The 129,484-nt window shown below is 40.9% G+C and overlaps 4 protein-coding genes across 8 annotated transcripts; 3 read left to right on the top strand and 1 right to left on the bottom strand.

Annotated features, from left to right (window-relative positions):
- Nucleotides 1–1,068: 1,068 nt before the first annotated feature.
- bcl11bb (BCL11 transcription factor B b) lies at nucleotides 1,069–37,056 on the bottom strand. The gene is made up of 3 exons (XM_055186391.2): nucleotides 36,314–37,056; nucleotides 26,855–27,214; nucleotides 1,069–5,073 (listed from the first exon to the last, which is right to left on the bottom strand). The coding sequence occupies exons 1-3, from the start codon at nucleotides 36,375–36,377 to the stop codon at nucleotides 3,128–3,130; spliced, it is 2,370 nt and encodes a 789-aa protein (XP_055042366.1). The 5' UTR covers nucleotides 36,378–37,056; the 3' UTR covers nucleotides 1,069–3,127.
- Nucleotides 37,057–40,615: 3,559 nt separating this feature from the next.
- LOC129429589 (uncharacterized) lies at nucleotides 40,616–43,234 on the top strand. Of its 2 annotated transcripts, none has more exons than XM_055186392.2 (4): nucleotides 40,616–40,825; nucleotides 41,040–41,210; nucleotides 41,293–41,680; nucleotides 41,893–43,234. In XM_055186392.2, the coding sequence occupies exons 1-4, from the start codon at nucleotides 40,814–40,816 to the stop codon at nucleotides 42,888–42,890; spliced, it is 1,569 nt and encodes a 522-aa protein (XP_055042367.2). In that variant the 5' UTR covers nucleotides 40,616–40,813; the 3' UTR covers nucleotides 42,891–43,234. The 2 variants fall into 2 exon arrangements, with proteins under 2 accessions (XP_055042367.2, XP_073711783.1); XM_073855682.1 differs by having other exon boundaries at nucleotides 41,040–41,209; nucleotides 41,298–41,680.
- A 434-nt stretch (nucleotides 43,235–43,668) lies between these two features.
- Nucleotides 43,669–53,934, top strand: cebpz (CCAAT enhancer binding protein zeta). Its single transcript, XM_073855686.1, has 15 exons — nucleotides 43,669–44,077; nucleotides 45,100–46,585; nucleotides 48,259–48,639; nucleotides 48,722–48,810; nucleotides 48,891–48,944; nucleotides 49,775–49,877; nucleotides 49,968–50,036; nucleotides 50,625–50,691; nucleotides 50,785–50,888; nucleotides 50,973–51,026; nucleotides 51,902–52,090; nucleotides 52,169–52,267; nucleotides 53,229–53,296; nucleotides 53,407–53,488; nucleotides 53,641–53,934. Exons 1-15 carry the CDS (start codon nucleotides 43,901–43,903, stop codon nucleotides 53,784–53,786), a joined length of 3,168 nt encoding a protein of 1,055 aa, XP_073711787.1. The 5' UTR covers nucleotides 43,669–43,900; the 3' UTR covers nucleotides 53,787–53,934.
- Nucleotides 53,935–55,693: 1,759 nt separating this feature from the next.
- LOC129429907 (protein NLRC3) lies at nucleotides 55,694–102,863 on the top strand. 4 transcript variants are annotated; one of them, XM_055186891.2, is made up of 7 exons: nucleotides 55,694–55,832; nucleotides 56,862–57,030; nucleotides 59,820–61,691; nucleotides 65,260–65,433; nucleotides 65,836–66,009; nucleotides 67,148–67,194; nucleotides 67,291–68,048. In XM_055186891.2, the coding sequence occupies exons 2-7, from the start codon at nucleotides 56,900–56,902 to the stop codon at nucleotides 67,824–67,826; spliced, it is 2,934 nt and encodes a 977-aa protein (XP_055042866.2). In that variant the 5' UTR covers nucleotides 55,694–55,832; nucleotides 56,862–56,899; the 3' UTR covers nucleotides 67,827–68,048. The 4 variants fall into 4 exon arrangements, with proteins under 4 accessions (XP_055042866.2, XP_073711781.1, XP_073711780.1 ...); XM_073855680.1 differs by having other exon boundaries at nucleotides 55,703–55,832; nucleotides 56,884–57,030; XM_073855679.1 differs by lacking the exons at nucleotides 55,694–55,832; nucleotides 67,291–68,048 and adding exons at nucleotides 56,430–56,630; nucleotides 101,010–102,863.
- The last annotated feature ends 26,621 nt before the right edge of the window (nucleotides 102,864–129,484 follow it).

The following is a 129,484-nucleotide window of genomic DNA, read 5'->3' on the forward strand; positions in this document are numbered from 1 at the left end:
GGAAATGTTAAATAAAAAATGTACAAAGGATATAATAGTTTTGTAAAGACATTATACTTTTATATACAAGTTTATATGAAGAGTTTTGTTGCAAAATGAGAAAACTCTGTTTTTAAAATTTTTGTCAAAACATGTTATTATGTTATCATGTTATTATTTTGTTTTATGGTGCTACTTAGCTGTATTTTCTAAGTTATGAAAGTTTAAATCAAAACAAACCAACTGCAGTTGAATTGATATTAATTGGAATGAACAACCCAAAAAAACAAGATTTCTGAAAATATATCTCGTTTTGCAACGAAACTCTTCATATAGAAATAATAATAATAATAATAATAATAATAATAATAATAATAATAATAATAATAATAATAATAATAATAATAATAATAATAATAATAATAATAATAATTACGTTTTAGTATAATATTTAAATAAAGTGTGTCCAAACTGTTTACTTCAAGTAAAGTACCTGAAAAATTTAATTTTACTTTTTAAAACTAAGATCTTGAGCTATGAATGTTATTTTTTTTCCAATGATAGCCTTTGTGTTTTTCCCAGCATTTCATGCAGCATTTATAAAGAAAGAAACAAAATGTTAACCTTGGACAACAACATAATAAAAAACATTTGCAAAAGATGATTTCTTTGTTTCTTTTCATCGTTTTTATTTCATTTTTTTACATCCTCCTGTGGATGGAATTACCAAAATTATGAACAGATAGAGTGACAAAACATTTGAATAGACTCACAATTTCATAATGGACTGCAAAATATAAAGATTTTTTTGCATCATTTCATAAAATGCCACTAAAATTACAAATACATTGAGTATTTAACAATGAACAAAACGTACACGCGCATATATCCATAGAAATTTACGGAAATACCGGCACCGGAAAGTAAAAGAAACCAAAAGAGAGAAAACCCTGCTATGATATTCAAAATCGTAGAAAAACAGAGGACAAAAAACATTTCGGTCTCATTTAAAACACATATACAGAAGAGCTCAGTATTATTATACTTCAACACTGTAAACATCATTTAAAGACAGTGTCATAGTTTATATTCCAATTCAATTGTATCACCTGCACTGTCAATCGTTCTCGAAATAGGTCAGTAAAGTAATGGCTTAGTCTTGTTTCAAACCCATCTGTGCGTTAAGACTTTCCCTTTTACAAACCAAACACTTTTGCATTTCCTAAGCGCATATTCCTCCTTTCCAGCTTACTTGATTCCTCCTAATGAAAATAAATGATACTGTTGGGTTGTGAATTTCAACTCTTTCGGAAGATAAAGGCTGAACATCAGTTTGAGGCACGTCTATGCTGTCTCACTTAAATACATGGATTCATTTTTCTCTCAAGTTATGCCCACTTTTTTTGCCAGTGTGCGAAGTAGGTGATAATAAATGACACAAAAAAAATATTCTTGTGCTGTACATTTCGGTTTAACTCTGCTAATTGATACTAAGTGGGCATCATGTGCAGCCTTAGCTTCAATTAAACGCTCTATTCAGAGAGAAATGCTTTCACAAAAAATATAAATTATTATGAACCGCAGGCGTGTATGCAGAAAATGAACTGCGGTGTGTGTGGGGCGTATGCGAAGGCTGCCTTGTAAATTTGAGCTGATGGTGTATGAATGGAGGCAGGTGGAGGCGACTCTGTGTGTAGGAACAGAGGCCGTAATGAGGAAATCATTTAATCTTTTAGAGAAGAGGAGCTCCCAGAGAGTCACAACACAAATCGATGATTGCAGTTTTAACAACGCACATGGTGCATAGAATTGAGCTACAAGTCACAAATTAATGATCTCTTTACTCTCTCTCAAGGTAATTTAGGAATAATAATCTAATAGCAATACAGCATTTAGCCTGCTCAAAACTGAGTGAAAATGTACTGAAAAACACATTTAATATGTCAAAAAACAAAATCGAGTCTGGAAATTCACAATAAACACACTAATACCATTACCAAATCAAGGAATGTAACCTCATACCAGGTTTGGGAAGCATTGGAATTGAAATAAGAGATGGGTGAAGGTTAAAGGGATAGTTCACTGAAAAATATAAATTCTGTCATCCTTTACTAGCTCTCAAGTTGTTCAAAACCTTTAAAAAAATTTTGTTCTGCTGAACACAAATGAAGATATTTTGAAGAATGTCTATAACAGATCTGGGGCACTATTGACTTCCATAGATGGAAAAAACAATACAATGGAAGTGAATGGTGCCCCATATCTGTTTGGTTATTAGGATTCTTTACAATATCTCTACTACAACTAATACATTTATAAAGTTTTGGAACAACTTGAGTTTTCATGTTTTGGTGAACTATCCATTTAATAGGAGGAAATGTAAAAATCTGGGATATAAAAAGTCAGCAATTTGAGAAAATATATGCCAGGAATTCGACACTGGTGCCTCAACACAGTTTATACACAGGAACTCTGGGAATATAGAGGGAATTTTGTTGTTAGATTCTCATGAATGTCTTGGTTTTAGACTGATAACTTTCAAATGCAGTCAAACTGCCTGTCAGCTGCCTTGAAACATCCCTAGGTGTTTGGCCCCTATGTTTTTCATATTTTATTGTCAAAGTGACATTCAGTGCTTTACATCTATCTTTTGTATATCCCCCAAGATCAGTGGGGCCGTCGAGAGCAACATGAAAACGTTCTCAGAATTTTAGAGGTTGACCTCTTTAGAAATTACCCATTGTTTCCTTTGAGGAAACTATAGTTAAAACACAAAATTGGCTGAATGCCAAAATCTCAGTATTCGTCATGTCATAAGATGGGGCGTAGAAATATAATTTCAGGAACTGAATGCATTAGAAACCCATCGATAATGTACCTGCACATGCCATGTATTATTACAAATAATCCAATAAATACAGAAATTATTGCACAGTAGAAAGGCTCCATGAATTCTTAATGGACTACTCCTCTGTTAGCTGCTAGGAAACGCAAGAAGACTAACATTTCCCTGGCTTCTTGTTTCTCAGGTGGCATTTTGTTTTTATTTCAAAACAAAACATCAAACACTCCAAAAACGAACGAAAAAAATCTAGTCAAGAAAAAAACTATCCAGCTATACCCATAATGCAGTGCATCGGTAGTGGTCTCAAGCTCTGTCCGCCTGCTCCAGTTTGACCTCACTGGTCAGCAAATGCTCTCCATGCCACTTCTTCATGTGTTTCTCCAGGGTGCTGTACACGCTGAAGGGCATGTGGCAAATATCACAGCGGTACACCTCTTTGCCGAACTGTCCGTGGGTCTTCATGTGTCTGGTGAGCTTGCTGCTCTGGGCACAAGCATAGCTGCACAGGTCACACTTGTAAGGCCTCTCGCCCGTGTGGCTGCGCCGGTGCACCGTTAGATTGCTGCAGTTCTTGAACACCTTACCACAGTATTCGCAGGTGTCACTCCGTCGGCTCTCTTTGGAGCTGGGCGGTCTCCCGGGGCCTGGACCCCGCATATGGAGGTGGGGCGTACTGCTGCCGCTTCTTCCAGACATCCCGCCCCCCTCCAGAATTTCCCCCGGTGGGGTGGAGAAGCGCAGGCTGCCCGTCTCAGACGAGGAATGCTCGGATGAAGTTCCGAACGGTGACTGCCTGGAGTCGTTAAATAGGATGGGCTCCCTGATGAAGTGGCGAGACGCGGCGTAACCGGCAAGCAAGTGAGAGTACACGTTTTCAGGGGAGATGACGGGCACCTGATGCACCTCCATGTCCTTCTCCACCTTGATCCTCTTGGCGGAGGATCCAGAAAGGCTTGGGCTTGAAATAGGCATGGGTTTTCGATGGAATAATGCTGAAAAAGGATCCTCCGGGCCACAGCCTCTGCCATTCACCATCTGCCGCCTGTCTCTATCCATCTCCCTGCCTGATGGATCTCTGTCTGTCTCCTTGTGAGCACCTGGTGGAAGTCTCAAGTGATTGTCGAGGTTGTTGTATTGGCTTTCTGTCACTCTGTCAGTGGCCAGAGGCTTTTCCTCTGGAGAGGGTCTTTGGCCATTCTCTCTGTTTCTGCTTGACTCTGAATCCATACTCACATTGGAATCAGGCCTGCTTCCATTTTGATGTTCTTCCTCTTCTTCCTCCTCCCCCTCTTCCTCCTCCTCTTCTTCTTCTTCCTCATCATTATCCAATCCATCCCTCGTTCCATTTTCCTCATTGGTTTTACGCCCTTCTCCGGCCGAGTCTTGTGTTCCCTGCTCAGGTGAACTCCCCATGGAGCCTGACTTGTGCATGTGGGTTTTCATGTGGCGCTTTAGCTTGCTGGCCTGCGAACACGCATGGTCACAAAGATGACATTTGTAGGGCCTTTCACCAGTGTGGCTTCGTCTGTGCACAATCAAGTTGCTTTGGAACTTGAAGGTCTTGCCGCAAAACTCACAGGACTTGGCTTTGCCAGCTTGATTTAATGGTGGTGAAGAGTTGCCTCTGGACGGTACCGATGGTGGCTGTGAGGGTGCGCTCAGGAAAGGAGGCTTGGAGCCAGTCTGGAAGAGGGTGGGGCTGAGAAGCCGATGCATGGGCGGTACACGGTTAGGTGAAAGAGGGGGAGTTGGACCACCATTGTTGTTGTTGCCCGCCAATTCTCGAAGACGTTGAGAGAATCCCATGGACGGTTCCATGCCCATGGGTGTCAACCGCATCACCCGCTCGAAAGCACTTGGATGTTGGGACAGGATGCCCATCTCGTCTGGGCCAAGCCGTTCCAGAGGATGGCGGGGCGGTGGAGGGCCTACAAACGGTGGGGTAGATGGCAAGCGGGTTTCCATGTATCCGTGGTGAGGGGGCTCCCGTAGCAGCGGTGCAGCCATACGTAACAGGTGGAAAGGGTTGCTGCCGTCACCCAGAAAGCTGGCAAGAGGGGAACGGGGCAGGGCATCTGCCCCCAGCGGTGGAGGAAGGGCCATGCGTGGAGTAAGAGAGCAGCTAGTAGGGTGGGTGTCCAAGTAGATACGTATCCCGTGGGTGTTCTGTGCATGCTGCAGCAGGAACCATGCGCTGGTAAAGGGCTGCTTGCACGTGGTGCAGATGTAACTGGAGGGCTCATCTTTTCCTGGAAGACAAAAAACGTGGACTGAATTAATATATACATATTAGCTATTAACTCAGATTCGCTGCAAGGGGTGGCTGAGATAGCATGCTTGAATAGCTTTCTGTGTCATTCGCGCATCTGTTTGTTCTCTGTGATGGCTTTGAATGTAATCAAAGCCAAGAGTCCTCTATGGCGAGATTCATGGATCATTTCTGTTTAAAAATTAAACAGGCAACATGTGAGAGACATCTCATTGCGCTGCGGCGACAGCCCTTTCACAAGACTGAATGAAAATTACATCATCTTAAGAAAGAAGACAAGAGCTCCCTGATAGCCTAGCAGGTTATCTACAGTACCCTGCTCCTCTAAAACTGCCTGTACCCTGGATCTAAGTAACATGAGAGGGTTAGCGAACACATTGTGCTAATGCTAATGTCAGCCAGATGATAATATATAACTCCCTGATCAGCACCCCCACTCCTAATTACTTCCATATGGTGAAAATTCTGTGGCCACAGAAGAAAGACAGGATTATGAAAGATCGAAAATGAAGTAGAGACATGTTGACAGTTTCATACTCTGACATAGTCAGGTTAGCACAGTTATCTACAGACACAGTTGACCAGTGTTGGGGGTAACGCATTACAAGTAACCTGCATTATGTAATAATATTACTTTTCTGAAGTAACGAGTAAAGTAACGCATTACTTTATGAATGTACACATTAATATTAAACTGAACGTATTAACGTAGAATTACACACTATGCGTTAACAGTTTTAGTCAGAATTGGAAATGGCAGGCCAGAGCTTGACATTTGTGCGATGGAAATATGCAATTTCTGAATGCAGAACTTCTCAGTCATACAAAACACCAGCAAAGTAAGAAAAAGTAACTCAAAAGTAACTTAAAAGTAACGTAAGCATTACTTTCCACGAAAAGTAACTAAGTAACGCAACATTCTAATACATTACTTTTAAAAGTAACGTTCCCCAACACTGCAGTTCACCATATACTATTGTTATCAGGATTTGACATTTTTTGTTTACAAATGCATCTCAGTGCATTCATGCTTTTAAACCATTACCTTCAAATCAAAGAAGTGATAATGACGAGGCCGTTTACATCTGGTATTACCACCCATCTCAGGCTAATCACAAGTGGTCAACAAGAGACGCTATTTGTGTAAAGAAACATTTTGGGGGGGCTCAGGAAAAATCTGGGAGGGCAATGCCCCCCCAGCCCTCCCCATAGACCCAGCCTTGGTCTGTGTGCTTTTACAGTATTTTTAGCTACAAGTATAATGTCTGACCACTTCTAATTGTGATATTTGTGATTCGATCACCAGGGTTTACCACTGACCACTTATATTCAGACGAACTGAAATGGATGTTAATACCAGATGTAAACAAAACCTCTGATATAGAATTAAGGTTGAAAGGAGACAGATATGTGGATGATGCAATGTAGGTTGTTCTGCATGACGGGTCAACAGCTTGTGTTTAGCTTGGCTAGCCTTTAAACAGACACCTGGCAAGAGGGATGTGTCAAAGATCAGCTACTAAAATACACACAGGCTGTTCATTTCTTCTCTCAGGTCTGGTGTTCTGTTTCTTTGGGGGCAGTACAGGATGCAACATAACATGGGATGGCCAAATCGAAGATTCATGAACAAATACGTGCATATGTGCGTACGTGTGCCATCATTTTGTATCTGAGCCATTGCAATTTGCATCCTATCACATCATACAGAAAACACCATATGTTACTAAGGGACCGTGTCAACTAACAGACAGGCGGGCTTAATGACGACCAAAGACAAATTTCATCAACTTTCCAAACAAGCCAGAACGAGAGAGAGAAGCCCACAGTGAATAAGTTAGGATATGCTAATGACCCATCAGAGTTCCATGTCTTGTGACAGCAGCTTGCGTGGCATGATGGTGTGAAATTACCCATCAGGCACCTCAGGAACACAAATCTCCATATGATCATGGTCCATTGGGTCTTATTCTGTATGTGTGTGTGTGTGTGTGCCAAGCTACAGAGGCCTGGGAGGGCCATGTCTCAGCAAAGCCAATATAAGCTCTCATTACAGAATCGGCGTGATTCAATTTGCAGTAATTACGGCGGCCGTGTCCATGAAGCCGCTCGCTGCGGGCCACAGAGGTCAACTGCCAGTTAGCAGAGCGCCTTTTCTCCTCTCAGTGTATTCAATTGCAAGAGCTTAATAGCCTAATTTTCTTGCCTCGTGCACTTCAATAAATATTGCCGGGATTACAGGTTAAACAGCTAAATTGAGTCGTGGCCTGTTGGAGTGCACCTCGCTAACAACTCTACAGTAGCACACTCGCTGTGACGAATGCGCGCCTGCGAATGCGTAGGGTAGCCTATATGTGATTAATGACGCGCACGTCTGTGCGTTACACTAAAGTTATACATTCTCTCGGGTTTAGTAGTACAAAACCTCACGGCCAATTAGTTCATCCTCGGGGACCTCCAACCTGAGTTTAGATATGTTGATTTCAACATTTTGTGGCAATTAATTTCCCTTTAAGAGCATGAATGCGATGACAGAGGAGGGGCCGGAGGGGGTTTTTAATTATCAGCGAATAAATCTGTCAGACTTGAAAGCCCTGCTGCTGCGTGAGCGAAGCAACGATAGTCTTAACTGCTGCCATATTTACCATTACCTGAATTCGAGCCGTCGTTTGAAAAATCATGATATTGCAAAATCGCCTAATAATATGTGCACCTCAATTGCGTTAACCGCTCAAAAGGTCATGGGTTCGAACCCAGGTCACTTTGGTCTGTCAAATGCTTAATTGTAAATATAAATGTAAAAATGACATAACGCAAACATGCCCGCAAACATCTGTGCATTTGCAAATCCGTGCATCACGTTTCAAAGACTTTGCAAATAGCAACCCAACATCATATTTGCATGTTTGTGCAATTCAGCCCCGGCACCCTTACAGCTCAAATCCGTTACATTACTAGCTGTCGAAAGCTACAGCGGTGAATTTGCATAGAGAACAAAGCGCAGGATGATGCCGTGGGGACCACGACACGCCTTCGCTCCCCACCGGACCCTCCCCCCCGACGTCCCCTCCGTGCACCTGTCACAAGCCTGGCTGACACCTCACACCGCAGTATCGTGGGCCCTCATTAGCATGCCTGTGATCTGGGGCTCCCAGGGGCCCATGGGGCCTCACCTCGCATCACTGATGTCTTGTTTGTGATGATCGCGGCTAATCAGGGGGCCAGGCCACTATGCTAATGAGAAACACGACTCTGCTGCCGACACACACTGGGGGATAGGTGATGTGATTTGAATGTGTCTGTGTGTGTGAGAACGAGAGAGAGAGAGAGAGAGCTAAACAATGTCATGATTATACATGTGAGACACAGTGGAAAACTTTTAAAGCATTGCAAAACTGCACATCACAAGTTGAATGTTTGCTAATAGAAGGCTGTCTATCTCTCACTTATCTGCCTCTCTCTCTTTGTTTTTTTTTTCTTACTTCTCGTGAGAGATATAATGCTATGTGGACTGAGCTACAAGCTTGAAAAGACCATCAAATTGTGAAACAATAAAATAAATGATTTGGGCGGACGATGACAAAAGGAGAACCAGACCTCAAGCTAAAGGCCAAACCATCATACTCGTGTTTATTTCATGCAAGAATGTCAGACCTCACTGTGATGTGCGTGTATTTGTGCATATGTGCGTGTCTGTGTGCTCTTTGATGTGCACTGTTTGTGCCTCTATTATACTATTAATAGAACTACAGATTTACAGTGAAGATTACAAGATATCACTGAAAAACCGTGGACGTTTATTTCTACATTTCATCTATATAATTCGTTTTATCAATATCATTACAATCTTTAAAAGACTTTATAAAAATAAAAAGTCACTTAGCAAATTTGCGAACTTGACCATGTTATTTTATTTTTATCTCAAGTTTGGAAAATGCCTGTTCTTGCCTCCAACAGCAAGATCATGATGTTATTAAAGCAAAGGAAGGTGGTACCCAAATGCTAATTTTTTCTTAAATAGTTTCTTCTCAGATTGTTATGATAACCTGGGCTGCGTTTCCCGATAACATCGTCTCTTAGCGCGCTACAAAGACTCTTAAGTTAAATCTTAACTACAGGTTTACCTTTTCTAGGCGTGTTTCCCGAACTGTACCTTAGCGGGTTTCTTAAGTTATACTTTCCTACGTACGACGTTACCAGGTGCTGTCCATGGCGATGAATAGGTTGATATCGATTGCTCGACAATCAATTATTCACGTTATGTAATAGGTTTCGCTGCGTTATGAGAAAGCGGTGTTCTTTATTAAAGAAACATTTCAGAAATAGTTCAAGTTAAATTTATTAGGAATATCTTGTAAAAATATTTCAAATTGCAAACAACTAAATTCAACCTTGTATATTTTATTTTATATCAAACCCGTGCAAAACCCGCAACTTCATTTCCAAACGTATCATGCCTTCACTTGAAAGGATAATTTATATTAGGGTTTCCAATAAGTGCGTTGCACAGGGGAATAAAGTGGGTCGTGCAAGCCACCTTGCTTGGCTGTGCATTACACTTAAAAATATAAAAACAAACTGTTTTGTTCATTAGTTCACGTGTTTATTGTGCTTGGACGCTGGATGCGCAAGCAGCGCGGTTACAATGCAGATAAAGCTTAATGGACGCATTTCTGGAGCATGTCTGTCTACCTCAAATATAAAATATTATATATTATATAATAAATAAATATATATTATGATTGCTTTAGATTTTAGCTTTGATTTGTTTTAATGTGGAAAATGTGTTGACCATAAGAGATACAAGCAGTAATTAAGTGAAGCAGTTTATTTCGAATGTTTATTAAGAATGTGGCATGCAGTTGCCTCAAAGTTATATAACATAAAAAAACTTCAATGCAAAGTCGAATTAACATTAATAATCACAATTAGGAAAATCAACAATTATGACTTTGTGATGAATGTGCTCCCGTGCGTGCGATTTTACCTGATTTATGTATGCAGCTTTTTTAAGATTTAACGGATATGAAATGCACAAATGAAATAGTGAGATTCGCTGTATAACTGCCACAGTTTCACCAACTCCTCCAACCATAATATATTTTTTAAATAGTTTCTTAAGCCTGTAGCATTTAATAGTTCGAAGCTGATGTTCATTTCGGAAACATGATTAAAATTCTAACAACCATCAGTGTAATAATGTCTAATTATGTGAATGTTTTATTCTTTAAATATAAAAATATTTGCCTAATTGAACACGGAGTGTATTGCAACTTTTTATATTTTTTACAAATATTTAGTTATATAGACTGCAATGTAAGCTTTTTATCACAGTGATGGCCCCTAGTGGAGTCGAGTGGGATAAGGTACAGCTAAGAGTGCTTCAGACCAACCTTCCGAAAGTATGACTTACAAAAGGTATACGTAACTAAGAACGTTTCAGGAAACACGTATTAACGATAAGGTACAGCTTAAGGTACAACTCAAGAACGACGTTGAGCTAAGAAGGTTTCGGGGAACACAGCCTTTCAATAATTTCTATTTATCTATAAAATCAGCCCATTCTCATGAAGTGCATATAAATAGCACTCAGTGTGAAAAGTCGTGCAATACATGTGGCAAATTCCCATCTTGCCTGCATATGACACGCCAGCTCCTCCCGCTCACCAAATATGGCGCATCCCCTCGTGACACTTTTATTAGGGGTGTCAAAAGATCAATCGCGACCAATGACATACAAAACAAAAGTTTGTTTTTGCATAATATATGTGTGTGCACTGTGTGTAATTATTTTGCAAATATAAATACAAAACACATGCATGTATGTACTTAAGAAAAATTTACATAGAGTATATATATATATTTTTATATATTTTATTTTATATTATATATACATTTAAAAAATTATATATAAACAACATTTTTCTTAAATGTATACATGTATGTGTGTATTTATATATGAATGATAATTACACACAATAAACACACAAATATATTATGCAAACACAAACTCTTATTTTGTATGCGATTAATTGCGATTAATCTTTTGACAGCCCTAATTTTTATGTATTGGTTTCTCTTTTTTTCTTTTTTTTAAACCATTGTCAATTTTTTAAATATGTCAAATGGCATCCTAACCCAAACCCCAACTTCACACGACCATGGATTAAAAATAGACAAAAACACGGAGACACATATATATTAAATGACATCCTAAAGCAAATCTCAAATCTAACCCCAACCCAAGCGACATTTGTTTAAAAAAATTGAAAAACCAATACATAAAACGACACGAAAAGATCTGCCGCATTAAGTGAACGGGAAGGACTGACGTATCACATGCATGCAAAAAAATGAAATTTGCCACATGTATCGCACGAGTTTCATGCTGTGTGCTATTTATATGCACTGCAGTATGTAACCCTGCCTGTAAAAATCCAGTTAAAATCAATTTTTGCTGTTTTTTACATAAAATCTTCTTATATAATGTAAAGCACGTTCTGTAATAATATAACCTTGATATGTTTTAAATATTGACATCGATGTGAAATCAACGAGTGAAATCAAACTTTGATCCTCATCTCATTATTAGATTACGAGACTTTAGAATGGATTTTACAGACGGGCTCACATACAAAATATTTATAAATAAATAAATAAAGTAAAATACAGCATCTAGTCTCAGACATGTGTCCATCAAAGGCAATTTCTTTAAAAGACTTAAAGGAATAGTTCACTTTAAAAACTACAATTTCATGATAACTGGCTCTGCAATGCACATCCACGACGTCACACATTACAGTACGAAGGGACGTTGGAAGGTCAAGTACAGATCAAATCGAACATGCAAAGACGAAGTCAAACGCACTTTTAAAATAAATAAATAAAAGGTAAAACACATATTGGTGAAGTCGACGCACGTCAAAGAGCCAAAGTTTGTAGTAAAACATTTTGTGGTTATATTTGCCCTTTTCAACGCAGCCCTTTGAAGCTGCATTGTAAACGCAATTTGGACCTTCAACCATTATATCCCATTTAAGTGCACTATATGGGGAAAAATCCTGCAGTGTTTTCCTAAAAAAACATCATTTTAGTGAACTGTTTCTTTAAGGCTTTAAGGCAGACTGGTTTAGTAAAGACATCTTTGTGATGTAAGTAAATATACGTCGACCAACAAACCAGTCTTGATAACCAAAGCTCATGTGCTTAATATGAAAACCTGCCTTTTCCTCTAGTGCTTTTTACCCATATAGTAGATCAGTTCTGCAGTGGATATCAGTTATCAGTGATTCATGGCTGTAATGACGACGGACAACTGGATTTGAAAAGGCCATAGCTTGCATTCAACAGTGGAAAAACTGTGTGTGTGGAGAGAAGCCGCAGTGGATAGTGGCAGTAATAGTGGTTATGGCAGGCGCACACACACGGCTGTCTCCTGTCTAAGTAAAAACAGGCCTGTTGCAGTAACCGTTCCAATCTGTCTCCATCTACAGGAACAGAGAGGTGGGGCATCACAAACTGCCTCTGGAAGAGAAGCAGGCGCTGTTTCGCAGCACGCACGAACCCACCGATACACATGACCACACAAAGGGACCTCCACATACCCACACCTACACTTACACAACCGAATAAACTCAGGCACTCTTACAGAAGACCCTGCAATAAATTCATCCACACAAAACCATTCAGCAGTTTGGCAGCAGGCCATTCTGATCAGGTGGGGCCTGTACCTGATCTACAGTACCCTGATCTTCTCTACCTGTCCCTCAGATCCGTGCACACCCACATCAACCCTCTGCTTCCTCCTGCACCGCCTGTCTCGGCCCGTAGCAGTGCAGCCGTCTAAACGAAAACACATGCCATCTTGGAGTGCCCTGTCATCATCTGATACACCCGGAGAGAGCGGCGTCCTACGGCGCAGACGGGAAAAGACAACTGGAAAGACTTTTCTGTCGGTAAGAGCTACTGGCTCAGAGAGAAATAAAGCACATAAGCACAGCTTTCTGTGGCATCTCAACAAGTGTGAATCACGGCTGGGAGCGTGCGTCACCGCTCCGTGATCTGTCTGGCGTGAAAAGGCGTTCAAGAAGAGCAGCAGGAATTTGATGGATGACGATAGTGTTTGCGGCTGAAGTGAAGTGCCAGCGAACGAACAGGACGGAGAGAACGACCTCAGGGAGGAGAGAGACCGGTTCAGAGCAAACATGGGGAAAGTAGGATGTTAAACATTGAAAGACATTATTGTGTGATATTTGAATTAGTACGCTTCAAAGAAGGAGGACTAATGGAGTTAAAAACAATGGACACTTGATCTCCTGGATGTGCGCTATGGATGGAGAAAGATGCATCTAGTTACCAGACAAACCTTGACCACTTGGTTTCGAGAAAAGCTAAATAAATTCCCTCTTGCATGTGTGTGAGCAAGGAAAACAGAAAAGAAAAGAACAGAGAGCTATCCCGTATGTGAAATAATAATTGCCCTGGCATTTTTTGGATAACGCGTACCGTAATGGTCCCCAGCTGGGCCCAGGCATCTATCCCCATTTAAAGCTCACTGTAAAAATCCCGAGGCCCTCAGGACGCCTTCCAAAACAATCAGGGTCCCGTAAAACAGCTCCTTGAGATGCCGCAAAGCCCTTGTGGGCGCGGGATCTGCGACACATGCCAGTCATGTGAATGGATTTCACTGCTGTTGCACACGATGCAGCGCTGTGACTGATGCAGGAATCACACAGCACCCTTAATAATCCAAAATGTACAGAGCCCCTAAGGGGACATGGAGAAAAGATTAAATAAGTTTAGGTTTGCATGCGCACGTAAACTTTCATGTGCAGAATTTTTTTAAGTAAAGTTTCGCGTGCGCACGTGAAACTATCGCATGCTCACGTGAAACTTTTGAGTGCGCACATGAAACTTTCGCTTTCACATGCGCACGCGATAGTTTCATGTGCGCACGCATTATCCAAAACATGGCACGCACGTGAAAGTATCGTGTTTAGTTTCACGTACGCACGTAAACTTTCATGCGCAGAATTTTTAAAAAAAAGTATAGTTTCATGTGCGCACGTGAAACTATCGCGTGCGCACGTGAAACTTTTGCGTGCGCACATGAAACTTTCGCTTTCATATGCGCACGCGACAGTTTCATGTGCGCACGCGTTATCCAAAACATGGCACGCACGTGAAAGTATCGTGTTTAGTTTCACGTACGCACGTAAACTTTCATGCGCAGAATTTTTAAAAAAAAGTATAGTTTCATGTGCGCACGTGAAACTATCGCGTGCGCACGTGAAACTTTTGCGTGCGCACATGAAACTTTTGCTTTCACATGCGGACGCGATAGTTTCATGTGCGCACGCGTTATCCAAAACATGGCACGCACGTGAAAGTATCGTGTTTAGTTTCACGTACGCACGTAAACTTTCATGTGCAGAATTTTTTTTTAAAAGTATAGTTTCGCCTGCGCACGTGAAACTATCGCATGCGCACGTGAAACTTTTGCGTGCGCACATGAAACTTTTGCTTTCACATGCGGACGCGATAGTTTCATGTGCGCACGCGTTATCCAAAACATGCCACGCACGTGAAAGTATCGTGTTTAGTTTCACGTACGCACGTTAACTTTCATGTGCAGAATTTTCTTTTTAAAAGTATAGTTTCGCGTGCACACGTGAAACTATCCTGTGCGCACCTAAAAGCGAAAGTTTCATGTGCGCAGGAGAAAGTTTCACGTGCGCACGCGAAAGCACATTAAACTAAACTTTAGATTTTTTACTTAGGGGCTCTGTAAAAATGTGACCCTGTCTGTAAAAAAAAATTATTTGTGATTTATCGTTTTCTACATGAAATCATCCTACATAATGTAAAGCACATATATAACCTTGATATCTTGTGTCAAAGATTGAAATCAAACTTTGATGCTTTTAATCTCATTAGATTGTGAGACTTTAGCTTGGCTTTCACAGACAGGGTCACAAATAACAGGACAAATAAAATAATAATAATAATAATAATAATTGTTACAAATTGCTTTCAATCTTTTTCTCAGGGCAAACGCTGACATTTTTAGTGTGTGAATTTAATTGTTATTTATAGTGCATGTTTACCCAACTCAGACCACACACACTCACAAACACTAATCATTCAAATCCATCTGCATTTTTATCTTTCAACAAAGATTAATGGAGCAACTAACTGTAAATATTGTGAATTTGCTATATGTTAGATCCAAAACACCTTCCACAGATTCTCCTGAAAGAGAAAAGAAGGACATTTTGAAGAAAGTGTTTCAACTGATTGACAACATTCACAGTTAACTTCTCCTTGGCACTCGGTATCGGCGTAAAAGGAAATAATGAGAGTTTTTTTTCCCATCGTGTGCTGTCTCGCCCTCAGCCCTCCGCAGAAGCCCTCTTCATCCTCTGCGGGAACAAACAGAGGGAGATCAACTTCTCCCAGGGCTGTTTTCACAACGATGCGTTTTCAGCTTTTGGCACGACTCCCTGCATAGCTTATGGTTTAGAAGAGTCTTTCATCTAGCCAATGCCTTTAGCAAACATACCGGCAGGACCACATCTGCCGTGCGCTGCGTGTGAGAACAGGCCCTTACTGACACCAACCGATAAGATCGAGGGCTCGTTCGTTCGCTGGGCTGCAGGAGAGAGTTTAATGCTAAACTATCATGCCGGCCTTTAGACTATAATGTCCCAGTCGATATGACAGAGTCACTCCTTACACTCTGATTCAATGCATTGAGATGATAACAGACCCAGTGAATGGATTCAAATAACAGTGTGATGATCAAATTCTTCATTCACTTTAAAAAAAGCATATACTACAGGAACCCATCAGAAAAGATCAAAGATACTAAGAGGCGAATAAAGTGTGAAGCAGTTAGGTGTCCAATTTATCCAAAATGAATTTGAGGTCCTAAAATCCAGTGTAACCAGGTCCTATACACACTGCAGTCAATCAAATTTAAAGGATTAGATCATTTTCTTAAAAAAAATCTAGATAATTTACTCACCACCATGTCATCCAAAATGTTGATGTCTTTCTTTGTTCAGTCGAGAAGAAATTATGTTTTTTGAGGAAAATATTCCAGGATTTTTCTCATTTTAATGGACTTTAATGGACCCCAACACTTAAAAGTTTTAATGCAGTTTAAAAATGCAGTTTCAAAGGACTCTAAACAATATCAAACGAGGCATAAGAGTCTTAACAAGCGAAACAATTGTCATTTTTGAGAAGAAAAATAGAAACTATGCCCTTTTAAACCACAACTTCTCGTCTATCTCCGGTCATGTGATGCACCAGCACAACCTCACGTAATACGTCATCACGTCAAGAGGTCACATAGGACAAACACGAAACTACGCCCCAGTGTTTACAAGTGTGTTAAAAGAGGACCGTTCTAACGTTGTTGTATGTGGAATGATACTAATTAATGTCTTTGTGTCAGTTTATTGTTTAAAATGATCCGCAAATGTGTGTTTCACATATGTAATGCGTGACCTTACGATGCATATACGTAACACGTAAGGTTGCGCTGGTGCATCACATGGCTAGCGCAAGACGACAAGTTGTGGTTCAAAAGTGCATATTTTAAATTTTTTGGTGAAAATTATGATCGTTTTGCTAGATAAGACCCTTATGCCTCGTTTGGGATTATTTAGAGCCCTTTAAAGCTGCATTGAAACTGTAAACTGTTGAGGTCCACTAAAGTCCACTATATGGAGAAAAATCCTGAAATGTTTTGCCCAAAAAAACTAATCTCTTCTCGACTGAAGAAGGAAAGACACAAACATCCCGGATGACATGGGGGTGAGCAAACCATCAGGATTTTTTGATGAAAGTGGAGTCATCCTTTAAATTTTATATTAAAAATATCTATCTATTTTTTCAAAGCAGATAATCAGATATTCACCATAGTAAATTATTCCAGATCAGAACTGGCCTTCAAGTGCAAAATTATAATGCAAATTATGATTGTTACAATTTTTTGGTTATGTTTGTGCCACTACCTATTTTCCACGAATGCTCTTGTATCATGTGCAAGAACACCACAGAGAGTGTGGATACATAAACAATGCACATTTCGTTTTTAATGCAATCGCTCTTCTCAATGCCTTAAAAAGCCTCCTTGAAATTTACAGGGCCACCCAGCAGGACACACAATGACAAACCCGATGCTAAAACTACAAAAAGAGCCGAAAGAAACTGCTGCCTACCGCAGTGTAATTCAGCACAGTCACAAGATCTCATCTCGACTACCACACAGTTTTTATTGACATCATTTTGGACGTTCACAGACAATGCGCTCAAAGCCATGCTAAACGAAACGCATAAAATGTAAAAGTTTATGGTTTTAATATGGAGGGAAAACATACTGTATACTGATGAAATGAATATCTTGACTGAACTGTAAGTTGCTTTGAATAAAAATGTCTGCCAGATACCTAAATGGTAGAGCATGTTTGATAGACTCGTACCCATGAATCTTCCCAGCTGTCTCTGCTTGGCTCTCTGATTGTGACACTATAATCCGAGTTTGGCAAATGACTGAAAATGAAAACACTTTCTGGCCCTGCAGTGCCAAGATTTTCGTAATGTCTTATTAGGCGAATGCAGTCATCCTGATGTCAAGTCGATAAAAACGTTACTTTTCTGTCACATCATTATCATCTGAATTCACACAATCGTCACACAATCAGAATTTTTACACTGATTATTGTTTTAAACAGACTTTGAATATGCCACATTTAAAGATACAATGTAATTGAAATTTAAAATTTTTTATTTTATTTTGGTATTTTTTTACAAATTACTTATTTGTGAGCTTTATCATTTAAAAAATTCATAATATTTTATCAAAAACATAAATCTCCTCCCCTCCTCAAAACGATCTCTCTTTATTTCCGGTCATGAAGAATGACATGAGGGCGGGGCCTGGGAAAAGATCGCAGCAATTAGCAAATAGCAACATGACCCAACTTCAAACAATCCAATTAATTCTCGATTCAGAAGTTGTTTTACTCGGATATATGTCACAACGGGAAAAATACTCCCATTTTATTTTTTTAACAAATTTTGAAAACTTCCATAAGTATTTCTATTCATTTGACTGGAATCTAGCAAACAACAAGTATACTGACTGTTTTGGTCTCTAGTTGTCTTTGCATAGCCTTCAAATAGTGCTAATGTGCTAATTGAAATTGAAAATGTGCCCAAAGGAAACAAATCAATTTAGCAAAAACTCCCATATATCGCAAAAACATTTTTACACGCGAGGTGGCTTCTCAGACACTTCAAAACAAGCAACGGACACAGTTATTTTCCACAATTACAGGTCACCTGACGTGCATTAAAGTCACATGAACATGTTTTAAAGGATTAGTCCATTTTCTTAAAAAAAATCCAGATAATTTACTCACCACCATGTCATCCAAAATGTTGATGTCTTTCTTTATTCAGTCGAGAAGAAATTATGTTGTTGTTTTTTTTAAGGAAAACATTCCAGGATTTTTCTCATTTTAATGGACTTTAATGGACCCCAACACGTAACAGTTTTAATGCAGTTTAAAATTGCATTTTTAACGCAGTTTCAAAGGACTCCAAACGATCCCATATGAGGCATAAGGGTCTTATCCAGCAAAACGATGGTCATTTTTGGAAAGAAAAATAAAAAATATACACTTTTAAACCACAACTTCTCGTCTTCCTCCGGTCCTGTGACGCGCCAGGGCGACCTCACGTAATACATAATCACGTCAAGAGGTCACGGATAACGAATCGAAACTCCGCCCCAGTGTTTACAAGTGTGGAGAAAGAGGACCACTCCAGCGTTGTTGTGGAATGATACTAATTTATGTCTTTGTGTCAGTTTATTGTTTAAAATGGTCCGCAAATGTGCATTTCATATATCTAACACGTGACCTTTTCATGGCATTACGCAATTACGTGAGGTCGTGCTGGCGCGTCACACGACCGGAGATAGACGAGAAGTTGTGGTTTAAAAGTGCATATTTTTTATTTTTCTTACCAAAAATGACAATCGTTTCGCTAGATAAGACCCTTATACCTCATTTGGGATCGTTTAGAGTCCTTTGAAACTGCGATTTTAAACTGCAATAAAACTGTTAAGTGTTGGGTTCCATTAAAGTCCATTAATGAGAAAAATCCTGGATTGTTTTCCACAAAAAACATAATTTCTTCTCGACTGAACAAAGAAAGACATCAACATTTTGGATGACATGGTGGTGAGTAAATTATCTGGATTTTTTTAAGAAAATGGACTAATCCTATAAAGATGTAAAATCATGTACTAGACCCTCCCAGAAACACCCCATGCGTCCCATACGGAAGAGCACTTAGTTTGCAGCACTTTGGCCTCGAGCGCAGTAATATTGACGGAAGTTTGAGTGAGAGGGGGAGGAGTCAGGAGTGATGATGTTACTGTGCGCCGAGGTCCAAGTGTTGCAAAATTAAGTACTCTTCCGCCATACAATATAGTTTTTGTCTGCTTATAAAAAAGCCATGTTTTATTTTGTGCCACCATACTTACTCGTGTCTTTAAATAGAGAAAACATGGAAGTGTTTGGTGGCTTCTAAATTAATTCCTGTTTGGAACCTAAGGAATGAATAGGGCTAGGCTAAATGCTAACACTTTCACGACGCGCTGTACAAAGATTAAGTGCATGCATTGAAAAAAGATAGGTAGGTATTAATTCAGCTAAGTTTAGGTAAGAACATAGTCAAATATTTAAAAAATGTGGTGTCTTCCTTTAATGCTTGGATAACACGCCTGCGTCTCCTTCGGTTAAAAATAATAGGTGTGTTTGACCTTATGCAACGCATCACCTAAGGGCTAGTGCGGTGGCAATTGTGTTTTGATCGCATAACATCAGTTAATGGAAACAAAATGGTTTTTTTTAAATATCGCAAACATTTTGCGCAAATCTGTATGGAAACACAGCTACTGTAACTTTATATAAACAACACAACTTTTTAAATCAGTCATGGATAATTTGACAAAAGACCGATAATGGAAGCAGGGAAGAGAACAAAAAATCAAAAACAAAATGTTACACATCTGGTCAACACAATCCGCACATGTTGAAATTTAGTGGCGACGCTCGCAGTCCAAATTAGTGGCGAGTTTTATTCCCTGCTGTGGAAGGAAAAATATCAAATCTGCTGCCATATGACTACAATAAAGTGGTATGTGGAGCGTTTGATGCCTTCATGTGGGAGACTTTAACTCCTTCCAGCGCTCGGCGTGGAGCGCACATGCAGCGCTGCTGACCCGCTCTATAACGCGTCCAACATGGACCAGGTTGACCCCTGCCGGCAGACAGCACCAATCAGTCTGCGATGGGGTGGTCTCGTTTGGACGGATCCCAAAAATGAGCTGAAATCCCGGAGGCTCAAACCACATGCACCCTCCAACAGAGACGCTGGCATGGCTCGGGATCACGGGTATGGTTCCTGTTATGTTTTTTGTATTTAATAGCTGGGGATCAAAGGTCAGAGAGATCGGTATAGATGCGTGACGTGTGGTGAATGTGATGTGAATTCTTTGTCAATATCCCAGTTTAACAGACACAAGTAAGCCGACAGTGGGTTGACAGCCAAATAGGTGTAAATACCGTGACTGTGCCACCATCAAAAGGTGTTGAAAAACTGCTAAAGGATACAATTTTAATAATTTTTTGTTAAACTTGTTAGGTTATTCAGTTCAATCTGAATTCAAAATAAAATAATAGCAAAAAGGAGCAAATGCTTTCTATATCTTCTGTAGTTCACGGGATGTTTCGGTGCAAATGCACCTGCTTTCATCCTCATAAATAATACACAAGACAACATTAAATATGGATATGAACAAAGATAGATAGTCTATAAATTTCAACGTGTAACAATAAATGTTAACATCACGGTTTACTCATGTACAGTAAACATTTTAGGTCTTTTGTTGTCCAATTTAAAATGAGAGTCCTATAGCAGAACGACTTGAGATCCATCTACTGATCCAAAATAACTGTTGATATTAATCCTTAAAAAACACAATTTTGACATTCTGCTTCATGCGCTGTGACATTATCAAGAAAAAGTGTGAAACTGACTCATCAAATTCACTTACTATTCTACCTCAGTCCTCACAAACACACACACAGTAAAACAGTCACTGTAACCTCTAATCACAACCCTGAAGGCTGGACATCAAATACCGCAGCGCTGAAAACAGATGATCAGAGGTAATTAACGCAGTTTCATATGCAAATTTAATTAATGCAAAACTACAAAGTCATTATGCAAATGAGGTCTTCTTGAGCCTTCGCGCAAATATTCATCACTTGGAACGGGGATCAGTCTCTCCATCTTTTGAAACTCTCTCACAACACGCGCGCGCACACGCACACACACGCTGTTCTCCCAGGATCATGCATGAATAGTGTATTTATTTTTAAGTTCTTCCCGTTTATACCAGACAGAGGCCGTCGGAGCAGACAGCTGAGAGGCAGGAAGACACGATTTGGCACAGGAATGAGACAATGAGACTGTTAGACCGGCACATTATGAATATTCATGACTGTGATTACTTTCCCTGATTAAAGCCTACTCTAATATTTAAATGAGCGCACGCTAGGTGATTAGAGGAGCGCAGGAAAGGACAAGCACACGATGCTGTACACTTTCTCCTGAGTTCATGAAGTATGATTAGGTAGATAGCTCAGGGATTGATGAGAAACTAAGCGCAGTCCTACATTTGAGAGATAGCAGGATGTGCATAAACGTCAGAGAGATCGTAGGTGACGGGGGCTAGTTGTTACACAATTTATTTGAAATTACTATTAAATTTGATTAGTTAAACAATTCTGAACACAACGAAGCTTTACTGAGAAACAGCTCTTTCTCAATTTGCACAAAGGAAGATATTTTTATCAATGTTTGTAACCAAACCGATCAGAAGCACCATTCACTTAACACTGTAAAAAAATACTTTGCTGCCAAATCTGAGTAAATCAACTCAGATTGACAAGTCATGTTAACAGAAATAAGTTGTCACAACTTATAAAATATAGTTGAGAAAAGTCAACTTAATTTTATAAGTTATAACAGCTCACCTGTAGTTATAACAACTCATCATTAGTCAAGATAAATAATTGTAAGTTGAAATGACTTGTAAATCCGAGTTGATTCAACAAAAAATTTTAAGGCAGCAAAGTATTTTTTTACAGTGCAGCATTTTTGTCAAATCAACACATATTTTTTAGTTACTTTAATTTAAAGGTATTGCGGAGGATTTTCTTTTTCCTGGTGGATCATCAAGACTATTAGTCCTATTAGTTGTCAATCAGGAGTGTTGCGCAATTGCATTTTTTTAAAAAGTGGAGAAGGTGGTTCTTTTTAAAATTCGAGAAAATCCTCCACTATACCTTTAAACAATTTCAACTTGTTTTTATAAAATGTGTAGTTAAAATAGTTAATTGAATTGACTTGCAACTTCATTCTGCATTTTTTTACAGTGTATTATAGAGGTCAATGGTGCTTGTGATCGGTTTGGTTACGAACATTCCTCAAAATATCTTCATTTGTGTTCATCAGAACAAGGTTTGTAAAAGCATGAGAGTGAGCAAATGATGACTAAATTTTTATTTTTGTGTGAACTATCCTTTTAAGATCCAAAATGCATGTGAAAAAGTGCAAAGATCTTCTGTGTGTGCTTGTATTGTTGCCTGTTTTGCATAATTTTTATTTAACTAATCAGGAGCTATAAAACGCAGACACCGCATCCATATGAAAAAATCAGCTGGTTTTATTTATTGGTGTTTTAAATATATACAGTACTGTGCAAAAGTCTTAGGCCACCATGCCAGAATTAGATTTGTTGTTTTTGCAACGTTATAGTGATCATATCTAAATACATCCAGAAAATACAGGAAATGTGTATATAGTATTAAAAACTGTTTAAAAATGTAAACTGCATGTGTTAAGTTTTTAGGCTTTCCCCTTCCACTTGAGCAACTGCAGTATCTCTTAAACCTAAATAAAATTAAATCCTAATTTCAAATTTTTACTTAATTCTGCTCAATATGTGTTTAGTGCCAAGAGAGGTCACACTAAACACAGATGATGCCTAAAGAAGACATTTAGTCCTGAAAACTTCTTATTAAATTGTGTATTCTGCAGTTTTTTTATTATCTTATAATTACTTTCAAACAGAAGAGTCATTCTAGCAACCCTGGATGTGAATGGGTTAACTCCCGCCCATCAGGCTGGGTGTTTTGGCCTACAGCATGTGTGTCTTCTGCCCTTAGGCAATTATAGCTCCATATTGTATTTAATTAGTCCCATTAAATATAATCTCATTTGGCTGAAATTTAAGACAGTTAAGTGCCAATCTAAGTGTTGAGTGTTGAGCAAAGCTTTCATGCTCTGGAAATATTTAATTCAAGCCTGAAGCGCCTTTCTGTCCTGCATTTTTTTTTGGGGGGGGGGGTTTGCATAACCTTGACGACTTTTCCACTTACTGTATGTCTACAAAGCTAAACTAAAGCAAAAGTTGTTCAGTGGCCAGTTCGAATAATAATAATAAAAGATTTTATTTTTGTTATTTTTGTAAGAGTTATATTCAACATGTTGGGTTGTAATTTTATCTATTTTAACCTATTGTTGGGTCAAATAATTTTTTTTAAACATCTGCCCCTTTTCAACCCAACACTGGGTTGAAATAACTCAAAATTAGTGTTAGCAAATGAAGCATTTCATCGTCCAGACCGTCTGTGCGTTTAAAAGAGGGTGGGCTGCGCTGCTATGGAAGATAACATGAGACCCCTGAAGGCCCTCACGATAAACTGAGTCTTTAACCCTGTGAATGAGGAATCTTCTTTATTAATCCGCACACTGTGTCTCTTTGCACTTGAATTTTAATGGGCTTTTAAACCCCTTTTCTTTCCTAATACGATGATATTTCCCCCAAACACGTCGAGCGAGGATTTCTGGAGGTTTTTTCTCTTTCAGGGCATTTATGCTACACTTAGAGATGAGAGAGAGAGAGAGAGAGAGAGAGAGAGAGAGAGAGAGATGTTGTGTCTTGCTCTAATAAAATCATGCAAGGAGGAGCTTTAATCCCTCTTGAAGGGCCGAGTCAAAAGAAGAAGACCCAATACTTTTTAAGAGAAGCCATCCAGTCAAAAACTTGTGTGTACTAACCATAGACTGTAAAAAATATGGACGTTGTGTCCACAACGTCACCCATAGGTTTAAGAAGAGCATTATTGAAGCCCAAAGCCCTTCCATCACCATCTTGGCAGCGCGTTTACCTCTAGATAACCGAAAATTGGCAAAGAGGTGGGATGTAGGTGGACCTAAGGTGACTGGTTGCTAAAACCATGCCCACCTAGCTCGACAAGAGTGACAACAGCGGCAATTCACCTGTCACTCAAGTGGCCACGCCCTTAATTATGCAGAACTTCAATGCTTAATATCATTTAAACGGATGAGTTACAAAAAAATCCAACATGATCTCACAAAGTTCCGTGGGATAGTCACAGAATTTTTTGCTCATTTTTCCGTGGCATTTTCACGGATCTCCGCATATTTCCGTGGTCCTGCCACGGACTTTCTTTTCCGTGGCATTCTCACGGATTGGTTACTCAACTGCTTTTTCCTATTTTCAAACCATTGTCGCTTTGGTTTAGGGTTAGATTTGGTGTTTGCGTTAGTATGTCACTTTAAGTATTGGTTTATACTATTTTTTCTGATGTATTCTCTTATATTTTCTAAACTTTAATCAATTGTCGCCTGACATTGGGGTTAGAGTTGGGTTTGGGTAGGGATGTCATTTTATGTAAATCTAACCATAAACCGAAGCGACAATGGTAAGAAAATAGGACAAAACAGTTGAGTAACCAATCCGTGAGAATGCCACGGAAAAGAAAGTCCGTGGCAGGACCACGGAAATATGCGGAGATCCGTGAGAATGCCACGGAAAAATGAGCAAAAAACTCTGTGACTATGCCACGGAAATTCGGGAGATCAGGTTGAAAAAAATTCACCTCCTCACAGTTTCATGAAGGGTAAAATTAGCAAATTAGACAAAAAAAATTTGTACCAGACTGTAAACATATAATTTTCTGTTGTAAAGTATGGCATTTTAACATGGGGGTCTATGGGAATTGACTCCCTTTTGCCAGTCAGTCTCTAGTGGCCACTGGATGAATTGCAGTTTAAATAAATCCCATATTGGCTTCATCAGAGAGATTGGAAGCAGTGGCGGCTCGTGACTTCTCATCCGAGGAGGCGCTAATTCAAAATAAGTGTTCGGATTGTCACGTGTGTGGTTCCCTTTTCCAAAATATGTGTTCTGTGTGTCAAGAGATCCTGTGTGCATCACGTGTTTTGTCAAAATAAGTGCCTGCTGCACATGCGTCAAAACTGCTTATCATATAAGAGACACTCACGTTCACAAAAAACACACAAGACACTCCATTAACAGTAAACTCTGATTTTTGCGAGTATCTGGCAAACGCGATCGTCTTTTCTATCATAAACCCTTTAGACGCGTCTGCAGCAGGCACTTATTTTGGCATGACATGTGATGCACATAGGTTAACTCGACGCGCAGAACACATATTTTGAGATTACGAACCACACACATGACAGGCTTCATACATGTTGTGACGAACTTCGCATCGTGCGCCCTCAAAAAAAGAAGTCACCACATTCTACTAATAGCCTTAATTTTAATATTTATTTATTACATATTCTTTGCTTTATTTATGTATGTTGTTTTCATTTCAAACAATGATAAAACATCAACAAGTAAAATAAAATAAAATCACAACTAAAACCAAAAGGTTTTGAGTAGACTATATATCAAAAAATTAGCCCTCCAGATTGTATTAGCCCTTGCTCACTAAAAGTTTGGAGACCCCTGCTTTAGACGCTCATTCATCCCATATGCCTTGTGTGCTATAATCCAACTTTTTGAAGTCACCCAGTAACTTAGTGTTACAATGTAACCTGTAATCTAGTGGACAAAATGTATTTGTTGATGTCAAACACACCGGTTATCACCTCACATACAGTAATGTACTCTGACAATGTGACCTCAACTAACATATGAGAGCTGTGGCAGAGAGGAAGATTATCAGTAAACAATGACTTACATTTACAAACACTATCATGTGTCTTCAGAACACCGATACAGCATGGACTCCATTATAGTGCTCTCATTATTTTTGTCCTTTTAGGATCTTGGCAGTATAATACGCCCAATGTCTTTGTATGGAAAACAATAGCTTGGATATTTTGTCAAAGATTCTGCCTCTGTATATTTGTGTTTTACCAGCCTGATACATATTTTACGAGTTGGCTAAATTTGTACAAAGTTAATCGTACAAAAACGTACAATTATCATAAAAAACAATAATGAAACCCTACCTCTAACCCCAACGTCACAGAGGCAAAGGCAAATCAGGCAAATCGTACAAAAATGTGCAAATGTGGTCGTATGAATAAATACGAATTAGCCGCCTCGTAAAATACGTACGAAAATAAATAAAGAAAATAATACAGGGTTGAAACAATGTAACGTTTTTAGGAGATTCCTTTCAAAATATTATTAGATATTATTATTAAAAATTTTGATTTACAACACCTAGTGTGTATCCCTGCACAGTATCCAACTAACTTTAGTTCACGTCAAAGAGGAGGAATGACACTTTATAAATTTGCTTCAAACTGTGTAAAACACCAACCTGTAGGGATGCCCTCCTGTTTAGGGCAGATTCCTCTGGCAGGAGTCAGTCGTTTCTCCTCTTCTTCTCGTGGCGTGACCTGAATCCCGACCTCCACCGGTCCGGGTCTCCGGCAGACATCCGTTCGTGATGGTCTGGGGGACGGGGAACCGTCGCAGTCGGACGGTTTGTCGAAACACGTGCTGGGTCCCGGGCATAGTCTCCTCTTGTGTTCGATAAACACTAGGATTTCTCCCAGAGGAAAGTTGGTCTGACACTGGCCACAGGTCAGCAGGTCACTCTCTCCGGCTCCGCCCGCAGGGCTGGCTAAAGAGACATCGGATGGGCACTGTCCCGCCCCTGCATCATGATTGGCCGTAGCTGACGATATGGAAATAGAAGAAAATTATTATTGCATAGCTACACATTATGATTATTAACAGATTATTCAATGTGTTTTAATGTATATACTCTTTGATTCATATTAGAAATTATATATGAAGAGTTTGGTTCCAAAATCTCTTTTTTTTCAATTTATATCAATCAAACTGCAGTTGGTTGGTTTGTTTTGATTTAAGCCTTTATAACTAAAAAATACAACTAAGTAGCACAATAAAAACATAAAAATAAAAAAATATTTTAAAAAGTTAGCTCGTTTTGGAACCAAACTCTTCATATAGTTTCCGACTTTTTGTATTTGCATTGATAAACACAGATGCACACCCATTGGGTCAGAAAGGGACAAGCCTAATGTTGGGTTGTTTCAATGCAAAAGCTGGGTGGTTTTAACCCATGCTTGGGTCAAATATAAACATTTTCTAGGTTAATTTTACCCAAAAGCTGGGTTTGTCCCTTTTTGACCCAACGCTGGGTTGGAAATAACCCAGCATTTCTGAAAGTGTATTTAGGGACTTTTCTTGCTGAACTATTCCTTATTCTGTTAAACACTTTGGTGTGGTTTCCCGGACAGGGATTATCTTAAGCCAGGACTAGACCTGAGTTTAATTGGGAAATATAACTAGTTTTAACAAACATGCCTCACTAAAAACATTACTTGTGTGCATTCTGAGGCAAAACAAAGGGCACTGATGTATATTAAGATATGTCAGTGCAAGTTGTTTTGAGTTTGGACAGCTCTTACATTTATTTTAGTCTAGGACTATATAATCCCTGTCTGGGAAACCGCCCCTTTAAAGGTGCAGTGTGTAGTTTTTAGAAATATCTCTTGAAAGAAATGCAAAATAATATACAAAACTATGTTATCCGGGGTGTATAAAGACCTTTTAAAATAAACCAGTATGTTTTATAACCTTAAAATGAGACATTTTATCTACATACACCAAGGGTCCCCTTACATGGAAGTTGCCATTTTGTGCCGCCATGTTTCTACAGAAGCCCTTAATGGACAAACTTTTTTACTAAGTTGTCTCCGACGATGAAATTTTTGTCCAGTGGTGGCTATCGTAGCTTCTTTTTGCATTTCAGAAGCGAGGGTTGGGACGTGGACTGAGCCGGTGGTTGCAATTTGAAACCTTACCACTAGATGTCGCTAAAATTTACACACTGCACCTTTAAGTCAAGTCATATTAATCGGTATGGTACTTTTTACAAACTTTCAATGTTCAAAGCAGCTTTACAAAAAAGACCAAGAACAATAAACCACAGAAAAAAATGGGAAATATATAGTATATATAATAGTATTATTGCAAATTTTACTGTCCTTTTATATAGACTATAATCTAATGAAATTGTAAATGCTTTATTTTATTGACTATTAAACATGTATGGCATATTAAACTATACCTTTATACGTGAAAATGGTCCTTAAAAGACGACAAAAAATATTTAAGAGCAGGAGATTTTATAGTAGATAAGGAACTTAAAACTTTTATAAGTCTTTATTATTTGTATAAATAACATTTACAGTTTCAATTCTGTGTGATATATAAATAAACGTGCCTTGCCCTGCTGTGTTTGAAGCTAAGGTAGTCAGATAAGTTAATTGGTGCACCTGTCAAGTTTCTAAATGACAAACTGTTGTTGGTGTGTCTGTGATTTTTGTTCTGCAAATCTGTTTTTCAGTGTGGCTATCAAACTGGTCCAGACATGATTAACTTGCTTGCTGGGATATTGCAAACACACGGTAGACAATAAATCTGTTTTTTTTTTCAATTACTTCATGGGCTGGAAATTTCCACACACTTTTGCAACTACTCCGAGCACATCCGAAATTGGCTTGAATTCATCGTTTGATGAAAACTACCTTAAAGGGATAGTTCACCCAAAAATGAAGTCTATCATCATTTTCTAATCCTCATGTTGTTCTAAACCTGTATGAATTTTGGGTTTTTTATGAAAACAAAAGAAGATATTTTGATAAATGATGGTAAGCATACAGCAGATAGAGTCCATTGACTTAGTGCCATAGTAGTAGGAAAAACAAATACAATTGAATTCAATGGGTACCATCAACTGTGTGCTTAATAGGGGTGTAACAATGCATTGATATGGATTGATGCAATGAGTAAATTTCTAATGATACGATGCATTGAAGCCACACACAAAATATCAATATGAGGTACTTTTATTTTGACACAATTTATCTATGCATTTCTGCCAAAGCATGCATTTTCGTTTATTTTTGTGTCCTGTCAGCAAGCAAGTGAATGCAATGCAGCAAAGCGATTGTAGCAGCGAAAACACAAAGAAAAAGATAGAATACTTCGTGACTGCTATCAAACGCAAACCATGGGATTGGAAATATTTTGTATTTGGAAAATGGATTGGACAAACAGATTGGAAAACCTTTGCCAGCAACAGCTGAAATGCTAAAAACTCAAGTTAAACCGAAACTGCATCGAAGAAAAGTTTGATGTACCGGTAAATATCGCAAGTATCGTATCGCAATTAACTATTTTTTTCCATCATTTATCACAATACTTCCATAATATTTGTTTTCCTACTATGGAAGTCAATAATTACAATAATTTATCAAAAAATCTTCTTTTAAAAAAATTCATTCATACAGGTTTACAACAACATGAGGATGAAAAAATGATGACAGAATTTTCATTTTTGGGTGAACTACCCCTTTAACTGCTATAGCCAAATCTCAGATATTTTCCACAAAGTCTTACACGTTTTCAAAATGATTCCTAAGGCCTTGTATCTGGAGCACACTGGAGCGTAAAAGTGATGGCAACAACATCTCAACCACAAAACTCACATTGTGATTGACACCCATACACGAATGCAAACTTTATATTTTTCTGTGCCTGTTCCTTGCAAAGTAGAATTCACAGCTCACAATGTAAAGACAAACACCTGTGTGTGTGTGTGTGTGTGTGTGTGTGTGTGTGTGTGTGTGTGTGTGTGTGTGTGTGTGTGTGTGTGTGTGTGTGTGTGTGTGTGTGTGTGTGTGTGTGCGGTAGACAGTACTCCGTCTCAATCTTGCAGTGGTATCTGTGTTTCCGGTCTACTTCTCTGCATGCTGGACGGATGTTGGAGAGGTGCACATGCATCATACAGGTATATCGCAGCAGACAAACGAGCACTCGCTAAAGCCGCAAAACAGCCTCAAAATAGGTTCTCAGGCACGGGTCGCCTCGTGTTTCACAGCATCACAGGTGCACGTTGGGAAAGGTGGTTACGGAGTCTCAAAAACAGTCGTTTCGTTTGTGAAAATCACAAAGGTGTCTAGAACTTTGCGGCCTTGTGAAATTCCTTGTTTTCTTGCATCGTTATCGTCTCGGCTGCAACAAACCAGCACACGCTCTTCGATGTGAAATAGATTTGACCCAACATGCAAAACCACATTGAGATGCAAAACAGATTTGCTGAGAGCATAAATGCGGGGGGAAAAACAGAGGCAGATATAAGATCCGATAGCAAATCAATTCCAGTCCCTGCCCGAGGGACAAACGCGCTCTGGAGTCGACACTGGCTGGCTATAGGAACGCTGGGAAAAATGAACTACAAAAAATTTTGCTTAGTAGTGTCGCTTCCCATAATCCTGATATTTTGACTTCTTACAAAACAATCTTCTTGATCAGAATAAAAAATGTATCATCCACATTTTAGGAGGTCTGTAATAAATCAATATACTACTGTCTTTCGAAAAAAATTGTGAGAGAGACACCATACCAAAGCAAAACTGCTGCTGTCCTGACAGGAGAGCCATCAGAACGGTGGACTAATGCCAAGGATGACAACACAAACACTGTGGACCCCAATGCCACAGGAATGTGCATTAAGGGCATGCTCGGTGGTCCCAAAAACAATGGACGACACAATGGAGGTGCTGTGAAAGTGGCGTTGTCAGCCACGGGTCAAAATATGTACCCCAGCTACCCTATGAGGTCCTAATATGTACCAATAAGTATAGATATTTAGTACCAATATGGACCTTTGAGGTGCTTATATGAACACTTTAGGGTGTCAGCCCCAGTGACAGCTATAGGGTACGTATTTTGACCAAAAAATATAGCAGAAGAAGTGTGAAACTGATACCTGTGCTACAACAAAAAAAGTATGTGATAAAACCTGAAGCTGTGACATTATCATCAAAATTATGTTTTCTATTAATAACATTTGTTTTGGATTTACAAATCAACTGGTCCCAATACAGTATGGTTCAAATGTACGAAATCTCTGATGCAAACTGATTTAAAATTAGAAAGTAAAAAAAAAGTATGCTTCTATTTTTATTTTATTACTAATGCATTATACGTTAGTAATCTAATTTTTAACATTTATTATTTATCTCAACTCCTTTCTACAAACTTGATAACAAGCTAAGATAACACAAATCGTGAGGTTTTGCATAAATATGTGACATCTACTGTATGTGGATTCAAGCTTACAATAAAAAAGAGACATATTGAAGACATTACGATTTTGGAAGCAAGAGAAAGTGTTTTTGTTCCTTTTCTTTAAATCACACTCAAGTTTTTTATTTTTAAATCATATTTGAATGAAATTAACAATCAGGTGGTCTTACATTTTGTGAAATAACATATTTAAAGAATGTAAAAATATATATTTTTTAATAAAGCTAAATTGAAACGTTTAATGATCAATGCTGTAATCCTCAAATGTGTAAAGTGATAACGGTCTTGCATTAAAGCAATAATTTAAAAACACACACACACACAGCAGACCACATACTGCACCAAGCACGTTCAGCACATAGATTGCGAGTGATATATATATTTGCAGCACCGTTAACATCTGTAGCATATGCACGAAGGCCTTGTGATCTCATATGCGATTTCTGAGCTCGCCAGGTGCATTTACAGAAAATAATCGTCTGCATATGTGCAGGCCGTGCCTGATGTACTAAATGCTTTTCCTTATCTTCACGTAAGAGGCCTACACGCTTACATCTGCTCCGGAGCGTGTGCCAAACACAAGCGCAAAGTGTTTCATTCATCCGAACCCCCTTATTGTGCATTAAGAAGCTGAACCGCGATGACTTTGCTTTCGAAAGTTTGTTGGAACCGAGGACGTAAAACGTTAAGGAGCAATGACCGTACTGGGCATGGCATCTAGATTACCGCTCCCAGGGGTGAAATCTATACCCCAATAAATTGGATTAATTACCTTTAGCGTAAGATAAGAGATTTATGGTGAGCCGGGTGTTGGAATGATACACTCGGGAGGCAAGATAGCAATTGAGGGTATTAACTATTATAAATACAGTTATCACGTTTCCTGAAGGCAGATACTGAAAGAAAACACACACACACACACACATGATGACTCTCTCTGGTGAGGACTTACAGCTCCCCCTATCAGCTTCAACCGCACACACTCGTGGTACTTTAAAGCTCTACAAACGGCCAAATATGACACCCGTAAAATAAACTGAAATATTGTGCAGTAGAACAGAGACTGGTTTAAGATATTTGCCAAGTCAGGTCAGACGAGTCCGATCAGCAAGAGAAAACCACACATCAATCAAACGGCTCTCTCGCTTCACGCGCCCTCATGTCCTGTTCTCATTCAGAGGTCGTGCTAACCCGTAAACTTACAATTTTGCCAATGTCAATTTCGTTTCCAGATTAAATCATACTTATCTTGCGCTCATCATATTTGTTTATGTCTATATTGCTTTATTTTAATACAAACTTTGGCCTACTTTTTTGGGTAGTAGTTACACATAAAAACGAGAAATGCACTTATTGTGCACTCACATGTTGTTGTGGGTCGGGGTCAGGGTCAGGTTTAGGGTCAGGGACGGGTAAGGGTCAAGATTGTCATTATATGCAGAAACTTCAAATGTCATGACATTGTACACTTTTTTCTTATGCAAGTAGTATATATGAAGACACGTAATATAAAGTATGACCCATACGTGTTGAAGCACTTTTTACATTTCAAATATAATTCAATAATAACAATATTTGATATATCTTTACTGCATTAATATTAACTATTGTCTGGAAATTATTATTCATAAGACACCTTTATTCAAAACGTAAATAAAAACAGAAAAAAAATTTAAAAGATTTGAAAATGATAGTGTTCTAGTTAGTGAGATATTTATTTATTTATAATTATTTTGACACATTCAGACCGCCCCACGTACTTCAATCAACCAATCGCAGTGACGGGGCGCCCTACCTTCTGTCACGTGACTTCTCGCCTGTTTTTCGCAATTACACCCTCAACACTTTATCCACGAGAGCGTAAATGCTACATAAAATGCTGCCTTTTTCTAAATCCTTTAGTCAGTGTTACTTAAAACAAGCAATTTGGAGATATTTAATTTCTATTTTGTATTTTTAAATTTTAGGAAAACACTACCTGCACCTCCTGCTTAGAGAAAATGCTTAGAGAAAAAGTAGATCACTGTAAAATCACTTTTAATAAAGTGAGTCAGTCATAAAGGCCCTTTCCGCTCTCCGAAATAAAAGGCTTGGTCGGACCATCGTGCCCTGCGTTTTATAAGCATGATGCAAGTGTCCACCAGCTAGTAAAAGATCATGGAAACATCATGTAAACATTCACTGAAAAACGAATGACATTTGATGAGCCAGAGCCGGTAAAGGCCTTAATGGACGGCCCCCACCCACAGTTTGAACCAATCTATTACAAACCATTCATGTGATGAATCATACATGAACACGATTTACATGCCACAAGAGCTATGGAGTAATACGGTGTGTGAGTGGTTTTCTTCTGAAGCCTGACTTGAGAGTATAAAGGAGCCGGTGCCATTTTACATGGCAGTCGTTTTCTTTAATGCACACACCTGCGCACGAACATACGGGCGTAGAGAGCGCCCCGCGTTTATTTCAAGACGTGAAGTATGTCGATATTCCTGTTCCTTGGTTTTCTCTTTGAGTGTGATGTATGGTTCCTGTCGCTCTGGGCAGAATCTCTCTATTGTGCAACCTGCTAGCTAACTGACATGTTTTGTGCCAAGAGCGTTGACATAGCCAAATGAGGGCACGTCGGTTTTTCCCCTCCAGACGGACCCTTCTGCCATATAAAAGGCTGGCGTGCAAGTCCACTTAAAAAAGTGTCCGCTTACACTCGGCACACACACGCGAGAGCGCACACAGAGAGGATACGGACGTCTCAATGTAAACTACACGTTTGCCAACTAACACACACACACTGCCAAACTAATTATGTTTGAACTAAACACGTATTTGAGTCACAGTATAATTATTCTGCTCAAACACAATTGCGAGCACACAAGCGCACACATAATTGGAAGTTTTTCGTTGCTCAAACATACACGGTAAAGTAAGCACTAGCATGCACGATAGTTTAGTGTGCAATTAAAGACTGTAAAGACCGTGAATCGATGCAAAATATACCACATTGGCAACAATTTGAATGTAAAGGCCGTTGGCTCTCCATAAGCCCACCCACTGTTTTCACACCTCTTCTTCTTCATCTCCTGTTTTCACGCTCCGTAAAACGACGACATCAGCATCATTAGCGAAATTTGACGTGTAAAGGCCGGCTAGAATTGATTCACATGCGTTCGTGAAGACATGTTGTTGTAACCACTGTCTCAGCGAAACCAGAGATAGCTAAATGAATAACAGACCAAGAAAACATCTAGTGTAAAAGGTCACGGAAGGTCTAAAATCGCAAGGGAAATGTTGGCGATAATGAGTCAAATATTTTATGATTATGAGTTAATGCAAATAAATCTTCACAGAAATCGAAGATGTTACAGAAGGATTAATCTGAGATGACCTAAATAAAACAGGAGAGATCATATCGCTGATATGCGCATACACACATGCACGAGTATTCATAGATCTAAGTGAACAGTCTTTAATGTTTGTTTTATTATTAGACAAACATTCCTCGTCCTTTACTGTCCATAAACGATGTTATAAACGCTTGTGAATATGTTATGCATCAAGTGGAGATTATATCAATTATATGTATTATATAGCTGCTATAAATTAGACCGATTAGGGCCCTGTGACACTTACTGTAAACATTTTCAAACATGCCGTTCTCAAAAGTTTACATTTAAACATCTCCTTTTATTGTGCCAAATAAAAAAGCTTTTAGAAGAATAAAAGGCTTTGAAAGTAGAAAACTTCAATTATTGCTTATAGCAGTTGCGCCAGTGTCAAAAACATCTCAGATAAATAGACACATTAAAATTAATATGCGAGCTCTGATCATGGAATTAGATTCAAACAAATTGGCAAATAAAAATGTCAATTACAAAACACTGATAATAGGTTTAAAACAAAAATAAACACACAACTCTCTAGTTTGACCCCTTCTTACAAATTTTAACTATTGCTGATAGGCCCCAGTGTGTGTGTGTTGTGTGTGTGTGTGTGTGTGTGTGTGTGTGTGTGTGTGTGTGTGTGTGTGTGTGTGTGTGTGTGTGTGTGTGTGTGTGTGTGTGTGTGTGTGTGTGTGTGTGTGTGTGTGTGTGTGTGTGTGTTTGGGGGGCACAGAGCAGATGAGAGCGTGTGGGTCTCATACAGTCATACTGAATGCAAAAGGTTCAGTATGACATGCACACTTTTCAGTTTATAATCCCTAGATTGTTTGTTTATTCACAGTTAGTGAGGATACACCGACAGACCTAATAACAGATTATCAATAACTAGATTTTTATCATTAATTGACTGTTAATGATGAATTTGTCAAATTATTATTGATGATATCACAGATAATTATACATTTTGCTAAATGTAATTCTTTTGCAGGACTTTAAAATGCCAAGAGGAAAACTTGCAGTGCCATATTTATAAACAATGCATAATTTAGTAATAGTAATCTATTATTATTATTATTACTATATATTTTGTGTAAATTAATCACAACCTTGTTTGTTACACTTTCATTAAAAGAAAGAAAGAAAGAAAGTAAGAAAGAAAGAAAGAAAGAAAGAAAGAAAGAAAGAAAGAAAGAAAGTTTCCTTCGGCTTTGTATAGATGAAAGTGTGTCATATCTGTGGTCAGTATTGATGAAGGTTTTTATACTCACTCGATGTGATCTCCCTCTGGCTGAGGGACAGATGCTGTGGGTTGCCTTGCTTCCGTCGGGACATTGCCCAGCATTTACAGCAGCATCTCACGGCCACTCGGACTGATGTGCGCGCAAGTCCCGCTGCTCTCCAAACTTTCCTCCACAGTCCGGTACCGCTCCACTGCGCTCGCGGCCGATTTGATCGCGATCACGGTCAAAACTAGCACGTGTCTTCTTTAAACAGACTAAATCGTGCGTAAATGATGTAAAGCGACAAGGAGATGACCTGAGAAAGCGATGCGTAAAACCCTCTTTCTGCTGTTCCAAAGCACTCTTTGGATTCAAATGTCTTTGAAAAATCCCTAAAACAATTCAATCAAAAGTCCTGTAGTAATGGGAATCCAAGATCCGTGAACGGCGGGCTCACCGGGTGAGAGGAGTGTTTGGCACAGTCCTCCATGTGCGCTTGGCATCAGACTGACTCCTGCGGTCCGTGTGAAGACAGACAGCACCTCCTCTCCAGATCAATAATGAAGACCCGTGCTGTTGCGTCTCGCATTCACGTCCGACAAGCCCCTCTCAGGGAGGACCCGGCACCCGTGCGTGTATGTGTGTGTGTGTGTGTGTGGCAGGGGTTGCCTCTGAAGAATGGAATGGCATTCAAGTTCAAGTACGGACGTGACGTGAAGTCCGCGATGTGTGGAGCGCAACCAGCGCGCGGGAGGGGGCGACTAGTGGTGGCACTCTGGGAACAGAGGGTTCGCCGTGCGCACCGGTGATGTTACTTGAATCGGAGAAGGGCATGTTTGAACAGAATCATCAGGAAACTTTGGCCGATTCTTTCTTCATTAACATTTGCTTTTTTATTTGTTTGTTTAATGCCACAGTCATTAATAATAATGATACAAACTTTGCTACATTTTTTGTGTGTTGTACAAAAACATACAGTAGCCTACATTGTCCCACGGGGGTCCCATATTTATTTATTTTTATTATTTGTTTTACTAATAATAATAATTATAGTATCTATGATATTTTGGCGGGAAATTTGGCCTTCAGACTACTAAAAAAATGTGTAGGCTACACCCACGCAGTATAAAATGTGAAATGACTGTGAAATGAATATATTTTAATAAAAACTAAGCATGATTAAACATTTAGAAACTATAAAAACACGATGTTTTGGTTGTGCGTGTTGGCTTTTATCCAACTTTAGAAAATAATAATTTATACAGTGCAAAGTCTCAGCGCTTAAACAAGACCCACTTCACAGTGTTTTCACTCCATCTAAGATAATATCGCCACCTATTGGCTGAAGAGTTTTTAATGAGCTAAGAATTGGTCCAGATCCAAACCAGCTCCAGTTCTGTGCAACTAGTTGTCATAAGAAATGATAACACTATTAAAAAATGAAGGTTTTCGCGCTGGCATTTTAATCAACTCGGATTTACAAGTCATTTTAACTGTATTGACTAGTGATATGTTACTGTAACTTATAAAATAAAGTTGATATAACTACAGCAAATTCAGCTTGATTTACAAAGTTACAGCATCTCATCGCTTATATAAAGATAGTTGAATTACTTTAGTTGATTAAACTTAAAAAATGTACATGTAAAAATATATTTTTTACAGTGTGTTTTATACTGTTTTATAATGTACTTTTGACATTATTTGATTATTTTATTTCAAATAATTAATTTTTTTGTGTTAGCCTACACTGTAAAAAGATTCGGTGGAAACTAAAGTATTACTGGCAGCTGGCCGCCAGCAACCTACTGCAGATCCAAATTCATGTTAATTACCTGCAACAGTTTGTTCAAACTTAAATGATAATTAAACATTAGCAAGTCTTTATCTTTACAGAATAAAACCAAAACAACAGCCTCAAGCAAAGCATTCTGGGAAACAAAATCTGAAGGAAAAAACTGAAAAAAGGTTTATGAGGATTTTTGGTTCCCAGAATGCTTTGCATAAGGCTGTTATTTTATATTTTTATTCTGTAAGACAAAGACTTGTTAATGTTTAATGTTCATTAACTGTTGTCAGTAAATAACATACATTTAAATTTACAGTAAGCCAGTAATAATGTAATTTCTATGGAATCTTTTTACTGTGTATCTTTTACGTTGTATGATTATTATTTTACTAGTCAAAAGTAAAATAAAATATTAAAATAAAATATAAAAAATAAAATAAAATAAAAAGTAAAATAAAATATTAGCCAAAAGTCTATATTCAATGCATATATGTCAGCTGTTTACATTTTAAGATATTCAATATTTCAGATTTATTTGTCTAAATAACCTCGCCCTTCACGTGACAGGGGAAAAATCAAATAGTGCAAAAATATACAGTTGTGGTCGTACAAATAAACACAAATTAACCATGCACCTCGTAAATGCTTTGAGATTGCGTTGTCATATAAGAAAAATTTCCTTGAGCAACCAACTTGAGTCTAGCCTGTTTTGTCTTAATATTACAATCAGTCACAATTTTATTTCGCCATATATTGTTTATGTGACCTATTACAAATTATTTCCACAAAATAAACACAAACACAAATTTATGTTGAGTCCTGCATGGAGAACTGTAAATTCATCAACAAATCATGATCTTTTCTGTTAAGGGTTACTGTCGACTCGTAGCCTTTCTGAGAAGAGCAGATCATTAGCAAAATGTAAACATTTACAGACTACAGACATTTTTTTATCGCAAACTCCCTAAGAAAGTGTGTTGTTCAATTAATCAATTAAACTTGTTTGTAAATCTAAAGACAAATTTTCAACCAATAGATGATAATAATATATGATTTAAAGGAGATACGAAAGACATACACATCTGTTATGGAATTTTTCCACAATTTTGTATTCCACAATACCTTTTTTTTTACATTACTCCCTTAAATATAATCACAAATCATATAACAACAAAGTTATGTAATTCTATTACTTGCACAGCACTTATAGCACTATAGGGGCTTTCCCATTTCATAAGTAGAAAACTAACATCTGTGGTTCATCAATAAAAATAGGTAACATTTTCTTAATATTATTTTTATTTACTGATGTTTACAATTATATAATTATTGATTGTTTACTGGTGATTTCCTTTATAATGCCATCTACAGTGTTGTCAGCAAAGATCTGATTAAGTTCACAGTCTATTGCGCCATCTAGTGGATTCACCCACACAGCTCCACCTGCAACATTTGCTGGCACGAGGCATGCGAGAATCAAAATAAACACCCGGTTAATGGAGCAGCAAAGCCACAAACATGTGTTTGAAAAGAAAAGCTAAAACGATTGTTGTTTTACCCCAAATACTTTTTGAATATCTCTCTGAAAGCCATGAATTCATTTTCATTCATGTTCACAAATGATGTAGGCCTCTATTATTTTATGATCATCATTGATTGATTTTTTTGTTTGTTTCTACAAAACCTACACTTCCACCATGAGACCTGTTTAGTTTTTGAACATTGGTTTAAGTAGGCTACAATAAGTGAAATTTAGAAATTACTGCACATACAAATTGCCCCAAAACGTTTTTAGACACCTATGTCATAATACACGAAATGCAGAAGATTTAATAAAGTTATACTTTGTTCATGTTAAGGTAGTGACCTGTGTTTTGTTGAAAAATCTTCAAAAGTGTCTTATCACCCTGCGCTTAACCCTGGGTTATCTCTAAACCCTGCTTTTAACCCTAGATTAAGGAACAAAATTAAAAATTCCACTAAATTACCTCGACTGGACTGAGAGAATAGTTTAAATAAAAGAAATAAAGGCCAGTAAAAGAAAACAGGTGAAAATGGAAAGACAGTTGAAAGACACGTCTTTTTGCATTTACGTGACAACACGCGACTCTCTAGAGCCCCTCCCCCAGACGAGAATCGTCAGTATTTATCGATTGATGATTGGTTCTTTTAACTGGAAGGTGGAACTTAGTGCAAACGTTGCAAACATACAAATTAAACAATAAAAATAAAAAGAATATATCACAGTAATAATATAAAGGGAAAAAACGAATTTAAATAAAGCAGTATGGTATGGTACAATAAAATAATATAAAAAATGTTTTTATAGTTGTATGTAAATGCTGCATCTATAAATGTACAAATATGGTTACATGATATAGCTACAGTCAAAGAAAGAACATATCTATTGCAATGAAACGGAAAAATGCTAACCTTAGTGTCCTAAATATCTTGTGTAAACATACTTACAATAAAGCTCTTATTTTGATTCTGATTCTTGTTTCTCCAGCACAGTAGGGGGCGCGCTGCAGTTCTTTAATCCGCCGATAAACCCAGCAAAGAAAAAATAACTCAAACTACCGCTGCTTCTTGTTTATATCAGTTGTGTTTGAATGTGATTTTCTCTTTAGTGTTTTATTAATTATAACAGAAGACTTTTCCGGTGTTTTCATCTGGACGATTTAAATCATTTACAATTTCAGTAGAAACGATAAGAATTCGGGAAATATTGTTTAATTTCTGACCTGTGATCTTCATTAATGTTATTGAAGGTGATCATATATTATATACAGGCAGCCTGTTACAATATCTGTTAATATTTCTGCTCATAAGAAAATGTAATTTAAAATTTAATAAGTTATTTTATTTTATAAGTTATTTAACGGACTAGCTTTTTGTTGTCATTTATAATAAGCATAATAAAAGCATGTTTTTGAGCTTGTTCAGTGTGTCTGTATTATAAATGTGTCTTATTTTTGTGTTCAGATGTTGATGTTAGGAGATGAGATGGATGTGATGTGCTGTAAATCAGTAGGAACTGATCTGTCCATGCTGGATATTGATGATTTCATCACAGAAATCTCTCAGCTGAAGAAAGAGGTGGCGTTACTGGAGACAAAACTGAGATTAAGAGGAGATGAAGGACTGATGAGAGAGGTTTGTACAGCTTAAACATCCTTTACATGAATCACATGTTGGACAACATCAAATCATTTATAATCTTACTGTGTGTTGTGAGGATGTGGATGTGGTTTGTCGTGAATCTTCAGTGTATGTGACTGATACCACACCACAGCCGCTGCTGGACTCTAAACTCTCTGAAGAGAAATCCAGACACACACAGGACTCAGATCTCAGTCTGACTTTACTCTGTTATACTGAGTCAAAGCCCACAGACGCTCAGGACACTACAGTGTGTGACAGTAATCAGGGCTTACAGGAGGATCAAACCTCCACAGAGTCTCTGGATTCTGTCTGTAACGCTGGAGAACAGCAGGAGATCCTGCAGACCAAACTGAAGATGTGTTCAGTTAAACTCATCGACTGCAGGAACCTGATAGAGATGAGAAGAGAAACCACAGAAGAGGAACATCACACTGATGAAGATGATGATTTTAATCCTTTAGGTATGTTTCCTCAATGTTGTTTTTTTATACACAATATCCTGCAGGTGCGTTGACTCTGGATTAGATTTCTGTGTATATATCAGATGATGAAATCCTGCGTTTACTTCTGTGTGAATGAATAATACAGGAATTCAGTTCTGCACATCATTGTGTTTAAAGTTTGTTGGATCAGAAGTCAAAAGAGATTTTTAATGCTGTCGTGTTTCTTTCAGATGATAACAGTGATTCATGTTCTGATGAAGAAACAAAACAGCGACCGACAGCACAAACTTTTTCCTGCGTCACTTGTGGAAAGACATTCAGCTCACGGGGACATTTAGCGAGACATGAGAGAAAACACACAGAAGAGAAATTCTTCACCTGTAGGAGATGTAAGATCAAATTTCCTTCCTTACAAGAGAGGAATCTTCATTCAAAAGAGCACAAGAAGCAGTTTCACTGTGAACAGTGTGGGAAAAGTTTTTTCATCTTATCTCTGCTGAAAATTCACATGGAGACACACAGTGATGAAAAACCTTTTCACTGCAGTGAATGTGACAAATATTATAAAACCAAAGCAAATCTTGTTCTTCATAAGAGAATTCACACAGGAGAAAAACTGCTCGAGTGTCCTCACTGTGAGAAAAAATTCACCAACAAATCTCATCTGAGGTATCATATGTTATTACACAGTGATGAGAGACCGTATCAGTGCAGTCAATGTGTAAAAACTTTTAAGGATCCATGCTCTTTAAAGAAACACCAAAAAACACACATTGATGAGAAACCCTTTCAATGTTCACACTGTGATATGCGTTTTTATACGAAAGCTACTCTAGAATGTCATGAAAGAATTCACACTGGAGATAAACCTTACCTCTGCTGTCAATGTGGAAAGAGATTTACTCATATAAGAACTCTTACACATCATCTGAGAATTCACACTGGAGAAAAACCTTATAGCTGTAATGTGTGTGGGAGGAGTTTTAATAAAAAAAATAATTTAGTACAGCACCAGACGATTCATACTGGAGAACGAGCTTACAAATGCTCTCAGTGTGAGAAGACGTTTAATCGATCAGATATCCTGAAGACCCATCAGAGAGTTCACACTGGAGAGAAACCTTACAAGTGCTCAATCTGTGGAGAGAGATTCGCTTATTTAGGAAGTTTACAGAGTCATCAGAAGAAACATGCTGAAGAAGAAACATATTATGAGAATAAAATGTAAAAAAAAAAAGTACAACATGCACGTTGGCTGGAAAGCTTACATTTGACCTCAGTGTTAATTTTTGTCAGAGCATCTATTGCATTAAAGGAGGTTTATATCAGACTATGCCATGGTAATATATGGGGTATTGTGTCATCCCATGCTGGGAAAAAATACACATATGCATTATTACCAAAACTCGATATAAATGATATGCCCAGCTCTAAACTCATCGTTCTTTTATTCCTGTGGTCTTGTGAAATTCATTTTCTATAAAGGTTAATATTAGTTTAATTCGGACGGTGAGGATCTTCGACTGCAAGAGTCATTTATTCTCATGTATGAATAAAAATGAATGTTTTGAATGTTATGTTTTACTGAGTTTTTTTTAAACTATTAGCAGATTAATGACAACCTGTAGTTATAGATTTACATTTGTAACAGATTCTGTTGGCATTTTTATTAATAAGTAGTTTTACATTAGTTTGCTCTAACTGCGTTAGAGAGAAAATTATAGCTAAGGCCCTTTTATTTTATTTTATTTTTTTACTTATCTCTGACAGCTATTTTGGTTTTATTTTTCTGCATATTTGGTGTACCTTATACATTAAAGGCTAATAAAAACGAATGTTTAAAATTAACTTAATGTTGTTCACTGCTCTTAAATAACGGGTTTCCATTGAAAGACAGGTTAGTTAGATTGAAATCATATTGAAACGAATGGTTCAATCAAACTTTGATGCGCAGTCATGGTCACAAACCAGCAGATGGCAGTAGTGCAACAGTAAGTATGCACGCCACCAGCTGTCGTAAAACACCAAAGAAGAAGAAAGAGAAACTGGACGACATAGGTTTACGAAGTGTCGTCCAAATTATCATGTTATCATGAACGTTGCGTTTGTTAAATAGTCATTTTAACACCCGATACTTCTGCGTTGTGTTCCGTTGTCTAGCTGCTATCAGGTCCTGCGTGTTAGAGTTTATTTAAAGGTCCTGTGCGTTCACGTGGCGCCGTGAGCACGAGAGGAAACATGCCGCGCGGCATCATGGAGAAGCAAAAGAGCAGCTACACAGAAACTGACGGAGCTGAAGATGATGAAGATTGCATAGGCGATGATGATGAGCGAGATCACACGAAGAATGACAAAAGTGATGATGACGAAGAGTTTAAACTTGATGATGTGTTACGCTTGGGCGGCACTAAGGGAGCTCGCTTCTGTGATACGCACGTGTCATTCAGTTGTCATACTGTAAAAGTGCGTAAACACACAAAGCAGGGAGGATTTCTGACTTATTTGATCATTTTTACTACATTAAGTCAGTTGTTGTAAAACCAGCATAGCTACAGATCAAAAAGAATATGTTGTGCATATTTTTGTTAATTAAATGTTTTAAAATAATTAGTTAAAGGGGTATTTCACCCATAAATGAAAACTCTCTCATCATTTTCTCACTCTAATATTGTTACAAACCCGTATGCATTTCTTTGTTCTGATGAACACAATGGACAATATTTTGGGGAATGTTTGTAACCAAACCGATCAGGAGCCCCATTCACTTCCATAGTATAGGTGCGTGACGAAACTTCGGATTACCTCAAGCGAGTAAAAACAAAAAATTGTAACTTAGATTTAGTTTAATGGCTAAACTACAAGTGAACGAAATGTAAATTAATTTGAACGACGGGCAAGGGTTGTTTTACCACCCGCAAAATGGAAAACAATCGGACAAAATAAGGTGATGATTTTCGAGTTTCAAATGACCCATATTTTGTTATTCTTGAACCCATAGACATGGTTTTCAAGCTCTTTCTATCTGAAGAACTAGTTTTAGCATTTATCCATGTTTAAAATTTTTGTCACATACCTGCATAGTAGGAAAAATAATGCTATGGAAGTGAATGGGGCTTATGATCAATTCGGTTGCAAACATTCCTCAAAATATCGTCCTTTTTGTTCATTAGAACAAAGAAATTTATAGAGGTTTGTAACAAAATGAAATCATAATAGGATTTTTATTTTTAGGTGAACTATCCCTTTAACATTATGCAATTGTTCTTTATTGTCCATATGCTTGGTTGTTTATTAAACTTGAGTAATCTTTAAGTGATTTAGTAAAAGCTTTTTTGCATGTCATACTTTTGCTATTCAACCCAAATAAAAAGTGATCACTTTATTTGGTCTGAGTAAATTGTTTTTGTTTGTTGAATCATGTTTTTATGTTGTCACAGGGAGATTATATCATGTTGGCTGGCATCGCCGATACCGCCGAGCTTATTAATGGTGGAAAGAAGAGCGCAATCGATGACCTAGAGGAGGGGGAGCTGGAAGATTTCATCAAAAAGCTGGGCATTCGCAATTATGCAGAGCAACAAATCATTCAAGGTGAGGATGGACAAAATGAAACCACTTCAGAGCTGACCAAAAAGGAAAAGAAAAAGGCAAAAACTGCCAAAACGAAAGAGGATGCAAAGCCTGCTGCAAAGCAGTTAACACAAGGCACAAAAACACCTGTCACGTCCGCAGACCTTGGCGCTGGAAAAAAGGCCAAGCAGAAAAACGTCAATTTATTTGAGTTTCATCCACGACAAACTTTACTCATCAAACCCGGGGGGAAGTGGTTTGACATCGAGTACACCTCCGAGGGCACGTCTGAAGTTCAAAACGAATCTCTGGTCGCTCAGTATAAAGCGTTAGCTCAGAAACTATATGAGGCCGAAACGGGCTTGTACAAAAGCAAGAAGAATTTCCAGAAAGGTGCCAACTCCACCTGGATGAAGAGTGTGGTGTCCACAGGAACGCTTGCTGATAGGATGGCGGCTTTGACCGTGCTAATCCAGGATGCTCCGGTTCACTCTCTTGAGCACATCGAGAATGTTGTGTCCCTGGTGAAAAAGACCGGAAGTCGCAGGCAGGGCCTGATGGCTCTGGACACTCTGAAGGAACTTCTGCTTTCGGACTTGCTTCCGGAAAACCGCAAGCTTCGTACCTTCTCCCAGCACGCTTTCGATAAGCTGGAGGAAAAAGCCAGCGGCAACAAGGACGCACGAGACCGCAGGCTCATCCTCTGGTACTTCGAACACCAGCTGAAACTCCAAATAGCCGAGTTTGTGGTCGCCCTGGACCGCCTGAGCCACGATACCGTCCAGGCCACTAAAATGCGAGCGCTCACCACCGCTTTTGAGCTCCTCTGCAACCGACAGGAACAGGAGAAGGCGCTTCTCGTACAGGTCGTCAACAAATTGGGAGATCCCGAGTACAAGATCGCCTCCAAAGCCACGTACCTGCTGGAGATGTTGCTTCACAAACATCCCAACATGAAAGTGGTGGTCTGCTGCGAGGTGGAACGTCTCATGTTCAGGTCTAACATAAACCCCAAAGCTCAGTACTACGCCGCGTGCTTCCTAAACCAAGTGATCCTGAGCCACGAGGAAGAAGACCTGGCCGCCAAACTCATCACCATCTACTTTACATTTTTCCAAACGTGCGTCACGAAGGACGAAGTGGAGTCCAAAATGCTCAGCGCTCTTCTGACGGGAGTGAACAGAGCCTATCCGTACGCGAAGATCGGAGACGACAAAGTGTCCGAGCAGCTGGACATGCTGTTTAAAGTGGTCCACATTGTCAAGTTCCACACGGCTGTCCAAGCACTTATGCTGATCTTTCAGGTCATGGACTCCCAGCAGACCGTTTCAGATCGCTACTATGTAGCTCTCTACAGGAAGTTTTAGTTGGTGGTAATGCTGCAACAACTAATCGGTAAAAAAAGATAATGAAATTCATTGTCAACAAATTTTATTATCAATTAATTTGTTCTGTGATATCACATGCTCCCGCAACACCGCCTGACAGCGGAGATACGCGTCTGCTACATACAGCGTCAACTTTGCGCTTACAATTAAATTCAGGCACGTTTTCCTCATACAATGCAAGTTGCATGTTTATCAGGCGGTGCTTCTTGTTTAAAAGCAAGGCAGCTTTGCCCAAACCGCAGGGTTGCCAGGTCCTCTGCCTTGTGGAGTTTTGAATTGGGCTACTTTTAAACTGCTTCAGCAGGTTGATGTTTTTCTGCGGGTTAGAGATGGAAGAATTTGATTTATTAGTTGTTGGTACTTGGGCTTTGAATAGTCATTGGGATGCTTTTGGGCTAATTTTTGAATGGATATTAAGCTGGTTTTGTTACGCAGATCTGGCAACCGTGATAGGACAATGACTGAAGCACAAGCGCAAATAAACGCTGTTTAATAAAGGTTTAATTTTGTGAGTTTATATTTGTTTATTTTGGAGTAGGGTTTTCATAAAAATAGTAATGAACCACAAACTGAGAGGGAATTTTTTTTTTACTGTATTAACGCATGTATATCACATTCATATCATACAGCTTATTTATTTTGTTAATAATGAATAATTCTCATTTAGAACTAAAGTTGACGATTAAATTTAGTTTTTTGGCGTAATTTCCTTATCACATCCCTAAAGACGTGTTTTGACATTTAAAGATGTTTTATTATTTAAAAGCTGCATAAACTTTTTATTTAAGGGACAGTTCACCCAAAAAAAGAAAAAAAAATCTGTCATCATTAACTCACTCTCATGTTGTTACAAACATGTATACATTTATTTGTTCAGATGAGCACCAAGGAAGATATTTTGAGGAAAGTTTGTAACTAAACCATTCGTGGACCCCATTCACTTCCACAGTAGAAAAAAGAATACTATGGAAGTGAATGGGGCTCATTCCTCAAAATATCTTTCTTGGTGTTCATTAGAAGACAGAAATTTATACAGGTTTGTAACAACATGAGAGTGAGAAATGATGACAGAATTTCCATTTTTGGGTAAACTATTCCTAAAATATCAAAAAGATTATATTAGTAAAGCTGTGTAGTAGTGTGTATCTTTTGCACTTTTAAAAGTAAATTTCTACACACGAATAACCTAAAAAATCGAATTGAGTAAATATTTGTTTTTATCCGATTAGTCGATTAATCGAGAAAATAATTGCTGATTAATCGATTATGGAAATAATTGTTAGTTGCAGCCCTAGTTAGTGGATTGGTTATAGCATGCCATGTAGTCTCTTGTGACCGATTAGCCGATTAATCGAGAAAATAATTGCTGATTAATCGATTATGGAAATAATTGTTAGTTGCAGCCCTAGTTAGTGGATTGGTTATAGCATGCCATGTAGTCTCTTGTGACCCTGTCTGTGAAATCCAGACTAAATTCGGAGCATAGAAGTTTGATTTCAATCTTTGACCTTGCTCAGTCAATATTGAAAATATCAAGATTTATATTCACACAATGTTCTTTACATTATGTTGGATTATTTTATCCAGAAAACAATAAATCACCAAAAATGACTTGAGTCATGTTTGTAATTGTTTGTCACAGGAAGTTGCTGGACCCTGGATTGTCATTAAGCTCAAGACAGGGCATGTTTCTTAACCTGATGTACAAGTCTCTAAAGGTCGATATAGTGCTCAGACGGGTGAAGGCGTTTCTGAAACGCTTACTGCAGGTCAGCGGCGAGCAGAGCCCGGCCTTCACGTGCGGTGTGCTTTTCCTCGTGTCAGAGCTGTTGAAGGCCAAGCCGAGCCTCAAGTTACTGCTCCAGGTGGAAGAGGATGAAGACGAAGAGACGTTTCACGACCTTAAAGAAGAGATCAGTGATGATGAAGAGGAGGAGCATGTGGGTGAAGAAAAACACGAGGAGGAACAATGCCAGATCAAGCCCGCTGCAACATGGGTGCATCATGAAAACATGATAGGTGGGCACATTTCATAACTTCATATTTTGTTTCATAATTTTTAAGCCTTTTTCTGATTATTAACTCACTTTTGTTTTTTTAGGTGGTAATAAAAAGGAAACATATGACCCCATCCACAGAAACCCTTTATATTGTGGGGCTGATCATACGGTTCTCTGGGAGCTACAGAAGGTGTTGTGTCTTATACCGATTCCGCATGTTTTTTATTGTCGCTCTGATCGCACTGTGATATCTGTTTTTCTCTTTTTCAGCTCTCACATCATTACCATCCCTCCGTTGCTTTGTTTGCCAAGACTATCTTACAGGTATCGGCTTGTTTCGTGAAGTCAACATTAAAGGAATAGTCTACTCATTTTCAATATTAAAATATGTTATTACCTTAACTAAGAATTGTTGATACATCCCTCTATCATCTGTGTGCGTGCACGTAAACGCTGGAGCGCGCTGCGACACTTCGATAGCATTTAGCTTAGCCCCATTCATTCAATGGTACCATTTAGAGATTAAGTTAGAAGTGACCAAACACATCAACGTTTTTCCTATTTAAGACGAGTAGTTATATGAGCAAGTTTGGTGGTACAAAATAAAACGTAGCGCTTTTCTAAGCGGATTTAAAAGAGGAACTATATTTTATGGCGTAATAGCACTTTTGGGAGTACTTCGACTCGCCTGAAAAGTCCGCTCCCCTTCTCCCTCTTATAATGGGAGAGGGAGGGTGTTACTGCGCCGAGTCAAAGTACTCCCATAAGTGCTATTACGCCATAAAATATAGTTCCTCTTTTAAATCCGCTTAGAAAAGCGCTACGTTTTATTTTGTACCACCAAACTTGCTCGTATAACTACTCGTCTTAAATAGGAAAAACATTGATGTGTTTGGTCACTTCTAACCTTATCTCTAAATGGTACCATTGAATGAATGGGGCTAAGCTAAATGCTATCGAAGTGTCGCAGCGCGCTCCAGCGCTTACGTGCACGCACACAGATGATAGAGGGATCTATCAACAATTCTTAGTTAAGGTAATAACATATTTTAATATTGAAAATGAGTAGACTATTCCTTTAAATAACCTTAGTAGTGCATTACAATTGAAATTGTGCACGTGAGCGCCAGTCGTAACTTTTTTTTGTCCCACAGGGAGAATTTATTCAGTATAACGGCGATCCGCTGCAGGATTTTACACTCATCCGGTTCTTGGATCGCTTCGTGTTTAGGAATCCGAAGGAATCTATAGGAAAACGTAAGCAAACTAAACGTAATATAGACAATTTAGGCAGTTCAATTGGTGACTTTGGTTGCATTTTTGCTGAATGATTTGTTTGAATTCTAGAAAACACAGACACCACACAGATGCAACGTAAACACAGGGGGACATTCAGCTCAATTCAGTCAATACCTGGTAAGTTCAGCATTGGGAGACCCGTAGAGAGATGTCCATCTGTCAAATATGCTGTGCCATATTTAAAGTATGATCATGTGAAAAAAACACCTCACCCAAGCGTAAAACCTTTTTGTGATATAAGGGAATTTATGCGAAATTGAAGGGTAATGGAAACGCAGCTTATGTCATTCAGTCACAGTGAAGGAGGGGTGGAACAAATACCACACCAACCATCACAACGTCTGATAAACAAAACTGAAGGATAAACCAAAACAGAAGTAAGCAAATGATGATGAAACACTGGCAAGTGCACAGTTGGCATTTTTAGAAAGTGCCTGCCATTTTCAGTCACTTGTGTGGACACAGGGCCTTATACAATAATATTGATCCAGAAACATGCTACTGCGTGTCTAAAACTTTTTCTATTTTTGCCTAAAAATGTCTTAGTCGCTAAGTTTCACAATAATTGTGGAAAAATAATTGTGATGCCTTCAATGACTTGTTGCTATATTTACAACCTAAATCAGTCATTAATTTCTGTTTTGTAAGCAGTTGTATTTCAAAACAACAGGAAATGTCTGATTTTTTTCTGTTTTATTGTCATAGTCAACAGTGAGGAATATCTTTCCAAAGAGGAGAGTCAGATACCCGTGAATGAGATCTTCTTCTACAGGTCAGTAAAAGCTTCTGGACAACACAGTGTGGTGTTTATTCCAGAAAGAAAAGTGGCAATGAGTTTTTGCGTTGTATTGTGTGTATCCTTCAGGTACTTTAAGAAGCGTGAAACAGAGAAACGCTTTAAAAAGCACAGTAGTGGAGATAATGAGAGCGTGGAGGATGTGGATGATGATGAGTTTGAAAAAATTCTCGGTAGGCACACAAATCTACACCATGATCATAAAGTCTCGTGTTATGTTATTTTCAGATAAACTTAGCCTTCTTTTGTCTCCTCAGATGCTTATGAAGGTGACAGCTATTTTACTGAATTCAAGGATGATGACTTGGACTTTGCAGGGTACGTTTTATAGCTTCCATTGAATTTGCCTTGTGTATAGTTATGGACATCAGCAGGTGTTTTTATACCTTTTACACCTTCTTTTAAAGACCCCAGTGTGTCAAAAAGGGATTTTTGAAATGTACAGTCGTTCTTACTAAGGAAACAGATCATAATATTAATAAAACCATCACTACATGCACAAAAACCCTCGGCTGAAATAATAATATAACGGAAAAAAATAATGAATATGAATATAATTACCAATAAATTGGATATTGGCCCTTTGTAACGAGAACCTTTATCAAGAATTATTATTAGCATTGAGAAGTAACCTTTCAAAAAATGAAGGTCATTTTATTTTGCTGTTTATTTTGTGCTGTAACCTGATGGACTATGTAAGATGTTGCTCTACAAATAATAGTCAATTTTAACTATGTCTGTTTTACCAATAATGATCTGGTGAAAATGCTTGTTTCTTGCTATAGAATCAAAATAACAGCCGTTGTTTCTAAATAAAATGTTTATTATAGTGAATGTTTGGGACCAGGGTTTGAATTGAGGGGGGTCTTGGGTGTTCCCGGACCTCCTATAATCATTGAGGGACCCCCTATAAAGCACAAAAATATAAAGTAGGGGGGTGCCCTGGTTTTTAGTAAAATTTAAATACTACATGATTTTAAAGGGTTAGGGTTAGGGTTAGGACCCCCATAATATTTGACATAATTTGAACGCTCTTTGGGACAGATTTGTGTAAAGGTCTTTATTTTGAAAGTCACAATGGTCGGCATGTGAACGGATATAACTGCTGTGGAAAGTGCCAGAATTTATCACCACAAAATAGTTTTAAATTGCTGACAGACAATGTGGTTTTGGTTTTATGTCTTTGTTGCAGGCAATGTGAAGCCTAAATCCAAGAAAGATAAAGATGGAGAATCTGATTCGGATGTGGGTTCCGATGATGATCTGGATGATGAGGAGGTGTCTCTGGGCAGCATGGAGGACGAGTTCGCAGATGAACTTGAGGAGGAAGGTGGAGAGTTCATGGATCCGGATGGTGAAGATGGTGATGATGCAGGTACGTCAAAAACTTGCTTTCCTTTTACCTTATGTAACAGAAATGTTCCAGCTGTGGTATAATTTTTTTTTCTTTCAGAGTTTCAAGAGGAAATAGAGGATTTGCCCAGTGTCAGGTCAGAAAATGGGAAGGGAAAGAGGAAGCCGTCTGCACAGCTGGACTTCTTCGGTTCTTCTGGTAAGCTGCTTATTTATGAATGGCACAATAATCTAGATTACATTTTCCTCCAAAATCAAAAGGAGAAAATAAAAAATGACATTTCGTATAGAAAATAAGTAAAAAATAAACTAAGCCCCGAAGTATACTTTGTCTGTCCACATTTGTGCACTGCCCATGCATGCAATTTTTTTAGACTTTGCGGATGGTACGCGTGCAACACTGCGTGCGTGAGAAAAATGTTGAGATAGGAAAGTCTCTTGATCTTCTCTTTCATTTTTTTTTTATTACAATAACAGAAAGCTAATGTAGGGTTCACATCAGACGCGGTAGAGGCGGCAAGCGCGAGTGATTTACATGTTAAGTCAATTTAAAGATGCAATTAGGCATCCAATCAGGAACTTGCTGTAGTAGTGACGTGATTACAGGAAGCGAGCGGAATCGTGGAAGCTCTTCCCATGACGCGAATTTCTGCATGAATGTTTTGAATGACTAGAATTTAACGTGCGGCTTTCACGCACTAATGAAGCGAGTAAACTCAAATGTTCAAGCGCCCAACTATGCCCAAATAGTGAGTTTTTGCCGCATCTTCCGCGGCTGGTGTGAATCCACCTTAAGAAGCATTTCATTCTCCATGTTTTCGTTCTAAACTTTGTTTCCAATGGTGAATCCGCTACTTTACTTCATCTGTCCTGAATTTGCGAATGTCCTGTAAATTACGAAAATCTGTGCTGCCATGACGGTCTGATACAGTTTTAAAAATTATTTGTAGTAGTACTTTGTACGTGTTTCGCACTTATGCGTGATTCAGTATACTTTGAAAACTTTGCGGACCCATGTGCATGTGAGACTGAGCCGGACGTGGAAAATGAAGTATAAATGGTAAAATCAAGATGCCTGCCTTTGTTGTTGTTGTTTGTAAGAATGCTCAGACTTTGCAAGCTTATGTGAAAAATTGTGTTGTTTTTGCATCATCCTAAAGGCTCGCAACCATCAAAGAAGAAAAAGACAAAGTCTCAGGACCGAGGAGTGTTTGCATCGGCTGAGGAGGTGCGTGATATAATGGATTCAAGGATTATTGTAGTGTCTGACTACAATACATGTAGTATTTCTTTTAACCAGTTTGCTAATGGTAAATGTTTAAAATGTCTTTTAAACAGTTTGGGTGTTTGCTGGATGAAAACGCAAGCTCTGCGTTTGATAACAGTGGTATGAATGCAATGGCCAATAAAGATAAAGCCGGTGAGTGCTGATTTTAACTCTTTTTGTGCACATAAGAGTTTATCATTCACAGAGTTTCTATGAGAAGTCATCTGTTTACAGAAGAAATTGCATAACTGTTGAATATGTGGGATGAAATCATTGCTCATTTTCCTGTTTTTATTCCGCTTTAGATGTCAGACAGTTAAAATGGGAAGCTCAACGTGATGACTGGATCCGTGGAAGAGATGTCAAAACTCTCCGGAAGAAAAAGGCAATGTTTAACAAAAGAAAACTGGGCAAAACCAGAAAGCCTAAGACTGTTAAAAGAAAAAAATGAAACTAGAAACACTTCCTTTGTGATCTGCTTCCCTAATGTTATAAATAGGGAGGCATACGGGACTGAAGTGTGAAGTTAAGTTTTTTATGATTGTGATTACAGGCCTTGTGTAAAGTGCAGATTTTTATTAAATCATTTTGTGATTGTATTCTGTTCTGGAGATTTTGTGTGCTTTTTCATACTTGATTAAAATAAGACATCACCGCTTGCACCTTAAGAGAGGATCAAAATAAGCCTGCCTGTGTCTTTTAAACCATGAAGTTAAAAGTTTATTAGTCAAAATGACAATAAATAAATGGTAAAAAGGACCTTCAGTACAAAACAAGGGGCCTCATTTATAAAACACTGCGTAGGATCCTTACAAAAGGTCTATGTACGCACAAAAGCCAAAAATGGCATACGGCAAAAAATATTCAGACTTATAAAACAAAGCAATGTTCCCTTTATAAATCACAGATCATCTGCAAGTGTGCATACATGAATCATCCTCAGATCCCACCTGCAAGCCCATTCTTCCATTAAGTTTGTTTTTTTAGATCACAACCTTTGCCTGGGAACTTGCGTACGCACATTCCCAGCCCCGTTTTGAACGTACGCATGGTTTATAAGATGGTGTAGCAGGCTGGTTTTAAAGGGGTTTTGGACACTTTTTAGCTGGTTGGGTTGTAGACCATTTGATTCACCAGCTTGGCTTAGCTGGTTGGCTGGTCATAGCAGGTTTAAGATTGAAGTAGCTGGTTTAAGCTGGTCCTCCCAGCCTGGTCAAGTTGGTCTCCCAGGTGTAGAAGTAAAGCTTAATTAAATATATTTTTGAAGTATAAAATGTATAGTATGTATAAAATATACAATTGTAAGTATATTTTTGCAGTTGAAAATGTATTTAATTGTAACATTTTAAACCTGTTAGGTTTACAGGTTTGTAATATACAAAGTTTTTGGGTCATTCTACAGAAACGTCCACTTTTGGTATGGCAAGATGTCTTCAAATTGATTTAATTTTCTAACATTTAAACTTAGACCCCATTACTAGATTACTCTGACTTTGAGTACACATAAATGACAGCTTAATTGTGTGTGTGTGTGTGTGTGTGTGTGTGTGTGTGTGTGTGTGTGTGTGTGTGTGTGTGTGTGTGTGTGTGTGTGTGTGTGTGTGTGTGTGTGTGTGTGTGTGTGTGTGTGTGTCAATTGATGTCATCAGTGTGATTTTGATTTAAAAAATAAAAGCTTTTTGTTAAACGGTAACAACAGTGACACAACCCCAATGGACCACTACTTTCATTATATATTGTATAATATTTATTTAGCATTTTGTTTTTTAATATAGTTTACATCATATATTTGATAGTTATGGACACATTATTGTATTTTAAATGGAAGAAAACACATTTTTGATCTCAAAATGAAGCATTTCCCTTCTGTAGATGACTGTGGGGACGAGCATTTCTATGGTGCTTGGAATTGTAATTAATTAATAAAAATCAAACATTGCTACATTGATGGCTTAAGAAGGTGTAATTGTTCAAATAACATGTTGTTTCAATTTAAAATATAAAAAATGTAACCCTTAAGTGTTTTTCAAGTGTAATGTTTCTGTAAAGGATATGGACGTGCGTGCGTGCGTGTTTGTGAAAATATATTTTGAAATTTAAAAATGATATTGAAAATATGGAAAATTGGCCAAAACCCCTAAAACCAGCCTGCCTAACCAGCTAAAGCCAACCGTCCATCCTAAGCTGGTTTTAACTTGTCTTTTCAGTTGTGTAACACAAAATAGACAAAACATATTGAGCGTTTGTAACATTTTTTATCTTTATGATATTTACGGGATTTTTTATAAAGGTACTAACTTTTCGTTTTGTAGTGAACAGCTGTCTGTTATTTAAAAAAAAATAAAAGTGTATAACGCGCGTGCCTGTGTTGTTGTAAACAATGGTTAGGGGTTTTCTAGTTCATTCAAGGAGTGGCCGAAAAGACTAACCGGTGAATAGCGTGAAAAGGACCTTCAAATCTACTGAGGCTATCGGTGAACAGACAACAGAAGTGAAAGTAAGTAAAAGTGCACTGCACATTTTTATATACAGACACGAGCATAGTTAAACTAATGGTTATGTTAACTTAAACTATGTGGCGCTTGGAAAATCGTATTTGTGTATCAGTGTTTCATTTCAAAATGACAGTCTTACAGCAGGAGATCGCTGAAACTTGTAAAACGCGCATAAGATTAGATGCGGAAATTTGCATTTTCGAAATGATTTGTGTTAAAATTATCTAACGGTAACCATTACAAAAATATCCTCTGGATTGGTACAAACAAAAACTTTCCAGACAACAAATTAATGAGATTTGCACTTTCTGTTGTACAGTACCGAATTAGATGCCATGTGTTTCTTCGATTTTTTTTTTATTTGGACAAAGCTAAATATGACAGAAGACTATCAGTATATGGGTGGTCCGTAAACTCAAGTTTAGGCTAATTTAACTCAAGCTGTTACTGCACATACGGTATGTGTTTAGTTCGTGCGATGTTGTAGTTGCGTCAGAAACTATATAGGCTACTGTTACAGTAAGTTACGTACTGTAGATGAATGAAACAGTTCAGCGTGCATGTCTAGGTTGACTCCTGTGGCCTCGCGCGGGGATAGAAACGTGTTCATCTGATTGGAATTTCGGCGCAACAGTAGACCATCTGGGTATTTCCCACATTTTGTTTTTTGCATACTGAGGCTTTGGGCATGAATTGGTGTGTCATGTCAATAATAGGAAGCCACGTCCTCTTTGCAGTCCCGCCCCCATTCAGCTGGAGATCTCCAGGCTGCAGTCAAAGCCGTGCGCTCTTTGAAGAGGGTAGGGCTTTACCGTGTACGCGTTTTAAACTCCTTTGGCACAGGGACAAACTAAATGTTACATTGACAACACCTATGGGTGATTTGATTATGTAATTGTAGGTAGTTTTTGGAAATCAGAGAGTTAAAGTGGGAAAACCCAACATAGAGATAATACACTGTTTTGTAACTGGACTTTTCACTGAAAGCATTCTTAAGTACTGAGTCTGACATACAGCCTTTGTGTCAACAGCCCTGTCATCTACTCTTTTCAGGCCTAGTTGCCTTAAAATGAGTCTCGATGAAAGAGAAGAGGATACACCATCATCTCCAGCAGCCAGCTGGGTCTCCATGAGGACTGACCGATCCAATACATATCTTCCAACTTATCTCGGCGACAGAGCAGTGACATCTGAAGTCCGGTAAGACAAATAATATATCTAAACTTCTGCAGTACAAGATAATCTTATGCAGTTTATTGAACATTCAGGAATCCTTCATTATATTTTTCTTCTATTTTTTTATTTTCAATACATTTAAATAATAGTACTTTACAAACATGATTGCTTTATTTAATGCTCATTTAAACATGAGCATTAAAATCTTAGTTCCCTCGTGAATGAAAATTTTGTCAATAAGTGCGTTTACATGCAGTCTAATGCTACGTACACACCAAACGCCAAGCATCGCGTTCCTCGCTCTAGATTACTCGTGGGATTTAACTTTGTGTCAGCGAATTGTTTGCATGAGTTGAATATTTTCAACTTGCGCAAAGGAGGTGCGTTTGAGGCGAATAGCGTGTGTTTTCGCGGCAGTCACCCCGTCTATTCGCGTCTTCGCATTGACTTTGAATGAAATCTACTCGCGCAAACCGTTCAATTCGCGTTTGGTGTGTATGCCCCATTACGCAGATTATGCATAATAAACTGATAACACGTGGGGTCATGTAAACGTGTAAAAGGGTTTCTGATCAGCACAGGTAGTTTTTTTGCTCATTACCCCGATTTCGCATTGCATGTAAACGCCTTAACCGGCTTTTTCTTAGTTTTGTGCATGTGAGCATGATTCAGTGTGTGAAAGATAAACATCACACACGGACATAAGCGCAAAGTAATGCATAAAAGTCTGCGCTCGACTCAAGCATTTGACAGAGAAACTGCGAAAATAAAACTTTGTCACATTTACAGGTTCTGCAGAAGAGATACAACAGTATAGCTTACGACAGATTTCACATCGGCTTTTTGGACGACTATATTATGTACTATAGGCGGTGACGTCACTTACTGCCTGCGAGAAACCTCCAGATCCCATGTAAACGCAGTTTACTGCATAGCCGGTTTATTGATTTACATTTAAACGCATGAAAACAGGTTTCTATAATAAGCTGATTTTTCATAGTTATCCGCTTATTCTGTGCATGTAAATGCACTCATTGATTACTCACCCTCAGGTCATTTCACACCTGCAAGACCTTCGATCATCTTTGCAAACAAATTAAGATATTTCTGATGGAATCCAAGAGCTTTCTAACCCCCCAGTTGACAGCAACACAACTCGTTTATGTGAATAAAGTCATTATTTTGGGGGGGACCTATTTCACGTAAAATACTGAAGCTTTGGAACTTATTGAGCTCCCCGATGGCTATGATCGCTATGTTTTTTTGTCACTAATCGTGTGTGTACACCAAAGCGTTTAAACATGGCTGAAAAAGCCAGACAGACACCAACTGTGTTCGCTTACCAGTGTTTCTTCAGCTAAGACAGAGATACTTTAATTGGGGAGATATCAACTTTCGGTATTATACCATTGGAAAACCTGTAACAGTCAACTTGGTTAGCATGCAGCACCTCAGCCAATCAATAATGATCGTGTTCAATGTTATGACAGTCAGTTACAGTTTACGTTTTACAGTTTATTGCCAGAATTTAAGGTTACGTTTAAATCTGTTAATTGAGAAAAAAACCTTTTACCTCCTTCCCTGTGTTTAGCTACTTTACGCGTTTTTATGCTAAGCTTGAAGGCTTCCCTAAAGGGGCTTTGGCTAAGCGCTTTGGTTGCTTTGTAATTCTGTTTTGTTTATCATTTGTTGTACGATGTGCCGGTTGACTGTTGTGGTATTTGTCGTGTCCCCCTCTACTGTGATTGGACAGCTGAGTGAAAAGTGATATAAGCTTAGCATGCGATTCCATTGGAAATAACTGAAAATGTACGCGTCGCCGGCCACATGGAAAACACCTTGGTGTACAAGCCCCCTAGCATGTTTCCACTGTGTGGTAACAAAGATTTTCAATATTAGCAAGATGCTTCACTGCTATTGCTATAATTGTAGGAGATTTCAACAGTCAAAATGGCCGTGGGCTCAGTGGTTAGCACAGCAAGAGGGTCTCTGGTTTCAGCCACGGCTAGGTCAGGTGGCCATTTTGTGTGGAGTTTTCATCTTCTCCATGTGTGCGTGTGGGTTTACTCTGGGTTCTCTGGTTTTCTCCCCCAAAAACATGCCAAATTGCCCCTTCCCCAACATGTATATGGATTAACTTTTGTGGATCAACTTGTGCATGGATTAGTTCCTGCCATGAATACAACCGTAGATGCTGGAATAGCGTTAAGAATAAATAAACAAACAATATGGCTTCTCTAGTCCTGCCTTCCAGTTAAATAGCCAATCATAATTTGATAAAGAATGACATCCTCTAGGGGAGGGACTTTGCACGTGCACAGTGTCTGGCAGGTCTAGCTTTAGCATGGTGTCGCAGTAATGCGACTTCGTTTACAAGACTGGTGGTAAGACTACCAGTCTCAACATACGTTTTCTCATTCGCAGCAACATGGTGCTGATTAGAGTATACAACGTGCCTAAGCATGTTCTCAACTAGGTCCGTTGCTTTAGGGCTGGGTATTTACCTTTTGCAGTGTAAATAAGGAATGAGCTGCCGTGTTTCATTGTTTGGTTCTCACCTGACTGGTATTTACTTCAAGCTTCAGTAATTTAGGTGTAAGAGGTTTTCCCTTGTAGGTCCAGCTATGGATGTAATGTCTCGATAACTTTTCTCAGGCAACCAAGGTTACAATTACAAACTTTTTTTTGTGGTGCTTTACTGATGTTATTTAAAACCTTGTACCTTTGATGTAGGGTGTACAAATTTATTGGTTTTGCTTATATTTTTACAGTGCACATCTGAAATGTTCTCAATTCATTTTGTGTCTCTACAGGGAGGACAGTATTGATCTGGAACTGGTTCAGTGCAATGATGATGATGATGATGAGGATGAAGTTGAAGATGATGATTATGTTCTGAAGAAAGTCAAAGACGTTTACAAGGCCAGCATGAAGAACAAGAACAAAAATATATTTGAGGGAATCCAACAAGAGAATCAAACCCTACTGAACAGTATTTACACACAACTGTACATCATAGAGGGAGAGAGTGAAGGAGTGAATGAAGAACATGAGGTTTTACACATGGAGAAAAAGGCCAGAACACAACACTCACAAGACACTCCAATCTACTGCAATGACATCTTTAAAACCTTACCTGAACCAAGACATAAAACACAGATAAAAAGTAGGAAAGAAAAAATCAAATGCGTTCTTACTAAAGGCATCGCTGGAATCGGAAAAACCGTCTCTGTGCAGAAGTTTATTCTGGATTGGGCCGAGGGAACAGCCAATCAGGATGTAGATTTCATGTTTGTGCTTCCGTTTCGAGCGCTGAACTTGATTAAAGATGATCAGTATAGTCTTCACAAACTTCTGCTCGACTTTCATCCTGAACTTCAAGATCTGCACCCAAAGATTTTTGAGGAGCGTAAAGTTGTGTTCATTTTCGATGGTTTAGATGAAAGCAGAATCGAGCTGAAGTTTTTAGAGTCTGTGGATATTTTAAATGTTACTCAGACATCATCAGTGGCTGTTTTGATAGCAAACCTCATGAAAGGAGATCTGCTTCCCTCCGCTCATATCTGGATCACCTCCAGACCAGCAGCAACCAATCAGATTCCTCCTGAATACATAAACCGTGTGACAGAAATCCAGGGATTCAATGATTCTCAGAAGAAGGAATATTTCAGGAAGAGAATCAGTGATGAACATCAAGCCAGCAGAATCATCTCGCACATTAAAACATCAAGAAGCCTCCACATCATGTGTCACATACCGGTCTTCTGTTGGATCTCAGCCACTGTCCTTCAAAAAATCCTGAAAGAAAATGACAAATCAGAAATCCCTAAAACTCTGACTGAAATGTACATACACTTCCTAAACGTCCAAACAAATGTGAGAAGTCAGAAGTATGACGAGAGAGATGAGAAAGATCCAAAGAAACTTCTGCAGTCCAACAGAGAAGTGCTTCTGAAACTATCTGAGCTGGCTTTTAAACAGCTGATGAAGGGCAATGTGATGTTTTATGAAGAGGACCTGAGAGATTGTGGCATTGATGCCACTGAGGCAGTGAGATATTCTGGGATTTGCACAGAGATCTTTAAACAGGAATCTGTGATTTATCAGAGGAAAGTTTACTGCTTCATACATCTGAGCTTTCAGGAGTTTCTTGCCGCTTTCTATGTGTTTTACTCTTATTTAATAAACACAACCGAGACACTGAAGATGTTTGATTCACTTTATAATTTGCTTGAAGGAGCTGTAGAGAAAGCCCTGGAGTGTAAGAATGGACACCAGGATCTTTTCCTCAGATTTCTGCTTGGTATGTCACTTGAGTCCAATCAAAGATTGTTACAGGGTTTACTTCCACACACAGAAGAAAGCACAAAGATCATCCAGAAAACTACTGCTTACATCAAAAACAAAATCAAAGATGGATATGGTCTCTCAGCTGACAGATCCATCAATCTGTTCCTTTGTCTGTTTGAAATGAATGATCAGACTCTGTACAAAGAGATTCGAGAGTTTCTAAAGTCTGAGAGAAACTCAAAAAATCAAATCTCTGCTGCACATTGCTCGGCCATAGCCTATATACTTCAGATGTCAGAGGAGGTGATGGATGAGCTGGACCCCAAAAAATACAACGCATCTGAAGAGGGTCGAAGAAACCTGTTGCCAGCTCTGAGAAACTGCAAGAAAGCATTGTGAGTCCCTTACAGAAATTAATTTAGAGTATGTGTTGAAAAATCGTATAATTACGTTTCTCACGATTTTTATTTAATAGCTAGCCACATTTTTAAGTCCTGCACTTGTCTATTGTTTTGTAAGATTACCTGACTTTCACAAAATAATGATATGTAGTTCTGTTCAAAACTAAAAAGTCTATCCATCACCCCATTTGTAATGCCTCATTTGTAAATACAACATAGCTTCAATCATCACCAAACACTCAATTTTGCCCCCTCACTTTCACCCAGTGTCTTAGTTAGGGATAGTTCATCCCAAAATTAAAATGAGCTGTTTATTTACACCCCCCCCCCCCATCAGGCCATCTGATATGTTTGTGACATTTTTTTCTTCAGTAGAACAATGAAGGAAATATTTAGCAAAAACCTCAGTGCTCTGAGATTCATATATTGCAAGTCAACGGATCTGCCACTTTAAGAGTTCGTAAAGCAGATATATCCAATACAGAAGTAATCCCAACGACTCTGGGTGACATATTGACATCTTGTAAAGCCAAATGATTGTTTTTTAAAATGTAATGCAATTTACAACATTATTAGCGTTAATGCAGATCCTCTGCTAAGCCTGAATTCTGTCTTATTTATGTGGTGTTTGATGGTGATTGGCAATATAGGTGACACTGAGAGGCTGTGCAGATACAAACCACCACAAGTAGAAGATCGAGCTCATGTTTAGCTGTATTGCGAAATGTTGGGTTTATGGTTAGGTTTGGGGTTAGGATTAGGATGAAAACATCGGTTCTGACTAGATGGGATACAGCTCTGCGGCCTAAATCCTATGAAATGTAGGGTTTAGAGCAGGGGTGCCCTAACTCAGTCCTGGAGGGCCAGTGTCCTGCAGAGTTTAGCTCCAACTCTAATCAAACACACCTGAAGCAGCTGATTAATGGCTTACTACACATACTAGACACTTCCAGGAAGGTGTGTTAAGTCAAATTGGATCTAGACTCTGCAGGACATCGACCCGCCAGGAACGAGTTTGGGTACCCCTGGTTTAGGGTTAGGTTTAGGGCAGGGGTGTCCAGACTCGGTTCTGGAGGGCCTGCAGAGTTTAACTGAAACTTCCCTAAACGCACCTGCCTGGGAGTTTCTAGTGTGCCTAGTGGGACACTGATTGGCTGGATCAGGTGTGATTATGTTTGATTATGGTTGGAGCATAACTGCAGAAACACCGGCCCTCCATGAGCAGCATTGGACACCCCTGGTTTAGGATTAGGATAAAACAGTGCTCATCCGGTGAGATTTCACGAGATTTTAGAATTTTGCATGTTTACCAGAGGCTCTCCATTAATGTTAAAAATGTTAAAGATAACGTTCACCTTCTTGCAAAAACCAACTGATTGGCTTCACAAGACCTCAATATGTCACATGTCACAAGGATATGTCATGATTCTTCAAGGACAGAACCCAGGCGCAGACAGCAAATGGACACTCTATTGTAATAAAAGAATGGGGAAAAGCAAAATCCCACAAGGGGCAACACAACTGAGAACAAAGTAGACAAAAGAAAGACTTGACAGGACTAAACCCTATACTAAACAAAACTTGACTAGTCTTAACTCTGATAGCAACACAGTAATAAACATTCTACCTAAACAGACGAACCAGCACAGGACAGCAAACACAATGGCATTAAATAGGGAAGCAAATAATGAGGGCAAAGGGGTATGGGGCATGAATCAAATGATAAGGCAAATTAACTTTGAGACAACAGGGTGGGGTCTAGATATGAGACAGGGAGCAGATGACACACCAAAACAAACAATGGCCATGTGCTTCCACACATAACACGTGGGACTGCCATGATCCTCTCACAATAAGCTAGTAAACTGTGACATGGGAGACAGGTTCATGACAGAACCCGTCCCCGGGCAGGTTTAGCAGGGGGATTGGGATGGGCACCTCCAGGTGGGACAAACCGAGGCAAGGCTGAGCCAGGAGTGATGCAGGGAACAAAATGGGGCAAGACGGAGTTGCAGGGCATAAAGGGGACAGTAAAAGGAGCAGACCAGGGCAAACCAGGGCCTGGGGGAACCAGGGCTGACAGGGTAGGGAACAGAGTTCAGGAACCAAGCTGAGGAACAGGGTGACAGCAGTGTAGGAGAGGCGGAAGGAGATGCTGAGACAGGGGGAGCTGCAGCTGACTGTGAGCTTGCACAGGGGATGCTGCAGCTGACTGGTGAACCAATGACGGGGAGGCTGCAACTGACTGAAGAGCCGGCAGCAGGGAGGTTGCAGCTGATGGAAAAAACGGTGGCAGGGAGGCTATAGCTGAATGGTGAGCCGGCGACGTGAAGGCTGCAGCTGACCGTAGAGCCAGTGACAAGGAGGCTGCAGCTGTCTGGAGAGCCAGTTACGAGAAGGCTGCAGCTGACTGGAGAGCCAGTGACGAGGAGGCTACAGCTGACTGGAGAGCTGGTGCAGGAGATGCTGCAGCAGGCTGTGGATCTGTGGTGGACACAGGAGATGGATTTGGCTAAGGCATTTGGCTTTCTCCTGGGTTATGCCACAGGTGTCATGGCCGGTTGAGGGGTTCCACTGTGGCTGGCTCCGTGGAGGACGTACCAGATGCAGACTTCTAAGAAATCCTCCATCCCCATATCCTGCGAAGGCTAACTGATGTGACGGCTCTCAGGAGTCGCGGTGGGTGGAACTGGGTCCACCAGGGACACGACAGCCATGACGCGGTCCTCCGGGATCGAAGGCAGTGGGACAGGTGGTTCAGTCTCGGTTGGACCCTGGACTCCTCATGGTGCATCGTGTACTGCAGTGGCCTGGACCTCCACCGCAAAGGCTCACAGATGGACATGGGCCTGGCGGCTCCATAGGGTGGAGAGGGAAGTGTCCATTGCAGTGTGCTATAATAATAGAACAGGGAAGAAACCATGAGGGGGCAACACAACTGAGAACAAGGCAGGTAAAGAAAGCCATGAACAGATAAACTAGCACAGGACAGCATATACAAGGGCATTAAATAGGGAACCAAATAATGAGGGCAACAGGTGTGAGGCATGAATCAAATAACAAGGCAAATTAACAAGGGGGCTGGGGCTGAAGATGAGACATGAAAGCACATGGCACACCAAAACAAGCAATGGCCCTGTTCTTCCCCACAACACGTGGGACTGCCATGGTCCCATCCCAATAAGCTAGAAAACTATGACAAAGGAGACAGGATCATGACAGGGGTTACTTTTGAATTGGATATATCTGCTTTTTGAACTCTCAAAGTGGCGGATCCGTTGACTTGTATAAATTATATAAATCACAGAGCACTAAGGTTTCAGCTAAATATCATCTTTATTCTCCTACTGAAGAAAAATGTCACCAAAATATTGGATGGCCTGACGGTGAGTAAATAGTACATTTTCATTTTAAGGCAAACAATCCCTTTTAACTTAGAGATGTCTTGACTGTACTGTCCTAATACTTTAGGAAAGAATTGTATATAGATGGGTTTCTACAATAGCCTAGCCACGTTTCTCATAGATAAACATACTGAAAATTGTGTTCTGCTACCCTTTAGGTTCGCTGACTGTAATCTTACAGATCAATCTTGTGAAATAGTGGCTTCAGCATTACGTTCATCAAACTCTCGGCTGAGAGAACTGGACCTGAGTAACAATGACCTCCAGGATTCAGGAGTAAAGATCCTCTGTACTGGACTAGAGAGTCCACACTGTAAACTGGAGATACTGAAGTGTGTAATATTTTCTATTAGAATTTAATAATTCTGTTTTTACAAGATGCACAATGGTTAAGTTGTACACATAATGCCATCTTTCTATAATCAGTAATAAGTAGTGATGCACCGATGTATCGGCCGCCGATATTTATCGGCCGATATTTGATGAATTTGAAACCATCGGCATATCGGTAATAGCACGAGAAAGGCCGATATCGATTGTTTTTTTAATTAACCACATAAAGGCAATGAGTTGCATGTCTGTTGTTCAATTAAAATGATTTAAAAAGCAGACAGTTTTGCGTAGTCTCTTAATTCTACTCTTAATTACTCTTTTAATAGCTTGTCTCTCTCTCTCTCTCTCTCTCTCTCTCTCTCTCTCTCTCTCTCTCTCTCTCTCTCTCTCTCTCTCTGTAGATTGTCTGGCTGTTTAGTGACAGAAGAAGGCTGTTGTTTTTTGGCCTCAGCTTTGAGATCAAACCAATCTCATCTAATCGAGTTGGATCTGAGCTACAATCATCCTGGAGACTCAGGAGTCCAGATGCTGTCTGCTTTACTGAGAGATCCACACTGCAGACTGGACAAACTCAAGTATGTTGGGCAAAAATGACTATGACATGGTTAATGTGTGTGTGCGGGGAGGGTGGTGGGTAGTTGGCCAAGTAGCTGGCAGTTATCTGTTAGCAGAGTTTATTGTTGCATTTACATAAAAGAGAATAAAGTTGGCACACCACAGCTCCAAAGAAAACTTTTAATATGTTCTCACCACAGGTGACGTTTCCAGCCTAATGGCTCTTCATCAGACATCTGTGGAGAGAACATATTAAAAGTTTTGTTTGAAGCTGGGGTGTGCCTTTTTTGTTGATAACTGCTGCTTTAAGTACCCACTTTGAGCTTTGTGCCACTTAGATGTGCACGTTTTTTGTTTATTTTGCATTTACATAAAACAGATAGGACACTTTAGAATTTAAAATGGGAAGCTTGCCTTGTTATAAATAAACCATCTACTCTTTCATAACACTGGGGTTTCATGAAAATATGTGCAATGGAAGATGTGTCACCCACGTCACAAGGTCTGGTGGACTTCCTCTCTTTTTCACCTTGTCATCGGTTTTACTGAGGTTCAAACTGTGGGCACCCACTTGTGGATTGTAACATAGGATATGGGTCACGCTATTGGATTGTTGCAGTGAATGATACAAAACTGTGTAGTTCAATTATTGGCTAGTGACAATGGTTAGCTATTTTGGTTCTTTTATTCATAAAATGACAAGGATGATAAAATCTGCTTCTTCTGAAAAAGAATAAATGTGTGTGTACCTAGTTTTTTGATTTAAAAATATTTTTGTGGGTCCAAAAACAGATTAGATCGATTTATGTGGGTGTGAAATGAAAAGTTTGGTTTAGAACCTCCTCCTCATTACATCATCATGACTGAACATATAATCATGTGTTAATGCATTCATCACACTTGCATTAGTAAGTTATTATGACATGCTGTTTTGTGGCTTACACTTTTTTTGGAACTGAGGAGAAAGTTTTGCGTAGTCTTTTATTTCAAAACAATAAAATGTGGCCTCTTTAATAATAGGAAGTTACTCTTTTAATAGCTTGTGTCTGTCAGGTTTTCCTCTTTGGAAAGCTCAGTACAATATGGTTAATTAACATTTTCATTGTTATTATGTTTTGTCTTACTCTTCCTTGTTTCTTTATCTTCTTCTCTGTGTAGCTTGGACCACGGAGAGCCCTTCAGGATCACACCAGGATTACGAAAGTGTAGGTTCTCACTTTAACACAAAAACACAGGGTCTTGTACATATATTGATTATGTAGTGATGTCATAGATAATGTAATGTCTCCTCTTGTCTACAGATGCATGTGATCTCACCGCGGATCCAAACACAGCACATATTCGTCTCCTTCTGTCGGAGGGAAACCGAAAGATAACGTGCGTACACGCGGAGCAGCCGTATTCCGATCATCCGGAGAGATTTGAGCGTTATGAGCAGATTTTGTGTAAGGAGAGTCTGTCTGAACGCTGTTATTGGGAAGTGGACTGGAAAGGCTGGTGTCACATATCAGTGACGTATAAAGGAATCAGCAGGAAAGGAGGCAGCAACTGTAGATTCGGACTGAATGAGAAATCCTGGAATCTTTACTGCTGTGACACAATTTACTCCGCGTGGCACAATAAGAAAAGCACAAACGTTCCTCTTCCTTCATCTCACTCGCACAGAGTAGGAGTTTACCTGGACTGGACCGCCGGCGCTCTGTCCTTCTACAGCGTCTCAGACACAAACGCACAAACATACACACACATATACACATTCAACTCCACATTCACAGAGCCTCTCTGTGCAGGATTTGGACTTTATTCAGACTCCTCGGTGTGTCTGTGTGAGATGTGAGGGAATAACGTCAACATTGGAGGGAATTTTAAAAGCAACACTTTAACATTGACTGAAGAAACTAAATCAGATTTTGTGATAGATATTGGATAATTTTGTGTTGTTTCTCGTCAAGCTCGTCTGCAATGATTAACAGTGGAACATGGCCCTTTAACAATCAAGTTTTGTAATGTATATGTAAAACAAATTGTACAGTAAGTAAACATTATAATATCACAGCACAAGGATATAAACATTTGGTCTTTGTGAAAACACATTTTTGAATGGTATGCCTATTCAGCATCTTTATTGCTTTATCTGCAGCTTCATGTGTTTTATTGGACAAAGCTGTGATCTGTGATCACTAAACACCTTTATAAATAAATTATATACACATAAAATTCAAGCATATATGTTGAACGCCTGTCATAGATATTAATATGCATGTCCCTTGAATAAGTAGTGTGGCAAAACTGATTTTTTTAAAATGAATGCGGCATAAGACCAGACAACGCCGTAAACATAAATTAAGCTCAAAAATGCAGACTGGTGTGAATAAATTAACAGGGTATACATAGGTAGAGTGAACTGGAAACCGGTGTGACAATGAGTAGTCCAGAGTGGTGAATGATGGGAATTAAGAGTCCTGAGGGCAAAGTCAGCAGAGACACTAAAGACCAACAGAGGGAGACAACGGATATCATAACAAGAAGCTTATAACAGGAAGCACAAACATATTTTTCTGACTTTTTATTATTATTATACTATTATATATTTGATTTGGAGGTGCTTTGGACACTCAGGGACACTGTACAGTAAAGAAATCAATGAAATATTAACAACATGACTATAAACTAACCAATCATTTATACAAACAAACAATCACATAAAAGTCTGCTTAGAAAATAGGTCTTAAAGGGAAAGTTCACACAAAAATGAAAATTCTGTCATCATTTACTCACCCTCATGCTGTAACAAACCTGTAGGCCTATACATTTCTGCGTTCTGATGAACACAAAGGAAGATATTTTGAGAATAGTTTTTAACCAAACAGTTCAATGACCCCATTCACTTTTATAGTAGGACAAAAAGAATACTATGGAATTGAATGGGGTCCACGAATGGTTTGGTTACAAACATTTCTCAAAATATCTTCATTCATGTTCATTAGAACACAGAAATGTATATAGGTTTGTATCAACATGAGAGTGAGTAAATGATCACAGAATTTTCATTTTTGGGTGAAATATCCCTTTAAGACAAGATTTAAAAATAAGGAGATTTTCATCTAGTCGTAGCAAGTTCCATAGGTGAGGAGCTGCTTGATTAAAGTTCAAGACCCCAGAGGCTTTGTGTGAACCTGGGAAAGAACAAGTGTAAGAGGTGGCTGATCTTTAAAGCACAGGTTAAATGCTTTGTATATAGATGAGAAGTAGTAATTTCAAGTTTTGGGTCTCCATAAATATGTTTTCATAATTTCATTCACTTTCCCCCAAAAGTACATTTTATTTCAATCTGTGAAATGTTTTGATTAGCCAAAAAAGTTTTTATACCTGAAATGCAATGTGATGTTAACTGGTCGTTGTTAAATTTAATGACATATCTTACATGATGAGATCTGTTTTTATGTCACCCAGAAATGCTGACTCTGTAAAGAGTGAAATTATTTTAAAATTTTATTTTAAAATTGTTTAAGCTAATTTTTATGCATATAGTGCCTACAAGGAAAAAAATATTTTCATTATTCATTTTATGAACTTGAGCTTGCTGTCCTACCAAAAACCATTTTGCTACACCTTTTAGGATAAACTATCAAGAAACAGAAACTTTAAACACGAGAGGGCGGAGAGGGCTTACCCTAAATGCATGTTTGAGCTGCCTTAATTCATAAAAAAACATTCCTTGACATATAGTGTCATTGTTTTGTCTCAAGATGCACTCCTGTTTCCCTTTGCTTTATTTAGTAAAAAAGGATCATCTGGGTGAAATGATATTAATTTTAAAGTTAATATTAAGCAATTTGTGATGCTTATCTGTTGTTTAAAAATGTGTGTAAGGTTTAACACACTTCAAGTGTTTTTTGTAAACAAGTCTTCGGCGTTTTCTAATAGGAGTGGCCATAAACAGGACTAACCGGTTAGCTATGGTAGCGTGACCCGAACCAAACCTTGATTTGACTTAACAAAAGTGAAAGTAAGTAAAAGCGCAGTGTATATTTTTATATACAAACACAAGCCTGAAAAATAAGCGACTTTAGACGGTAAGTGGTTAGCCTTCATATAAACATTTACTTGGAAATTTTTTTATCTGTGTAACAGTGTTTAAATTCGTATTTATAATGCCGTGTTAACTAATATTAAAGTCTTACAGCAGGAGATCGCTGATAACTTAAGTTTCACTTACGGTAGGGATGGCAACTTTAATAACTAGGGCCAACATTTTTCTCCTTTATACCAAGGGGGCCAGAACCACACGCACAAACATAATTTAATTTCCTTTATTAAGAAACCACAATATACAATTAACATGTCTTTAAAGATTTTAACTACTGTATAAAACTTAGCAATTATGCCAATTCTAAATCATAACTTTATTTTCAGTTGACAAGCATTTCAGATAAAACTTTTTAAAGGCATTGCTTTAACATCTGTAACAAGCAACAAACAGGCGAAAGTACCATTTTCAGAAAAACTTAATTTTAAAAGATAATGTGTTAGACAGAGAGATATATTTTGATGTTGTCAATAACTCACAAGTGTGGTCCATCAATACCAGGTGGAATTTTGAAAAAATATAAAACGACTTCTGTGTAATTTCACTTTAAACATAAGAATCGCATTGTTACGTTCAACCCCACCTGCAGGGACGAAGGTAACACAACACAACAAGATAGATTTTTGTGTTACACTTGTTTTTATTAAATATATGTTTATACAACAGTTCTTTCTGGTTCTCGAATCTGATTGGCTAAGAGGCGTGCAATATTCTACTGATAACGGCACAGTAACCGCTTCACCTTTCGTATAATTCCGCCACCTAGTGAATGGAGGTCCTCTAAACAAGCTCATCTCTGAATGGAAAAACTGCAGACACACACAACCACGCTGTTTTGAATCACTCTCCGTGTGTCTCATTAGTTCACTAGCTCATAAATCAGTCTGTGAATCCCCAATCTGAAGTTATTATTCCGCCAAAGATCAGTGCTCTTGGATGTTACGTTAAAGTTAAAGGTGCAGTGTGTAATTTTTAGAAGGATCTTTTGTATAAAGACATTTCATAATGAACTGTTATGTGTTTATTAACTTAGAATGAGACGTTTTTATCTACATACAAAGAGTGTGCGACTTCTTTACATGGAAGTCGCCATTTTGTGCTGCCATTTTTCTACAGAAGCCCTTAACGGACAAACTTTTTTGTACTAAGTCGTTTCCGACGATGACATGTTTGTCCGGTGGCGGCTACCGTAGCTTCTCTATGTGTTTCAAAAGCGAGGGGTGAACAGTTGATTAAGCCGTTGGTTGCAATTCGCAACCTCACCACTAGATGCTGCAAAAATGTACATACTGCACCTTTAATGGGAGTAATGTCTTGTCACATCGTGTGGACGATTAACACTTGGAAAGAGGAATGTAAACACTCATTTTTTTTCTGGAGCTATATCTCTTATCAGAACGCGAAAAGACCGTGGAACACCACAGCTTTTAAATGTGGACATTGATCATTTATTTAATCGCGACGTGACTATTAAAACATGTTATGAGATATCGCCACTGATATATTTATAAGCAGCATGCAAAAACATCTCTCTGACACTTATAAAAAAGAGTTTTATATAGTACTGACAAGAACGAAGTCTAATAATAACCGAGTGCTCGTATCGCGTTAAGATTAGATGGTAAACCAATAGTAACATTATAGAAGTATAGTTTTATTAACTTTTACCTCGCGCCAAAACAATAACAACACAAAAGACACTAAATATGAATAAGAAAACAAGTAATAGTTTCATCATGACACCAAATACTGCTGATTTGATCTATTTTTTGACCATCAGGCCAACATGAGAGCCAGGGAATCCCTGTCAGAGATGTAGCCCAGAGAGGGCGGTGGTCAGCGAGGCGAGTGAACACTGACGTCCGCTCATGCTTTGGTTCTCATACGTACCGAATCTCACTAAGCAAACGTTCAAACAGGCGCTATCTTTACGACTGTAGATTTAAATATAATACATATACATTCTCGACTGAACTAATCTTAAAACTACACTTTGTGACCAAGAAATTGTAATATTTAAAAACGGCGAATCCGTCCATTGAGTTAATATGAGATTCAAAGCAGCCGAAAGTGTAAGGGGCCAGTCACACCAAAAGCGCTTTAAACGCTTGCAAACGCAAGGCGCAACGCACTGCCTTTTTTTAAAAAAAAGAGCAGTGCGACGCTGCTTTTCATATTGCTAACCAACCACCTAGTCAGCTGTCTTGTCAATCAAATATTGAAGGGTGAGCGCTCTTTTGCTGTTAACTGTCATATTAGCAGAAACTTTAAAAAGAGGACGCTTGCTCTGACCTTGTTTGAGGGTGAGAGGTGCACAAACACGCAGGAGAGAGTGAGCGAGTGGAGTCCGGTTCTTCAAAGCAACTGTACACTTCCCTCAACACAACGTAAGGCCCGCCTCTCCCCTCATTCGATTGGACAATGGAAAGACGCGAATGACTTCGGGCGCTTCTCCGCTCTCAGTACTCCTTCAAAAACGTGTGCGCGGCAGACGGCAAAAAACGCAAGGTGCTCGCCGCGCATAAACAGCGCGCAAACGCGCCCTGCCCATAGAATATCATTCAAAAAAAGCGCCTGCAACTGCCATAAATGCTTTTGGTGTGACTGGCCCCTTACCTGTCATTCTGGCCGCCCTCAAATCCGTGGCGGAAGAAGTAGTTCTCAAACAAAGAGGCTTTTTAAATTACTCCGTTGTTGTTTTCTAGTTTTCGTTTTTCAAACGTGTGCTGTCGAACTGTTGTATAAAAGCAATATCGCTCTCGGAGTCGTGTGATATAGCTTTATATCATCACGGCTGTGATTGCTTCCGGCACTCGGCCTGCGGCCTCGTGCCTCTGGCCTAATCACAGCCGTGATGATATAGAGCTATATCACACTCCTACTCGAGCGATATTGCTTAAATATGACCTTGTTAATATGTAACTTCAAACATATTTTGTAATTAATCTTTGTAAAAAATAATGAAATTACATTTTTATTGTAAATTTCAGTTTTATCAAATGTTTCAAAAGTAACCAACAGTACAAACTTAAATTGTTGAGAATAAAACATTTTTCAACAGTTTGAACACCATGAAAATGAAATTAAATCAAATTAGAATAATATCAATTTTCAACGTAACAGTATTAGCAGCGGGACAAAAGTAGCCTTGCCCGACGGGATTTACTCTTATTTTGAAAAACGCTTAGGTTACTCACGTAACCCCGGTTCCCTGAAATAACGGGAACGAAGCATTGCGTCAGTTAGCTGACGCTATGGGGGAAACTCCTGTTTACTCCGTGACTGAAGCCTATTGGTTAACGTCTGTACAAAGTACAGACCAATGACGTTTGAACCCGCGCGCGGGAAGTACACGTCCTTATATAAGCGCGGTTCAAGCGTCAGGAGCTCATTATTATTCGACTGAAGCGCGCAGCCGAATACACTCGCTGCGTAGACGTTTGTAGCACGGCAAGTGACGCAATGCTTCGTTCCCGTTATTTCAGGGAACCGGGGTTACGTGAGTAACCTAAGCGTTCCCTTTCAATACGGTTCACTTCGCATTGCGTCAGTTAGCTGACGCTATGGGGGAACGTAATCCCATCACGCCGTGCATACACAACGTACAGAAGTGCCTTACCGGAAAGACACTGCGTGTGGCCCTATACCCGGCATATTCACAGCTTTAAGCAATGTGTAAGCACCATATAAAATGTTGACGCGCACACGGTGGGGTTTTAAACGCACCGGGGGCACATAACATAGCACAAGACGGCGAGATACCGAGCGCGTCGCGGGTGTGCGAGATAAGTAAATTCAGAGTCACGTTGGTGAGCTCGCTGAGCGCACCGTGGTGTACACATAAAACGCATGAGCGTGCATGATTGAGCCGAGAGAACCTGCGCTCGTAGGGCAGGGACGTCTAAGCTGTACAATCTGACAACGTAGACGGCGAAGACCAGCCGGCCGTGTAGCAGATATCAAATAGATACCCCTGTAGACCAAGTCCATGAAAAAGCCAAACTCTCACAGAGTGGGCTCTATATAGGACATAGCTCATAGAGGGGCGTGAGCCAGTGCGATGGTTTCAACGATCCATCTAAATAACCACTGTAAGCAACAGACATACATAGTGAGTGATCTGCGAAACTCACGAACGGCCGATCTGACTATAATATGCGGCAGAACGGTTCGTAGCGTGGGATTATACGGATACCACAATAGTGTGAACCCAGGTGCGCCCTCGAGCGCATCGGGATGCATATAGGTAGTGTTATAGTGCACAGATCGGTGAGCTGTCCAAGCGCGCCGTAAATGTGTATTGACTATAAATTGCACGGGCACAGGTGAACACTTGAATACATCGTGAATGCATATAGATGAATCAGAGTGTTATAATGCACAGGCCGGCAAGATTCTCAAGCGCGCCGTCATGTGTTCTGATAATAAGTTGTGCGCACACGGGTGAACCCTTCAGCGCACCGTGAATGCGTATAGATAAATCAATGCACAGAACGCGCCGTGAATGTGTACAGATATGATTGATGAACGTACGGTGGGCACTCAACGCACCGTGAACGTACACAGATGAACAACAATGTATGTATGTGTCACAGCCGTGTATACAGATGAGCTTTTCCGAGCGCATCTTTAGTGTATACCGAAATGTTATAGCGTGCATATGTGAGCTTCTCTAAGCGCACGGTGGACGCATATAATTAAAACCCATATCGTGCATACAGGTGAGCTTACGCGGCGCACCTTTAATGCAACAAACCTCACTAGTGCGCGAAGCAGGGATGTCGAAGCTGTAAACTGACAACGTGGACGGCGGGGACCAGCCGGCCGTGTCACAAATGTCAAATGAGAAACTTCTAAGACCATGCCCGAGGATCTAATCCATACATGGAGTAGACTTCATTGTCACGGGAGGTGATAACGTCAACGATCCATAACTAACCTGTATTGACAGGTGCGCTAGTGAGTGATCTGTGACGCCGATGAACAGCTGATCGTCTGATGTACGTCAGACGTATCTGTCATACAGGACCTTGGACAGTTCCAGAGCGCTGCGCCTCGGGCACCGTCCGCATCTGAGAAATGACAGACTTATGAATAAAGTGGATGGTCGGTCATAAAAGCGTGGTTCGCTGTTATCACCGCCACATATATATATACGCAGGGGGAGAAAGCCGCCGTGCACGAGCCTCTGTAGTGAGGAGAAAGCTGTTCCACCTACAATTCGCGGGGGGAAGACTCTCGCTGTCACTAGACAGAATAGATCAGACTTTGCATAAGGACGCCTCGCGAAAGGGGTCCTAGCAGCTCGTGTCAACGTGTTATAAGGCACGTAATGTAGGTCGTGTCCCACGGATGCAATCTCTGCACGCCCATCGTAACGGGTTCATATGTCTGCATCTTGGTAGTTAAGCACGAGATGCGTATCACTCTGATTGAACATAGCTTATAAAGCGATGCAATGAGTTTATAAAGGAGATGACTCGCCAGCTTGTACAGGGGGCGAGATCTCAGTCTGGTTCGGTAAATAATGAAACCACCGTAGTTTGCCCGACCGCATTATCACAATAACATGGTCGAGAGTGCTGCAGTGCTAAAATCATCCCCTTAATGGACCGTATGTACAGTACAAGGTGATTGATATGAGACAAACGGGCGTTCCACGCGCCGAAGGCTGATTGCCGTCGTAAAGCGTGTTCAACCCACAGCAGATGCTGGCGATCTCGTAATGGTAGCACTTCATGCAGCTGTGTGTAACTTAAGCATGAGCTTCCCGGCCGTCAGCTCGGGGCGGGACCTTTGCTTAGTCAAACTGAAGTGGACTTATGAACAGAATGCCACGATATTCAGTTTTCTGAGGCTCGTTAGAGGGGTACGTGAGCCCGTCTTAAACGAGATGCCGCGCGTCTGTCTGTGCGCGCGCTTGAGTTTTGAAACTTATTGTGGCGGGTAGCAAGCTCACTTCAGGTTGATATTACCCTTAATATCTCCGAGTATTGGAGCAGAGCGGAGGTGTGAGCGTCTTCGGATCCGCTGATATAAATCAGCTGTATGGCCGAAAAACGTCATAAACCGCTTGGCTGTAAGCCTTTGAGTAGCCGTCCGGAGAGGGCGCGATTCAAATGCTTGGAGCCATGCAAAAGTCTGAGGCTGCGTCTCTCTAGGAAGAGAGAATGACAGCCGTAAGACCGTGCTCGTTTGCGCCGTCAGCATCGTAGCGGAGAAACTGAGGTGGGCTGCGAGCGAATTTGGCAGAAAAATGTTAGAGACACCGTACAGCCGTGGGGTGTCAATACACAGTATATGGCCAAACCGGGTTTTTGTTTTTTTTTTTTTTTTTTTTTTTTTTCGGCAAGCGTCGATAGAATTATGGACAGCGGGCCGTGTGTGCGTATTACTGATTGCTTGTCAGTAAGGCGAGAAAGTGTTTAGAGACACCGTACAACCGTGGGGTGTCAATACACAGTATAGTAAGCACGGAAATTACTCTTTTTAGAGGAATTCAATACCGTTCGCCACTATAGTGAGGTCGCATAACCAACAGTATTACACAGTATGTTTGGATAAACAGCACACAGAAAACATTTCAGGGCAGTCCAGCCGAGGCGCGACTTAACCCCTCTTCAGACAGTTCTATGTCGACGCAGCTGTGCTGCGAAGACCAGAGCTCAGCCGTTCAGGTGCAGGAGCCTCAGTAGTGACGGTGACCCGAACGGCTCACGGAGCAGAGCAGTATGTATAGGTGGTTTAATGTCAGACTGAACCCATCGCAGAGAGGAAGTCTGCCGTGAGGCCCGCGGTTTTGCCGTTTATTAAAAAGGGCAGAAAAACCGGGTATATAAGAATGTACCAATATTCAGCGCACTGATATAGGACGGGACTGAATAAAGGGAGGTATTCGGGCCTCGGTATGTTAAACAAATTCGTTCTGCCTCTGATTCCGTCTAAACCAGAGAGAAATGACCGGGCAGACTAGTAGTGAGCTTTCCGAAGTGAGATAGACTCAGGCCGGTTAAGCTCTATAATAAGTGTTTTAGCGCTCAGATAGAGGCGTGTCCGCCTTATCGAGCAGACGAATGAGATCGCGCCGCTCCAGGGGGGAGGGGCATGAAGCTCTGTATAGACGAATAGTGAGCCGGTTAGCTCTTATAATGAGTGTTCTTGATGCTCCAATAGCGGCGAATCCGCCCTATCGAGCAGACGAATGAGATCGCGCCGCTCCAGGAGGGGAGGGGCATGAAGCTCTGTAATCGTTGAACACTAGACAGCTGCATTTAGAGGCAGCGAGCCGTAAGACTGCGTGCTAACTACGCCGTTAAGAGACCTCACCATTGCGGGGAAAGGAGCGAGGGACTCCGCGAGCGTGGAGCACGAGTGGCTGTGCTATGACAGGGAACAGGGGCAGATCCGCCCGTGTTTGCTTGTCGTATGCATCTTTCTAGTTTTACGGTTCCCCCGCTTGTTCATCTCAACAAGAGAGAAACGGCAGAGGGGAGCAGCAACACAGACAGGACAGCCATGCGTCATATAAACGGTATCACCCGATGTACTCGGGAGATTCATATGTGTCAGAGATCTCGCCACTGAATGTGAGAGGAGCGAAGGGACTCTGTAAGCATGAACGGTTGCGATGTGACAGAACACAGGGGGGGTTAGTCCGTGTGTGCAGGTCTATGCATCCATCTAGTCTCATGGCTCGCCGTGTGTTCATCCCGGGGAGAGAGGAACAGCAGGGGGAGCACGAAACATGGATAAGACAACCGAAGCATATAAGCGCGGTCCCGGCGTGGGAGGTGCCAGACCGGTGACGCGCTCGGGGAAATTCATAGCAGGGAGGCTCACTCAAGCCGCTGTGCTGGACGCTATTACAACAGCGCCTGCTCTTTTAGCTTACAGCTTTATATTAAAAATATTGATCTTACCGGGCGGCCGCAGGGGAGACCTCGTCAGGCATGTGTCCGCTGCACAGGGCTCGTACCACGGCAAGCGAAGGCTATCTTCGGTTCTCGGCCGGAAAGCGGCAGGGGAAGACGCTAGACCTGGATTCTGCTGTCTTCGGTTCTCAGCCGGAAAGGGCAGGGAAGACGCTAGGCCTGGGCTCCGCTGCAGGGCTTTTGTCGACGGCGAGGTAAGGCTTCTTCTTCTTCTTCGGAGCAGCGAGAGGTTCGCGCTGAAGGAGAAATTAATGAGCTCCTGACGCTTGAACCGCGCTTATATAAGGACGTGTACTTCCCGCGCGCGGGTTCAAACGTCATTGGTCTGTACTTTGTACAGACGTTAACCAATAGGCTTCAGTCACGGAGTAAACAGGAGTTTCCCCCATAGCGTCAGCTAACTGACGCAATGCGAAGTGAACCGTATTGAAAGGGAACTCAGAGAAGTGAAACTTCAGGATGTGTCAGGTCACTAAATAACCTGAAGAATAGATTGATCAGTTATTTAAAATGAACACCGGGCTGCCAGTTGCCCATCCCTGACTTACGGTATGAAAACAACAGAAACTTAATCTTTGATTTAGTTGAGGTGTTCTGTCGAAGTCTGTTCCCTTTAGTGATTCTTAGCGGTTTCATAATTTCGTTTATAATTCAGTTAGAAGGAGTAAAGGGGTTATAAAAAGCAATAATATCATGTATTCTAATACTATTTATTAAATATTTAATACTTTTTCAGTTTTCTATGATTTCTTTTTACCCAATATCATATGTTTCTTCCTTTTCGTCCCTACGGTTTGTTCTAAAATTATCACATAGTGTTAACACAGTGTTTACATAGTTAATAAATAATAAATAATGTATTTTCATTCATTTCTATGGAAGGTAAGCTTCACGCACGACACGTGTGTGCGAGGCACGTGTGTGCGGGGCACGTGCGACAAATACGGATTGTGCAACCAGGTTTTTATCGCTCACACGTCAATCGTTTTTATGTGCTCAGTTAATCTACATCTGTACGCAGCCCTGCGTCAAGTCGGACACAACCTAACACATTTCCTTCAGAATCTTAAGAACGTGCAGGATCATTAGAGATTGTAGAGATGAGAGATAGACAGAGCGGTAAGAATGGTGCCCATATCGGGAAAACTGAATAGAGACAACTAGAAACAAAGTATTAAAGTATGTATAACCATGTCACTCATCTCATTATAATGTGTTAACTGGAGAACACTGAATATGACTAATTGTATAATTTAATAAAATAATATATTTTGTTTATACAAATACAAAACAACAACAACAATCTAACTGGGTCGGCAGTGGTTCATGTAGGTTGTCTACAAATCAGAAGGTTGTTGGTTCAATCCCCGGCTCCACCTGACCAAGTGTCAAGGTGTCCTTGAGTAGACACCTAACCCCAGCTGCTCCTGACGAGCTGGATGGAGTGCAGACGGAAATAAGTGCAGTTATGACAGCAAAATATGTGGGAGAGCATTGCTAGAATATAAATATATTGTATTGCAATATGTAGCAATTAAGTATTAGCCTTAAATCAAAACTAAACAACAGATTTGAAAATGAAAAGGTTTAATATGAGTACTGACTTAAAGGACAAGTTCGGTATTTTACACTTAAAGCCCTGTTTTCAGATTGTTTATGATGAAATAGAACAGTTTTGACTGAAAAAGTCTGATTTTCAAGTATGTCCCCTTTAACTGCAGTCCCTTTCATAGAAGTTGGTCAAGAAACTCTAAATAGCAGAACTCAACACTAAGGATTTTTGGCAAAAAAGTAAAGTAAATATGTATATAGATTTTACAAAAGTTATGTTAGTCGAATAAGAGCAGTGAGTAATTTTCTCTTCTTATTTTGTTATTTAAAAACAGGTACTTTAGGCCTATATATATATATATATAGGCCAATATAGTGAATTTATTCATCTTACAGTAAAAAGATCACTTCAAGAATAAAACATGGCATTGAGTTTTGTTGTAAAAACAGTGCAAACAGAAAAAGAAAGGCCAATCTTTAATATACAAGCAGACTTTTTTCAGTCAACAGAAGACAAATACTAAGCACTCTTCCACTCTACGATGAAATCAATATGTAGTATTTGCAACGTACGTTAAAGGGATAGTTCACGCAAAAAATACTCATCCTCATGTTGTTCTAAACCTGTATGAGTTTTTATTTTTTATTTTGATGAACACAAAAGCAGATATTTTGATAAATGCTGGTAAGCAATGATGGCTAATTGTAACCATTGACTTCCATAGTAGGAAGAACAAATACAATGGAATTCAATGGGTACAGTGTGCTTACCATCATTTGTCAAAATATCTTCTTTATCATTTCTCACAATACTTCCATAATTTTTGTTTTCCTACAATGGAAGTCAATGGTTACAATTAGCTGTGTGCTTACCATCATTTACCAAAATATCTTCTTTTGTGTTCAACAGAAAAAAGAAATTCATACAGGTTTACAACAACATGAGGACCAGAAATTGTTGAAAGAATTTTTATTTTTGGGGCGAACTATCCCTTTAAGATTCTCTTAATATTTGTTTAAAAAATGTGCTGTGTGCCGTATGTTGAAATAAACCCATGGATTAACGGGGAGAGAATTATTGGAGGGATTGAAACAAGCACATTAAATTTGGGGTAGCACCTGTTGTGAGGGGCTATCTTTATTCAGGAAAATGTCCTTACACCGGCGCACTGAATCACTTAAAAGAACTAGAGTCCCATCCCCATGGGACCAGTGGGCTTAACATTACAAATTGATACCCATAGAGCGTCATCAAAAACTGGTTGATTAAGGGAGTAAGGGGAGACGGAGACGGGACTGCGTCCGCCATCTCCCTGATACCTGTCTGGGTTTCATACTCACAGAGGACTGAGTATGAATAATACTGTAGGTTGAATCTTTACTCTGTGTCTGGGAATTAATACCCCATCTTGTTTTAGAGTTATGGCCTCGTTTAGTGGAGGTTTTTTTAAGGGAGAAGAAAAGGAAATGTAGTCAATATCTATGTCAAGAATTTTTGAAAGAAATTGTTTTTTAATTGTTTTTTGAATGTTACAAGTAATGTGGCGTACCGGATTGCAATAGAAAGGTCATTTCACCAGCAGGGAGAAGTGTAGGAGAATAAGCGGGAAGGTGATTTAGTGCCCCTTTGAAGAAGGTAACACCAGGCGCCGCTCAGTTGCTGAACGTAAGGTTCTGGATGGGGTGCAGGAATGGATGAAGGTGTGAAAGTATGCCGGTGCGGTCCCAGTCAAAGTTCTGTAAGTGAGTAGTAGTGACTTGTAGCTAATGCGCACTTCAATCGGTAGCCAGTGGAGAAATATGAAGAGCCAGTGGCATGGACGACTTCTAGCACCCGAACTTGTAATGCGCATTAATCGCACATGAGCTTGTAATACGCGCGGCTCTGACATTTCCTTGCACTAGAGAGTTTGGGGGTTAAAACCAGGGAGTGCGTTGTTCCCGCTCCCTGGCAGGCAGAAAATTTCAGAGCGCCTGGAATTAATGACATGGATGGATTAATGACATCAGTTTTAAGAAGGTTATGGTCATGACAGTGTTTCCCTTGCTTCTTTTTTGTCCACCAATCAAGTGACTTGTCATAAATCAGTAAAAAATGAACAAATAAATAAATTAGAAAACTACTGCCCTGCCTCCAGATACTATCGTGTATCGGCGATCTCACAGGCTGACGAAAAGACGATCTCAAAATCAGGCATATCGCCCAACACTACAATGCACCTTTAAAGAGCACCAATGCCGATTCATGATTTTACATTTCCTTTGGTGTGTAAGTGTGTATTAGTACATGTTAAAGATAAACAAAAGGTACAAACCCCAAAGTAAACGATGATGCGAACAGTCGTTTCTAACGTAACTCTCTTTTCTTGGACTACAACAAACTCACGGATTGTAGTTAATAGTTTTACTTCCTGGGCCTGTTGATGTGGACATGACGGTCATTATCATAACTCCCCCCGCTTCTGACTCACAGCCTATAAGTCGTCTATGCTTTCATGTTTAAAGAATTTACTGCTGACTAAACCATGATTCAAACTCACGTTTTGAGCAGTGCAGAGTAGAAATTGTTGTTTGTTGTTTCTACGATTACAAATGCAAACATGGTATAAAATTTTCAGTATCCTTACCAATTTGTTATGTTTTGCTCAAGCCGCGCTGGCAAAGATGATCGATCAGCTTGCTTGTCTGCATTTTATGGATCAGATTCGGCTCGTATTGATAAGGTAGTAAAGCCGATATTAACTCACCAACATCCAGCTCGTTGGGAGCAGCTGGGGTTAGGTGTCTAGCTCATGGACACCTGGACACTTGGTCAGGTGGAACCAGGGATTGAACCACCAAAGCTTCCGGTTTGTAGACAACCTACATGAACCACTGAGCCACTGCCGCCAAATACACAAAACAATGTTTTAGCAACGTAATGGGTGTTCCCTGCTGGAAAAAACAGCATGCCAGCAAGACCAGCATATGTTGTGTTTTGGTGCTGGTATGCTGGTGACCACCAGCTAAACCAGCATCAAACCAGCATAGAACAGCATAATTCACATGCTAGTCCATGCTGGTTTGATGCTGGATTTTTCAGCAGGGTTCTTTAAGAATTGTAAATAGGAGCTTCATAGAAAGTGTTAACATTATTTTTATTTAAGATTAATTTAATCTCTTTGTATTGTCTCTATATTGGGATTAAAGACACAGTTGTTGTCTTTTCAGTAAAAGCATTGTTAAGTACTGAGTCTGACATACAGCCCTTGTATCAACTAACCCTGTCATCTACTTTTTTCAGGCCTAGTAGCCTCTAAAATGAGTCTCTATAAAAGAGAAAAGGAGAGACCATCATCTCCAGCAGCCAGCTTCACCTCTTTCAGGACTGACAGATCCTATGAATTTCTTCCTCCTGATCTCAGCAATAAAGCTGTGACATCTGAAGTCTGGTAAGACAGTAATATTATAGTACAAGATAAACTCATGCACTCTATATAAAACATTCAGCTCCTTAAAAATCTTTATTATATATTTCTGGTATTTTCCATTTTCAACACATTTTAATAGTAGTACATTTACTTTACAAGCATGATTACTTACTTTAATGCTCATTTAAACAAGAGCATTAAAGGGTTAGTTCACTACAGAATGAAAATTTTGACATGAATCACTCACCCTGATGCTTTCTGACCCCTGATTGACTCCTCTATGTGGACAGTCGGTATAACCGGTCCGGTGATACACAGTGCAGCCTCTCACCGGTTAGATCACTTGCCCACCGTGACACTGACTTTCACCATCGATTTGATATTTTCTTGTAATTAAATCATTTAGTTTTGTTAGAGAGAGCAAACACTAACATCTGAATGTGTCTGCTGCCTGAATTTAGCGGAGCTGAACGTGCGTCACATCACAGAGCAGCAGGTTTCAGATTTCATTTATTCATGTCAGAGTGTGCGAGGCGAGCTGACTGACCAGACGATGGCAGAAGTCGCGTGCCTACTCGTTTTTGTTATAATATCCATATATCATGTTTAATATACGCGAGATCGTTTTGTTGTTGTGTTTTTAATTAAGAATAATAATAAAACCTTTATTCAAGCAGTGCTTGAAATTGAGAAAGAGACGGTTACTCAGCTTGGGACTGGAAGATTTCCGTCAGAAATACGTGCGCACATTATAGCCTCTTTCACACAGTAATTCTGGTAAATTACCATAAATTTACCAGAATGAATTTACCAGAAAATACAAAAATGTGCTGTTCACACATGCAGTGACGTTCCGTCTTTTTACCAGTAAGACATCATTCACATATCAGTATCAAAATACCAGTAAACTCGGAGAGAAAGCGGAAGTTACCTGTGGCGCGCGGCCGGCGAGCTCCGTGTCGTATTTGTAAACAATGGCGGTTTATGACTTAATATTGTCGGACATGTTAACTGCAATTTACCAGTAAATTACCAGTAAATACTGTATGTGTGAAAGGGACTATTGACTCAGGCACTTAATTAAACCAGCTGTTGCACTAGCATTGCATGTGGATTCATACGCGATTTAATGCAGCATACGCAAGCCCTGCATCTAAACAGTTGCGTCTAGTTCAAATGTGAAAGTAAAATGCGCAAGTCTGCATGCGCATTTATAATACCAGTATTACCGGGTTTGTCATGTGCTGATTTACCGGTGGGGAAATTCTGTCACCACAGCAACCCCAGCACACAGAAAGTGTTCTTGTTGCTTCATAAAATGAAGATTGAACAATTATAGTCACACAGGACTGTTTAAATTAGGTCTTCAGTGTCTTTCTGAGTCTTGAATCTGGTAGTTGCTTTGCTGTCAATTGGGGGTCAGAAAACTCTTGAATTTCATAAAAAAATTCTTAATCTGTGTTCTGAAGATGAACGAGGGTCCTACGGAATTACATGAAGGTGAGGAGTTTTGTAGTGAAAAATGATCTGTTGTTTCCTTTCGTGCATGGTTCATACAACATGCGTCACTAACTGATGGCTATAAAGGAAAACCTCTTTCACTGAAATACTGAAGCTTTATTGAACCACGTCAATGCAATGCACTTGCAATGGTGTTCCAGCGCACCAGTTGGGATAGGTTCTTGCCGCTATATAATGCACGCTGAATGGAACTGCCTCAGAATTGTTCTCCTACACCACAACGACAAGCCTTCTTACCACTGATCGTCCCCTCCTTTGTTCCGGTGAGTACTGAGTACTCTGTACTCAACATCGAAGAAAGATTTCGCGGTGAAAGTGTTGCCAACTGCAGGAAAAACATGTAACAAAGGTCAGCCAGTAAGTAAGAGTTGTGCAGTAAGTAAACCTCACTTCCCAACTTCAAGAGGTGCTCTAGCAACAGACGTTAAAGGCCTTACACCTCCTTGTTAGTGCGCCCCACCAACATACTGGACCAATCGCCAGTTTGAGTCTTGCTCGGTGTGGGTATAATTACGACTGGTTACATATACCCACCAATCAGTGTTGGGTGTAACTAGTTACTAAGTAATTAGTTACTGTAAATATATTATTTTTCCTTTGAAAAAGTAAAGTAAAGGATTACTCTTATTTTTCTTGTAATCTAATTACAGTTACTTCTGATGTAACTAAATACTGTGTATGGACTCTGAACAATTATATATACTATAATACAATAGTGGATTTAACATGGTTTAAGTTTACAATTCTCACTATTAACTCGTTGATTATTAGCATTAATATTAATGAGATGCTGGCTGTTTATTAATACTTAATAGCACATATTAATGCCTGATTCTGCAAAACCTTATTCTACATTCTAACCCTTCCCATTTCTACCAATTCTTAAAATTTATAACTTCTTTAGTATTAGCAGTTGGAGTATATTGAGGCAAAAGTAGTTAATAGTCAGTTAATAGAGAGAATTGAACCTTAAAGTGGGACCAGAATAATTTAAGTACTTTTATATATTATTTAGTCGAGCCATTTCAAGCCTATCCTTGTATCATGTACTAAATAGGATTTAGAAAGTAATTAGTAATAAGTAATTAAATACTTTTTGGAGAGAGTAATTTGTAAAGTAATCTAATTACATGATTGAAGATGTAATTAGTGACTAGTAATTAATTACTTTTTTGAGTAACTTACCCAACACTGCCACCAATAGCACGTTTTAGGCTCGATATGACTTGTTAGACTCGTTTTTACTTTTTCTCGGATTGATTTTTAAATGCTGTTTAGTACTGCTTCAAAGTGGGTGGGATTATAGACTTATTATTACAGTTGCACCACCTCTACTTCTGTGATATCATTGTAACACACAACACAGGAACAATGGAGCAAGTGATGGAATAGTGTTCTTGATTTTGGCTTTAAAACAGATGTGGGTATTTTTGCTGCTAAAAGGGAGTTTGGGAACTTGTACAACAAAGCATAAATGACGGCATCACTTGATTTTCTCCATGGCACACAAGGGTAAGCTCTTGCATTTAGCAATGACATTGGTAGTGATGATTCTCTCTGACCAATCAGAGATCTGCGGTTGTTATACGTCAAGTTTTAGTATCGGTCACTAAAAAATATCCCACATACTATGTATTTTACAAAGTGGAAAACCCCCAAAAAGTGTGCCGTACTATGCAGTGAAAAAACACCACCAAGTGCAAGAATCTTAACTTAGTAGTATTTACTTAGCTTGCTGGCAGTTTTACACCAGTGCATTCTGTCATTATATACAGCCGCATTTCAATGGCCCCTTTCAGTTTTTCTAGATTTACTATTTATAGGTATGTGTTAAAGTAAAATTATAATTTTTGTTTCATTCTGTCAAATACTGACAACATTTCTGCAAAATTCTTAAAAAAAGATTTTTTTTATTTGTATTTATTTCCTGAAAATTGAAACACTATCAATATTTTAAAAAATAGTTTTTGAATACTCAATTCTACAGAGAAAACAAGTTCAAATCCATTTCTCATTAACAAAATACTAATGTTTTTACGTGTACTTTAGGAAAAATTTAAAAATGAATGATCACATCATGAATCACATCTTTCATGGATCATTTCATGCTCTAAGTCTTTTACATTTGCTGTTGGGTGACGTTATGTCACTCCAAGGTTTGGTTTTGTTGAAATTCAAAAGACACTGGACTGAAATGGTAACTGTAGCAAAAGGTGTGTTCGAAATCGGCTGTGGCTGGATGTAACCGATCGGCGAGATTAGCCGCGTGCAGGTGGGGAGGAGCTGAAACAGGAGACGTGAAGTCGGACGCGCTGTGGTTCCCGTAGTTTGCTGCATTTACGTCAGGCATGGCTGATCACGTGCCGTTTGCTTGCTTAATCGCATTAAACATGATTTGTAAGATGTAAACTACATAAAAAGTGAATTATACTGTTTTGAATGTCCGTGTATGAGCATGAGTGGAACTAAAGAGGCTTACAGCATCTGTTTTTACAAGAATAAAGTTTAACATAAGCATATATTATTTAAATACCAATGTTGTGGGGTCTACGTTTTTTATCCATTTTATTTTGATGAACATGACACAATATAACATCGCGACTACATGAAAAGAGTACTACATGTATGTTATAAAAATACAGATTTGTGAGCATTTGTGGAACTGACGGCGTGAAAATACACACGAAACACACGTGATTGTTGTCATGTGGTGAATCCGACCAATCTTGAACAGCTGTGTCGTCATTACAGCCCGTGCAGCTCCTCTTCGGAAACTGCGCTGGCTAACTCAGGCGGCTGATCTCGAATCGCTCTCGCGGTACTTAAAAACCATATGACGCAGTCACGTGCCTGCAGCGCCAGCTTAAGTCGGACAAAATTACTAACCGGAATGCACTGCTTCAAGTCAGCCACCGATCGGTCTGCGCAGCGCCGCATGAAGTCGAACACACCTAAAGTCTCCTGACCCCGCCCTCTCGTCTCTTCAATTATCCTATTATTGTTTCATGATTATCACCTGTTCCCCTCTTGATTTGCTCCCTTATTTAATACCTCTTTGATTGTTGTCCTGTGCTTGTTCGTTTTGTACTTTACATGCGAGAAGTTTACTCTATTGTCAAGTGTAGTTTATTGTCTAGTTTATAGTCAAGTTTTGTGTTTAGTCTGTCTTGTGTTAAAATATCTTGTTTATGTTGTTTGCTCCCTCGTGGGGTTTTGTTTCCTGTTTTTGATTATTTAATAAAAGTCTTTTTGTGAAACTGCTGTATGCACTTGGGTTCTGTCCTCCCGTTACCTGACACTAGGGCTGTGACGATGCATCACGTTCCCCATTAAAAAGACCTGCCTGAAATCGATTCTGAGTCGCAAGCAGACATGGGGACTTGTGACTTGGTGACTTGGACTCGAGTCGACTTGAGTCGCTATTTTTGTGACTTGTGACTTGACAAAAATCAAATACTTGAGACTTGACTCGGACTTGGAAGTTAAAGACTCGGGACTTGACTTGACTTGAGACACGATGACTTGAATGACTTGAGTGTTAATTCACATCATGTTTTCAGTTAAAATATATAAACTATTTAAAAAAATAAAGTTGACCCAGCTGGAGCGCAGGCTGAGAACGGCATTGTCATGACTGAATCACGACACTATCATCAGTCATGCCCTCTCGTACCTTACGCACACCACACCCACTTAGAACAGATATCAACATGTCAGCCGGAGGGGTAGCGAGGATCATCGCTTTCGGCTTCAACATGATGGCAAAAGACGAACAGTGCGATGCAAGACATGCAACATTAAAATCACGGGCAGCCACAACCTCCAATTGCGTCCTTCATTTGAAGAGCCATTCTGCCCAGTAAGTGCTTGTCAATTTGTTAATATCTGGTTAGTTGGTAGTTAGCTAATGTAATAATAGCTAAAGTAGCCATTAACCCTCATCATACTGTGTTGGGGACAAATGTGTGCAAAATAATTTTGATTTATTTTTTTAAAATACTTCCCTTGATCTGAGCGGTATAAGACTTGACTACTTTTTCTACGTTTGCCACCTGAACACATATACACACACAGAGAAAAAATACTGGATTCTACAATGTTAAGAGCGGTTCACATATTGCGTCTTTTGCGCCCTCAGGTTCGTTATTTCAAATATAAGCGCGGAAGAGATTACAATTTTGTTTGATTCCATGATGTATTTTACTGAAAATTAGTATTTCTTTATATCTTTATATTCTATATATCTTTATTAAAGGGATACTTCACCAATTTAGCATTCAGCTTTGTACCTGTAGAAACCCGGCAGTATTACTGAATGACCATGTTTCCCTCCCTCATTTCCCCCTGAGAGGAGAGATATCTGCATTTTGGTTCTGCAAAAAAGTCCTCCGATGATGTAATATGACGATTTTTGCATCATCTGAGGACTTTTTTGCAGAACCAAAATGCAGATATCTCTCCTCTCAGGGGGAAATGATGGAGGGAAACATGGTCATTCAGTAATACTGCCGGGTTTCTACAGATACAAAGCTGAATGCTAAATCGGTGAAGTATCCCTTTAAGATCAGATTCTGCAGGTAAAATTACAATAATAAGGTGACTTCACTTGGACTTGACTTGACCTACTACAGGACTTGACTTGACTTGACTTGACTTGACTTGACATAGCCTGTGACTCGACTTGACTTGCCCAAGAAAAAAAATACTTGGGACTTACTTGAGACTTGAAAGTTCAGACTTGAGACTTACTTGAGACTTGCACATGTGTGACTTGGTCCCATCTCTGGTCGCAAGGCTCCAATTCTGTGTTTCATGCACAGCTTGTGCATGTACTACGACTCTGTGATCAGTAGGAAGTCCTTATCAATCTAAAGTCACTATGAGTTTGAGTCGTTTATAATAAGAATTTAATAAAGCAACACTCGCCAAACACAATCATACCTGAAAATACCTGAAACAATCTGAAGAACAGCTATATAAATATCCCTTTAAGACATTTCCTGGAATAGCGTTTGTAATGCTGCTTCTTCTGTGGCACAAATGGCGTTTCTACACGAGAGCGCCCTCTGGGTTTTGGATGTGGCGCCATTTCACCGTAATTCATTCAAATTCATTCATTGAGAAAACGCGCATTTGCACGATTAATCATCACAGCCCTACCTGACACCTGAATTATTCAATATACAGTAGCTTCAAGCTTCAGTAGTCCATGTGAAAGCGGTTTTCCCCTATGGCTCCAGCTACTATGTAATGTCTCTTTCCATTTTCCCAGGCAACCAAGATTACACTCACAAACGAGTTTTTTCTGTAGATTGTGCTTCACTGATGTTATTACCATATGCAAACTTTGCACGTTTGGTGTACAAATGTATTTGTTTTGTTTGTATTTTCCCTGTGCACATTTAAAATGTCCTAAAGGCATTTTCTTTCTCTACAGTGAGTACAGTAATGATCCGGCCCCGGTTCAGTGCAGTTATGATGATGTTCTGAAGAGAGTCAAAGATGTTTTCAAGGCCAGCATGAAGAACAAGAATAAAAATATATTTGAGGGAATCCAACAAGAGAATCAAACCCTCCTGAACAGTATTTACACACAACTGTACATCATAGAGGGAGAGAGAGAAGGAGTGAATGAAGAACATGAGGTTTTACACATGGAGAAAAAGGCCAGAACACAACACTCACAAGACACTCCAATAAACTGCAATGACATCTTTAAAACCTTACCTGAACCAAGATATAAAATGGAGAAAAGGAGGAGGAAAAACAAAATCAAGAGCGTTCTTACTAAAGGCATCGCTGGAATCGGAAAGACTGTTTCTGTGCAGAAGTTTATTCTGGATTGGGCCGAGGAAACAGCCAATCAGGATGTAGATTTCATGTTTGTGCTTCCTTTTAGAGCGCTGAACTTGATTAAAGATGACCAGTACAGTCTTCACAAACTTTTGCTTGACTTTCATCCTGAACTTCAAGATCTGCATCCAACGATTTTTGAGGAGTGTAAAGTTGTGTTCATCTTCGATGGTTTAGATGAAAGCAGAATCGAGCTGAAGTTTTTAGAGTCTGTGGATATTTTTAATATTACTCAGACATCATCAGTGGCTGTTTTGATAGCAAACCTCATGAAAGGAGATCTGCTTCCATCTGCTTATATTTGGATTACCTCTAGACCAGCAGCAGCCAATCAGATTCATCCTAAATATATAAACCGTGTGACGGAAATCCAGGGATTCAATGATTCTCAGAAGAAGGAATATTTCAGGAAGAGAATCAGTGATGAACATCAAGCCAGCAGAATCATCTCGCACATTAAAACATCAAGAAGCCTCCACATCATGTGTCACATACCGGTCTTCTGTTGGATCTCAGCCACTGTCCTTCAAAAAGTCCTGAAAGAAAATGACAAATCAGAAATCCCTAAAACTCTGACTGAAATGTACATACACTTCCTAAACGTCCAAACTAATGTAAGAAGTCAGAAGTATGACGAGAGAGATGAGAAAGATCCAAAGAAACTTCTGCAGTCCAACAGAGAAGTGCTTTTGAAACTATCTGAACTGGCTTTCAAACAGCTGATGAAGGGCAATGTGATGTTTTATGAAGAGGACCTGAGAGATTGTGGCATTGATGCCACTGAGGCAGTGAGATATTCTGGGACTTGCACAGAGATCTTTAAACAGGAATCTGTGATTTATCAGAGGAAAGTTTACTGCTTCATACATCTGAGCTTTCAGGAGTTTCTTGCCGCTTTCTATGTGTTTTACTCTTATTTAATAAACACAACCGAGACACTGAAGATGTTTGATTCACTTTATTTTTTGCTTAAAGGAGCTGTAGAGAAAGCCCTGGAGTGTAAGAATGGACACCTGGATCTTTTCCTCAGATTTCTGCTTGGTATTTCCCTTGAGTCCAATCAAAGATTGTTGCAGGGTTTACTGCCACACACAGAAGAAAGCACAAAGATCATCCAGAAAACTACTGCTTACATCAAAAACAAAATCAAAGATGGATATGGTCTCTCAGCTGACAGATCCATCAATCTTTTCCTTTGTCTGTTTGAAATGAACGACCAGACTCTGTACAGGGAGATTCGAGAGTTTCTAAAGTCTGAGAGAAATTCAAGAAATCAAATCTCTGCTGCACATTGCTCGGCCATAGCCTATATACTTCAGATGTCAGAGGAGGTGATGGATGAGCTGGACCCCAAAAAATACAACGCATCTGAAGAGGGTCGAAGAAACCTGTTGCCAGCTCTGAGAAACTGCAGGAAAGCACTGTGAGTCCCTTACAGAAATGAATTTAGAGTATGTGTTGACAAATCGTATAATTACATTTGTCATAATGCGAATCTTATCTGACATCTTAGCTAGCCACATTTTTAAGTCCTGTCCGTTGTTTTGTAAGATTACCCACATGACTTCTACAAAATAATGATATGAAGTTCTGTTCATAACTAAAAAGTCTATCTATCACCCCATTTGTAATGTACAATACAACATAGACTTAATCATCACCAAACACTCAAAGTTGCCCCCTTCACTTGTCAGACAAAGTTTCACGCACTGTCTTAGGGATAGTTCACCCCAAAATTAAAATTTGCTGTTTATTTACTCACCCTGAGGCCATCTGATATGTTTGTGACAGTTTTTCTTCATTAGAACAAAAACCCCAGTGCTCTGAGATTCGTATATTGCAAGTCAACAGATCTGCCACTTTGAGAGAGTTATAAATCAGATATATCCAATACAAAAGTAATCCCCACAACTCCTGGTGACATATTGATGTTTTGTGAAGCCAATTGATTGTTTATCGCAAGAAATTGAATGTTATTTACAACATTATTAACATTAACATTAATGCAGAGCCTCTGCTTAACATGAGCTCAATCTTCTTTATGTGGCGTTTGGTGGTGGTTGGCAAATACAGAAGGTGCACTTTACCCTCCAGCTCTATAGGTGGCACTGAGAGGCTGTGCAGCCACCAACCACCACAAGTAGAAGATCGAGCTCAAGTTTAGCCGTTTTGGTTAGAAGGAATAAAGTTACAGGCTAAATCTTATGAAATGTTGGGTTTAGGGTTGGGTTTGTGGGTAAAATTAGAATGAAAACATCAGTTCTGGCTAGATGGAATACAGCTACTAATGAAATTCCATGAAATGTAGGGTTTAGGGCAGGGCTGCGCAAGCTGGGTCCTGGAGGCCCGATGTCCTGCAGAGTTTAGGTCCAACTATAATCAAACACAACTGAAGCAGCTGATTAGGGTCTTACTATACATACTAGAAACTTCCTGGCAGGTGTGCTAACCCAACTTCCGTCAACACACCTGCCTGAAAGTTTTTAATTGGCTGGATTAGGTGTGTTTGATCAGGGTTGGAACATAACTGCAAAGACACCAGCCTTTCAGGAGCAGCATTGGACACCCCTAGTTTAGTGGTTAGATTAGGATGAAAACACTGCTTATCCTGCGAGATTTCACAAGATTTCAGAATTTAGCTGTATCGCTTCCAGCCACAACCATGGCTTGCAAGGCCCTGCATTAATGCTAAAAATGTTGTGGATAACGTTCACTTTCTTGCAAAAATCAATCGATTGGCTTCACAAGACCTCAATATGTCACAAGGAGTCATGGGGATTTGTCATGATTCTTCAAGGACAGAACCCAGGCGCAGAGAGCAAATGGAAACTTTATTGTAATAACAGAACGGGGAAAAGCAAAAACCCATGAGGGGCAACAAAACTGAGGACAAAGCAGATAAAAAAAAGACAGGACTAAACCCTATACTAAACAAAACTTGACTAGTCTTAACTCTGATATCAACACAGTATTAAACATTGCACGTGAACAGACGAACCTAGCCTGGCTCCGCCCTCCTATCCGCTTAATTTTCATTTAGCTTCAGAACAACGTCTGGTACTGCTGTAAAGAGTTTCGTTTTCTCCGGCAAAAATCTGCAGGTCCAATCAGCGAACAGCGGGGAGTGGCTAAGAACGCAGACGTTGAGGTTGTGCGCCAGACTGAGTGACATACGTCACGACCAAACGTTAGCGATTGGTTATGGCAGATTCAGAGTGACTCTGGGCAGATCCAATAGTTTTAAACTTCAACAGAGGACCCTCCTTAACGGAAGAAACGCTTTGCAATGGAGCGTGGCCAGACTCTCTGTACAAATGAAATGAATGTAAGAGAGTCTGGTTGCACCAGACTAAGACGAACCAGCACAGGACAGCAAACACAAGGGCATTAAATAGGAAAGCAAATAATGAGGGCAACAGGTATGGGGCATGAATCAAATAATAAGGCTAATTAATGTGGAGAAAGGGGGGCGGGGTCTAGAGAGCAGATGGCACACCTAAACAAAAAATGTCCATGTGCTTCTACACCTAACATGTGTGACTGCCATGATCCTGTCACAATAAGCTGCAGGTTTAGCAGGGGGTTTGGGGGGGGGCACCTCCAGGGGGGACAAACCAAGGCAGGGCTTAGCCAGGAGTGATGGGAAACAAAATGGGGCAAGACAGAGTTCCAGAGCATAAATGGGACAGGAAAAGGAGTAGACGAGGGAAAACCAGGGCCTGGGGGAACCAGGGCTAACAGGGTAGGGAACAGAGTTCAAGGAGGACATTTAAACTGAGGCATGGGACCAGGCTGAGAAACTGGGTGACGGCAGTACAGGGGAGGCTGAAGGAGATGCTGAGACAGGTGTGCTGGCACATCAGGGGATGCTGCAGCTGATGGAAAAAACAGTGGCAGGGAGGCTGCACAAAGGCTAACTGGGGTGACGGCTCTCGGGAGTCACTGTGGGTGGAGCTGGGTCCTCCGGGGACACCACAGCCATGACGCAGTTCTCTTGTATCAAAGGCAGTGGGACAGGTGTTTCAGTCCTGGTTGGACCCTGGACTCCTTATGGCGCATCGTGTACTGCAGGGGGCAGGACCTCCACCACAAAGGCTTGCACGTTTGCCTTCCTCTGATGGAGGCTGAAGAGAACATGGGCCTGGTGTCTCTGTAGGGCGAAGAGGGAAGTGTCCATTGCAGTCTGCTGGGTTCTTAGATTGCAGGAAATAAACATAACACTTTATTATAATAATAGAACAGGGAAAAAACATAAGAGGGCAACACAACTGAGAACAGGGCAGGTAAAAGAAAGCCATGATCAGAAAACCAGTACAGGACAGCACACACAAGGGCATTAGATAGGGAAGCAAATCATGAGGTATGAGGCATGAATCAAATAACAAGGCAAAATATAGCTGCAAGCAGCAATTGCGGGGCCAAGCACCTTCAGCGCAATGAGCACCCAAAGCACAGCAAAAACCACACGACGCCGCAAATGTGCAAAGCGCAGAAAGCGCGCAATACAGAGGCCGAACCCGAAGCAAAGCAAATGCAGAGCAGAACCACTGCAGTACGGAGCAACAACAATAAAGATGGCAAAAATATAACACGTGTGGAAAACCAGACAGGTCGAGAAGAACGTGTTAAAGTGAACACAAAAGGAAATCTCAATAAGTGAAAGTAAGAGCTGGGATTCGAACCCATGACCTCAGGTTCCCAAAGCCCAGCAGTTACCGCATGCGCCACTGAGTAAACGATTAAACCCCTGAGTTGGTGTGTCCAAGCTATAGAATAGAGATATAGAGCTGTAAACATTTATATCCAGCAATTACCAAAAGTGCAGAAATGACAACAGAGAGCACAAATAACTGAAATACAATGTATAGTATGAGATTCACAAAACTTAAGTGAGAAAAAAGTTAAGACAAAATATCACTGCACATGGGATTCGAACCCATGACCTCAGAATCTCATGGCATGTGGTTAACCAGATGCACAACTCAGTTAACACAGCTCAAAGGGCAGCAAAAAAACAGCTTAGGTGCTGCAAGGATTGACATGTGCCAATCAACACAGATGCAGAACTGACAGTGCAGAGCAGAACTAACAGAAATACAATGTATATGAGAATCAAAAAGCTCAAGTGAGATTGAAGGCAAGAAGATCATTCTGTATAGTAATGCTATACAATGTAATATACAGTCACATTCATTTACTATGACAAATAGACAATGTCACAGGCACGGTCAACTTTGGAGTGGTATTTCTAAGAAAGAGAACAGAATATCAAAAATCTGTTCGGTCATTTCTGTGTGGATTGCTCCAAACATTATACGAGCAGTACCTGGCATAAAATAAACAAAATTTGTAAAAGGAGTAGCGAAAAAATCATCTACCATATGCTTTACAATAACACATGAACAGAATGTTGAAAAATGACAAACGAGGTATCGTTGCAATCGGCATAAACCAGTGAATACAATTTCACAAAGAAATTAATATCAGACAAAGTATTCAGAAGTTAAAAGCAGTTCCATAAGAACTGTTATAGTTTATAACCCCTAGGTGGCGCTGTACTCTGACTTCCCAGGTACCTTCAGGACATCATGTCGAAGCTTCTTACTAATTTTTGCGCGGATATGTCCAATAGTTCAAAAAATATAACAAATTATGTGAAATTCCAAAATGGCGGACAGGCGGTTCGGTCAAACCCGGCATAATACACATCGACAGATGTGGCATGAGGTAAGCAATCCATAGACATCAAGATCATAATTTTCTGACAAACAGTTCAGAAGTTATGGGCAAAAATAGCCTATTTTCATATCTCATGACCCATAGGTGGCGCTGTCACCAAATTTGGCATGAACCCCAAGTTCATGGTCCACATGAAGTGTACCAAATTTCATTTCAATTGATCAAAGAATGACCGAGCTACAGCTTCAGAACCATTTTTGCGTCAACCTCGTTAAGTTTGCGAATTTATTACTTTTGAACAAAGATAACCTGTGCCAAATTTCATAACAATTGAACCAAATTTGAAGGAGGAGTAGCGAATAAACGGAATACTGTACATTTCAAAATGGCCGTTACTGTAATGGGTGGAGTTTTACTGTAAGGTATTAAAAACAACAAGCATGAGGAGAGCAATCACGTGTACTAAGTAGAATTTTCATAGATCAAGCGGATCAGCAGTTATAACCATTTGAACATTGAATTTTTGCACTGCTGGTGGCGCTATAGAGTTAGGACTAGAGACCCCATTTTTGGTCACATGACTTTTTAAGACCACCACTACAACTCTGCCAAATTTCATCATTTTCCTACGTACGGTTCATAGGGCTGCCATAGACTCCCATTGGGGAAGAAGATGAAGAATAATAATACTGACAGTTCCAATAGGTGCCTCAGCACCTTCGGTGCTTGGCCCCTAATTAACAAGGGGGCTGGGGCTGGAGATGAGACAGAAGAGCACATGTGCTTTCACACATAACACATGGGACTGCCATGATCCTATCACAATAAGCTAGACAACTATGACAAAGGAGACAGGATCATGACAGGGGTTACTTTTACATTTTTTGTATAAAGAGTGGCAAATCCATTGACTTGCATTATATAAATCGCAGAACAATAAGGTTTCAGATAAATATCATCTTTATTCTACTACTGAAGGGAACATGTCACCAACATATCAGATGCCCCGAGGGTGAGTAAATAAACCGGGTAGATGGGTTTCTACAATTGCCTAGCCATGTTTCTCATAGATCAACATACAGAAACTGTGTTTGCTACCCTTTAGGTTCGCTGACTGTAATCTTACAGATCAGTCATGTGAAATTGTGGCTTCAGCATTACGTTCATCAGACTCTCGGCTGAGAGAACTGGACCTGAGTAACAATGACCTGCAGGATTCAGGAGTAAAGATCCTCTGTACTGGACTAGAGAGTCCGCACTGTAAACTGGAGATACTGAAGTATGTAATAGTTTTCTCTATTAGAATTTAACAGTGCTGTTTTTCCACTAAGATGAACGTTTTACACATTATGCCATCTTTCCATAATCAGTAATAAGCAGTAATAATGTTTATTAGGACTGTGCAATGAATGGTTTTTGATTTTCAATTTTGATTTTGGATTCAAACAATTATTGTGCTATTAAAATAGAAATTACGTCCTGCTGGACCACTGTGTTTGTAAGGAACTTTGGAGGCACCACGGCTTTGGCACATGTAGTCTATGGCAACACTTACTTAATAAAAAGGTGAAATAAATGCATGTTTTAAAAATCACAGAGTAATATCTCTCTCTGTAGATTGTCTGGCTGTTTAGTGACAGAAGAAGGCTGTTGTTTTTTGGCCTCAGCTCTGAGATCAAACCCATCTCATCTGATCGAGTTGGATCTGAGCTACAATCATCCTGGAGACTCAGGAGTTCAGATGCTCTCTCATTTACTGAGAGATCCACACTGCAGACTGGACAAACTCAAGCATGTTGGGCAAAAATGACTATGACATGGTTAATGTGTGTGTGCGGGGAGGGTGGTGGGTAGTTGTCCAAGTAGCTGGCAGTTATCTGTTAGCAGAGTTTATTGTTGCATTTACATAAAAGAGAATAAAGTTGGCACACCACAGCTCCAAAGAAAACTTTTAATATGTTATCATATTAAAACATATTAAAAGTTTAGTTTGAAGCTGTGGTGTGCCAACTTTTTTCTCTTTTGTTGAAAACTGCTGCTTGAAGTACCCACTTTGAGCCTTGTGCCACTTAGATGTGCACATTTTTTGTTTCTTTTGCATCTACATAAAACAGATAGGACACTTGACTTTATATGCACTTGATTGTATTTTAAATCATAAAATAGGAAGCTTGTTATCAATAAACCATCTACTCTTTCACAACACTGCACAGCAAAATCACGGGTGTTAAAATAACACCCACTGTGTCAGATTTAACACCGGCAAAGTGTGTATATGTGTCCACACTACACTGTGTTAATTAAGTAAAAAGTTTAGTGTTAATTTAACAACACCCATTATATGTTAATTCAACACTCAATATTGTTAAATGTTACACTTGTTCAACACTATTCATTGTTGTTTCCACACTACACTGGTGTTGGCACACAAATACAGTGTTAAAAATTAACACTCCTAATTTAAGGTCAACACCAGTGTAATGTGAATTCAATAATTTCAAGTAAAGTGTTAAAACACTTTTGGTCCTTTTCAGTAGAACTTTTGTTGCTATTGGGTTGTTTCTATAAAAGAAAAATGGCAAGAAATATTGCAAATTTACATTGATACACAAAACACTACGCATTTAAAACACTGCTTATTTAAATACCTCAGCTACAATTAGAAACAAAATACAGTATAGAGACAGAGCGCAGTTATGCAAATTTGAAAACCACGCCCACCGGGGGGGAACGCGATCCAACCGTCTCCATTGAGTTTGTATTGCGAGAAGCCGCCTCCTTGTCATTTCTGGCTTATAACAAAAAACTGAATAATGCCTAAAAGCTGCTGTGTGACAATATGTACAGCTAACAAGCCAAAGAACCCAGACATAAGTTTTTATAAGCTGTCGAGCCGTAAAACCCAGTCTTTAAGGAGAATAAAGTGGATCGCCGACTACGTTTCCCTCTAGTGGACGCAGTTCTACTAATAGAAGTACTATGAAAAGTTGACTGTATCCATTTTTGTGTCTTTAAACGCTCGTTTTTTGGGGTCGACAGCTTATAAAAACTTATTTACAGATTAAACTTAAAAACAGATTAATACCTAAAAGCTGCTGTGTGACAAGGTGTACATCTAACAACCCAAAAAAAACAAATACGTTTTTATAAGCTTTCAACTTCAAAAAAACGAGCGTTTAAAGACACAGAAATGGAAACAGGCAACTTTTCATAGTACTCCTATTAGTAAAACTGCGTCCAATAGGGGGAAACGTAGTCGGCGATCCACTTTGTTCTCCTTGAGGACTGGGTTTTGCGGCTCGGCGGCTTGTAGGGACTTGTTTCTGTGTTCTTTGGCTTGTTGGCTGTACATATTGTCACACAGCAGCTTTTAGGCATTATTCAGTTTTTTGTTATAAGCCAGAAATGACAAGGAGGCGGCTTCTCGCAATACAATGTCAATGAAGACGGTTGGATCGCTTTCCCCCCGGTGGGCGTGGTTTTCAGGTTATGACGCGCTGCGCTCTGTCTCTATGGAATAATGAAAGTTATCTTATACACAGCACAGTGATATGAAAACCACATATTATAAGGTCTTTAATATATTAATTGAGAGTTAAAACATTAGCCACCCTACTAAAAACTTGCACATTAAAATACACAGCAGTTACCTACTGGCAAGCAAAAATGCTTATCCTTCACAATACTAAAGATTTTACCATTTAAAAAAACCATTTCAATTTCAATAGATGTTTTATTTTTCTTAAATACATTCCAACCTGGTATTTAGTACTGTAGTTGTTTTACTCATGATGTAGTGGAAGGCTGCATCAATGGTCTTCATCATGCAGGGAATGGCTTTTTGGTCCAGAATGATGCAAAAATTCTGAATGCAACTTCTGTTCCCAATGCAGAGCAGGCAGGGCTGTGCTGATCCATCTCCCTTAAAGCATGGATTGATGCATATCACCTAAGAGTGTTTTAAAATCGTTTTTTTTATTCATCTTACAAATGTTACACTTACTGAAAATGTTTGAATTAACAATATCTGTTATTTATGAACTTGTATGCATTTATATGGGGAGAACAATGCAAGCAAACTAAGTGCTGAATACATAACTAGAACAAAATACCAACAAACCTACACAATCAGCACAATCAGTAGCTTCAGTTGCATTGACTTTTTTCAGTCTTTCTTCCTTTTACAAATGAAGGCAAGAGGTGAATGAGCCAGGGAAGAGCTGCCACATAACTGTCCCATCCTAGCCAAACAGAATTTAAACATCCACAACCCATGAGAAATAAGTATACAGTTAAAGTCTCCTCACATCCTGATAGAAATCACTATGTTAAGTTGTTTAAATGTATTTGTAGAAATTTATGTAATCTATGAAAGGAGTAGAATCAAAAAATGTTCTCCCGAAAGAGAATAAATGTGTGTTTACCTAATATTTTGATTTAAAAATATTTTGGTGGGTCCAAAAACAGATTAGATTGATTTATGTGGGTATGAAAAGTTTGGTAACGCCTGGTTTAGAACCTGCTCCTCATTATGACTGAACATATAATCATCATGTGTTAATGCATTCATCACACTTGCATTAGTAAGTTAAGATGACATGCTGTTTTGTGGCTTACACTTTTTTTTGGAAATGAGGAGAACGTTTTGCATAGTCTCTTATTTCAAAACAATAAAATGTGGCCTCTTCAATAATAGGAAGTTACTAAATACTCTTTTAATAGCTTGTGTCTGTCAGGTTTTCCTCTTTGGAAAGCTCAATACAGTTGGTTAATAAACCTTTCATTGGGCTGTTATTATGTTTTGTCTTACCCTTCCTTGTTTCTTTGTCTTCTTCTCTATAGCTTGGATCATGGAGAGCACTTTAGGATCACGCCAGGATTACGAAAGTGTAGGTTTTTACTTTAACACAAAAACACAGGGTCTTGTACATATATTGATTATGTAGTGATGTCATAGATAATGTAATGTCTCCTCTCATCTACAGATGCATGTGATCTCACCGCAGATCCAAACACAGCACATATTCGTCTCCTTCTGTCGGAGGGAAACCGAAAGATAACGTGCGTACACGCGGAGCAGCCGTATCCCGATCATCCGGAGAGATTTGAGCATTATGAGCAGATTTTGTGTAAGGAGAGTCTGTCTGAACGCTGTTATTGGGAAGTGGACTGGAAAGGCTGGTGTCACATATCAGTGACGTATAAAGGAATCAGCAGGAAAGGAGGCAGCAACTGTAGGTTCGGACTGAATGAGAAATCTTGGAATCTTTACTGCTGTGACACAATTTACTCTGCGTGGCACAATAAAAAGAACGTTCCTCTTCCTTCATCTCACTCTCATAGAGTAGGAGTTTACCTGGACTGGACCGCCGGCGCTCTGTCCTTCTACAGCGTATCTGACACAAACGCACAAACATACACACACATATACACATTCAACTCTACATTCACGGAGCCTCTCTGCGCAGGATTTGGACTTTATTCAGATTCCTCTGTGTGTCTGTGTGAGATGTGAGGGAATAATGTCAACGTTGGAGGGAATGGTTATTAACATTTAGCAATTTAGATTTTTAAAATATGTTTTAAAACATGTCATGTTATTATGGCATATCAAAACATTTAGCTTCCAAAATTGAATCAATTTCTAATTCTTTCAAGTAGCAGTTCAAAAATATATTTTCTTTTGAAAAGTATGTTATAATATACCTTTTATATATAACATGTTATGAAATTAAGTTCGAATCCCGGCTCGAGGTCCTTTGCCGATCCCATACCCCTCTCTCCACCCTCTACTTTCCTGTCGTCTCTCAAATCTACTGTCTATCAATAAAGGCAAAAATGGCCCAAAAAATAATAATTATAAAAAAGCAATGTAAACATCGTAGGGGAGAGCGGGGTAAGTTGTCACACGGGTAAGTTGTCACACTGTTAATAACTCCAACACTAGAGGCTCTATCTCAAAAATCAAATAGCCACTTTATGTGACTTCTTCTTCTATAGTGAACTTCCTGTTCACATGTGGTCAAGATCACTGTAATCTGAGGTTAGCACAATTTTCTTATTTTTCTGCTTAAAAAGTAAAAAAAAATCACTTTACATTTTATGCAATACAACTTTGTTAGGTGTGAATGTTTAAAATGATTATTTTGCACAAAATAGAGGAGACCGTAAAGTGTCTTTTGATACTTTAGCTAAAGTGATATGATGAGCTAAACTTGAGATTTAGACAACATTAGCACACAAGTAAGTATGGGGCAAGTTGTCTCAATGACTTTGGGGCAAGTCGTCACATCTGATAACTTGCCCCTGTACAAACAAACACATCGAACATGCTCAGAAAACATGATATAGAAAAGAATAAGCCTCAATCTAGCAAAAAGCTGTTTCAAAAGAAAGGGAAGCAGAAATCTGGACCTATGAAAAACAAGGCAGCTAAAAGAAGAAAAATCATGCAAGAGTCATCATCAGATGATGAAGAGTGCTTCTGCCTCGTCTGTGTAGAGCCATTTTCAAAGAGTCGTCCAAAGGAGACCTGGGTAAAATGTGTAAAATGCAACAATTGGGCCCATGATGCTTGCACCTCAGGCCAGGCAATTTATGTGTGTCAGAATTGTGATTCTGGAGATGAGTCCTATTAGTCATACAGGGCATCTGTTTTGTTCAGAGGTTAAACATGTTAAGTTAAGCAAGTTATCTGCAGCGTTCCATTCAGTTATCTGGTTTTATGTGAAAGCCATAGAACATTTGAACCAAAGTTCAAAGTAAAGTGGTCTTGCCACTTAATTGAAATGTGCATTATTTGGATTGAAATAATTGTTTTTCCAGATTCTCCAGGCACGGATGTTTATATTTCCAGTTTGGTTTGAGTTTAAAAATTAAAATCAATATTCACAATTAAGTAGTTGTGTTCTTATTTTTAGATAATCTAGTGTGACAACTTACCCGCCCTAGTGTGACAACTTACCCTCCGATGGGGCAAATTGTCACAAGTGCACAGTCACTATTCAACAGTCTACAACTCTGTAATGAGATAAGATATAAAGATGTTATGAATACAACATATGTGCCCAAGACTTCCTTCTTTCATTTGGTATGAGATTTATACCATTTTGATGTATGGTGCTCAGTAAATGTTAGACAGTGTGAAAAGTGTGACAACATACCCCGCTCTCCCCTACACAAAAAATAGCAGTGCTGTTTAAAAAAAATAGCAGTTGCAACATTTTTCTCTGTAGACACTTATAAATCGAAGGAATTTTTTTACGATTTAACTTCATTTTAACTCTCAAGAGATACAAGGGACATTTTTATTTTTAAACCCGCTTGACTGTAATGATTGAATATTGCCCAAAATTGCCAAAGGTTAATCATTTTTTATACATTTTAGAATTTTGGTTTCAGTTTTTTAAATTAGCTTAAAATATCTGGGGCCCGTTCTTCGTACGTCGCTAACTCAGTTAGCTGGATTTGATTGTTGACGATTTGGCATGATCTTGGATCGTTTGGTTCTTCGAGGCTCATCCTAGAGTTGCTGTCATAGCAACAGGTCCGTAAGCTCAAACCTGCTCGGGAGCAGGCTTATTTCATGTAAACAAGATTAGTTTGTACCTTTTTAAGCGGATGTGATATAGTCTGACGCAGTCGCGTATTCTCCATTATACGAGCGCAATCTGCGTAAGATGCATGATTAATATAAAGAGCTTTTCAAATTCAACACGAAAAAAAAGGATAGATTAATTAAATCTTTTAGCGATGTTATTTAAAAATATATATAATATAACAAATATTCTTTTTCTGAACTTGTGCGACTTGTTTTTGTGTAACAGGTGTTTTGATTATTATTCTTAAACAAATGAGAAGACAAATATGTTGATCACATTCATTTTAAATTAGTTTGAATTTTCCTTAATAAAAACAGCAATTAATCATACCCAGCACTAATAGATGTTATGTACAATAAAGACTATTACTCAGTGTGAAATAATTTTCATTTGAATAAACTAATCTCATATTTTAGTTTTGTCTTTAGATTGTCAAGCTTACAATGTCATGCATGAAAGGGTTTTCGTTTAGTAATTTCTATCTATTCTATCATTAAAACTCTGTCTACAAACATGTTACTCTGTCCCTTTCCTGTGACAAAAATGACCAAAATAACCAAATAAGTTTTTTTGCACATATTTTCACATATCTTGATCTTCTTTACTACACTTTTCTGTGCAGACTCAGCAGATGCAGGACTTTCAGTTAATGTGGGATACTTCTAATATTGTTGTAGTCAGTTATCAGTTATATAAGAATAATGTAATTGAAGTAAACTTATTTAACCACTTGCCTATAGTTTCTCTAAAGGACTGTCATCTGAGAGGATTTCTTTACTGTCCTGTGCATTGCTCAGAAACAGTTGCACTGTATAATCTTTTGATGTAGAATAACATTTACATTCCCTTACGGCACATCATACTTCATTTAACACATTATTGGGAACTGCTGAAAGTGTTGGTGTATTATCTACAACTGCACAAAAGAGAGGAAAACACAATCTTATTATAAACTACAATTCAAATTTTAATTATCAGCAATTAAATTGTTGCATTTGCTGTGGGTTCAAGAGCAACTGCTCCAGAGATGATCTGTACAATCAATCAGTTTAGAGACATCACTCCTGCCAGCACATCACATGAAGATGGAGGACCACCACCTGTTTTTATTCTGCTTTTTATGTTGCTGTTACAAACAGACAAAATAGCATTTAACTGTTTTTAAAAGAGACTTAAATTACTTTAATAAGGAGCATCAAATTTTAATTACAATCATTAATTTCAATCTTTAACAAGCATAGTAAAGATATCAAGATTATATTTTTACAGAAAATTTTACATTATTTATGGTGATTTATGTACAAAAGTAGCTTTAACTGGGTTTTTAAATTCAGTGTCATAAAAAGTTCACAACCTTTCATCAATAGCTCTCAGGAGGGCAGGGGTTAAAAAATGGGCATGTTCTTGACCATTGTAACAACTGGCCAATCACAGCGTTGCTGATCAGTGTTTCTACTATCCATATGTATTGCCTTTTCTTGCAGTGCACGAACGCGCAGTGATCTCAGATAATTCAATCCTGCCATACTAATCATCAACAGCAGTGGTGTTCAAAGAACTGTATAAGCAAGATCATAATTAGCAAGATCTAAACATCTCGGATGTCTCATTTGATCTCGGATTTATTAAGCGACGTACGAAGAACAGACCCCTGGTGTCATTATCCTGTCTGTGTTTTGCCCTGCTGTTGATTGTTTGCTCCGCGCACTTGTTAGTTGCCATGGACACTCATTAGACTCATTCATTCCAGAGTCGTATAATGAGATTCATTCACTCTCATGTGTTGTCATAGTTACTCATTGTCTCTGATTTGTGTTCCTGTCTGTTATATCTACATTGTTTGTTCCCTGTTGCTAGTCATTGTTTTATGTTGTTCCATGTCACCTGTTAGCTCTGAGTTCTGCCTGCCTGTCTGTTTACTTGTTTTATGTTTTATATTAATAAATACTTAAATATCTGCATTTGGATCCTCACTTGCCGCTGCCTCGCTCACAACAACTGGCCTTCAAGTTTTGATTTTATACTTGTCCGCTAGGTGGCGCTACTTTTCACCATTCCATGCATGCAGCAAAATTTTACAATTTCCTTTAAAGGTGCAGTGTGTAAATTGTAGCAGCATCTAGTGGTGAGGTTACGAATTGCAACCAACGTCTCAGTCCACAGCTCACTCCTCGATTTGAAACACATAGAGAAGCTATGGTAGCCGCCACAGGACAAACATGTCATCTCGTCTGAGACAACTTAGAAAAAAAAGTTTGTCCGCTAAGGGCTTCTGTAGAAACATGGCGGCACAAAATGGTGACTTCCATATAAGGGAACCCTCTGTGTATGTGTATAGAAACGTTTCATTCTAAGGCAGAGGTTCTCAACTCTGGCCCTCGAGATCCACTTTCCTGCAGAGTTTAGCTCCAGCCCTGATCAAACACACCTGAGCAAGGTAATCAAGTTCTTCAGGAATACCAGAAAATTGCAAGCAGGTGAGTTTGATCAGGGTTAGAGCTAAACTCTGCAGGAAAGTGGATCTCGAGGGCCAGAGTTGAGAATCTCTGTTCTAAGGTAATAAAAACACAATGGTTCCTTATGAAAGGTCTTTATATACCACTGATAATATAGTCATTTATATTATGTTGCATTTCTGTCAAGAGATCCTCCTAAAAGTTTATGATATTTTTAGAGCAGTTTTTGGGAAGGTGTCATTTTTTTGGCCTGGAACACATACGTATTTTTTAAGGTTCTCTTAATGGTTAAACTATTGAATTACTAATATTTAGTTGCATAACCTGTTGTTGATAACTGCTGCACATCTGTGTCAAATCAAGTCAAGCAACTTCTGACACCTAGAAACAGATATTTCAGCCCAGGATTCAAAGTTCCTGTCCAATTTTAAGTTTTTCTTCAGAAACCTTGCTTTCAGACAGCATTTTTAATGTCACCTTAACAGTTTTTAATGGGGTATAGAGATCAGGGGATTGAGCTGGCCACTCCATAACCTTAATCCTTTCTGTCTGGAACCAAGATGCCCTCTTATCTGTTGGGTTTTTTGTCTTGTTGAAACACCCATTTTAGGGGCATTTCCTCTTCTGTAAAGGCCAAGATAATCTCTTCAAGTATTCTGATGTATTTAAACTGATCCATCTTCTTTTGTAGGGGCGAGTGGGGCACAAACTAACGCAGGGTTAATTGTAACGCAGCTGCTTTACATATATATACTGAGCAGATGTCACAAGTGACGAACAGGCGGAACCAAAAGCAGCGAGGGAAAGTTCCGCCCGGACCAACTTCCGCAAACACCTGCACTTCCGGGTAACCCCTAGCAACGGCAATCAGGGCGAAATACACCCCAGGTGTGAGAGATGACACGGCGAAAGCCCATTGGACCGAATGGGCGAGCTAGAAGGATAAAAGCAGCATCAGGAAACCAGGAAGTGGTCGATTGTGGTCGCGTGAAGACACAACGAGGCGGCGTGTGGACTAAGCGGCTGCATTGTGGGCGAGGACTGAAGAGACAGGCTGGACACGGAAGTAAGGACAAGTTGGAATATCGAGAAGATCTGCGTTTCGCCGGGAGAGTTTCCCAAAAGAGGTACTAATAGTGTGGCATTAACCAGCCTTACCTGAAGAGTTAAATGTGGTGAACGCTGCCAGAGAACCATACACTGCCAAACCAGAAGAAAGGAGCTGTGGGAAGAGAGGCCAAGACAAAGGTCGTGAGTACACGCATTGTTTGTCATTAAGTGAAGTATTGAAGTGAAAACTCACCGTTGTGTGGAAAGGTCTGGAGTTTTATGTTGTAGTGGCCCCACTGTAGAAGAACGGAGTTGGTGGGCATGCCAAAGTAGGAAGCGGCTGGCAGAGCGCGACCAGGGGGCGGACGAACTATATCCCACTCACCGTGACAGGCTCTAACGGCTTTCTCCCGACACCAAGCCGGACTGAACGTGAAGAGATTGGCCTTTTATATCAAGAAAGAGTGTGGGATGCTGTGGGTGAGTGTGCTAAGTTGATGTGTGTGCACCAGAGTGCTGCTGTGTAGGTCTGTGTCCCTTGCCATTCGTCCTTACCCCAGGTCCGGGTAAAGTACCGTGTGAGTAGGCTTGTGGAAGTGCCGAAGCGGTGGTACCATCGTGGATCTACCTTATTATCCCCCCTGGTGTGCGTGCATTTCGCCGCCGAAGAAGAACCGTGAGTACGGTGAATAAAGTGTTGCATTGATACTGTATTGAGCTACAAACAGTCTAGAAGAGAAGTTCAGAGTCATACTTACCTAACCAGCGCTGTTGTATGTTGGAGGAGCAACCGTTGCTCACTGTGAAACAGGTACACCTTAGACCCTCCTCGGACAGGGCGGAGAGCGAGTCCACATCCAGCCGCCCGTTCTGGTCCTCTGGTCAGGTGACGTACAGTTCCCCTCCTTACTCTTCAATGCTGTGAAAGAAGACAGTGGGTAGTGTGAGTAAACTCTATGTACATGTTGAAAACCTGAAATTGAAGTTAAGAGTTGCACTTACCTGTCACGTCCGAGAGTCCCACGTAGTATGCCGCCCAGTTGAGAACCTGAAATTGAAGCTAAGAGCTACACTTACCTGTCACGTTCGAGAGTCCCACGTAACAGGCCCAGTTGAAAACCTGAAATTGAAGCTAAGAGTTACACTTACCTGTCACGTCCGAAGGTCCCACGTAACAGGCCCAGTTGAAAACCTGAAACTGAAGTTAAGAGTTAGACTTACCTGTCACGTTTGAGAGCCCCACGTAGCACGCTGGTCGACTGAAGGCCTGAACCTTTCGAGCCAACCGAGAGCCCTGCCCCCTCATTGCACCTGTAAACCCCCTGCAGTATACCTGCGTCACCTGGAGAGAGAACCAGGCTCAAAAAGGAGATCACAGGAGACAGTGAAGGGAGTACCTCTGAGGAACAGGAGAAAAGATTCACCTCTCATGGCGAGGCACGGCCTTGGCCCCGTTCCATATTCAACACCAGGCTCTGCCGAGGAAGGACCTCAACGTACAGGTGACCACTGGAGTAAAACCCCCTATTAATTGTGTGTTCTATTTGCCTCCAGGAGCCGAGGAGGGCGCCACGTGTACATAAAGGAGAAACCAAGGAAGTTACGATCAGCACGCAAAAGACGACATTATACTTACCGGGGACAAAGGAGCTCTGTCCCCTTTCCCTTGGCACCTCTCTCACTCCCCCTGCAACAGGATAGATTATTTTAACCCCCTTTCCCCCTCCCCATTCTGATTTTAAATAATTTAAATAAAGTTGTTCAAGTTTTACTTATCTGGTTTCGTGTCTGGTCATTGGGGTGCTTTTGGGGACCTCCTCGAGGTGAAACGTCCGGAGGGGCACTAGAGGGCCGCTCCGGTAGGTGACAGATTTTGGCGTAGTTGGCAGGGTTTTCACCTCGAGTGGAGTAACCAAGGCTCACCAATGGCCGACCACGAACTCCCTGAAGCCCCACCCCGTGTCATGCCAGTTTTTATGGGGAACCCCTGGGTCCAGAAGTATAGTGGTGCCGAATCTGAAGTGAGGCTGTCGGAATGGAAGGCGCAGATTGAATATCTGGCCGGGATACAGGGACTGAACGTAGCCCAGCAGCTGCAATTTGTGCTGAATTCGTTGGAAGGAGAAGCACGGCGAGAAGTTCAGGCCACCCCAGAAGCGGTGCGAGCCTTGGCCCAAACCGTCTTTAACTTCCTTACAGAGCAGTACAGGGATACCACCCCGGTTGCCGTTCTCCGAGCCCAGTTCTTCGGGTGCAAGCAAGGGCCTCGCCAGCCCATACGAGCCTATGCCCTTCGACTCCGTGAGCAGCTTACGAGCAGAGGTGTAAAGAGTAGCTGAAAGCCATACTTGAGTAAAAGTACAGATACCTTACTGTAAAAATTACTCCCCTACAAGTTACAAGTCACCAATTTAAATACGACTTGAGTAAAAGTATTAAAGTAACCCAATTTAAAAGTACTTAAGTATTTTAACTCGTACTGAATGTTGGCTCAAAGATGCACTAGTCCTCAACACAAAGAGATTTGTAGGTCAGTGAAAAACAAGAAAGTTTGTTAATGATGTTTTACTTCCTAATTTAGAAAAGAAATCAAACCAAATTTTACCTGGCAGAACAAACACAGATTAAACATTGTCATTGTCTTTTGACTAAAATTTAATTAAGTTTTAGTCATATTTTTGTCATCTGAATTGATTTAGTTTTAGTCTAATTTTATTCAACTAAATGACATGATATTTTAGTCTAGAAATCTACATTTAATTTAATTTAAACCCATTTAATTTTAATCTAGTGTCATTGTGTACTTGAATGTGCCATGCTGACAAATATATAGCCTAACTTTGTGATATAAATATGGTAACACTTTACAATAAGGTTCATTAGTAAACATTAGTTAGCTACATTAGTTAACATGAACTAATAATGAACTGCACTTATATAGCATTTATTAATCTTTGTTAATGTTAATTTCAACAATTACAAATACTTTATTAGAACATTGTTAACATTAGTTAATGCACTCTGAACTAACATGAACAAACAATTAAAGCTTAAATTTTTATTAACTAACATTAACAAAGATGAATAAATACTGTAACAAATGTATTGCTCATGGTTTGTTCAAGTTAATTAATACATTAACTAATGTTAATGTCACAAGGTGACAATCTTTCTAAGGGCGGAACCAAAGTTAGGGAAGTTTTGGTTCCGCCCGGAAGGTTTCCCCACCGGGCCACATATGAAGACGGACCTTTTTACTTCCTGGTTTCCAGGGCAACGCTATCAGGGCTTTACGAGCCACAGGTGTGAAGCATCAATGAAACGAAGTGTGATTGGAGGTTGCGGGAAGATGAAGCCTTTAAATCTATACATAGATTCATATCATAGATCTATACAAAGGAGGATATCGACGACCTTATAGGTGGAATACGAGACGGTTACTGACGTTGGATGAGAGAAACGGAGGAAGAGGAAAACTTACTGTTGTGAGTATACACCTGTGGAAGAGTGGTGTTGGTGGCTGGAAAACGCCTCGTTTATGTATTTGGAGTTATTACAGCGTGAAGTCAACCTAGGACGAAGGAAGACAGTAACTGTGAGTAACTACATCCCTGGAAGTAGGTGTTTTGTACGCAGTTGATCTATACAATCGTTTTGAGTGTTTTCAAGAGAGAGTGAGTGGCCCTACCCCTGTACTAGCGTGGTGGGTGAGCCGAAGGGTTCTTGTGTGGAAGCAGCTACAGTGACGACAACAAACAAACACTAGGCCGTCTACCATCTCCCTATTCTCGCCCAGAGCAAAGTGGAAGAAGACGGGTGTCATTGTGTGCACTGAGCGTGGTGGGTGAGTCTTTGGATGTAGAAATTTTCACTTGAAGTGGTGCTGTGTAATGCTGTGTATTGCAGTGAGAGTGCTGTGTCTTGTCTGATGTAACCCCGCCTTCAGTCACTCGTCCCGGGACGACGAAGAGGAAAAACGGCGCTAGAGAACATCTGTACGATTATGCTGTAGTGTGCTTCAGTCTAACAGTATTACAGAGTGGCGGTGAAGAATTGTGCGATTGGCGGTGTGCGTGAGTACTACATCTACTGTTGTTACTTTACCTGTGTCTGTTTCATCACTACAGAGTAGAGGCGAACGAGATCCGCCGGCCCGAGATCTCGACGAAAGGTCGCCCCGGTCCAGTTTTCGATCGACCAACGGGTCTCGAGGAAAGGGTAGCGCTCGACCCGGTGTGCCGGCGTGACGTTTTCGCCCCTCTGTCAACCGGCTGCAACCAGTTTAGAGGTGAGAGAAAACCTTGAAACTGATTCACTGTGTCCCTATGCCCCAGCAGTCGTCTGTGGAGAGAAAGAGAGCCAGCGTGAACGTTGAGATACTGAGCTGTGAAGAGAGCTATACCTACTCAGAAGCTGTAAACAGCGCAGAGGTGAGAGAAAACCTTGAAATCGATTCACTGTGTCCCTATGCCCCAGCAGTTGTCTGTGGAGAGAAAGAGAGCCAGCGTGAACGTTGAGATACTGAGCTGTGAAGAGAGCCATACCTACTCAGAAGCTGTAAACAGCGCAGAGGTGAGAGAAACCCTTGAAAATGATTCACTGTGTCCCTGTGTTCCAGAAGTCGTCTGTGGAGAGAAAGAGAACTAGCGTGAACGCTGAGATACCGAGCTGTGAAGAGAGCCTAGAGGGACCATTATTTTAAGTTCCCCCTTTTCCCTGCCCTATTTATTATTTTTAAGTAAATTAAATAAAGTACATTTTAATTTATGCCTACCTTGTGTGTCTGGTCATTGGGGTGGTTTTGGGAATCTCCTCGAGGTGGAGAAAGGGGCGTGACCTTATTTACATCTGGGTCCACCCCGACTTGTGACAGATTTGGCGTAGTCGGCAGTCCACCTCGGGTTGAGACCAAGGTCCCCCAATGACCTACCACGTTTTTTTAAAAAAGTAAAATTCCCATCAACACATTATCAGTCCCCAAACAACGCGTTCTCGGGACGAGAACGGATTGGCGGGGGAGGATGTCACAAGGTGACAATCTTTCTAAGGGCGGAACCAAAGTTAGGGAAGTTTTGGTTCCGCCCGGAAGGTTTCCCCACCGGGCCACATATGAAGACGGACCTTTTTACTTCCTGGTTTCCAGGGCAACGCTATCAGGGCTTTACGAGCCACAGGTGTGAGGCATCAATGAAACGAAGTGTGATTGGAGGTTGCGGGAAGATGAAGCCTTTAAATAGCTCTGTGGGAACACAAAGAAGGAGGCGAGTGACACGGAGCGATGTACACGAGAAGCGATTGACACGGGGGAGTTCCTTTGCCAAAGGCAACACAAAGACACGCACCTTTTGAAGAGCCCGAAGGCTCTGTTGATCCGGGGATCGCTGAAGCGAGCGGAAAGAGGACAGAGCCACAGGAGGCGAAAGGAAGGCAAGCCGTGGATCTTTAAGAAGGAGCACCCCGAAATCGCTGATGTTATCCGCTGTGTGTTGTTGTGTATCGTAGCGCCGAGTTGGGCTCGCCGGATACGAAGGAAGACAGTAATTGTGAGTAACTACATCCCTTGAAGTGAGTGTTTTGTATGCAGTTGATCTATACAATCGTTTTGAGTGTTTTCAAGAGAGAGTGAGTGGCCCTACCCCTGTACCAGCATTGGTGGGTGAGCCGAAGGGTTCTTGTGTGGAAGCAGCTACAGTGACGACAACAAACAAACACTAGGCCGTCTACCATCTCCCTATTCTCGCCCAGAGCAAAGTGGAAGAAGACGGGTGTCATTGTGTGCACTGAGCGTGGTGGGTGAGTCTTTGGATGTAGAAATTTTCACTTGAAGTGGTGCTGTGTAATGCTGTGTATTGCAGTGAGAGTGCTGTGTCTTGTCTGATGTAACCCCGCCTTCAGTCACTCGTCCCGGGACGACGAAGAGGAAAAACGGCGCTAGAGAACATCTGTACGATTATGCTGTAGTGTGTTTCAGTCTAACAGTATTACAGAGTGGCGGTGAAGAATTGTGCGATTGGCGGTGTGCGTGAGTACTACATCTACTGTTGTTACTTTACCTGTGTCTGTTTCATCACTACAGAGTAGAGGCGAACGAGATCCGCCGGCCCGAGGTCTCGACGAAAGGGTGCCCCGGTCCAGTTTTCGATCGACCAACGGGTCTCGAGGAAAAGGTAGCGCTCGACCCGGTGTGCCGGCGTGACGTTTTCGCCCCTCTGTCAACCAACGAGTTCGCTGAGAGGGTCTTGGTCCCCGGCGTCCCATTGCAAACCACTGTCCAATCGACGCATTGCATAGCCAGCCAGCGTAAGCCCGCCACCCTGTAAGCTACCATATAACCTGTTGTGTCTGCTGGTTAACAGGGAAGTGAGTGAGCCGTGAGGGCTGAGCAGAGAGCCACACTTACCCAGAAGCTGCAACCAGTTTAGAGGTGAGAGAAAACCTTGAAACTGATTCACTGTGTCCCTATGCCCCAGCAGTCGTCTGTGGAGAGAAAGAGAGCCAGCGTGAACGTTGAGATACTGAGCTGTGAAGAGAGCTATACCTACTCAGAAGCTGTAAACAGCGCAGAGGTGAGAGAAACCCTTGAAAATGATTCACTGTGTCCCTGTGTTCCAGCAGTCGTCTGTGGAGAGAAAGAGAACTAGCGTGAACGCTGAGATACCGAGCTGTGAAGAGAGCCTAGAGGGACCGTTATTTTAAGTTCCCCCTTTTCCCTGCCCTATTTATTATTTTTAAGTAAATTAAATAAAGTACATTTTAATTTATGCCTACCTTGTGTGTCTGGTCATTGGGGTGGCTTTGGGAATCTCCTCGAGGTGGAGAAAGGGGCGTGACCTTATTTACATCTGGGTCCACCCCGACTTGTGACATTAACTAATGAACCTTATTGTAAAGTGTTACCACATATGCTTATATAGGCCTATTCTAAAAAAGTTATAATCTTAATATTTCAAAAATTCCAGAATTGGAGTCCAGTAGGTGGTTACAGTTAATATACAGTAACAGAAATATGATAATGCATATTAAAAACGTGAAGTTGTTCATTTGAAAGATTAATTGAAAACACATGTGTAATGACACGTAAGGAGTGGAAACAACTGCAGGGGAAAATTCAAACAATGTTTATTAAATATAAACAGAGAGAGAGTATTTAGAGTCAATGCGGAAGTGACACAGTCCGGTGTTGATGTTGCTGGCAATGGTGGCGAAGACTACAGTGGAAGTTGGTGTAGAGAGTATTGAGTGTGACGTTGGTGGAGTGGTGAGCAGTGGTGAAATCCAGGCTGAACACGGGAACATCCACACGAAGACGACGACAATACAAATCCAACTGTAACAGTAATCCGAATCGACACGAGACAACCAAACAACACGGGACCGAACACAATGAAAGAATCTGGCAGGGAACAGAAAGTCATTTGAGTATTTATGGAGGAGATGTAATGATGAACAGCTGGAGCGAGACAATCAACACACAGGTGAACTGAATCGCTCTAACGAGCACATGGCAGAGGTAAGTGACAAACAAACACACACACACATGACACGGAGGAAACAGTGGATTTCCTACCGTGACAGTACCCCCTCCCCTAGGAACGCCCCTTGACGTTCCCAGCCTGCTTTACCTGTCGATTGTAATTATCAATAAGGCGATGATCCAGTATGTCTCGAGCAGGAACCCATCTTCTCTCCTCCGGACCGTAACCTTCCCAATCCACCAAGTACTGAAATCCGCGTCCCCTCCGTCTAGAGTCCAGAATACGGTTAACCGAATACGTGGTTTCCCCATTAACGATACGAGGCGGGGGGGGGGGGAAACGGGGCAGGCGTATTAAGACGGGGTGAAAACACCGGTTTAATTTTGGCAACAATGAACACGGGGTGAACCCACCAGTACGCCGGTGGAAGGCGAAGAAAAACTGTTACCCGATTAATGATTTTGGTAACAGAAAACGGGCCAATAAATTTGGGAGCAAGCTTATTCAAGACGGAACGCATTGGAATATTCAGGGTTGAAAGCCACACTCTTTGACCAACGACGTAACGGGAAGGCTTCGACCGGTGGCGATCGGCCTTGGCCTTGGTGCGCGACCTTGCCTGGAGCAAAGCTCTACGAGCTCTGGTCCAGGTACGGTGACACCTCTGGACTAGTGCGTGTGCGGAGGGGACCGACACCTCGGATTCCGTACTGACAAAATTAGGTGGTTGGTACCCTAAACTACACTTAAATGGAGACATGCCCGTAGATGACACTGGCAGAGAATTGTGTGCGTACTCCACAATTGAGAGTTGCTGACACCAGGACGAAGGATTCTTGGAAACCAAACATCGTAACACCCTTTCGACATCCTGATTGGCTCGCTCGGTTTGACCATTGCTCTGGGGATGGAATCCGGACGAAAGACTAACAGTCGCTCCTAACAATTTACAAAACTCTCGCCAGAATTTGGACACAAACTGGGGACCCCTGTCAGAAACCACGTCTGTCGGGAGGCCATGTATTCGGAAGACGTGGTCAATGACAGCTACCGCTGTTTCCTTGGCTGATGGCAATTTGGGCAAGGGAATGAAATGAGTCGCCTTCGAGAACCGGTCCACTACGGTTAAAATCACTGTATTACCCTTGGAGGGTGGGAGGGCGGTAATGAAATCTAGCGATATATGGGACCAGGGTCTCGAAGGGACAGACAGCGGTAAGAGTAACCCATCTGGAGGTCGATTGGAAGTCTTACCAGTGGCACAAACCGAACAAGCCAAGACGAAGTCGTGAACGTCACGAGCCATACCAGGCCACCAAAATCGTTGCTTGACTAGGAATCTAGTTCTACTAACCCCTGGGTGACAAGCAACACTGGAAGAATGACCCCACTGGAGGACGTCAGATCGTAACTTCTCCGGCACAAATAATCGATTCGGCGGGCACCGAGCCGGGGGCGTTACCCCTTCTAAGGCTGTCAAAACCTTCGATTCGACCTCCCATCTGAGCGCGGAGATAATGATGGTCTCCGGTAAAATGGGCTCGGGAGTAGCAGTACGATCGGAACGCTCAAAAAGACGGGATAAAGCATCGGGTTTGATGTTTTTGGAACCCGGCCGGTAAGATAATGTAAAATCGAAACGTCCGAAAAAAAGTGCCCACCGAGCCTGCCTGGAGTTAAGTCTTTTGGCGGTTCTAATGTACTCGAGATTCTTATGGTCCGTCCAGACAATGAAGGGTACACCCGACCCTTCAAGCCAGTGACGCCATTCCTCCAATGCTAGCTTGACCGCCAAAAACTCTTGATTGCCAATGTCATAGTTAACTTCCGCAGGAGATAAACGGTGAGAAAAATACGCGCAAGGATGAACCTTTTCATCTGAGGATGCGCGCTGGGACAACACTGCTCCTACCCCCACCTCTGACGCATCGACCTCCACTATGAATTGACGTGAGCGATCAGGGGTAACCAGAATGGGAGCTGAAACAAAGCAGCTTTTAAGTTTGGCAAACGCAGCCTCGGCTGCGTCTGACCACCTGAACGTCAAACTAGGGGAAGTCAAGGCGGTCAGAGGTGCGGCTAGCTTGCTGAAGTTGCGAATAAAACGCCGGTAAAAATTGGCGAACCCCAGAAATCTCTGCAGGGCCTTGCGAGACTCTGGGGATGGCCAATCTACCACAGCCTTAACCTTCTCAGGATCCATGCGGACACCCTCAGTCGAAATGATGTGTCCTAGGAAAGAAACAGACTGTGCATGAAAAACGCATTTCCCCGCCTTGACAAAAAGCCCATTCTCTAGCAACCGCAGAAGCACTCGTCGTACGTGTTGCAAATGTTCCTGGAGAGACGAAGAAAAAATCAATATGTCATCCAGGTAAACATATATGAACTGATCTACCATGTCTCGCAACACGTCATTAACGAGTGCTTGGAAGACTGCCGGCGAGTTCATAGACCGAAAGGCATGACTCAATACTTAAAATGGCCTCTAGGGGTGTTAAATGCAGTCTTCCATTCATCCCCCTTCCTAATACGGACCAAATGATATGCATTACGTAAGTCCAATTTAGTGAAGACGGACGCTCCCTGCAACCTCTCGAAGGCTGAAGACATAAGCAGCAAAGGATAAGTATTCTTTACCGTGATGTTGTTCAACCCTCGGTAGTCAATACAAGGTCGCAAGGATCCGTCCTTCTTCCCCACAAAAAAGAACCCCGCCCCCGCTGGAGAAGAGGAAGGACGAATGAACCCCGTTGCCAGAGAATCAGAAATATATTTCTCCATGGCCTCCATCTCCGGAACGGACAGAGAGTATAACTTGCCCTTAGGCGGAAACGTACCTGGCAATAAGTCTATAGCACAGTCATAGGGACGATGCGGAGGTAGAGAATCAGCCCGAGACTTACTGAACACCTCCTTCAGGTCGTGGTACTCCGCGGGCACGTTAGACAAATCCACTGCTTCCCCCTGAAACACAGACTCAGACACAGATAAACAAGCAGAGACAAGACATGATTTATGACACTCCTCGCTCACGCTGGTAACAGAACCCAGTTTCCAGTCTATCTTGGGGTTATGGGAATGGAGCCAAGGGTGACCGAGAACTATAGGGGAGAGAGCAGTGTCAGTAATGAAAAATGTAATAGTCTCAGTGTGGTTGCCAGAGGTGATGAGTGTGATGGGTGCAGTAGTGTGCTTGATGGTGGGAAGCTGATGTCCATTGAGGGCGAAGGGCGCAATCTGGTGGGTAAGAGGAATGAACGGTAACTGGAGCTTACGTGCGAGTGAACTGTCGATGAAGTTACCCTCCGCCCCCGAATCCAGAAGTGCGTGACCAGAGTGAGATTTGGTGGACCACCGTAGCCTCACCGGAAGGAGAGTGGATGATGTCGAGGTCTTGCTGGCAGAGATCCCGCCCGATAGTAGCCTCCGTCTTACTACCGGGCTTGGTCTTTTACCGGGCATCGTTGACACTGATGACCCGGCTCACCGCAGTACATACAAAGTCCCAGGGATCTCCGCCGTATCCTCCCGGGGTAACCGAGCTCGACCCACCTGCATGGGCTCCGGATCTGAGAGACCGCCAACGGAGACATCGCTGGGCAGATGGGAAACCTCGGAATGCGGCTGGGATTTGGCAGATGACTTCCTACGGGCGGCCATGGATAGTCGAGCGTCGACCCGGATTGCCAAATCCACCAGTCCATTAAGCGTCGTGGGTAACTCCTCCGTAACGATCTCTCGCTGGATCCGATCCGCTAACCGATGCAGGAAGTGATCCCACTGCGCCTCCTCGTTCCACCTACACTCCGCCGCCAGGGTCCGGAACTCGATGGCATAGTCCAAGACCGACCGCTCCTCCTGTCGAAGCTCCGTGAGGAGACGGGCGGCCTCCTTCCCGGCGACGGAGCGATCGAACACCCTCTTCATCTCCTGTGAAAGCAGGGTGAACGAGGAGCAGCAGATGTCCTTATTCTCCCACACCGCCGTCCCCCAGAGGGCAGCCTTGCCGGTAAGCAGAGATAGGGTGAATGCGACCTTAGTCTCCTCCAGAAAAAATGACCGGGGCTGTTGGGCGAAATGAAGAGAGCAATGTGACAGGAATGCACAACAATAATTAGGCTCACCAGAATATTTCTCCGGGATCGGTAGTCGGGGCTCAGGAAAAGAACTACCCCCTGTAGGTGAAGATGATGCGGGCGGCGTGGGTGGCGCAGTGGGTAGCGTGGTGTGTGGAGATCGCTGGGAAAGCTCGGAAACTTTCGCCACCATTGCATGGACGGCCTTCCGCATATCATCGATTGCTTTGTCCTGATGATCCATCCTGGCCAATGATCGCTGGAGAAATTCCTCCAACGCGGAAATGGGTTGTTCCCCCGCTGCTTCCATGTTTGGCCAGATTCTTCTGTAATGACACGTAAGGAGTGGAAACAACTGCAGGGGAAAATTCAAACAATGTTTATTAAATATAAACAGAGAGAGAGTATTTAGAGTCAATGCGGAAGTGACACAGTCCGGTGTTGATGTTGCTGGCAATGGTGGCGAAGACTACGGTGGAAGTTGGTGTAGAGAGTATTGAGTGCGACGTTGGTGGAGTGGTGAGCAGTGGTGAAATCCAGGCTGAACACGGGAACATCCACACGAAGACGATGACAATACACATCCAACTGTAACAGTAATCCGAATCGACACGAGACAACCAAACAACACAGGACCGAACACAATGAAAGAATCTGGCAGGGAAGAGAAAGTCATGTGAGTATTTATGGAGGAGTTGTAATGATGAACAGCTGGAGCGAGACAATCAACACACAGGTGAACTGAATCGCTCTAACGAGCAGATGGCAGAGGTAAGTGACAAACAAACACACACACACATGACACGGAGGAAACAGTGGATTTCCTACCGTGACAACATGTAGTAGACGTAACACCACTGTCTCACATTAAGTGCACTACATTTCTTCAGTCATGCATCCCTCTTTACAGTAAATACATTACAGCATACTTGATTAAATGTGAGGACAGTGAAATTGTACACTTATTATCAATCTTATAACGTATTTAAGTTACTCAGGCAATCAGTACAGGACATGGCTGGTTTATTTAGGCTTATATAGTAAGTTATATCAAGTTATGTAGCTGATAAACATCAGTATAAAACATTTGTGCTTGCCTTTGAGTTGCGGAGTTGCGGGATGGCCCTCCTGCGATCGCGCTTCATTTTTGTTTTGATTGTAGCATCACAAGTTTAACAAAGGGTCCCGTGACAGAATCAAATGTGATATGCATCCATATGTTTACTCTTTATCTCTTCTCTCAAACCAGACGCGAACATTTCTCTACAGTTTATGACATACGCAGCACGCAGATGTCCCGCTACGGTGGCTCAACGCAAGCCATTCAGCGTTTGACATCAAAGTACAGCGAGACCAGACTTCTCCATATGCATTTGATTCGCTCTCGCAGTACTTTGATTTCATACGATTGCCATGCGTAGCGCCACATGAAGTCCCTCAGTTGTGTGTGTGCGTACCTCGCGACCACAGATTCTATCCATCATCACCTTCTGACACTTTCGTCTCGTTTTTATTCGTTGACGAATTAACAATGTAGCGAGTAATGGTAAGTGTTATTTCAAATGTAGTGTAGTAAAGAGTACAAATACCCAATCAAAAATGTAATTGAGTAGAGAGTAAAAGTTGCTTATATTTTTGATACTCAGTACAAGTACAAAGTAGCCCAAAAAATACTTAAGTACAGTAACGAAGTACATTTACTTAAGGACTTTACACCTCTGCTTACGAGGCTCCAGCGATGCCCTGACCATGGCTTGGAGGATGGAGAGACTCTCCTGCGGGATCAGTTCTTGCTGGGGCTACGGGAAGGTCCCGTGCGGCAGAGCTTAAGAGTCCAGTTCTGTCGGGACCCAGAATTAACGTTCGAAGACCTCAAAAAGGAGGCAACGGCCCTGGAGCAAGATCAAGAGGAGAATAAGGAACCCCCAGTATGTGCAGCCGTGGCTAGCGGCCGCGGCCGCCCCACTACCGGAAGTAGACTGGAAACAGTCCCTGAAGAGCGAGCTTATGCGGGAAGTACAGGAACAAATGAAGGAGTTGACGAAAAACGCTGGTGGAGGAGCTCGGGTTGGGGATTCCTCGACCTGCGCAAAAGCCCGGCCCCCGAGAACGAGCTTACTCTGATGGTGGCCAGGACCCGAGAAGGAGACAGAGTCAGCCAGATCGCCCTTGGTTCGAGTGGGACGAGCAGGGTAGGCCCATTTGTAATCGTTGTGGAGAGGCCGGGCATTATAGTCGGCAGTGCGGCCCTCGAAGGAACCCAGGAAGGATTTTTAAGGAGACCGGCCACAGTGGGTCGTGTGGTCGGACCCCTTTCTGAAGACCCAGTACAAAGTCGCCACTCCAGAGATGAGTGGATTGGAAGAAGCCCGGTGGTGGAGGCAAAGGTATGTGGAAAGAAGATACCCTGTTTAGTAGATACTGGCTCACAAGTAACTCTTATTGCAGAAAGCCTCGCAGGCGAAGTATTCGGCCAACAGCGCATGCAAGGGGAGGACCCCTCGTGGCTGACCCTGAAGGGGGCGAATGGACTGGAGATTCCGTATATCAGATACATTGTCACGAACCTAGAGATCCGAGGAGTCGTCGTGCCCCAGAAGGGGATTGTGGTCGTACGAGACCATTGTCTGGGAGTGCACCGAGCCCTACTGGGCATGAAAGTAATTACGGAGTGCTGGGAAGAACTGTTCTAAGCAGGGCCTACGAGGTCCGCCCCCCTGGCCGAACGACGGGAGTGGAGGCGGGTTGCCGCGGATTGTTGGCGGGTCCAGGCCACAAACGTAAGGATGGACCGGGAAGAGACGAGTGGTGTGTCAGTACGCCTTGTCGATACCAGCGAGGAGTGAGGCCCTCGTGTGGGTGCGGGTGCCCCAACAAGATTATGGACTTAAGAGTTGGGTGATGATCGAGCCTCACCTAGATTGTCCGAACATAGAGGTGGCACGAGGCTTAGCAGTAGTCCGCCGGGGGCGAGTGCCGGTCAAGGTACGGAACGAGAACCCTTACCCAATCCAGCTACATCGACACCAGCGTCTGGCCCGTGTGACCGCAGTGGGCCCCCACCAAGTGAGGGAAGAAAGAGACGTGAGTTTCCAACAGGTCTGTCCTACGGTAGTGGAGGTTGCTTTGACACAATCTGTAATACCTCCAGAGAAAGTGAGGACTGGAGTGCCTAAGCACCTAGAGAGCGCTTCCTTTAAGATCTACAGGATGTACGGATGTGGTGAAGCACCAGATTCCGACTGGGGAGGCCGGGCCAAGCCGTGAGAGGTATCGTCCTATCCCACCCACCTTGTATTCTGAAGTACGGACCTTACTACGAGGCATGCTGGATCGGGGGATAGTACTCGACTCTAGACTTGGCGAGTGGGTATTGGCAGGTGCGGATGGACGAGGCCGATCGTGAGAGACGGCCTTCACTACTCCCTTTGGCCTATTTGAATGGTATCGGATGCCCTTCGGGCTTTGTAACCCTCCCGCCACATTCCCACGGCTGATGCAGGGGTGCCTGGGAGGCCGGCTGATGGAGTCCACCCTCGTGTACTTGGATGATGTCATTTTTTACTCCCCAGACTTTGACACCCATCTCCAACACCTTGAAGAGGTCTTCCAGGCTATGGAGCGGTACGGCCTCAAGCTGCAGCCCGACAAGTGCCATCTGCTGCAGCTAGGGATGCTCATATCAGTTAATTTTCCCGACCGACAACCGTAGGTTCTAAACCGAACATTAACTGTTAACTTATAAGATTTTAATATGAAATTGTCATTGAGTAAAAATACAGTTGACAGTTGTCTGTGAACTTGTAAAAACAAAAGATTTAATTTGAACGCGCAAACAGCAGCGACAGATCAACAACAGAACCAGGATTCATACATTATCAGATATTCACGCAACATTACCTTATTAAAAAGCATGCGAACAGTCCAGAGGATTAATATCCAAAAAGGGCAGATTGTCTCCATTTCATCTACCACAGTGGTAATTTCTAAAGCAGGATGCTTTTCAGAAAGTTTTGCTTTTGCGTCGTCTTTCTCCGTTTGTTCAAAAAGAGAGATGTTTATGGACAGGGTCAGAGGCCATCAGCGAACGTCTGTCCGGATGCGCGCGAGACGGACCGCGTCATCTTGCGCGGACAAGCACGCGTCTCCATTGAGCTTCCAAACACTCATACAAATGATTTCTCATACAAATGATTACTTTATCAGACCGTCAGGGCAGCAATAATTTGTGTCATTTACAGGACATTCACAAATTAAAGATAGAAAAAGTGGCGAAATGTCTGTCGACTCATGACGACACGCACCATGTATTAACAAATATTTTTTTATTTTAACTGATAATGTTAATCGGTCATAAATTCTTACCTTCGGTTAACGGTTAAACGGTCAATGTGAGCATCCCTAGCTGCAGCGCAAGGTAAAATTTCTGGGCGACTGTGTAAGTGCTGTTGGAGTGTCGGTGGACCCCGAAAAGGTGGCGGTTGTAAGAGAATGGAGTGTACCCACTACGGTGAGGCAGGTGAGGGCCTTTCTGGGGTTTGTTGGCTATTACAGAAGATTTATTGAAGGGTTCTCGAAAATTGCTAAACCTATTGGCAGGGACAGGGCGACCCCGGGGCCGAGGGTCCCCCACGATTATATGGAGTCCTGAATGTGAGGTTGCTTTCCGGCGATTAAAGCAAGAGTTACTGCAAGCACCCATACTAGCGTATGCTGACTTTAATCTCCCTTTTATTCTTTACACAGACGCCAGCAACTTGGGACTAGGGGCTGTATTAGCTCAACGACAGGACGGGGCCGAGCGTGTAATTGCTTACGCCAGCCGAAGCCTCCACCCAGCCGAGAGGAATGATGCCAATTACAGTTCGTTCAAACTGGACCTGCTAGCCTTGAAGTGGGCCATGAGCGAGAAATTCAAGGACTACCTGTGGGGAGCTAAAGTCCAGGTAATCACTGATAATAACCCCTTGGTCCATTTGCAGACGGCGAAACTTGGGGCAGTGGAGCAGTGGTGGGTGGCCCAACTAGCCAACTTCGACTACCAGCTGCAGTATCGGCCGGGAAGGGAACACATAAACGCTGATGTTTTGTCCCGATTGCCGGAAGGGAGAGGTCGGGAAGGGGAAGAGGCCCCCGGACCAGAAGCAGCGTGCATGGTGGGTGTCGTTGAAGCACCCGGGAGCCAACAGGAAGTGGCGCCGCCGAGTTGGAGCTGGGACCCCGTCCGCTGGAGGAGGCGGCAGCTCGAGGATGGTCGAATTAAAGAAGTGAGCCGGTGGGTGGAACGGGGCCAAGGGCCAACGCCAGCCGAAAGACAGGCCCTAGATGGAGTGGGCCGCAAGCTGATGGGGCAATGGGAGCGACTCCAGCTAAAGGAGGGAGTGTTGTGTAGGACCGTTCAGGACCCTGGGACGGGGAACAAAAACCGACAGATTGTGGTGCCAGGAAGCTATGTGCCCGCGCTACTGGTGGCCTACCACGACCAGATGGGGCACCAAGGCCAAGAGAAAACGACATCCCTACTTTTACTGGCCAGGACTGGAAACATCGATGAGTGAATTCATTCACGCCTGCCCCCGTTGTACGTTGTTTAAGACACGAAGAGAACCGAGTGCCCCGTTAGTCCCGATCAAGGCTCGAGCACCCTTACATATCCTGGCCATGGATTTTCTGACCCTGGGGAGGCTGGCCGATCAGTACCAGAACATCTTAGTGATTACTGATTTATTCACCAAGTACGCTTGGGCGGTCCCCACCTTGGACCAGACCGCTAACACTACCGCAGCGGCCTTATGGAGGATGGTGTTCCAACCATTTGGGTGTCTGGAGTTCCTCCATTCAGACCAGGGGCCTAACTTTGAGTCCAAAGTAGTGAAAGAGCTATGCAGTTTGTATGGATGTGCCAAGACTCATACGACCTCGTACCATCCCCAGGGGAACGGAGGCTGTGAGCGCTTTAACCAGATCCGGTTAAGCCTGTTGGGAACGCTGGATCAGGAACATCAAGGGAATTGGGTGAGTGTTCTCCCTGCCCTTTTACAAGCTTATAATAATAGTGTGCACAGCACCACGGGGTATGCCCCGACCTTTCTTATGTTCGGCAGACACGTAAGGATGCCAGTGGACCTGGTAATGGGGGCACCGGCCAGAGAAGAGGACCTGGGACTGACCGAGTGGGTAGATCGGCACCACCGACAGCTAAGTCAAGCCTATGAGCAAGTGTCACAGCACATCCAGGCAGCCGCAGACAAGAGCAAGCAGTTATATGATCGGATGGCCCGGGATGCCCCCTTGCTCCCTGGAGAACGGGTACTAGTATGGGACAACCGAAGAGGAGGAAAAGGGAAGCTGAGTGACCGGTGGGAAGCCGCCCCGTATGTGGTTGTCAAGCAGCAACGACCGCACCAACCTGTGTATACTATTCACCCAGAAGGAAAAGCAGGCCCAGACCGCACGGTGCACCGGAACATGATCCGGCCTTGCCCGAACTATCCTCAACCCAGAGCAGAAGTTCCGGGACCACCAGCGCCTCCGGTGCCATAGGTGAGTGGATGGGCCGTAGTACTGAGAGGACGAGTAGAAGCGCCAGTTCGGAATGACCCCGCCTCCCCACCCCGTCGGTCCCAGAGAGAGAACCGTGGGCGCCCTCCTGCAAGGTATGGGGAGTGGACGGGAACAGGACGTTCTAGGAACTAGAACGATTTGGCGAGGGAGGATGTCACAAGTGACGAACAGGCGGAACCAAACGCAGCGAGGGAAAGTTCCGCCCGGACCAACTTCCGCAAACACCGGCACTTCCGGGTAACCCCTAGCAACGGCAATCAGGGCGAAATACACACCAGGTGTGTGCGATGACACGGTGAAAGCTCATTGGATCAAACGGGCGAGCTAGAAGGATAAAAGCAGCATCAGGAAACCAGGAAGGAGTTCGATGGTGGTCGTGTAAATACGCAGCGAGGCAGCGTGTGGACTAAGCGGCGGCATTGTGGGCGAGGACTGAAGAGACAGGCTGGATACGGAAGTAAGGACAAGTTGGAATATTGAGAAGATCGGCGTTTCGCCGGGAGAGTTTCCCAAAAGAGGTACTAATAGTGTGGCATAAACCAGCCTTACCTGAAGAGTTGAATGTGGTGAACGCTGTCGGAGAACCATACACTGCCAAACCGGAAGAGATCTGGAGGTAGGAGCTGTGGAAAGAGAGGCAAAAACGAAGGTCGTGAGTATACGATTTGTTTGTCATTGAGTGAAGTATTGAAGTGAAAACTCACCGTTGTGTGGAAAGGTCTGGAGTTTTATGTTGTAGTGGCCCCACCGTAGAAGATCGGAGTTGGTGGGCGTGCCAAAGTAGGAAGCGGCTGGCAGAGCGCGACCAGAGGGAGGACGAACTATATCCCACTCACCGTGACAGGCTCTAACGGCTTTCTCCCGACACCAAGCCGGACCGAACGTGAAGAGATTGGCCTTTTATATCACGAAAGAGTGTGGGATGCTGTGGGTGAGTGTGCTAAGTTGATGTGTGTGCACCAGAGTGCTGCTGTGTAGTGCTGTGTCCCTTGCCATTCGTCCTTACCCCAGGTCCGGGTGAAGTACCGTGTGAGTAGGCTTGTGGAAGTGCCGAAGCGGTGGTACCATCGTGGATCTACCTTATTATCCCCCCTGGTCTGCGTGAATTTCGCCGCCGAGGAAGAACCGTGAGTACGGTGAATAAAGTGTTGCATTGATACTGTATTGAGCTACAAACAGTCTAGAAGAGAAGTTCAGAGTCATACTTACCTAACCAGCGCTGTTGTATGTTGGAGGAGCAACCGTTGCCCACTGTGAAACAGGTACACCTTAGACCCTCCTCGGACAGGGCGGAGAGCGAGTCCACATCCAGCCGCCCATTCTGGTCCTCTGGTCAGGTCACGTACAGTTCCCCTCCTTACTCTTCAATGCTGTGAAAGAAGACAGTGGGTAGTGTGAGTAAACTCTATGTACATGTTGAAAACCTGAAATTGAAGTTAAGAGTTGCACTTACCTGTCACGTCCGAGAGTCCCACGTAGTATGCCGCCCAGTTGAGAACCTGAAATTGAAGCTAAGAGCTACACTTACCTGTCACGTTCGAGAGTCCCACGTAGTGTGTCCGCCAGTTGAAAACCTGAAATTGAAGCTAAGAGTTACACTTACCTGTCACGTCCGAAGGTCCCACGTAACAGGCCCAGTTGAAAACCTGAAACTGAAGTTAAGAGTTAGACTTACCTGTCACGTCTGAGAGCCTCACGTAGCACGCTGGTCGACTGAAGGCCTGAACCTTTCGAGTCAACCGAAAGTCCTACCCCCTCGCTGCACCTGTAAACCCCCTGCAGTATAGCTGCGTCACCTGGAGAGAGAACCAGGATCAAAAAGTCTCTGATTGCTTTGTGATCACAGGAAACAGCGAAGGGAGTACCTCCGAGGAACAGGAGAAAAGATTCACCTCTCAAGGCGAGGCACGACCTTGGCCCCGTTCCGTAGTCAACGCCAGGCTCCGACGACGTACAGGTGACCACTGGATTTAAATCCCCTATTAATTGTGTGTACATAAAGGAGAAACCAAGGAAGTTACGATCAGCACGCAAAAGACGACATTATACTTACCAGGGACGAAGGAGCTCCGTCCCCTTTCCCTTGGCCCCTCTCTCACTCTCCCTGCAACGAAGCACTGGATAGATTATTTTAACCCCCTTTCCCCCTCCCCATTTTGATTTTAAATAATTAAAATAAAGTTGTTCAAGTTTTCCTTATCTGGTTTCGTGTCTGGTCATTGGGGTGCTTTTGGGGACCTCCTCGAGGTGAAACGTCCGGAGGGGCATTAGAGGCCCGCTCCGGTAGGTGACACAAATATGCTTTTGGTCTTTTTCTCTTACTGTCAGAAGATCTCCTGTGAATTTGTGAAAAGTTTTGATGTGTTTTGGTTAAGATATTAAACAAAGAGTGTTGTCGAGGCATAAAATTAAATTTCTTTGTCTTATGTTTTTTTTTCGATTTCTGAGTTGGGTGTGTAAGTCATCAAATCCAATCTTTATATTATTTCAATCACTGTCTTGTTATCTAAAACATAACACCATTTTAAAACATGTCAGCAAATCCTAGTAACTGATAGCCCGGATTGAAAATATTCTTACACAGCGGTGTTAGTTGTCACACAGTGTTAAGCCTCAGATATACAATGATGAAATGAAAACAATGTAAACACTATTTATCAAAATGATAACTGTTAATACAATATCAGGGGAAATAACTCACAATTATCATTTAATTGCGCAGCCCATTCAAAAAAATCTGTTTGCATTGATGGATAAAACAAGGATGGTTAGATGAAGGATAATTTTACTTAGAAATTTAACAGCAGATATATTTTATAACAATGGGTGAAACATTTACACCCCCCCCTTCTTATTAAATGACTAAAATTAGCTATTTATTTTCACAGAATTAACACATTTTCTAATTAAACTTCACACTGCTATTTTGATCACGCCACTTTCAATATATGAATCAATAACTCAGAACAAGTGGTGTGGATATCATTACCAATGGTTCTGTTGTTTTTCTATTATACTGCTACATCTGTAAGTAAATCATTTCCAATGCAGAAATATTACTTCTATGAATAACAGTGGTTTAACTGATGCACTGCTTTTACTTTGAACGTAAAATGTCCCTTAAATAAATTGGGAAAACTGAATGATTAACATGGCAGCTCTTATCTTTATCACAGCTGTAACACAAACCAGTAAACTAGATTTGATTAACACTCAAAAACCAAATTTGGAAGGTTATGTAGCAGTAAAATAAAATAATAAAAGCATATCACATGAAGCACAAAGTCTCTCTACTTAACTGGAATATGTGTTCACAGTTTCGATCACTTTCCCCCAAAAATACATTTTAATTTACTCTGTGAAACTTTTTGATAAGCGAAAAATCAGAGAAGACCACTGTATTTATTTATTTATATTTTTTTATATCAATGCAATGTGATGTTAACTGATTGTTGGTAAATTTGCTGACATCTGTTTTTATTTTGATGTCATCGGGAAATGGTGGTTCTTCAACTATAAAGCTGTTTAAAGAGTGAAATTATTTTGAAATAATTTCTCAAGCTAATTTTTATAAAAATAGGCTGTCGACCCCAAAAAACGAGCGTTTAAAGACACAAAAATGGATACAGGCAACTTTTCATAGTACTTCTATTAGTAGAACTGCGTCCACTAGGGGGAAACGTTGTCGGCGATCCACTTTATTCTCCTTAAAGGCTGGGTTTTACGGCTCGACAGCTTATAAAAACTTATTTCTGGGTTCTTTGGCTTGTTAGCTGTACATATTGTCACACAGCAGCTTTTAGGCATTATTCAGTTTTTTGTAAGCCAGAAATGACAAGGAGGCGGCTTCTCGCAATACAAATACAATGGAGACGGTTGGATTGAATTCCCCCCCGGTGGGCGTGGTTTTCAAATTTGCATAACTGCGCTCTGTCTCTATAGGCTTTCAAACATCATGGACTCCGCCTTTAAGTTGCCATTGTTTTGTCTCAAGAAAGATGCACCCCCATTGTTTTTTGTTTTTGTTTTAAAGTAATAGTCTACTCATTTTCTATATTAAAATATGTTATTACCTTAACTAAGAATTGTTGATACATCCCTCTATCATCTGTGTGCGTGCACGTAAGCGCTGGAGCGCGCTGCAACGCTTCGATAGCATTTAGCTTAGCCCCATTCATTCAATGGTACCATTTAGAGATAAAGTTAGAAGTGACCAAACACATCAACGTTTTTCC

Source organism: Misgurnus anguillicaudatus, chromosome 18 (assembly GCF_027580225.2).
Source record: "Misgurnus anguillicaudatus chromosome 18, ASM2758022v2, whole genome shotgun sequence".
NCBI lineage: Eukaryota > Metazoa > Chordata > Actinopteri > Cypriniformes > Cobitidae > Misgurnus > Misgurnus anguillicaudatus.

Excerpts from the sequence above, each read along its gene's own strand:
- cebpz (XM_073855686.1), top strand. The coding sequence starts at position 43,901 with ATGCCGCGCGGCATCATGGAGAAGCAAAAGAGCAGCTACACAGAAACT. Across the intron at positions 53,297-53,406 it reads TGTTTGCATCGGCTGAGGAG|TTTGGGTGTTTGCTGGATGA; the intron begins GTGCGTGATATA and ends TCTTTTAAACAG. Across the intron at positions 53,489-53,640 it reads GGCCAATAAAGATAAAGCCG|ATGTCAGACAGTTAAAATGG; the intron begins GTGAGTGCTGAT and ends ATTCCGCTTTAG.
- LOC129429907 (XM_073855678.1), top strand. The coding sequence starts at position 56,519 with ATGAATTGGTGTGTCATGTCAATAATAGGAAGCCACGTCCTCTTTGCA. Across the intron at positions 65,434-65,835 it reads TGTAAACTGGAGATACTGAA|ATTGTCTGGCTGTTTAGTGA; the intron begins GTGTGTAATATT and ends CTCTCTCTGTAG. Across the intron at positions 67,195-67,290 it reads CACACCAGGATTACGAAAGT|ATGCATGTGATCTCACCGCG; the intron begins GTAGGTTCTCAC and ends TCTTGTCTACAG.
- bcl11bb (XM_055186391.2), bottom strand. The coding sequence starts at position 36,377 with ATGTCCCGACGGAAGCAAGGCAACCCACAGCATCTGTCCCTCAGCCAG. Across the intron at positions 27,215-36,313 it reads CCAGAGGGAGATCACATCGA|CTACGGCCAATCATGATGCA; the intron begins GTGAGTATAAAA and ends CCATATCGTCAG. Across the intron at positions 5,074-26,854 it reads ACAGGAGGGCATCCCTACAG|GAAAAGATGAGCCCTCCAGT; the intron begins GTTGGTGTTTTA and ends TTTGTCTTCCAG.
- LOC129429589 (XM_055186392.2), top strand. Across the intron at positions 41,211-41,292 it reads ATGAAGGACTGATGAGAGAG|GATGTGGATGTGGTTTGTCG; the intron begins GTTTGTACAGCT and ends GTGTGTTGTGAG. Across the intron at positions 41,681-41,892 it reads TGATGATTTTAATCCTTTAG|ATGATAACAGTGATTCATGT; the intron begins GTATGTTTCCTC and ends TGTTTCTTTCAG.